This window comes from Trachypithecus francoisi, unplaced genomic scaffold (genome assembly GCF_009764315.1).
Source record: "Trachypithecus francoisi isolate TF-2019V2 unplaced genomic scaffold, Tfra_2.0 Lachesis_group3, whole genome shotgun sequence".
Classification (NCBI taxonomy): domain Eukaryota; kingdom Metazoa; phylum Chordata; class Mammalia; order Primates; family Cercopithecidae; genus Trachypithecus; species Trachypithecus francoisi.
The window spans coordinates 50,126,868-50,271,046 of record NW_022681468.1 but is presented as its reverse complement, the minus strand read 5'-3'; the positions used below and the strand labels follow the sequence as shown (position 1 = coordinate 50,271,046).

Sequence of the window (144,179 nt, the reverse complement as noted above, 5' to 3'; positions counted from 1 at the left end):
CAAGAATGAAACTCTGTCTAGAAAAAAAAAAGTAGTAAGATGCTAAGAATATAAGAATACAAAGGTGACTCTATATTAATACTGTATTGATAGGTCAAAGGAGAAAAACCATGAGATCCATTCATTAGATACTGAAAAGTCTTTTGAGGGAATTTAGTATCTTCTTGCTTTCTTTATTAACTAACAAAATAGGAATAAATAAATAATAGCATAGGCATAAATTAAAAACTTAATGTAATTTTTTAAAATCTCAAACTAAAAATGGGGATCATACTTAAACATTAGAAGCATTCCCAAGAGAGTTGGAACAAGACTGCTGTGCCCACTGTCACTACTTAACATTTCATTATTTAAGTCCTAGCAGGTGCAAAAGAGAAAATATGCGTAATTATTAGAGAAGGAAAATTATTTTTTGCAAATGGCATATTTTTTAAATCTGGAAATCCCAGAGAATCAAGTGAGAAACTTTGAAGAATAATTTAGTAATGTTGCATCCTACCCTAGGTTAATTAATACAAAGAAGAGTTAAATTCCTATGGCATATTTCTGGTCATAAAAACATCACTAAACTTTTAGATAAAACCCAAAACACTTCTAGTATTAAACATCTAAATGTGCTGGGCACAGTGGCTCACGCCTGTAATCCCAGCACTTTGGGAGGCCAAGGCGGGCGGATCACAAGGTCAAGAGATCGAGACCATCCTGGTCAACATGGTGAAATCCTGTCTCTACTAAAAGTACAAAAATGAGCTGGGCGTAGTGGCACGCACCTGTAGTCCCAGCTACTCAGGAGGCTGAGGCACGAGAATTGCTTGAACCGAGGAGGCAGAGGTTGCAGTGAGCCGAGATCGCACCACTGTGCTCCAGCCTGGCGACAGAGCGAGACTCCATCTTTAAAAAAAAAAAAAAAAAAAATGATTTCTGCTAAAAATTTTAAAAATTAGCTGGTTGTCGTGGTGTATGCCTGTGGTCCCAGCTATTGAAAGGCTAAGGTGGGAGGATCACTTGAGCATGGGAGGTCGAGGTTGCGGTGAGCTGTGATCACACCACTGCACTCCAGCCTGGGTGACAGAGCAAGACCCTGTCGCAAAAAAAAAATGGAAATGAATGTGAGCTGTGTATACATTTGAGAAAGATTAATAAAAAGATAATTATTTGCCTCCCTATTCCAGTTCAGGGTCTCAATGGCTGGAGCCTTTCCTGGCAATTCAGAGCCCAGGATGGGAACCAGCCCTGAACTGGATGCCATCCCAGCGCAGGGTGCTCTCGCCCACACCCCCACCCATGGAGACTGGGCCGTGTAGACACATCCATTCATGTGCATCTTTGGGATATGGGAGGAAACTGGAGTACTTGGAGAAGACCCATAAAGATGGGAGAATGAGCTAGCTTCACACAGTGACCTCAGCTGAGACTTTTTTTTTTCTTCTCATCAACATTATAACAAAACAAAGTTGAATGAAACGTCTTTTGAGGACTTGCTGTAGACTAAAAGTTAAAACCCTGTCCCATATTTGAACGATCAATTAGAAAGTACAATGGAAGAAAAGAGCCTATTTGCAACCACAGGAAAAAGTTTAACAGAAATCCCTTAAAAGAAATGTATATATGAGATCTGATCAAGAAAATGATCTACATGAAAAGGATGGGAACTAAACAGTCCTCTGTGTCTGCATTTGCAGGTAGAAAATATTCAGGGAGCCGGCTGAGGTGGTTCTCGCCTGTAATCCGAGGACTTTGGGAGGCCGAGGTGGGCGGATCACTTGAGGCCAGGAGTTGAAGAGTAACCTGGCCAACGTGGTGAAACCCTATCTCTTAAAAATACGAAAAATTAAGTGGGCATGGTGGCGCTTGCCTATAATCTCAGTTACTCAGGAGGCTGAGGCAGGAGAATCTCTTGAACCGAGGAGATGGAGGTTGCAGTGAGCTGAGATCATGCTGTTGCACTCCAACCTGAGCAACAGAGTGGGACCCTGTCTCAAAAAAAAAGAAAAAATACTTGGGAGAAACACAATAAAAATAACAATAAAAAATATAAGTTAATATAATTATATAGTACTCACACTTTTAAGTGTTATAAATAATATAGAGATGATTTTTTTTTTTTTTTTTTTTTTGAGATGGAATCTCGCTCTGTCGCCCAGGCTGGAGTGCAGTGGCGCGATCCTGGCTCACTGCAAGTTCTGCCGCCTCCTAGGTTCAAACCATTCTCCTGCCTCAGCCTCCCCTAGAAGCTGGGACTATAGGCGCCCGCCACCACACCCGGCTAATTTTTTTGTATTTTTAGTAGAGACGGGGTTTCACCGTGTTCACCAGGATGGTCTTGATCTCCTGACCTCGTGATCTGCCCGCCTCGGCCTCCCAAAGTGCTGGGATTACAGGCTTGAGCTACTGCGCCCGGCCTATAAAGATGATTTATACAGGAGGATGTGCATAGGTTATATGCAGATACCACACCATTTTATATCAGGTACTTGAGCATCCTGGGATTTGAGTATCTGCGGGGGTCCTAGAACCAATCTCCCTCAGGTACTGAGGGACTACTATACCTTGTTCTTGAATGAGATGATTCGACATTTTAAGTAGATGTTCCCCTAGATTCATCTGTAAATTTAATACATTTCCAACCAGAGTGCTAACAGATTTTTTTTTAATGAAATGGAAAAAATACGTAGGAAAATCTGGGGGGGAAAAAAAGACAGTAGGGTGACTCACATTAATGTTTATTTAAAATATATTATAAAGCTTTTGTAATTAAAATGGAATGGTACAGTTGCAGACCAGTAGAAAAGAATAAAGTCAGCCTTGTGCAGTGGCTCACGCCTGTAATCCCAACACTTTGGGAGTCCGAGGCAGGCACATCACTTGAGCTCTGGAGTTCAAGACCAGCCTGGCAACATGGTGAAACCCCGTCTCTACAAAAAACTAGCTGGGCAGGATCGATTGATCCCAGAAGGTAAAGTCTGCAGTGAGCTTATGATGCTCTGGCCGGGGAACAAAGCAAGACTCTGTCTCAAAAAGAAAAGAAGAAAGTCCACAATATCTGATGGAAATGAAGAAGGCTGTATAGCCTGCTTGTTAAGGGCCTAAGCTCTGGAGTCATACTGGGTTTGAACTGCTTCTCTCCTTGTCATTAGTTCTGGGACCTTAAACAAGTTAACTTGCCAAGCTTCCTCTTCTCCAGCTGTTTGGGGGTGAAAATAAAATTTGTATCATAAGGTTCTGGAGCTACCAAGTGAGGTGGTGCACAGTGCACCACCATGTTCCATGGCAAATATTGGATAAATGCTAGTTATAAATGGCAGCAGTAGAGTAGTAAAGGTAGCTTGTCCAATTAGTTGAGAAAAGATAGATAGTTGATAGTTATTGTTTGGAAGAATTCAAAGATTTTAAACAAGTTAAACCATAAAAGTACTATATGAAAGCAAGGCAGAGTGGGGGAGGCCTTTGTAAATATATCACAAAATCCAGAAACCACATATAGGAAAAGACTGATAGATTTGATGACATGAAATTTAAAACTTTTGTATTACCAGAATATGCCATTTAAGAGATCTACAGATAAAATGAATTTGGGAGAAATTTTTTTTTTTTTTTTTGAGACAGAAGTCTGGCCCTGTCTCCCAGGCTGGAGTGTAGTGGTGCAATCTTGACTCACTGCAAGCTCCGCCTCCCAGGCTCATGCCGTTCTCCTGCCTCAGCCTCCCAAGTAGCTGGGACTACAGGCACCTGCCACCATACCCGGCTAATTTTTTTTGTATTTTTAGTAGAGGCAGGGTTTCACCGTGTTAGCCAGGATGGTCTCATCTCCTGAGCTCGTGATCCACGCCTTGGCCTCCCAAAGTGCTAGGATTACAGGCATGAGCCACCGTACCCGGCCAAAAAACGTTAATCTCATATATGAGAGCTAGTCTCCTTAGTATCTTACAAAGCAGTGAGAGAAAAAGATGTGCTACTGAGTAGTAAAATGATCAAAGGCAAAGAGTACATACAGTCTTTTATTTATATAAAGTCAAAGAACCAGCAAAATTAAGTCAAAAATTGACTGCCATGTGGCATGGCAGTTGATTGGAAAAGAGCATGAGTAAACTTTCTGGAGTGAGAAATGTTCTGTATCTTGGGGTGGTTACAGGGGCGTATACAATTATCAGAGCTTGTTAATCTGAACACGTAAGATCTCTGCATTTTGTTGAGTGCTAATTATACTTCAATTTTAAAATTCCTAAAAGTACCCCAGGACATCAACAAATTTAAATTTGGGGATACACACAGTGGCTCATGCCTGTAATCCCAATACTTTGGGAGGCTGAGGCAGGAGGGTTCCTTGAGCCCAAGAGTTTGAGACCAGGTCTGGGCAACATAGTGAGACACCTGTCTCTACAAAAAAAAATTTTTAATTTTAAGAAATTTGCTGGGCCCCTGGCACACGCCTGTAGTACCGGCTGTTAGGGAGACTGAGGCAAGAATATGACTTGAGCCCAGGAGGTCAAGGTTGCAGTGAGCTGTGATCTTGCCACTGCACTCCAGCGGGGGTGACAGAATGAGACCCTGTCTCCAGAAAAAAAGACAAGGAAGTGTAAGTTAAAATAAGATGCTACTTTTTAATACCTATTGTCATTATAAACAATAAATTTAGTAATATCCAGTGGTAGAAGAGGAGTTAGAGAAATGAGTGACTAAATTGGCATGAACTTTTAAAATGGATTTTAGATAAATTTATCTGTTGACTCTAAATTCCATGTCCAGTGCTTTTTCCCGGTGATAGATTCTCACAAACAAAGATAAGTGTTCAGAGATGTTCACTGTATCATACCTAAAACAACTTATACTGCTACAAAAAGAATGTAAATTAAATTGCAAATCATTTTTGTATGATGTGCAGCCATTAAGAGGGATGAAGTTGATAGAGCTGTATGAACTATTATGGAAAACTTGCCTATGTAAAGAAAAACACATTACATAAATGATTAAGATTCTGTTTAAGTAATAATAATGTATGCATAGAAAGTTCCTTAAGGAATATTTAAGAAATGGTGAACACTGATTTTGAACTTTTTCTTCCTTCATTTCTTTTCTTCTTTTAGGAAAATGTCTGATGAATTTTCGGTAAGTTGATGAGTTTATCTGTGCTAAGTTTTTCATCTCAAGAAAAACAACGTAGTCCTAACTGGCCTTCGTAAATCTTTTCACTTAAAAGAGATACTTTAACCAGGCGCGATGGTGTGCACCTGTAGTCCTAGCTACTTGGGAGGATCCCTTGACCCCACGATTTCCAGGCTGCAGTGAGCCATGATCGTGCCATTGCACTCCTGCCTGGGCGACAGAGTGAGACTCTGTTTATAAATAAATAAAAGAGATGCTTTTTGTGATTCTTGGCTTTGGGGGTAGGAGAGGGATTTTGATAGGTGATTTGCCTTGGTTTACTGAGATAATAGCATGTTTGGAAATGTTTCCTATATTTCTTTATGAATCCTTAAATGAAAATTTAAGATGTGACTTCTCTTTTACCCTGGTAGTATTAATAGCCAACATTTATTGGAAATTATTATATACCAGGCACTCTGTTAAGTGTACTACATGAACTATCATATTTAAGCCTCAAGTTAACCCTAAAATAGTTTTTGAAACTGAAGAAGCTCTATCTCAGAGTATGTAGCTCCTTTGAGGTTAAGCCAGGATTCAAATCCATACCTTGACTGTTAGTTCTATCTTCTTAATTACTGTACTTTGTTATATTAATACAGCAGAGAAATGAAGCACGATATGATTAGTTGTATTTAGAAAACAAGCTTCTCTGAAGAACTTGCACTGTAAAGTTGATATTCAAAGTAACACCTCAAGTTTTATGTTAAATCGAGTATATTTTAAATAACTAGCTTAGCTTTTGAAGATGTTCTTGAGGTTTATAATCCCTGGCCCTGTAGGTTACTGTTCTTTGTGGGTTTATAATGGTGTTTGGTATAACTTTTCTCTCAATAAGATAGATCAGATGTTATCTGTTTTGTATTCCAGTTGGCAGATGCACTACCTGAACACTCCCCTGCCAAAACCTCTGCTGTGAGCAATACAAAACCTGGCCAACCTCCTCAAGGCTGGCCAGGCTCCAGCCCTTGGAATAATCCTAGTGCTCCACCTTCGGTGCCATCTGGACTGCCACCAAGTGCAACACCCTCCACTGTGCCTTTTGGACCAGCACCAACAGGAATGTATCCCTCCGTGCCTCCCACCGGACCACCTCCAGGACCCCCAGCACCCTTTCCTCCTTCTGGACCATCATGCCCCCCACCCGGTGGTCCTTATCCAGCCCCAACAGTGCCAGGCCCTGGCCCCACAGGGCCATATCCTACACCAAATATGCCCTTTCCAGAGCTACCCAGACCATATGGTGCACCCACAGATCCAGCTGCAGCTGGTCCTTTAGGTCCATGGGGATCCATGTCTTCTGGACCTTGGGCGCCAGGAATGGGAGGGCAGTATCCTACCCCTAATATGCCATATCCATCTCCAGGGCCATATCCCGCTCCTCCTCCTCCCCAAGCCCCTGGGGCAGCACCACCTGTTCCATGGGGCACCGTTCCACCAGGAGCCTGGGGACCACCAGCACCATATCCTGCCCCTACAGGATCGTATCCCACACCAGGACTCTATCCTACTCCCAGTAATCCTTTCCAAGTGCCTTCAGGACCTTCTGGTGCTCCACCGATGCCTGGTGGCCCCCATGTGAGTGTTCAATTTGTTATTTAAAGTGCACTAATTGTACATAGCACAACTGAAAGATTGTTTCTCCCCAGTTTTGGATGGAAGGTTAAGAAGGCTTTTAAGTTTTTAAAAGAGGGTGTGTGTGTATTAAATGAGTAAATTTCAAACCTTCAGGTAAAGCATTTAAAAGGATGAAAGCAGTATTTTAAGTATTCCTTGTGCTAAAAAGAAAAATTTTCCAAAGATCCCCAAAAACTTTGTAATGTAGTAAGCAGCGTCCCTCAATAGCATCCTTTAGTTAAACTCTGAGATTCACTGGGCTTTTTGTTTTATTATTACTATTTCTCAGTATTGTTTCATAGCATCACACCAAAGTACAGTTCAGTAAAAGCAGTCTCTAACTGTCTAGCTTGATAGAGGTAGATTTTTAGAGAATCCAAGCCAGTGAGTAGGTAATGTTGCCCATCTTTCAAGCAGTTCTCAAGCTTAAGATTATACCCCTATTCTTTATTGTCAGTTACATGTAATGCTTTATGCTTTACTGTCAGACAAGCCAGAGTGGGGTTAACATCTTAGTTGAGGAGCCTGCCTTGGTCATATAACCGAATGGAAAAGTACCCCATTTCCCCTGTAAGGTAAGCCAAGCGAGTATCCAAACGCAGAAGAAAGATTTTCCTTAGGAAAAAAAGTCTCTTAACTCTTTTTTTTTTTTTTTTTTTTTTTTTTTGAGACAGTCTTGCTCTGTCATCCAGGCAGGATTGCAGTGCAGTGGTGCAGTCTCTTGGTTTGCTGCAATATCTACCTCCCAGGTTCAAGCACTTCTCCTGAGTAGCTGGGATTACAGGCGTGCGCCACCACACTGGCTCATTTTTTAATTTTTAGTAGAGATGGAGTTTCACCATGTTGGCCAGGCTGGTCTTGAACTCCTGACCTCAAGTGATCCGCCCACTTCAGCCTCCCAAAGTGCTGGGATTACAGGCCTGAGCCACCGTGCATGGCCAGGAAAAAAAAATCTGTTAACTCTTAATACACAAATAACTAGTCAGATCTCTGATTAGATTAGTCAAACATCCACTCCAGCTATAAAGGAAAAGAAATCTTTAAAGTATCCCCAAAACTTCCTCCTTGCATTAGTGTAATTTCTTGCTATATATATTATCTAAAAATATTTGTTTTGCAAAGTGTACGCCAGAGTAAGTGATGTGACTCACTGTTTGGATTTATTAAGCAATAAATTTACTTTAAGCCACAGTAAGGAGTTAATAAACTCCATTTGCAAAATCTAGAAGTTGACTTTTTCTTTTTTCTATTGCAGTCTTACCATTAAGTTAACAATGGACGAAGAGATGACGCTTTGCTTTTTGAAGTACATATATATGCACATGAATGCATATATAAAAATTGCTGGTTTCACTATTAGAGGGCATTCATGAAAGAACAACTCTTGCACCTCTCAGAGAAGATAACTGCCTCTTGTACTTGGATGTGTAGTACATCATATGTATACAATCAGATAAAAGCATAGAAGTAAATCATTCAGATGTGATTTTTATTTGGTTTTCATGGAAAGTTAAAGTGATAAAGTATATTGAATAGCTCTGACAGAATTTGTTTAAATTATGAAACTACATACTTAAAAATCTAAGATGTGGATTATTGTTAGAATCTGCAATTTCATTGGCAAATTATTTCAAGTATTTTTCTATAATCACTTTCCCCTTCTAAATAAATAAACTTTGAAACTAACCCATCATAATCCAAACAAATAATGCCTCAACATTTTGAGCTACTCTGTCGGACAAATAAACCTGTTCCTCTTGAGGTTATATTTTGGATATACATTTTTAAACTGTCAGTAATTATTGTCAGATGTGGAGTTCAATAACCAGCCAGTGTTCATTTTTATCCTTGAGCTTTCAGTAAAAACTTCCTGGTTTTATTTTTAGTCATTGGGTCATACAGCACTAAAGTCTGCTATTTATGGAAACTAACATTCTTGTTTTTAATCCAGGCCAACATATATGTAAATTAAATTTTTAGATAATTGATTATCTCTTTGTACTACTTGAGATTTGATTATGAGATGTGCATATTGCTTTGTGAAGAGCTTGAGGAAGGAAATAATTCTCTCCTTTGTTTTGAACCTCAAACTAGATAAACCCTAGGCATTGCTTAATTGCAACAGGTAATTTTCATTCCCACAAAAACCTGAGGCAGCTCTTCTGCCCAGAGCTTTCCCTGTAGCCACCCCCACCCCACTTGCCCTTGGTTCTTTAGAAGGAGCACATCCCTTGATTCTTCCCTGATGTGGTAAACTGGCACACTCTAGGGGTCTAAAACATAAAACAGTTGTGTTTAGAGAACCTTAAGTCATGCAGACATGACTGTTCTCTTTGTACAAGTGTGAATCAAAATATGTATCTGTTTTTCAGAGTCTGGTTAAGCTATGTCATTGTCTACTGCATAGTTTCCTGAGTCTATTTGTAAAGTGCTTATGGCTAACAGTTCAGTTATGTATTTGTTGACAGGTAAATAAGTGGAGTTGAGTGCCATCTTTGAAAAAATTACCCTCTAGCTCTAACACTGAAAATAATAATAAATTGTAGATCTCTGCAACTAAGTTTAAAGCAGTGTGACTGTGTTGCTTAAATATTATTGTTTATAACCACCAAAAAAAGTCCTAGTAGTTTTTTGGCACCTTATGTTTAAATCAGATTCTTAGATTTAGGATAGATCTGACCGTGTTATTTATTAGATAACATTTTGAATGTATCCATTGGATTTCTAAAATGTATTGTGAATTTCTCAGACAAACAGGATTTATGCTGGAGCTCTGTTTTTTGCTTAGAAATAAAATATTTAGTAGTTTATTTCTGCTCTAATTAAAATGTCAAGAATGCCAAATGCTGCCAGTTCTTTGGTTTGATAGCTACCTCCTTTTAAGAAAGCAAAATGGTTACCTTTCAGAGGAACATTCAGTGTTTAATCCTCCCTTATGTTAACTAGATGATAGATGAAAGCTTTTAGAAATGAGAAAGTAGAAACTAATTTGTTAAGATATTTTCGGACTGCGGAATGTTGTTAGCTTTTTCTTTCACTTCTCTGCAAGGACAGGTGTTAGCTATCTACAATACTATTGGACTCTGTTGTCAAAGTAGCCCCCAATCTACAAGGCAGGTAGCCTTGGCTTGAATTATCAATATCAAAATGTCAGTTAACCATGTAGGGATAAAGTAATGTAAAAAGTGAGATGACTGCAAAGATATCTCTCCTTACAGTTATTTTGGCTGTCCTACATTGGGATAAGCTGACAAATTAGCAGTATTTAGTTTAACACTAGAGCAAATACAATTTGACTAGGAAGAAGAGATAGCAGGTTTGGGAATCTATAATGATGAAGTCCATTGATTTTGGGAGAAAATCTGTTGCTAAAGGATTCGAAGGGCCGTGAACACAATTTGGGATTACTACTCCCAATAAGTATAATAATTTTGCTAGTGACCCATACTGCCCAGTGTGCCCTAAATCATACTGCCATTGTACTCCCTTTGTTTTCAAGGACTTTACAACTGGTATTTTAGGGAGTTTTTTTTTTTTTTTTTAATGTAAGAATGGAGATAAAAGGGATAATTTGCTTTTATATTTGTTACTTTTGTAAAGCATCTTCGATTCTTGTTGGCATTCTGGGCCAAAAAGTGTTTCAGGTTGGTTCAGTGTGGAGTTAAGAAAAGCAGGAGTTTTAGTGGAGAAATGGGGAACAGCATCGAGAAAGGCTTTTTTCCTTTTTGCTTTTTTTTTTTTTTTTTTTTTTGAGAGAGTCTTGCCCTGTCACCCAGGCTGGAGTGCAATGGCATGATCTCGGCTTGCTGCAACCTCTGCCTCCCGGGTTCAAACGATTCTCCTGCCTCAGCCTCCCAGGTAGCTGGGATTACAGGCGCCTGCCACCATGCCCATTTTTGTATTTTTAGTAGAGATGGGGGTTTCACCATGTTGGCCAGGCTGGTCTCAAACTCCTGACCTTGTGATCCACCTGCCTCGGCCTCCCAAAGTGCTGAGATTACAGGCATGAGCCACCGCGCGACCTTTTTTTCCTTTTTAAAATGGAATAATGTTGCTTTCAAAACAAGACATGCTAGGCTGAAATTGGTTTATGGAAAAGACTGCTTGTTATATTTGGTCTTAGGCGAGGAATACAGATTATAGAATATGCTGACATTTGAGCTTCAGAGGAAGAATTTTCAAATAAATCTAATGAAAGTAGTTGAGATATGTTCAGGAATACTGTTTCTGGAGTTGGAATCTTAAGTTTTGAAATATTGAAACCAAAAAGACAAAAATTAAAACATAGACCTTAGGTCCTCATTCACACCCAGTTCTCAAGAATCAAGTGGAGCACTTCAAATACCTTGGCTTGTCTGTCCCATCCTGCCGCCTTCTCATCTTTTCATGCTTTTGAAGACACCGTTTACAGCTCTGACTCAGCCCTATTTTGTATAAAGTAATATATTGCTTATTCAGAAATAGACAATACATTTTTTAATTACCCAAGGACTGACTGCTTTGTCCATTTTACTGTTGGTTATCTTCAGTAGAGAATAGTAATAGGGCAGAGAAGAAAAGTATGTATTTTGCCTCAGTCAGTCCCACCACCACAATGGACTATTGGGATATTTTCTAAAAAACCAATCAATTTGCTCATGATCTGTTACCTCACAAATAATTAGTGCCACCTATGGTACTCAAATGCCCAGCTTTTGAAACTTTGTGTAGATGACAAAAGCTCTACTCAGAGTTTTTGTTAAGACTGCCTAGTTTGAGTATCAGTCAATTGCCTACACCTCTAAACAATAAGTGCCAATGTCTCAATTTTCTCACCCTGAATGATAGAACCCTTTATCAAATGCCAGGGTTAGAAAGCCTGGAAATAAAACTTAAGCACAGACCTTCAGGTTTTTGAAAAGCATAAGCCTAAATTCAGATAAATCACACTGGTATATTGTACTATGCGTAGAAAGTTGTAGGTGGCGTTCAGGGAAGACTTTGATTTTAATAAAGCAGTATTTAGTATTGAAGACAAACACTTTATTTTCAGAATTCTGCCAAGTAAAACAAAAACTGCCAGTAAAATAATCAGTATTTTGTAAATGCCAGGCAAGCTTCTGGCTATCGAAAACATCTGAGTCATTTATTCAGTAGACAATATTATCCTTGATCCAGGTTTTTTGCCAGCTATAAGGGAATCCCTGTCCTTGAGAGGCTTATAGTCTATAAGTAACATTATAGGCCGGGCGCGGTGGCTCAAGCCTGTAATCCCAGCACTTTGGGAGGCCGAGACGGGCGGATCACGAGGTCAGGAGATCGAGACCATCCTGGCTAATACGGTGAAACCCCGTCTCTACTAAAAAATACAAAAAAAACTAGCCGGGCGACGAGGCAGGCGCCTGTAGTCCCAGCTACTCGGGAGGCTGAGGCAGGAGAATGGCGGGAACCCGGGAGGCGGAGCTTGCAGTGAGCTGAGATCCGGCCACTGCACTCCAGCCTGGGCGGCAGACCAAGACTCCCTCTCAAAAATAAATAAATAAAATAAAAAATAAAAACATTACAGAATTCGTTAGCACAGCCATTCATTATTAATTTTACCTAGATAAACGTTAAGATTGCTACTGGTGGAAACTGTAACCAGCCTTTGGGCATTTTAAAGGGCGACATGTGGCATACCTTTTTTTTTTTTTTTAAGAATTTAATGTTTTTCAAGATTGTAGTGTTGATCAGTGCAACAATTCAAGTGTGCAAAGTAACAGGATAGTTTGCCTCTTCACTTTACCCCTGGATAAAGGCACTTGAACTGCCTGTCACTGATTAGCAGATACTGACTTGTTGCCATTAAGTAAACTTCTGTGTGCTCTATGAAAGTTTTTTGTAATTTTCTTGAAATTGTGATTTTTTCACTGACAGTAATGACAACTTTAATGTATGTAATTGTCTATGCATTTTAAGTTAAACTGCCTAAAATGTGATTTGAGACATATACATTTGTTTGTATTATAAATTGTAAGCAATCAGTTTGAGATACTAGGTTTTATCACTTGCTGCTGTATTTGTAAACAAAGACAAATGTTGCTTTAAGAAGTAATTATAATTAGGAATAGGCTATGGATGTGATACTTGATATTTTTTAAGATAAACTTGTTTGCTTTTGTGTATTATACCTGGAAACTTTTTTTAAAAATGTATTTTCATGGTTTCACAGATTTTTCATGTTATTTTATTCTTTAGGCCCAATTCTGGGCTTCTCTGAGCAAGTCCAGAGCCTAATTAACTGCAAATTTGTTGTCAAAAAGGAAGAAAAAAGGGCCTGAGATACCTCTTTGCATGTCACCTGCATTCACTAAGGATGTCTGGAAACCACCCTTCCTCCACAAACCCTCTCAGCAACATGGTGTCCGTTGTGGTGATTTTCTGTTCTTTCAAGGCTAGGCTACTCTTTGTAACCAGATTATCTGTATATGTGATAATATGAAGTCAGGGAACTTTCTCTGTCTGTCCCTACTCCCCTCACTCCCCCACTTTCTGTTATGAAAGATAGTTGTACTTTTATCATTAACTGCTACGCATTTAGTGAGGGTCACATTATTAAACCTGGTGGAGTTCACCATTTTCCCACAGGAGGTTTTGCTGGCATTCCTTGGAACTCCCAGTTTCAGTAGGGCAGTGAATGAATGAGTACTTTGCAGTACTACTTTTGGAAGGAATTTCTGCTTTTTGCCTTGTAATCGGACAAAATGCAGCTGTAAAGTTTTAAATTGTTTTTGATGTGTTATTCAATATCCCATGAAAGTATTCACCTAAAATGGAGTTATGAAATGGATGGTGATATAATAAGACCATTCTGGAGCAGGGGCAGTTTCTTTTTTTCCTGTTGTGAGATGACATGGCTCTGACAAACATGCTATCATGGGTTACCTGACCCAGGCAAGTCCTTTTTTTTTTTTATCACCGTATTAATACTCTTAGCAGCAATCCTTTTGCAACCGATCTCTAAAGCGAAATAGAAATCTAAATATTAGCTCACTTATTTTAAATAAGGCATGCAATAGAATTCTAGTGCCAGAAGAGGATTTGGGTCATCTCATAGAGCTTATTCCTGTGGCTTTTGTTTATTTTCGAGACAGTCTCACTCTGTCACCCAGACTGGAGTGCAGTGGTACAATCTCTCGGCCCACTGCAACCTCTGCCTCCTGGGTTCAAGAGATTCTCCTGCCTCGGCCTCCTGACTGGTTGGAATTAATAGGTGTGCGCCACCAGTCCTAGCTAGTTTTTGTATTTTTACTAGGGATGGGGTTTTGCCATTTTGGCCAGACTGGTCTCAAAACTCCTGACCTCAGGTGATCCGCCTGCTTCAGCCTTCCAAAGTGTTGGGATTACAGACGAGCCACCATCCCTGGCCCTCCTGTGGCACTTAAACTTTTCTCTCTCATTTGGGAAAATTGATTTTCCCAGAGCTGAGGAGAGGATCAAGTAAGTAGAGCTTATAGCGCTTAGTCTCTCCTTGCTTTCCCTAGAGTAGTTCCACTCTGCACTTTATGTATTTTCTGTACCGATAAGTTGTGTCAGTACAGGGAGAGATTTGCGCTTTTAAGTTTCAAAAAAACTGCCATTATAAATGACCGTGTCTCCTACTTGAGGTTTATTTAGATCATAGTCAAAGGTTCCCAAGTATAATAGAATCAGGTCATCTGGGATTCTAAGCCATACTTAGTTTTACATAAGAAAAGAGGAAATAGAACCTTTTAAGTTTTACTCTGATTATGTTTTATGTCAGAGCTTCTCATTTTATTTAATGGTTATTTAGTCTAGCTTTCCTTAAAGATAACGTGATTTAAAAGCCTCTCTAGAGATAAGGAAACCAAGTTTAAAAGAGGTATGCAGTGACTCACGCCTGTGTAAACCCAACACTTTGAAAGGCCAGGGCAGGAGGATCATTTGAAGCCAGAAGTTTGAGACCAGCCTGGATGACATAGCAAGACCCCATCTCCACAAGCCAAAATTGAAGGATTAGTCAGGTGCGGTGGCATGTGCCTCTAGTCCCAGCTACTCAGGAGGCCAAGGTGGCAGGATCACTTGAGCCCCGGAGTTAGAGCTACACTGCACTCCAGCCTGGACGACAGAGCAAGACCCTGTCTCTTAAAGAAAAAAAAGAGGTTAAGTTCCCAGAGTCATACCACATAAATAATGAACCAGCTCTTCTGTTATCAAGGCTTCGAGTTTATCCACTAGGTTGTATTTTTTTTGTTCAGGCATCTAGTACTGCAGTTCTCCTTGCAAAACTATCTGGACAATCAAATATATCTAAATTGAATGTTACGTAGCAGACCTCTCACACATCATGTAGTGAGTTTCATTGGATATTCACTTAAAAAAAAGAAAAAAGCTAATGGTTATGTTTGAAATGCATTGTTTTGTGAATAATCGCAGTTCTTAAAATGCTAACCTAGAACCTGAGTTGTGTTTTCATAAAGGCAAATGTTCAAAGGTGTAGCAGTTAAGGACTGGGTTTAAAATGTGAATGTGAGAATTAAGAAAAGGTAGTAGATAATCAAACCACATTGGATACATGAGTATCCAGCTACCTTGCAGTGGTACACACTAGGCCAAGGCTGTCAGAGCAGCTGAGACGGAAGAGGTCTCTGTTAGCAGTGGATGGGCAGCCAAGATGTACAGGAACTGCACAGAGTGTGGAAGACTCAGAGTGAGGTTCTGCCAAGCACGGCATGACAGTTCTTTTTTTAAACGTGCCAATGCAGGACATGCTAAGTTAAAATATCTTAACTGTTGCTTAGTTACTGCAACACACAAAAACCCCAAGTACTAAGCTTAATGAATCACCTGCATCCTTTCTTGAATGCTCAAATCTACAAAAAGACCAAACTGCATGACTAATGATTAGAACTCTTCCTTGGGCTTTTTATAGAAGTGGGATGAAGAGGACTTGTGCTAACTAGGAAAAGCAGCTTCCCAACATAATAAGATTTCTTGTCTGAAAGGTGTTAGTAAGTCTCCACCTCCGATGCATCTGTGATCAGATTCTTCATGGTTCAGCAAGCAACACAATTGCTGGGGATTCACAGGGCAGAGTTTGTATTTTTATTTTTTACTTTTCTTTTTAAATCAGTGTTGGGTTGTGAATTTATTTTTTAGAGTTTTTATTTTGAGCTTTGAGCTCAGCTCTGGTGTGTGATTTAGGGCAATTGATTAGCTTCCTGTGCTCACTTCCCTTAGCTATAAACATAATAATAATGCTCAAAGTACCACGAGGGAAAAAATATTCTTCATTCCTGCTAGTCAGAGATCCACTGGGTATGTTAGCATACCCCAAACAATGCACATCTAATATAATATCTCTATATGAATATTCCTTTTTTAAAAATCAGATTATCACCCAGGCGTGATGGCTCATGCCTATAATCCCAGCTACTTGGGAGGCTGAGGCAGGAGGATCACATGAGCTCAAGAAGCAGAGGTAGCAGTGAGCCATGATGGCACCACACCTGAGTGACAGAGTAAGACCCTGTCTCAAAAAAATAAAAATTAGATGATCAACTTTAAGGATTAAATGTTACACAATGTGATTAGTGTTATGCGTGTCCGTGTGAAGAGACCACACCAAACAGGCTTTGTGTGAGCCATAGGCTATTTATTTCACCTGGGTGCAGGCGGGCTGAGTCCGAAAAGAGTCAGTGAAGGGAGACAGGGGTGGGGCCGTTTTACAGGGTTTGGGTAGGTAAAGGAAAATTACAGTCAAAGGGGGTTGTTCTCTGGCGGGCAGGGGTGGGGAGGTCACAAGGTGCCCAGTGGGGGAGCTTTTGAGCCAGGATGAGCCAGGAAAAGGAATTTCACAAGGTAATGTCAACAGTTAAAGCAGGAACAGGCCATTTTCACTTCTTTTGTGGTGGAATGTCATCAGTTAAGGCAGGAACTGACCATCTGGATGTGTACCTGCAGGTTGCAGGGAATATAATGGCTTGGCTTTGGCTCAGAGGCCTAACGATTAGCTCTTACTTCACATGGCGGGGGGAGCAGGGAGTATATGATGTGATCCTAATATTTATCAACCACCAACCTTGTGCTCTAAGCAAGTGGTTATATATCCCCATTGGATATATGACCTGGACTCATTCTGATTTCTGTTTGCCAAGTATAATTTTTTTTTTTTTTTTTTTTTGAGATGGAGTTTTGCTTTTGTCCCCCAGGCTGAAGTGCAGTAGCGTGATCTTGGCTCACTGCGACCTCCACCTCCTAGGTTCAAGTGATTCTCCTGCCTCAGCCTCCCAAGTAGCTGGGATGACAAGTGCCCGCCACCACACCCAGCTGATTTTTATATTTTTAGTAGAGACGGGGTTTCACCATGTTGGCCAGGCTGGTCTCGAACTCCTGACCTCAGGTGATCCACCCACCTTGGCCTCCCAAAGTGCTGGGATTACAGGTGTGAGCCACCACACCTGGCCTCCAGGTATAATTAGTAAAGCACCTTCTTTGCATCCACGAAAGTGTCCTGGTGTTTGTGATAAGTTACATGGTTGTCCTAAATACAATAACAACAAAAAAAGAGTACCAGTGAAGATTTTGTTCATTTCCTCAGAGAAAAAACTTGTGCTGAAAAACGTGTTTTACCACAGAAGTTACCCCTTCATTCACATACAGTCAGCCACTTGTATCTGTGGGTTCTGCATCTGGGGATTCAACCAACCTCAGGTGGAAAATATTCCAAAGAAAAACAACAAATAATACAAAATGAAAAATACAGTATAACAACTATGTACTAGCATTTACATTGTATTAGGTATTCTAAGTAATCTAGATATGATTTGAAGTATAAGGGAGGATGTGCGTAGTTTACAGGCAAATACTACACCATTTAATATCAGCAACCTGAGCATCTGTGGATTTTGGTATCCAAGGAGGGTCCTGAAACCAGTCCCCTGTGGATACTGAGAGATGACTATATTATTTAGGGTGCTGCTCATACTGCATCTTATAAAGGTGAAGAACCATATCCAAGTCACTGAATTGTAGCTACATTATCTTCAGTAAGTCCCAATGACAAGAAGCAAGCACGTTTCAGTTCTGGAACAGGAAGTCATGTCTTCTAAGATAGAGGAGCTAGATAAGGAAAGAGGGTTGGAACAGGGCTTTCTACTTTTCTGGGCATCTCTCCAAAGGTTTCTACCACATAGCCACAATTATGTCTTTTTTCTTTCCAAGTCAGAAAACAATTTCCCTTAAAGCCCCAAGTTTTTTCCCCAACTTAATCCCCTTACAAATTGAGTAGTACCAAAAATTATGTCCATTTTATTTTATTTTAGAGATGGGTTCTTGCTATGTTTCCCAGGCTGGTCTTGAACTCCTGGCCTCAAGCAATCCTTCTGCCTCGGCCTCCCAAAGTTCTGGGATTACAGGCATGCGCCACCGTGCCTGGCTTATGTCCAATTTTGGAGGATCTCTGGCTGCTGCATATCAGTATTACCAAATATGTAATAGAATTACATTTCATTTCCTCCAACCCGGGGGTGACATACACGTTTCGTTTCTATTTTTTTTATTTTTATTTTTATTTTTTTTTGAGACGGAGTCTTGCTCTGTCGCCTGGCTGGAGTGCAGTGGCCGGATCTCAGCTCACTGCAAGCTCCGCCTCCCGGGTTCACGCCATTCTCCTGCCTCAGCCTCCCGAGTAGCTGGACTACAGACGCCCGCCACCTCGCCCGGCTAGTTTTTTGTATTTTTTAGTAGAGACGGGTTTCACAGTGTTCGCCAGGATGGTCTCGATCTCCTGACCTCGTGATCCGCCGTCTCGGCCTCCAAAGTGCTGGGATTACAGGCTTGAGCCACCGCGCCCGGCCCACGTTTCGTTTCTAATTCACAGTAAAGAGGGACTAGGGGACAGTGAAATTATTATTTCATATGGTACTTGAATGGCAGGGAAATAGCAAAAACTTGTTAAATCATTTCAGAAATATCTAGTGGCTGATATTTGGTCAACAAGTGGTTGATATTTGTCAACTTTTTGATGCTTGAGGTGCATTTTTGAATACTAGAACTTGTGGTTCTCCTGTAAGGATTAAACGCTTCAGGCGTCACCACGCTAGTATTCATCAGGGTGTTTGAGGAGAGCATCTGCTGCCATGGCCAGGTTCTCTCACATAGTTACACAGCAAAGTTCCTACGTGTTGCAGGAAGCAATCTGTCTGTGGCCCTGGCTTCATGTCACAGTCACCTCTTCACTCCTGCCGTTTGCATCTGCTCTTCCCCATCTGCAGCACTGGTCATTTTAACATTCTGGCAGTCACTGCCACAGAAGTACATGTCCCCAATTTGTGGCAAAATTTTGCACATCGACACTTTAATGACACATCTGCTCTCAGCACACTATTAGGCTGCAGCACTGTGGTTGCAAAGTTAGAACAGAAAGCAGCTCACTGAGAGTATCAGTTCATATTGAAAATGAAACTTCAAAATACAAGTTTGAATATTCATTTGCTGCTAGCACCTTTTATAACATAAAGTATTTAGGAATTACATCTGATATACAGTAGTCATCAGAAAAATTATCGCTTTCAAACAACTAATACTTTATAATGAAAAGCATATTAGTATTGCCGGGGGAGGAGTGGGAGAAGGATGCAGTGGGGAGAGGATAGATTCTGGATATATATACACATATATATACACACATACACACACACTTTTCTTTTTTTTTTTTTTGAGATAGAGTCTCGCCCTGTCACCCAGGTTGGAGTGCAGCGGCGCAATCACGGCTTACTGCAGGCTTGACCTCCCCTCAAGCAATCCTCCCACCTCAGCCTCTCTGGTAGCTAGAACTACAGGCATGCGCCACTAGGCCCAGCTAATTTTTTTGTAGAGACAGGTTTTCACCATGTGGTCCAGGCTGGTCTCAAACTCCTGGGCTCAAGCGATCCACCCAACTCGGCCTCCCAAAGTGCTGGGATATTGCAGGCGTGAGCCACCGTGCTTAGCCTGAGATTCTGGTAATATTCTATTGAGTTGAGTGGGGTGGTAGCTATACATGAGTATTCATTTGACTTATTTAACTCCAAAGATATATCATTCTCTTGCATATATAATTTACATGTTTTTAAAAGTATATGGGACCTGAGCACCTAATATTGAAAGAAAACTCCAGTTTTACTTAAACTGTCTTTGAGAGAGGCAGACAGGCCTAACTTCAGTGGTGACTGATGTCTGAGGCATGTAGCATGAGGCTGTGCCTAGCATCCATGGTTTCCTTTTATGCTGATAGCTGAAAATCTCAATTACTTTAGGAAGCAGAGCTGTCATTTAGAACACAAGAGCATAAAAGGGTCTTCCCAGTAGTCCACTCAGTCTAGTGTCCTGTCTGACAATGGCATCAGAAATGTTTTTGTGAAAGAGCATAATTGGGTCATAAACCCAGCATGCCAGACCCAGCTCTGCACCAATGGGGAGGCGACTGTTAAGCATTCGATTGTGTAAGGCATTGTGTTGAGTCAGTACAATGAGAACTGCAGAATAAAGATAGCCCCACAAATATGGAAGACAATAGGGATGGTATTTTTCATTGTGCTATTAGGGAGAAAAATGAGAAAAACGTAATTAGAGTAAGGACTGAGGCAGCATAGTACAAAGGTAGACAGGAGGCTGAGCATGGTGTCTCATGCCTGTAATCCTGGCATTTTGAAAGGCTGAGGCGGGTGGATCACTTGAGGTCAGGAGTTTGAGACCAGCCTGGCCAACATGGTGAAACCTCATCTCTACTAAAAATACAAAACTTAGCTGGGCATGGTGGTGCATGCCTGTAGTGCCAGCTACTTGGGAGGCTGAGACAGAAGAATCGCCTGAACCTGGGAGGTGGAGGTTGCAGTGAGCCAAGGTAGTGCTACTGCACTCCAGCATGGGCGACACAGTGAGACTCCATCACAAAAAAAAAAAAAAAGGAAAACAAACAAGCAAACAAAAAAACAGAGGTAAAGAGCACAGGTTCTGGAACCTGGCCAGCTGTGTTTAAATCCTGACTTCACTGCTTACTACATAGTTCACACTCCCTGAATTACTTAACCCTGTGGTGCCTTCGCTTATTCAGCTATAAAATGAGGGCCGAGTGTGGTGGCTCATGCCTGTAATCGCAGCACTTTGGGAGGCTGAGGCAGGCGGATCACCTGAGGTTAGGAGTTTGAGACCAGTCTGGCCAACATGGTGAAACCCCGTCTCTGTTAAAAAATACAAAAGTTAGCCAGGCGTGGTGGTGGGCGCCTGTAATCCCAGCTACTCAGGAGGGTGAGGCAGGAGAATTACTTGAACCTGGGAGGTGGAGGTTGCAGTGAGCCAAGATTGCGTCATTGCACTCCAGCCTGGGCAACAAGAACGAAACTCCATGCCAAAAAATAAAAAATAAAATAAAATAAAATGAGGATTACACTCGTGCCTAACTCCACAGGGTTACGAGAATTAAATGAAGTCATCCATGTGAAGCAGTTGGCACCTGACATCAGATAACGAGCTTATCATGGGAGCTGAAAGGCATTTTTCTAGGTATTGGGCCTACAAGAGTGTTACAGTTTAGTAGAAGAAACAGAAAAGTGAGCAGGCCATTTTCATCTGGTGTGATGTCACTGAAGCAGGAGGCACGGATTGCTCTGAGTACACCCGAGGAGCACCTAATAGTTAAACAGCTACCATTTGTTAAACACTGATGTTTCAGACAGTCACCCACGTGCTTTGTTTTCTGTTTTCTCCCTTAGCAATGCCGTATAAGCCCCGCCCCTTACCCAAGGCCTTTACTCACACTCACTGTGTCCTCACAACAACGTAAGCAAGGGGTAAAATTCACAGCCTGTGGAGTGCAGAGCCATGCTCTTTCCCCTTTATCATGCAGGGCACCATTAATATTTTAAGGCACTTCAGAAAAAGACCTGTCTCGGAGAAAGAGTCCAAAAGAACGTCTGTCTCCTCACCTCACGCTACTTTGCGCCTGGCCTTATTTCCAAATCAATTCCACACCGTTTGAAAGCAGCTCACCTTGGAGATGGATTAGGAAAATCATCGCAAGCCCAAGACCTGGGTATGTGAGTGAGTTTCGGCATGAGATGAAGGGCAGGCAGGCACCCTGTCTGGGGAGAAAGTCCAGTGTCACAATTGTACCTCTGAGTAGCCGTGTTCCCAACATTCCAGAGAACAGCTCCACCCTGGAACAGCTTTCATGAGTTATCCGCACTGACGTCAGCCACATACCTGTGAACACGACTTGCTTCTTGGCTGCCCACAGCTGTACTGTTCCTTCTTGCTGGGTTTTGGGAGTACACATGAGCTATTCATTACCGAGTTTCAGGCCCACTAGCAACTCTGAACACCTCATATTCTAAAAGAGCACGGCTTTTCCCAGCTCATTTGGGATTACACGAGAGATTAGCCTGTGTCCACAAAGGCCAACAACTACTCTGACTGGGGAATTGGCAAGAGAAGCCTTCCTCGAATGAGTCTTGAGGGATTTGAGCTTTGGACAAAGGAGTTGATAAGATTTTCTCCTAGCACAAAGGAAGATAGAATAGGCCTAAGATAAATGAGCAAAGATATTTTAGCACCTAGGTTTCAGTCATTCAACTTACTAGTATGTATGTATTTATTATTTATTTTTATTGATTTTTTTGAGATGGAGTCTCACTTTGTCACCCAGGATGGAGTGCAGTAGCACAATCTCAGCTCACTGCAACCTCTGCCTCCTGGATTCAAGCAGTTCTCCTGCCTCAGCCTCCGGAGTAACTGGGATTACACAGGCGCCTGCCACCACACCTGGCTAATTTTTGTATTTTTAGTAGAGAGGGGGTTTCACCATGTTGGCCAGGCTGGTCTCAAACCCCTGACCTCAGGTGATCTGCCCGCCTCGGCTTCCCAAAATGTTGGGATTACAGGTGTGAGCCCCTGCGCCCAGCCTATTTATTTATTTTTTTAAAATTTATTTTATTTTTTTAGATGGAGTCTCGCTCTGTCGCCAGGCTGGAGTATAGTGGCACAACCTCGGCTCACTGCAACCTCCACCTCCCAGGTTCAAGCAATTTTCCTGCCTCAGCCTCCCATGTAGCTGGGACCACAGGTGCGCACCACCATGCCCAGCTAATTTTTGTATTTTTAGTAGAGATGGGGTTTCACCACCCAGCTGGTCTCAATCTCTTGATCTCGTAATCTGCCTGCCTCAGCCTCCCAAAGTGCTGGGATTACAGGCGTGAGCCACTGTGCCTGGCCTATTTTTTTTTTATTATTTTTGGGGGACAAGGTCTTGCTGTCACCCAGGCTGAGTGCAGTGGCTCGATCATAGCTCACTGCAGCCTCAAACTCCCTGGCTCAAGTGATCCTCCCCCCAAACTCAGCCTCCTGAGTAGCTGGGGCTACTGGTGTGAGCCACTAACTGATATTTTTTGACTACTTACTCTGTGCCACGTGCTGGAAATTCAAAACTGAATAAGTTAAATGGTTTCTGCCCTTGTGAAATTTACAAGCTAGTGGAAGAGACAATCACTAAATAATATAAATTACATTTGTAGTAAACAATGGGGAAATAATGTATAACCTAGTATTCTGGAGTCAAGGAAAGCTCACCAGAGGAAATGACATTTGAGCTGCAATTTGAAGGCTGAGCAGGACTCAGGCTGGAGCTATGCTTAGGGAAGGGTGCAAGAAGAGACTGCAAAAAGACCGAGGGGGAGAGACAATCCTGTGTGTAGGACGGTACAGGTCAGGCGCAGCGATACCTGCCTAAATGTAGATAGTGTTGGGGCAAGAGGACGTGAAATGGAGCATGACAGGGTGGGAGACCTATGATTGGCTCTGTTTCTGTCCCTATATTCTGTCTACCAGATTAAGTTAGCTATTCTCCCATCTACAATACAGAGAACTCCAGTAAACTCAGTTTTAAGTTTTAGGATCCCTTGGCTCTCCAGGCTAACCATGCAAGGGAGATGCTTTGCACAGATATTTGGGTTCCCTGGTGTTCTATTTTTCCAGCCAGGTGGAAGAGTCTTTCTTTTCTTTTTCTTTCTTTCTCTTTCTTTCTTCTTTCTCTCTCTCTCTCTCTCTTCTTCTTTCTTTCTTTCTTCTTTCTTTCTTTCTTTCTTTCTTTCTTTCTTTCTTCTTTCTTCTTTCTCCCTCTCTCTCTCTCTTTCTTTCTTTCTTTCTTTTCTTTCTTTTTTTGAGACAGAGTTTCGCTCTTGTCACCCAGGCTGGAGTGCAATGGCGTGATCTCGGCTCACTGCAACCTCTGCCTCCCGGGTTCAAGTGATTCTTCTGCCTCAGCCTCCTGAGTAGCTGGGATTACAGGCATGTGCCTCCACATCTGGCTTCTTTTTTTTTTTTTTTTTTGAGATGGAGTCTTGCTCTTGTTGCCCAGGCTGGAGTGCAGTGGCGTATTCTCAGTTCACTGCAACCGCCGCCTCCCGGGTTCAAGCGATTCTCCTGTGCCTCAGTCTCCTGAGTAGCTGGGATTACAGGCATGTGCCACCATGGCTGGCTAATTTTGTATTTTTACTAGAGATAGGGTTTCACCATGTTGGTCAGGCTGGTCTCAAACTTCTGACTTTAGGCAATCCACCCGCCTCAGCCTCCCAAAGTGCTGGAATTACAGGCGTGAGCCACTGCGCACGGCCACATCCGACTAATTTTTGTATTTTTAATAGAGACAGGGTTTCACCATGTTGGCCAGGCTGGTCTCAAACTCCTGACCTCAGGTGACGCACCCACCTCGGCCTCCCAAAGTGCTGGGATTACAGGCATGAGCCACCACGCCTCACCTGAAGTCTCCTTTTTATGAACATAATATCTTTCAACGTGCCTAATATTTGTCAAAGAATTAGTCTCAGCACTGTGCTGTTTAGGAGGTAGGACATTATTCCTGTATTTATTCAAAAGGAGAAATTAGAAAAACCCTTGACTGCATAATTTAGTCAGCTCATACCCCAAGTCATTTCAATTTCCCTATTTTGCTTCTTGTTGCCGTTTTAAAAAACAGACTGGGCGTGGTGGCTCATGCCTGTAATCCTAGCACTTTGGGAGGCCAGGGCGGGTGGATTGCCTGAGCTCAGGAGTTCGAGAGCAGCCTGGGCAACATGGTGAAACCCCGTCTCTACTAAAATACTAAAAGTTAGTCAGGCATGGTGGTGTGTGCCTGTGGTCCCAGCTACTTGGAAGGCTGAGGCAGCAGAATTGCTTGAACCTGGGAGGCGGAGGTTGCAGTGAGCCAAGATCGTACCACTGCACTCCAGCCTGGGTGAGTGAGACTCCGTCTCAGAAAAAAAAAACACACACAAAAAACAAAAAAACAAAACCAGAAAAGTGGGATGTTTATACTTTATAAAAGGTACCTGGAGGAATTTCAGTTCAGCTCGTCAGTCTATGTCTGCTGTTGTAAACAGCTATACTTCCAAGGCCTTGCACAGAGCAATCCCCAAGGCAGCATTTCCCAAGGTGTATTTTATACAACACCGATTTCTAGAGCTGCACCCTGAGTAAAGGGTTCCATGGATCAGTAAGTTTGAGGACGCTGAATGTGAAATCCATTCATGAAGAAGTACCACCACATCGGTACATGAAGGGGTAGCAAGTCGTATAGTAACAAAACAAAAACAAAACAAAACAAAACAAAAACAGTATTTCCCACGTACTTAATCACAGGAACCCTTTGTTTGAATAACTGCTTATTTCTATGGCAAGACTACCTGAGATTATTTCTCGTTTTTATTGTATTTTTTTTTGAGACAAGGTCTCACTCTGTCGCCTAGGCTGGAGTGCAGTGGCGAAATCTCGGCTCACTGCAACCTCCGCCTCCTGGGCTTGGGTGATCCTCCCACCTCGGCATCCCAAGTGGCTGGGACCACAGGTGTGTACCACCATGTCCAGTTAATTTTTTTATTTTTAGTAGAGATGGGTTTTTGTCATGTTGCCCAGGCTAGTCTCAAACTCTTGGGCTCAAGCAATCTTCCTGCCTTAGCCTCCCAAAGTGCTGGGATTACAGGTCCATCCTTGCTTATTTTTTATTTAACATGTATTCAGCATTGTATGCAAAGTAAGTGTGGTGTCATAGAGAAATGAATAACAGAGGGGAAGGGTTTAATATGCATTTGATATATAGTTTCAAAATATTAAATTCTTTTGTAGAAGAAAAGAAATGGGATGAACTCATAAGATATCAAGTATAAATCAGTAATTTATACTTGAATAAATCAAGTATAAATATAAAATGTGTGGGTTAAACATAGATGAAAAGAGCTTGGAGAACCAAGAGTACATGTGGTAATAAACATACATAAGGGGGACCTGGGCACTAAATAGTGATACATTAAATACCAATACTCACAAGTCTTTAATATGGTCACCCATTGGTGATACCTAGCCTGGTTTCATGTGTTCTCTGCCCAAGTAACAAAAATCCATGACTGTTCAACAGACTAATGACAAGCTACAATTTTGGCCAATTGCTTCTCTCCAATAGAGCAAATATGTACCATTAACCCAACACCTCCTCCTTCCCTTGCTTGAACCTCACCATTGGCCTGGAAGTCCCTCACAAGGTTAAACATAAAGTTACTGTATGACCAGCAAATCTACTCCTAGGGATATACACCCAAGAAAAATGAAAATATATGTCCACACAAACACCTGTGCACAAATATTGATAGCAGCATTGTCCATAACAGCCAAAAAGTAGAAACAACCTAAATGTCCATCAACTGATGGGTAAACAAAATGTGGTATTCCCATCAATGGAATATTATCTAGCCATAAATGGACATGAAATTCTGATACATGCTATAACTTGACGCACCTTGAAAACATTATGCTAAGTGAAAGAAACCGGTCACAAAAGGCTGCATATGTATATAAAATGTTCAGAACAGTCAAATCTATAGAGGTGGGTTGGTGGCTGCCAGGGCATAGGGAGAGAGAAAAAAAAGGGAAATGACTTCTAATGGGTACAGAGTTTCTTTCAGGGAAATGAAAAGGTTATGGGATTTGATAGTGATGATATATGTACAACTCTGTGACTTGTGTACAAACCACTGAATTATATACTTTAAAAGGGTGAACTTTATGCTATATGTGTTATATCTTAATAAAGTTGTTATTAAATCAATCTATACAGTTCACCATATTACAGACTAAAAAAGAAAACATAATGATCTCAACAGATGCAAGAAAACATTTGAAAAAAATCCAACATCAATTACTGATTTATAAAAAACCCAAAAACCAACCAACCAAAAAACCTCTTAGCAAACTAGAAACAGAAGGGTATTTCTTCAACCAGTTATAGGATATCTAAAGCTAACATCATACTAAATGGTGAAAGTCAATGCTTTCCCTGTAGAATTAGGAACAAGGCAAGGATGTCTGCTTTCGTCACCTCTACTCAACAATGTGCTGGTTTGAGCCAGTGCAATAAGGCAAGAAAAAAAAACAACAGACAACCAGACTGGAATGGAAGGAGTAAAGCTGTCTATTCATACAGATGACATGATTATTCAGAAAATCCCATGGCATCTACAAAAATAGCTACCAGAACCAAAAAGTGAGTTTAGCAAGGTTGCTGGATATAAGTTCAACATTAAAAAACCAGTTGTATTTCTTTTCTTTTCTTTTCTTTTTTTGAAATGGAGTGTCACTCTGTCACCCACACTGGAGTACAGTGGTGCAATCTTGGTTCACTGAAACCTCTGCCTCCTGGGTTCAAAGGACTCTCATGCCTCAGTTTCAGGAGTAGCTGGGATTACCAGGGTGTGCCACAATGCCTGGCTAATTTTTATATTTTTAGTGGGGACAGGCATTTCACCATGTTGGCCAGACTGGTCTCGAACTCCTGACCTCAGACGATCCGTCCATCTTGGCCTCCCAAAGTTCTGGAATTATAGGCATGAGCCACTGCGCCCAGCAGTTGTATTTCTATATACTAGCAAACAATTGGAAATTGAAATTTAAAACAATGCCACTTACACTAATACCAAAAATGTCAAATGTATAGCAATAAAACAAATGACATGCAAGTTCTGTACATTGAAAACTATAAAACGGCGAGCGCGGTGGCTCAAGCCTGTAATCCCAGCACTTTGGGAGGCCGAGACGGGTGGATCACGAGGTCAGGAGATCGAGACCATCCTGGCTAATACGGTGAAACCCCGTCTCTACTAAAAATACAAAAACTAGCTGGGCGAGGTGGCGGGCGCCTGTAGTCCCAGCTACTCGGGAGGCTGAGGCAGGAGAATGGCGGAAACCCGGGAGGCGGAGCTTGCAGTGAGCTGAGATCTGGCCACTGCACTCCAGTCCGGGCGACAGAGCGAGACTCCGCCTCAAAAAAAAAAAAAAAAAAAAAAAAGAAAACTATAAAACATAGCTGTGAGAAATTTAAAAGATCTCATTAAATGAAGAGATAGTCCATATTCATGAATCAGAAGATTCAACATGGTTAAAATGTCATTTCTCCCCAAATTTGCATCTGGATTTAATGTTATGCTAATCAAAACCTCAGCAGGTTTTTAGTGTAAAAATCAACAAGCTGATTTTAAAATTATTAATAATTTGGAAATGCAAAAGACCTGGAATAGCTAAACAACTTTGGAAAAGAAGAAAAGTTTTAAAATACATTTCCTGGCTTCAAAACTTATTATAAAGTTACAGTTATCAAGACATTATGGTATTGGTATGAAGATAGACAAATGAATCACTGGGGAAAAAAAGAGTGTAATGGTAAATTGATTTTCAACAAAAGTGATTTTATAAAGGATAGTCTTTTTAACAACGCTAAAAACAGGCTATCCATAGGCAAAAATATTAACTTTGATCCATACCTCATACCATGTACAAAAACTAAAAATGTATTACAGACCTAAATGTAAAACCTAAAACTATAAAACTTCTAGAAGAAAATACGGGAGAAAATCTTTATGACCTTAGATTAAAACAACAAAAGCACAATCGATAAAAGAAAAAAAAGTGATAAATTGCACTTCACTGCAATTGAGAATTTTTGTTTTTTGAAAGACACTGTCAAGAGAGTGATAAAGTTACAGACTGGAAGGGAGTATTGGCAAACCACATATCTAATAAAGGACTTGTATAGAATATGGAATGAAGTCATAAAACAAAAAATAAGAAAAAAAATTCCCCAATTAAAAAATGTGCAAATGATTAGGGCAGACATTACATCAAAAAGGCACATTGGTGAATAAGCACATTAAAATCGCTCAGCATCATTAGTCATGAGAGAAATTCAAATTAAAAACACAAAGAGATACCACTACACACTTACTAGAATGTATACAATTAAAAACAGGGGCCGGGCGCGGTGGCTCAAGCCTGTAATCCCAGCACTTTGGGAGGCCGAGACGGGCGGATCACGAGGTCAGGAGATCGAGACCATCCTGGCTAATACGGTGAAACCCTGTCTCTACTTAAAAATACAAAAAACTAGCCGGGCGACAAGGCGGGCGCCTGTAGTCCCAGCTACTCGGGAGGCTGAGGCAGGAGAATGGCATAAACCCGGGAGGCGGAGCTTGCAGTGAGCTGAGATCCGGCCACTGCACTCCAGCCTGGGTGGCAGAGCAAGACTCCGTCTCAAAAAAAAAAAAAAAAAAAAAAAACAATTAAAAACAGGACTAGGCGTGGTAGTTCATGCCTGTAATCTCAGCACTTTGGGAGGCCAAGGTGGGAGGATCACTTGAGCCCAAAATTTCAAGACCAGCCTGGGCAACATAGTGAGATCTTGTGTCTACAAAAAATAGAAAAACTGAGTCTGGTGTGGTGGCATTTGCCTGTAGTTCCAGCTACTTGGGAGGCTGAGGTTGGAAGATCACTTGAGACCAGGAAGTTGAGGCTGCAGTGACCCATGATCACACCACTGCACTCCAGCCTGAGTGACAGAGCAAGACTCCTGTCCCCCCAAAAAATAAATAAAAATAAATAAATAAATAAATAAAATTAATTTAATTAAAAACGCTGACTGTACCAACTGTTGGTAAGGATGAATGGAATTCTCATACACTACTGGTGGGAATGTAAAATGGTACAACCAATTGGAAAACAATTTGTCAGTTTCTTAAAAAGTTGAACATATACCTACCTAATGACCCACTCATTCTACTCCCAGGAGAAATAAAGTAGAGATGGTCTTCGACTTACAGTGTGGCTACATCCCAATAAACCCATCGTAAGTTGAAAATATCGTAAGTGGAAAATGCATTTAATACACCTAACCTACCAAACACCATAGCTTAGCCTTGCCTACCTTAAATGTGCTTTGAACACTTACATTAGCCTACAGTTGGGCAAAATCATCTAATAAAAATCCAATTTCATAATAAAATGCTGAATATCTCATGTGAATTATTGAATACTGTACTGAAAGTAAAAACCAGAATGAATGTATGGGTACTTGAAGTACAGTTTCTACTGAATGCATATTGCTTTTACACCATTGTCAAGCTGAAAAATCATAAGTCGAATCAACGTTAAGTCAGAGATCATTTGTATATGTCCATACAAAGACTTAAATATAAATGTTTATAGAAATTTTATATCTAATATCTCCAAACTGGAAACAGCCCAAAATGTCCATTAATAGGTAAATGGGCAAACAAATTTTGATATAGCCAAACAATGGAATACTACTTAGTAACTGATACTCTAAACAACATGAATGAATCTCACAACATAGCTGAATAAAGAAAGCCAAAAGAAGGGTATATACTATAGTATTCCAATTATACAAGTAAGATTCTAGGAAATGCAAGCTAATCTGTAGAGACAGATAATAGATAGTGTTACCTGAGGACAAAGAAGGAGATTATAAACAGGTGGAAGAAAACTTTGGCCAGGTGCGGTGGCTCACACCTGTAATCCCAGAACTTTCGGAGGTCAAGGTGGGTGGATCACCTGAGGTCAGGAGTTCAAGACCAGCCTGACCAACATAGCGAAACCCCATCTCTACTAAAAATACAAAATTAGGGCCGGGCGCAGTGGCTCACGCCTGTAATCCCAGCACTTTGGAAGACTGAGGCAGGCAGATCACGAGGTCAGGAGATCGAGACCATCTGGACTAACATGGTGAAACCCCATCTCTACTAAAAATACAAAAAAATTAGCCAGGTGTGGAGGCAGGCACCTGTAGTCCCAGTTACTTTGGAGGCTGAGGCAGGAGAATGGTATGAAACTGGGAGGCAGAGCTTGCAGTGAGCCAAGATCACGCCACTGCACTCCAGCCTGGGCGACAGAGCGAGACTCCATCTCAAAATAAAAAAAAAAACATTGGCTGGGCACGGTGGCAAGCACCTGTAATCCCAGCTACTTGGGAGGCTGAGGCAGGAGAATCACTTGAACCCGGGAGGTGGAAGTTGCAGTGTGCCAAGATCATACCACTACACTCCAACCTGGGCAACATAGCGAGACTCCATCTCAAAAAAAAAAAAAAAAAGAAAAGAAAAAGAAAAATTTTTAGGGGTTACGGATATGTTCATTAACTTGATTATGGTGATAGTTTCACGGGTGTATACACATCAAAACATGATATTCTATACTTTAAACATGTTCAGTTTATACTGCATGTCCATTACTTCAATAAAATGGTTTTAAAAATCAGAGAATAGTTTTCCAAAATAAATGGAGCATCTATTAAAAAATAATAGCTAATATTTATTGAACATTTACTATATGCCAAGCCCTATGCTAGTCGAGAGTTATTACATGAAAGACATTCCTTTCCTCTTCCCAGTAACTTCAGGAGGGAGGTACTACTATTTTTATTAAGTAACTTCCCCAAACATAAGCCAAATCATACAAGTAGATGCAAAAACAGAATTCAAACCCTGGACCATTTGACTTTACTACCAGCAGTCATAACCACTGTAAGACCTGGTTCTGGGAGACCTAAAAGGAATTTGCATTGTAGCAAAGACATGGACAACTCCCTGCAAGGAATACAAGAGAGTAAATGAAGGTGAGAGAAAAGGAAAATTTAGTGAAGATGAACCTATCCTCTTGCTGGAATCCAAGCTGGAACATTGACCCAATAGCGTCGGCAATGCTCTAGACGTGGGATCCTGTCAGGCCACTGGGGCAGCGGGAGGAAGGGAAGTCACTATCCAAACTGAAGGAGGACAAACTAAGTGTGCTTGGTCCAGGTGAGCTCATCATTCAGGGCTCCAGCTTTTTCTGCCCATGGTAAAGACATTCAGAAGCAACTGAGCAAACATTTCAGCAATTCCAAGAAAGGTTTTTAATTGAAAACCCTAAGGTTTAGAACCTGGAGAGAGTCCTTTCACTGTTCAGAATTCCCATTTCCTCGTCTCGAAGATGGGGAAGTGGAACTAGATGTTGCTGTGGTTCCTCCTAGGTTTCACATGCTCTTTCATGCCTGTTTTTATGGTTTTCCTAAAGCATATAAACGCTCTGATGGGCATCTATGAAATGTCTAGTAGGGTGACTATACTCTCTTAGCAGCTCTGCTGACTACAGGAAAAAGTACTGAGCTTACAAAGCAACACCATTAAATAACTAAAAAGAAAATCATTATGTTTGGATGCCTTTATGTTAATAGCTACTTTTCTGATTATAAAAGTAGTAAACGTTAATTATAGACATTTTAGAAAACATAGACCGTGATGAAAGAGTTAACACAGCAGGTCAGGTTGCATAACCTTGCCGGTTTCCAAGGGATCCATGATTAGCCCTTGGCCAATCACTGGGAATATAATCCTTAGACAGTTCTTTGTGTTATTGATTGGTGATTTTGTTATACACAACTGGAGCAATGAACCATGCCATACTGGTTTGTCAGGTTGCTTTCCATAAACACCAAGATTGAGGTTTCATTGTTAGGGTCCTGAGTTTTGCTTGCCATGGCTAATTGCATAGCAGGATGTACTTACATTACCAGCTCCTCATAAAAGCCTTAGACTCTGAGATTCAGACAGTCTTTCACAGGCAAAGACATACCACACATGTCCCTGCAGTTAACTGCTCGAGACAGTGAGTATTCCTGTGAGGCCTCAGACAACAAAAGACATTGGAAACCTGTGTTGAACCTCTCTGGACCCTGCTGATGCATGTCTTTTTCCTACTGCTTTTGCTATGTATACTTTGCTATAATAAACCTTAGTAGTGAGTACATAATCTGCCATTTATTCTTTTTTTAAATTTCTTTTTTTGAGATAGGGTCTTGCTCTGCCACTCGGGCTGGAGTACAGTGCCACGATCTTGGCTCACTGCAGCCTCAACCTCCCAGGTTCTCGTGAGCCTGTTACCTCAGCCTCCCGAGTAGCTGGGACCACAGGTGTGTGCCACCACGCCTAATTTTTTGTAGAGACAGGGTTTTGCCATGTTGCCCAGCCTGGTCTCCAACTTCTGGGCTCAAGCAATCCACCCTCCTTGGCTTCCTGAAGTACTGGGATTTCAGGCATGAGTCACCCACCACGCCTAGCCAACCAGTGAGTCTCGTCAGTCCTTCTGGTTCATTGCTGAATTAAACTCAAAGAAAAAAGAAAATATAAATGAATCCAAATCCCTCCATCTAGAAATAACTATTTGGTTAAATGTAAAAATAGGTTTTGACCAACCAAATTTTCTTAAAGTCCTTCGCAATTGTTAGGAAGCAAACAAACCTGCCATTTTAATTATAAAAAGTTGCATTGTGGAGTACGGATTAAGTTTTATGGAAATCCCATATTAAGACTTAAAAGGTGGGCGAGGTGGCTCACACCTGTAATCCCAGCACTTTGGGAAGCCGAGACAGGTGGATTACAAGGTCAGGAGATCGAGACTATCCTGGCTTAACATGGTGAAACCCCCCTCTGTACAAAAAATACAAAAAATTAGCCAGGCATGGGGGCGGGCGCCTGTAGTCTCAGCTACTCCGGAGACTGAGGCAGGAGAATGGCACGAACCCAGTGTGTCCAAAATTGGTTCCTTCCCATGGATTCTCGCTGTGGACCCTCACAGTAAGTGTTACAGTTCTTAAAAGATGGTGTGTCCAGAGTTTATTCCTTCAGATGTTCAGATATGTCTGGAATTTCTTCTTTCTGGTAGGTTCATGGTCTTGCTGACTTCACGAGTCAAGCCTCAGACCTTCCCAGTGAGTGTTACAGCTCACAATGGTAGTGCAGACCCAGAGTGAGCAGCAGCAAAACTTATTGTGAAAAGTGAAAAGAACAAGGCATGCACGGCAACAAAAACAACACAACCAGGTTGCCACTGCTGGCGACCATGGCCAGTTTTTATTTCCTAATTTGGCCACGCCCACATCCTGCTGAGTGGTCCATTTTACAGAGCACTGACTGGTCCATTTACAGAGTACTGATTGGTCCATTTTTCAGAGTGCTGATTGGTCCATCTTACAATCCTTTAGCTAGACACAGAGCACTGATTGGTGTATTTACAATCCTTTAGCTAGACACAAAAGTTCTACAAGTCCCCACCTGACACAGAAGCTCAGCTGACTTCACCTCTCACCGGGAGGCGGAGCTTGCTGTGAGCCGAGATGGCGCCACTGCAGTCCAGCCTGGGTGACAGAGTGAGACTCCATCTCAAAAAAAAAAAAAAAAAGACTTAAAAAATAACTTTACTGTTTTAAATGACTACCAAGATGTACTGAAGTTGGCTTTGTAACGTAATAATGCTTTCATTGATGATTTTGTTCTCAGTTTGGATTTGGAACCTTCTTGCTCTACACCTTCAGAGAAACTTCTGTAGTAACAAACTATAGAAATGATCCCTGAAAGTATAGTCTTGGAACCCAACTAAATTTGATTGATTCCTATGGGAAGAGATAGGACACTTTAGAAGAAATGTATGATAATTTATAATATACCCCAGGAATAGGTTGTAGTGAAAAACAGAGGCTGTCTATGTCTGTGCCTGAGAGTTTTGGGAGAGAAATGTTGGAGAGGAAAGGGAACTAAACTAGCAACTAGCTAGCTTTCCTCACTTTGTAAATTATCATTCTGTGACAGCTTCCCACAATAATTTTAGTAACTACTAACTTTTATTGAGTACTTACTCTGAGTGAGATACTATTCTAAGTGCACATGTTTTCTTGTTTAATCTTTACAACAGCCTATTCAGCAAATACTACTATTTTTTAAGACAGGGTCTCACTTTGTCTCCCAGCCTGGAGTGCTGTAGCACAAAAATGGTTCACTGCAGCCTCCACCTCCTAGTCTCAAGTGGTTCTCCCGCCTCAGTCTCCTGAGTGGCTGGGACTACAGGCATGGGCCACCATGCCCGGCTAATTTTTGTAGAAATGGTGTTCCCGGGCAGGTCTGGAACTCCTGAGCTCAAGCGATCTGCCTGCCTCAGCCTCCCAAAGTGTTGGGATTACAGGCATGAGCCATGGTGCTGGCCAAATACTACCATTTTCTCCCATACACAAATGAAGAAACCAAGACTAAGCATAATTAAATAAAAGCTCACGAAACTAGTAAGTGGGGTGGGGCCGGGACTTAAACTGGAACCCAGAAGGTGAACTACTATACTTCAGGTCCCTTAATAGTTATTTAAATATGATGTCACTGCCACAGAATAGGTTTTGGAGTCGTGTTTTGTATCAGGGTTCTCCAGAGAAACTGAACACATAGGGATACACACACACACACACACACACACACACTCAGATTTATTTTAAGGAGTTGACTAACCCAGTTGTGGAAACTGGTAAGTCTGGAATCTGCAGAGCAGGCCAGCTTGCCAGAAATTCAGGTGTAGCAGGACAAGCCGCAGACAAAACTCCTCAGACACTGGATTAAAGAAGGAAGAGGTTTTTTATTTGGCCAGGAGCTTGGCTCTTAAGACGCGAGTCTGCTGACGCTCCTGGCCGAATAAAAAACTTCTTCCTTCTTTAATCCGGTGTCTGAGGAGTTTTGTCTGCGGCTCATCCTGCTACACAGGGAAGAGTTAGTGTTGCCATCTTAAATTCAAAATCTGCCCTCTGAAAACTCAGGTAGGGTTTCTATATTACGGTCTTGAGGCAGAATGGATTTTTTTCCAGGAAACCTCAGTCTTTGTTCTTATGGCCTTCAACTGAGTGGATGAGGCCAACCCATGTTATGAAGGGTAATTTGCTTTACTCAGAGTCTACTGATTTAAATATTCATCACATCTAAAACAATATCTTCAGCCAGGTATGGTGGCTCATGCCTGTAATCCCAGCACTTCGAGAGGCCAAGGCAGGTGTATCACAAGGTCAAGAGATCCAGACCATCCTGGCCAACAGGGCTAACCTGGGTGAAACCCCATCTCTACTAAGAATACAAAAATTATCTGGACATGGTGGCACACGCCTGTAGTCCCAGCTACTTGGGAGGCTGAGGCAGGAGAATCTCTTGAACCCGGGAGGCCGAGGTTGCAGTGAGCCAAGATCACACTTTTGCGCTCCAGCCTGGTGACAGAACGAGACTCCATCTCAAAACAAACAAACAACAACAAAAAACAAATGGGCCGGGATTGGTAGCTCACGCCTGTAATCCCAGCACTTTGGGAGGACGAGGTGGGCAGATCACAAGGTCAAGAGATTGAGACCATCCTGGCCAACATAGTGAAACCCCATCTCTACTAAAAAAAAAAAAAAAGAAATTAGGCAGGCGTGATGGCACATCCTGTAGACCCAGCTACTCGGGAGGCTGAGGCAGGAGAATTGCTTGAACGCAGGAGGTGGAGGTTGCAGTGAGCCGAGATCGTGCCACTGCACCCCAACCTGGTGACAGAGCGAGACTCCGTCTCAAAAAAACAAATAAATAAAAAAACAGTATCTTCCCAGCAACATCTAGATTACTGTTTGACCAAACAACTGGGTACCCTAGCCTAGCCATGTTGATGCATAAAATCAGTCATCACGGATTTCATTTTTTCTTGGAAGAGAAAGGGGAGGATGAATCCTCAAATGTGATTCACTCAAGACTGATAATAACCCCAAGATGAGCCTGCCACGGATCAAGTTCACACATAACAATATTAACCTTAAATGTAAATGGACTAAATACTCCAATTAAAAGACACAGACTGGCAAACTGGATAAAGAGTCAAGACCCGGCCGGGCGCGGTGGCTCAAGCCTGTAATCCCAGCACTTTGGGAGGCCGAGACGGGCGGATCACGAGGTCAGGAGATCGAGACCATCCTGGCTAACACGGTGAAACCCCGTCTCTACTAAAAAATACAAAAAACTAGCCGGGCGACGTGGCGGGCTCCTGTAGTCCCAGCTACTTGGGAGGCTGAGGCAGGAGAATGGCGTAAACCCAGGAGGCGGGGCTTGCAGTGAGCTGAGATCCGGCCACTGCACTCCAGCCTGGGCGGCAGAGCGAGACTCCGTCTCAAAAAAAAAAAAAAAAAAAAAAAAAAGAGTCAAGACCCATCAGTCTGCTGTATTCAGGAGACCCATCTCACATGCAGAGACATACATAGGCTCAAAATAAAGGGATGGAGGAAGATCTACCAAGCAAATGGAGAACAAAAAAAAAGCAGGGGTTGCAATACTAGTCTCTGATAAAACAGACTTTAAGCCATCAAAGATCAAAAGAGACAAAGAAGGCCATTACATAATGGTAAAGGGATCAATTCAACAGGAAGAGCTATCTATCCTAAATATATATGCACCCAATACAGGAGCACCCAGATTCATAAAGCAAGTCCTTAGAGACTTACAAAGAGACTTAGACTCCCATATAATAATAATGGGAGACTTCAACACCCCACTGTCAACATTAGACAGATCAACGAGACAGAAAGTTAACAAGGATATCCAGGAATTGAACTCATCTCTTCAGCAAGCAGACCTAATAGACATCTACAGAACTCTCCACCCCAAATCAACAGAATAGACATTCTTCTCAGCACCACATCACACTTATTCCAAAATTGACCACATAATTGGAAGTAAAGCACTCCTCAGCAAATGTACAAGAACAGAAATGATAACAAACTGTCTCTCAGACCACAGTGCAATCAAACTAGAACTCAGCACTAAGAAACTCAATCAAAACCGCTCAACTACATGGAAACTGAATAACCTGCTCCTGAATGACTACTGGGTACATACTGAAATGAAGGCAGAAATAAAGAAGTTCTTTGAAACCAATGAGAACAAAGATACAACATACCAGAATCTCTGGAACACATTTAAAGCAGTGTGTAGAGGGAAATTTATAGCACTAAATGCCCACAAGAGAAAGCTGGAAAGATCTAAAATGGACACTCTAACATCACAATTAAAAGAACTAGAGAAGCAAGAGCAAACACATTCAAAAGCTAGCAGAAGGCAAGAAATAACTAAGATCAGAGCAGAACTGAAGGAGATAGAGACACAAAAAACCCTCCAAAAATCAATGAATCCAGGAGTTGGTTTTTTGAAAAGATCAACAAAATTGATAGACCGCTAGCAAGACTAATAAAGAAGAAAAGAGAGAAGAATCAAATAGACGCAATAAAAAAAGATAAGGGGATATCACCACCGACCCCACAGAAATACAAACTACCATCAGAGAATACTATAAACACCTCTACGCAAATCAACTAGAAAATCTAGAAGAAATGGATAATTTCCTGGACACTTACATTCTCCCAAGACTAAACCAGGAAGAAGCTGAATCCCTGAATAGACCAATAGCAGGCTCTGAAATTGAGGCAATAATTAATAGCCTACCAACCAAAAAAAGTCCAGAAACAGATGGATTCACAGCTGAATTCTACCAGAGATACAAAGAGGAGCTGGTACCATTCCTTCTGAAACTATTCCAATCAATAGAAAAAGAGGGAATCCTCCCTAACTCATTTTATGAGGCCAACATCATCCTGATACCAAAGCCTGGCAGAGACACAACAAAAAAAGAGAATTTTAGACCAATATCCCTGATGAACATCGATGCAAAAATCCTCAATAAAATACTGGCAAACTGGATTCAGCAGCACATCAAAAAGCTTATCCACCATGATCAAGTGGGCTTCATCCCTGGGATGCAAGGCTGGTTCAACATACGCAAATCAATAAACGTAATCCAGCATATAAACAGAACCAAAGACAAAAACCACATGATTATCTCAATAGATGCAGAAAAGGCCTTTGACAAAATTCAACAGCCCTTCATGCTAAAAATGCTCAATAAATTCGGTATTGATGGAAAGTATCTCAAAATAATAAGAGCTATTTATGACAAACCCACAGCCAATATCATACTGAATGGGCAAAAACTGGAAAAATTCCCTTTGAAAACTGACACAAGACAGGGATGCCCTCTCTCACCAGTCCTATTCAACATAGTGTTGGAAGTTCTGGCCAGGGCAATCAGGCAAGAGAAAGAAATAAAGGGTATTCAGTTAGGAAAAGAAGAAGTCAAATTGTCCCTGTTTGCAGATGACATGATTGTATATTTAGAAAACCCCATCGTCTCAGCCCAAAATCTCCTTAAGCAACTTCAGCAAAGTCTCAGGTTACAAAATTAATGTGCAAAAATCACAAGCATTCTTATACACCAGTAACAGACAAACAGAGAGCCAAATCATGAATGAACTTCCATTCACAATTGCTTCAAAGAGAATAAAATACCTAGGAATCCAACTTACAAGGGATGTAAAGGACCTCTTCAAGGAGAACTACAAACCACTGCTCAGTGAAATCAAAGAGGACACAAACAAATGGAAGAACATACCATGCTCATGGATAGGAAGAATCAATATCATGAAAATGGCCATACGGCCCAAGGTAATTTATAGATTCAATGCCATCCCCATCAAGCTACCAATGAGTTTCTTCACAGAATTGGAAAAAAAACTGCTTTAAAGTTCATATGGAACCAAAAAAGAGCCCGCATTTCCAAGACAATCCTAAGTCAAAAGAACAAAGCTGGAGGCATCACGATACCTGACTTCAAACTATACTACAAGGCTATAGTAACCAAAACAGCATGGTACTGGTACCAAAACAGAGATATAGACCAATGGAACAGAACAGAGTTCTCAGAAATAATACCACACATCTACAGCCATGTGATCTTTGATAAACCTGAGAAAATCAAGAAATGGGGAAAGGATTCCCTATTTAATACATGGTGCTGGGAAAATTGGCTAGCCATAAGTAGAAAGCTGAAACTGGATCCTTTCCTTACTCCTTATATGAAAATTAATTCAAGATGGATTAGAGACTTAAATGTTAGACCTAATACCATAAAAACCCTAGAAGAAAACCTAGGTAATACCATTCAGGACATAGGCATGGGCAAAGACTTCATGTCTAAAACACCAAAAGCAATGGCAGCAAAAGCCAAAATTGACAAATGGGATCTAATTAAACTAAAGAGCTTCTGCACAGCAAAAGAAACTACCATCAGAGTGAACAGGCAACCTACAGAATGGGAGAAAATTTTTGAATCTACTCATCTGACAAAGGGCTAATATCCAGAACCTACAAAGAACTCAAACAAATTTACAAGAAAAAAAACAAACAACCCCATCAAAAAGTGGGCAAAGGATATGAACAGACATTTCTCAAAAGAAGACATTCATACAGCCAACAGACACATGAAAAAATGCTCATCATCACTGGCCATCAGAAAAATGCAAATCAAAACCACAATGAGATACTATCTCACACCAGTTAGAATGGCAATCATTAAAAAGTCAGGAAACAACAAGTGCTGGAGAGGATGTGGAGAAATAGGGACACTTTTACACTGTTGGTGGGATTGTAAACTAGTTCAACCATTATAGAAAACAGTATGGCGATTCCTCAAGGATCTAGAACTAGAAGTACCATATGACCCAGCCATCCCATTACTGGGTATATACCCAAAGGATTATAAATCATGCTGCTATAAAGACACATGCACACGTATGTTTATTGCGGCACTATTCACAATAGCAAAGACTTAGAATCAACCCAAATGTCCATCAGTGACAGACTGGATTAAGAAAATGTGGCACATATACACCATGGAATACTATGCAGCCATAAAAAAGGATGAGTTTGTGTCCTTTGTAGGGACATGGATGCAGCTGGAAACCATCATTCTCAGCAAACTATCGCAAGAACAGAAAACCAAACACCGCATGTTCTCACTCATAGGTGGGAACTGAACAATGAGATCACTTGGACTCGGGAAGGGGAACATCACACACTGGGGCCTATCACGGGGAGGTGGGAGGGTGAGGGATTGCATTGGGAGTTATACCTGATGTAAATGACGAGTTGATGGGTGCTGACGAGTTGATGGGTGCAGCACACCAACATGGCACAAGTATACATATGTAACAAACCTGCACGTTATGCACATGTACCCTAGAACTTAAAGTATAATAAAAAATTAAAAAAATTAAAATTAAAAAAAAAAAAAAGATGAGCCTGCCACAAGTGAAAAACCAGTCTCATGAGTTGGCAATCCTTTAGCCACAGCCATGCAAGTGTAGCATTGGCCAGAAGAGGGCACTGCCTCCTACTCGTATGACTATGTACATGGAAACCAATAGGATGGATAAGATTTGTACACTACTTTCAATTAATTACTTTTTTTTTTTTTTGAGTCGGAGTTTCGTTCTTGTTGCCCAGGCTGGAGTGCAGTGATGCAATTTTGGCTCACTGCAACCTCTGCCTCCCGGGTTCAAGCAATTCTCCTGCTTCAGCCTCCCTAGTAGCTGGAATTACAGGCATGCACCACCATGCCCAGCTAATTTTGTATTTTAAGTAGAGAAGGGGTTTCTCCATGTTAGTCAGGCTGGTCTCAAACTCCTGACCTCAGTTGATCCGCCTGCCTCAGCCTAATTATTTTTTACAGCCTCTGATTTAGCTTAGCATAACTTTGATAGAATAAACGCCTGTGAAATTTTAGTATCACTGTGGGACCAAAGCACCTCATTGGCAGTACTTAACGTTTATGTTCAATAATGCAAGAAGGGCAGGGCACAGTGGCTCACACCTGTAATCCATGCACTTTGGGAGGCCAAGGTGGAAGGACTGCTTGAGCCCAGGAGTTCGAGACCAGCCTGAGCAACATAGTGAGACCCCATCTTTTTTTAAAAAGTTAAACATAATAATAAGAAGACATGGGATGATTTTATCCTTTGGCTTTTCTAGTGTGTTATATCTGGTCCAATAAGGCAGAGCCCAGTTTTTCCAGATCAGGCAAACACAGGCTGATGCTGGGGGAAGGAGGAAGTTGGGGTATTTAGAGATTGAGAGAAAAAACTGAGAGGAACCCTGGACCTCCAGATAGCTGAGGAATCTTGTAATAAAATAGAACAGGTTTGAAAGGTTGCACTTCATGTCGTGGTTTGAGAGAATAAATCTGCAGGCTCCTCTGGCAATACAATGCTGCCTACCAGAGCAGTTCATCTAATCTGTGGATTCTTAATTGGAGGTGGAAATTCACGTAAGTATAGTTATTCTTTAGTTCTCATTAATCATTAAAATTTCCCTCCTCCTCTGCTTCTGTTTTAATGACAGCCTACATCTGTGCAGTGCGAGTCTTTGCGGAAGGTTGTCCCATCCCACAAGGAACAGAGCAGGTACTAATTATTTCCAATTTACAGTTGAGGAGACACAGAGGGTAGTGGTTTGCTTTGGCTTCCCTGTAAGCCAACCCTGGGAGGCGACCAGAAGCCTGGGGCCTGATTTTAGCCTTGTGTTCTTTCTCCTATCAAAAACATGTTCCTAACTCTCATACACTGCGATTTCCAGTGTCCACCAACTGACTGTACGCCTACACTGTGACACAGATATTCTACTTTTAGGAATCTGGCCGACAGAAATGCATGCACACGAGCACCAAAAGATAGGTGCAAGATAGTTCATAATTTGTAATAGACCAAACTGAAGAAAACCTCAAATTCCATCCACATAGAATGGATAAATACATGGTATATTTAGATAATGGAATGCCATATAGTAATGAGAATAAATAACAAGATCTATGTGCAATGTGAATAAATTCCACAAAATTAATATAAAGTTTTAGAATTTACACTTTTGGAGGCCGAGGTGGGTGGATCACCTGAGGTCAGGAGTTCAAGACCAGCCCGGCCAACATGGCGAAATCCCGTCTCTACTAACAATACGAAAATTAGCTGGATGTGGTGGCATGTGCCAATAGTCCCAGCTACTGGGGAGGCTGAGGCAGGAGAATCGCTTGAACCCAGGAGGCAGAGGTTGCAGTGAGCCGAGATCGTGCCACTGCACTCCAGTCTGGGCGACAGAGCAAGACTCCATCTTTTTAAGTGGGCAGGCCAGATGCGGCAAACATCTTACATAAATGGCAAAACTCAGAACTCACTACAGTCTCAACCTCCTGCACTCTTGAATAGCTGGGACTACAGATGCATGCCACCACACCTGGCTAAGTCGTACATTTTTTTGTAGACACAAGGTTGCACTATGTTGTCCAGGCTGGTCTTAACTTCTGGGCTCAAGCAGTCCTTCCGTGTCAGCCGCCCAAAGTGTTGGATTACAAGTGTGAGCCACCGTGCCTGGCCCATATCCCACTTTTAACAGCCAATGACACTAGCACTATTTTCAGGAAAAGCAAGAAACCCAACTCCTGCATCCTAACGGTGCAGATGGTACCTCCAAAGAAGAGAGAGATGAGAAATGGAGCAGCAAAGTAAAGCTGCTCAAAACTCCATGGCAGGCCGCAGTGAAGTCATAAATGGAACCAGATTTCCTGTTTCCCCAAGTACACCTGCTCCTCATTAGCTCTTACTGCTTCTTGCAGGACCAGCAGGCTTGAAAACATTAAAGGACAAAAGTACAACATGTTCCTTCAGGGGCTGGCTGTCTCTGTTCATGGCTACACACCACACACACACACACACAAAAACACATACACACACATATACACACATGCACACACATACACACGTATACACACACATGCACACACATACACACATACACACGTATACACACACATGCACACACATACACACATACACACGTATACACACACATGCACATGCACACATGTACATATAAGTAGACATTCACACACACGCACACACATGCACACATACAAACATAATACACACACGCACATACACGCAAAACATACACACACATACTCCCTTATTCCCTCTGCTGGCTTGGACTGCTACTGCCACTTGAGCTCCTCGTATCCTCCATCTCTCTGATTCTCTCCCATCCCACAAGCAGAAGAGTAAAAATCCTGAAAAACATTGCTAGAAATCCACTTGCACGCTTTCTCCAGCTAGATTGTTTTCAGAGGAACTGACCCTCTTTCTTTCCTCCCAGTGGTCAGAGGGGCACGGGATATGTGTCTGTAATTCTTGCACCACTCCATGATGGGGCGAGGGGCGGTTTTCAGAACTCTGCCAGGCTGTGCCACAGGTGCGTTTTCAACCACAAGTGCAGGTTCATAGTGTGGGAACTGAGGCAGGCTGCTATTCTACCAGAGTCTAAAGGAGTCCTGCAGGTAGCAGAGATACCTTGGGGTCTGCTTGCTTAATTGGGGCCCAACATCAGGAATTTTCTGGCGGTGGCAATACTCAAAGCCAGGTAGATGGCACAAGACATATACAAAGGTATTCATTATAGCATTGTCATCAAAGAGAAAAAGAGAAACAACAAAAACATCCAGCAACAGGAAGTGTTAAATTACATGTAATCGGCTGGGTGTGGTGGCTCATGCCTGTAATCCCAGCACTTCAGGAGGCTGAGACAGGTGGATCACTTGAGGTCAGGAGTTCGAGACCAACCTGGCCAACATGGTGAAACCCTGTCTCTACTAAAATACAAAAATTAGCTGGGTATGGTGGCATGCACCTGTAGTCCCAACTACTCTGGAGACTGAGGCAGGAGGAGAATCACTTGAACCTGGGAGGTGGAGGTTGCAGTGAGCCGAGATTGCACCACTGCACTCCAGCTTGGACAACGAAGTGAGACTCTGTCTCAAAAAAAAAATCTATACACACACACACACACATATATATATAAAATCATATACCATGGATTATCACACAGCCATGAAAAGGAATGAGGCAGCTCTATGTTAACCACCATGGAAAGAAGTTTAGGCTATGTTGTTAATGATAAAGGCAAGTTGGAGAAAACTACATATAGTATGATCCCACGTATGGATTAAAACAATTTGTATGCACACACACGTACACACTATTTCACATGTTAGACTTGACAAACTTATAGAAAAACATCTAGGAAAAGGAGGAGGAGGAGGGGGAGAAAGGTCTTGAAGGATACACACTAAACTATTATCAGGTTATTTCTGGGCAAGGGAGTGGAAGTGAGGGTCAGTGAGGGGAACTTTCCAATTTTGCCATATTTATTTCTGTTATTTAGGATGCACCAATAGTGCTTCCCCATAAAAATTATGGGGATGGAGTATGGAGGAGGCATGGAGGCACATTTGACGGGGATGTTAGCACAGCCAGAGGCTTCTGGGAGTCAGGGCCAAGGGCTGGGAAGCAGACTGCGAGCTGGGGTGGAGGATCTGAGCTCCTGACTATGCACCGCATATCCTTTTCTTGTTTTGTTTTCCCTTTCCTGGGTGTCTTTCCAAACTGAGGCGGCTAGAGAAGAACCCCTTCCTAGTAAAACTCAGAGAGGATGGCTTGGCTTGACTCTAGGCCTTAAGAAGAAACCTCTTGGCCCGGCACGGTGGCTCACGCCACCAGCACTTTGGGAGGCCGAGGCAGGCGGATAACAAGGTCAGGAGATCAAGACCATCTTGGCTAACAAGGTGAAACCCCGTCTCTACTAAAAACACAAAAATTAGCCAGGTGTGGTGGCGGGTGCCTGTAATCCTAGCTACTCAGGAGGCTGAGGCAGGAGAATGGTGTGAACCCAGGAGGCGGAGTTTGCAGTGAGTCGAGATCCTGCCACTGCACTCCAGCCTGGGTGACAGAGCGAGACTCCGTCTCAAAAAAAAAAAAAAAGAAACCTAATCTTTCCCTTAGTGCCCATTTCCTTGTTTTTGTTTTCTTTTTTCTTTTTTCTTTTTTGAGATACTCACAGACTGAGTACAGTGGTGCAATCACGGCCCACTGCTGCCTCGACCTTCTGGGCTCAAGAGATCCTCCCACCTCAGTCTCCTGAGTAGCTGGCACTACGGGCACACAGTGAGACCCTGTCTCTACAAAAAATAAAAAATTAGCCAGGTGAAGTGGTACGTGGTAACGTATTGTGCTACTATATTACAATAGCTATGATGTCACTAGGCAACATAGTGAGACCTCAGACTCCTGGATGCAAATGATCCTCCTTCCTCAGCCTCCCAAAGTGTTGGGATTACAGGCATATGCCACCTTGCTCAGCCTTCCTTGTGGTTCTTTTCCTGGGCCTTTTGCTATCAGAGCAAAAGGTCTCCAGGAGCTGAGGAAAAGAAGGTACAATAATTTGGCTGACTTCCAGTGAAGACCACTGTTGTTTTCTACCCAGACTCCTCCTTAGAATTGCCTGGGGAGCTTTTAAAGAATATGTAAACCGGCCGGGCGCGGTGGCTCAAGCCTGTAATCCCAGCACTTTGGGAGGCCGAGACGGGCGGATCACGAGGTCAGGAGATCCAGACCATCCTGGCTAACACGGTGAAACCCTGTCTCTACTAAAACAATACAAAAAATTAGCCGGGCGAGATGGCGGGCGCCTGTAGTCCCAGCTACTCGGGAGGCTGAGGCGAGAGAATGGCGTAAACCCAGGAGGCGGAGCTTGCAGTGAGCTGAGATCCGGCCACTGCACTCCAGCCTGGGTGACAGAGCGAGACTCCGTCTCAAAAAAAAAAAAAAAAGAATATGTAAACCTTACGTACAGTCATGCATCGCTTATAAGAGACAGGGATGTGTTTTGAGAAACACATTGTTAGATGATTTTGTCATTAGATGAACATCACAGAGTTTATTTACACAAACTTAGATGATATAGCCTACTACACAGCTAGGATATACTATAAAGCCTATTCTTGCTCCTAAACTATAAACCTATACGGCATGTTACTGTACTGAACACTGTAGGCAATCCTAACACAATGGTATTTGTGTATCTAAACACATCTAAACATAGAAAAGGTAATGTGCCATGCTACTACATTACAATAACTATGACGACACTAGGCAATAGGAATTTTTCAGCTGCATTATAATCTTATGGGACAACCATCATATATGCAGTTCATTGTTAACCGAGATGTCATTTATGCTGCTTAGTGTATAGACATATACGCTGAAGTATAGAATAAATGTTTTGTTATTTTAGCAAATATCCAATGCTGGATAAATAGAACGTTTCTTTTATTCTGGAATGAGTGTAAATTGGCTAAGAACCCTTTGAAAAGCAATTTGACAATACCAAAGTCTAAAATGTTTTTTAATTTTTTTTTTTTTTTTTTTTTGAGATAGGGTCTAGCTCTGTCACTTGGGCTGATCATGGCTCACTGCAGCCTCGACCTCCCAGGGTCAAGCGACCCTCCCAACTCAGCCTCCTGAGTATCTGGGACTGCAGTCACACGCCATGATGCCCTACTAATTTTTTTTTTTTGTAGGGATGAGGTTTCACCATGTTGGGCCAGGCTGGTCTTGGACTCCTGGCCTCAAGCGATCCTTCCACCTCAACCTCCCAAAGTGCTGGGATTATAGGCATGAGCCCCCTAGCCCAGCCAAAAATATTTTCATGCCATTTTGTTCAGCAATAAAACTTCTGGGAATTTTTCCCAAGGAAGTATTTTTTAAAGAAAATGTATGTGACAGTTGCTCTCATTATGATTTCTTTTATAATTGCTAAAAATTGGAAACAAATTAAACCTTCAACAAATGGCAGGTGCTTGCTACATTGGACATTTTGCAGCAATTAAAACTAATGGAAATTTGTAATAATATGTAAAACATACTGATAATGAACTTGTAACTTTTTTTTTTTGGACTTAAGTGCTTTTGTGCTTTTATGAAAGTTTATTTCAAAGGAAAGAATAGGCCAGGCATGGTGGCTCACACCTGTAATCCCAGCACTTTGGGAGGCTGAGAGGGCAGATCACGAAGTCAGGAGTTTGAGACCAGCCAGGCCAACATAGTGAAATCCTGTCTCTACTAAAAATACAAAAATTAGCTGGGCATGGTGGCGTGTGCCTGTAGTCCCAGTTACTCAGGAGGCAGAGGCAGGAGAATTGCTTGAAACCAGGAGGCAGAGGTTGCAGCCAGCTGAGATTGAGCCACTGCACTCCAGCTTGGGCGACAGAGTGAGATTGTCTCAAAAAAAAAAAAAAGAATAAACATGCTTAGACCTCATCCCAGTCTAATCTAATTAAGTCAAAACTTGAGGAGTAGGGGCTGGTCATTGGTATTTATTATTTATTTATTTATTTTTATTTTATTGTTTTGAGATGGAGTCTCACTCTGTCACCCAGGCGACAGAGTGCAATGGCATGATCTCAGCTCACTGCAACCTCCATCTCCCGAGTTCAAGTGATTCTTGTGCCTCAGCCTCCAGAGTAACTGGGATTACAGGTGCCCACCACCATGTCAGGCTAATTTGTTTTGTATTTTTAGTAGAGATGGAGTTTCACCAAGTTTCACCACGTTGGCCAGCTGGTCTCGAACTCCTGACCTCAAGTAATCTGCCTGCCTCGGCCTCTCAAAGCGCTGGGATTACAGGCGTGAGCCACCACACCCAGCCTATTTATTTTGTTTTTTAAAAGATTTGTTTTAACACAGCAACATTTCATCATGAAACGTTGGTAGTTTTTAAAGTTCCCCAGATGATTCTAATTGAAGCCAAGATTGCGAGACAACCATTAGCCTTGGATCCAAACAAGACCCCCCAACAAGTTCAGCTGTGGCCCAGTCTAGCTTGTTTGGATGGAGTTCTAAGTGGTCTGTTTCCATAGACTTGTCACCTGCACATACCTCTCAAGGAGTAGTGGGCCAGTGGTGACCCCAGTAGGAGGCTAATCGTAAATTTGGGTTCATGGCCGAATAGTTTTACATCTTATCACAGCCAGCAGCAGGTAGACTCATTAGGAAGTAGGTGTTAAAATAATCTAGGTAAGAGTCATTGAGGGCTATACCAGGGTCAGGGCAGCAGAGGAAGGCAGGCAGAGGCAGAACTGGCACCACTGAGCACCTGAGCAAATCTAGGATCTACAGAGTTGGAACCAAATTCCAGAATGAATCTGGCCTGTGGTGGAGGGGACCCAGTCCTACAGAGGTCCTGGTTGCCTGTCTGCTAGTGTCTGCACAGTCTTGTTAGAGGGGATGAAAGCAGAAAGCTTACAGGATTTGCACTAGGAGATCCTGGCAAGAGATGCTGGAGTCTACAGGGCTCTTTAGAAGAAGGTGCTACAGCCAATTTGTTGTTGGACTAGAGGAAGTAAACTAAAATTGAATAGGAAAGAGAAGAGTCAGGAGAGCAAAAGAGGTCCATCAGAAAAAGATGATGATCCCTTTATGGCCCAATATTCTGACGACCTCAGGGAAGAGTGACACAGGTGATGTGGCATGACTGGTGAGGCAGCAAGGAGCCCCCTGCTCTTCAAAGTGCTTTTCCCCCCAGCTCCCTATTGCCTGTAATTCCACTTTTGGGTCAGTTCTACTTGGATTACTAAGCATTGCCCATTCATTATTGTCATCTCCTAAAACACAGATTCCTGAAATGGCTAACAATTTGATTAGCCACCATTTAGTGGAATTGGTTTATGATGTATTCAGCCAGTATGAGTGCCTACTCACTAGGAAGTCAGATACTATAGAAACAAGAACTTGTCAAGGTGTCTAAGAAGACTCAATTCAATTCAGAAGTATCCACTAGACACTTTCTGGTCACCTGACAAGGTAGGAAAACAGAAAAATGCATAACACTGTCACCTCCCTCAAGGAGCTTTTAGCCTTGTTGGGAGGAATTCAAGCACACCAAAGCCACAGACAGAACAAGCAACTGCTTATTAAACTGTTAACATAGTCAAGGGCCAACATGAAGAGCAGAGCTAAGTGCCTTCATGTCAAAGAGCCTTTTCAGAAGCTCTCATGATTGAACCACACTGACTCTTTTCATTAGGGAGCCTGGAAAATAAGGTATTATAACCCCACTGTTATCTAAATATTAATCTGGGCCTAACTTCCTGGTTCTAAGGAACTTTAGTTTCTACCCTGCACCATAGAGGTCCTGCCTTTGCACTACTGGGAGTCATTCATAAGCATTTCAGGGTGCGTAGGAGCCCACCCACCTTCTCTCTGTCCTCCCAACTCTGGCCACGTGCCACATCTTCTGGGTGGGCTGAGTGGTTTCACATTTACTAATCACCCACAAGACACATGGTTCCTGTCTATCTCAGTCATGCTCACAAGGAACCCTTGTGAAGAACCCTCACCAGCTCCTGTCTCACGCTCCTGTCTCCTCTGTCACTGGAAGAGAAGGCTGTAACAATCACGAAATTGGAAAAAAGGAAGCAAGATGTAGGCAGGGCATGGTGGCTAGTGCCTGTCACCCCAGCAGTTTGGGAAGCTGAAGCAGGAAGGATTGCTTGAGTTTAGAAGTTCGAGACCAGCCCGGGCAGCATAGCCTGAACCCATCTCTACCAAAAAAAGAAAAGAAAAGGAAGAAGGAAGAAGCAACAGAAGAAGCAGAAAAAGAAACAGAAGAAGAAGCAGACGCAGAAGAAAGGAAAGAAGTATGGGCCAGGTGTGATGGCTCATGTCTGTAGTCTGAGCACTTTGGGAGGCCAAGGCAGGCATACTGCTTAAGCCTAGGAGTTTGAAACCAGTCTGGGCAACGTGGTGAAACCCCATCTTTACAAAAAATACAAAAACTAGCTAGGTGTGGTGGTGTGCTCCTGTAGTCCTCGCTACTCAGGAGGCTGAGGTGAGAGGATCACTTGAGCCTAGAAGGTGGCGACTGCAGTGAGCCACGGTCAACCACTACACTCCAGCCTGGGCACAGAATGAGACCTTGTCTCAAAAAAGAAAAAAAAAGTATAAGTCACAAGGGTGTATCTATTTATAAAAAATTGTTGAATTGTATACTTAGGACTTGTGCATTTCAATATATATAATTTTACCTTTAAAAATGTGAGCAGGCGGCCGGGCGCAGTGGCTCAAGCCTGTAATCCCAGCACTTTGGGAGGCCGAGACAGGCGGATCACGAGGTCAGGAGATCGAGACCATCCTGGTTAACATGGTGAAACCCCGTCTCCACTAAAAAATACAAAAAGCTAGCCGGTCGAGGTGGGGCGCCTGTAGTCCGAGTTACTCAGGAGGCTGAGGCAGGAGAATGGCGTAAACCTGGGAGGCGGAGCTTGCAGTGAGCTGAGATCCGATCACTGCAATCCAGCCCGGGCGACAGAGCCAGACTCTGTCTCAAAAAAAAAAAAAAAAAAAAAAAAAAAAATGTGAGCAGGCCAGGCACGATGGCTCAGGCCTGTAGTCCCAGCACTTTGGGAGGCCAAGGCAAGCAGATCACCTGAGGTCAGGAGTTTGAGACCAGCCTAGCCAACATGGTGAAACCCCATCTGTACTAAAAATACAAAAAATTAGCAGGGCGTGGTGGCAGGCGCCTGTAGTCCCAGCTACTCGGGAGGCTGAGGCAGGAGAATTGTTTGAACCCAGGAGGCAGAGGTTGCCGTGAACCGAGTTCCCACCATTGCGCTCCAGCCTGGGCGACAAGAGCGAGACTTCGTCTCAAAAAAAAAAAAAAAAAAAAGTTAGCAAATTGAATTCTGGTTAGGTTTACTTTTAGCAGTGCTATGGACTAGCAATTCTGAAACTACATTCTGTGTATTCTTAAGGCTTAGGGGAACCAGATTTTTCATTGTTGGGGAAAGAAGTTACAAATATGGAAAGTTTATTGCATTGGAACTGGAGTCAGTCAGTAGGAATTCATGTTTTCTAATATACATCTATGTCTCTGTAGCTATTTCTGTGTGTATATATGTGTGTGTATAATCTATTGCCTAACCCTGTCTGCTGACAGGGCCTACAAGCAATGACACACCAACAGGAATGAGCATGTTAAGCACTCAGGTCTTGGTTTCTGAAATACCATGCTTCACTAAAGGAACCAGGGATCTTCGAGAAATGGTTTATTCCAAAGCTGGAGCAGGAAAAGCTGGAGAGGATTAGCCTGAAACATCTTGTGCCAAAATGTAAGGAAGTGCTCCAAGAAAAATGGGATGTTATAAGGACTCAGAAGCCAGTTTGGAGAGGCTCCTACTAGCCAAATCTGAAACAATTGGTAATGGGATAAATATTATTTGTAATGGGCCTTATCCCATTGAATAAAATAAGAATCCATATAGATATAAATAAATGAATGCATTTTTAAAAATGGAAGTGAGGGGAGATCTCTCTTTTTTTATTTTCTTTCTTTTTTTTTTTTGAGACAGGGTCTCGTTCTGTTGCCCAGATTGGAGTGCAGTGGCGCAACCATAGCTCACTGCAGCATTGGTCTCCTGAGCTCAAGCATTCCTCCCACCTTAGCCTCCTGAGTAGCTGGGACTACTGGCATGTACCACCATGCTTGGCTAATTTTTATTTTAAATTATTTGTAGAGATAGGGTCTCACTACGTTGCCCAGGCTGGTCTCAACATCCTGAGCTCAAGTGATCCTCCTGCCTTGGCCTCTCAAGGTGCTAGAATTACAGGTGTGAACCACTATGTCTGGCGGAAATCTCTTCATTACAGTAGAATGCCAACTAATAAATGTAGAAGGAATGTTGAAGGGAGAAAACCATCAATGAATGCTAAACTGGTGAATACATGTTTGATAAGAAATAGGATAATTATACAGTTGCAAAGTATGCTGCCACAAATTACTTATTTGTTTCAAAGGAAAAATAATAACTCCACAGTGGCAGACACCACTTTAATCAAGTCATCAAACCTTACATCACTATATTGGCATAAACCAATATCCAATATCCAATATCATGTGCCCTCCAGTAAGATGCCTGGAGAAGGAAAATAAATAGACCTGGCAACAAAATGCTATTGTGTGATCTTGGACACAGGAAAAAAAAGTAAGAGCTTTGTTAGGGCAATGGATGAGACAGATAGTGGTACTGTATTAATGATTAATTTCCTGATTGTGTTAACTGTACCATGTAAGAAAATGTAAGGGAATATAAGAGAGTGTCTTTATTCTTGGAAAATGCACACTGAAGGCCAAAGTGGGAGGATTGTTTAAGGCCAGGAGTTTGAGACCAGCTTGGGCAACATAATGAGACCCTGGAAAAATAATGTAAAACTTTACCAGGCATGGCGGTAAGTGCCTGTAGTTCCAGCTACTTGGGGGGCAGAGGCAGGAGGATCACTTGAGCCCAGGAGTTTGAGGTTACAGTGAGCTAGGACTGTGTTACTACACTCCAGCCTGGGCAACAGAGTGAGACCCTGTCCCAGCACCCCCTTCCCTTTTTTTTTTTTAGAGACAGGGTCTCTACAAAACAATATAAGGAATTCCTATAATCCTCTATCCAGAGTCACTGATGGTTTGCATTTTTGTCTTTTTTGTCCTAGCACTTTGGGAGGCTGAGGAGGGCGGATCACGAGGTCAGGTGATCGAGACCATCCTGGCTAACGTGGTGAAACCCTGTCTCTACTAAAAATATAAAAAGTTAGCTGGGCGTGGTGGCGTGTGCCTGTAATCCCAGCTGCTTGGGAGGCTGAGGCAGGAGAGTCACTCGAACCCGGGAAGCAGAGGTTGCAGTGAGCCGAGATTGCGCCACTGCACTCCAGCCTGGGTAATAGAGTGAGACTCCATCTCAAAAAACAAACAAACAAAAAAGCACACTGAAGTTTTCAAGTTACTCTTTCTTTTTTTTTGAGACAGGTCTCGCTCCGTTGCCCAGGCTGGCGTATAGTGGCACGATCATGGCTCACTCTGCAATGCAACCTCAACTTCCTGGGCTTAAGTGATCCTCCCACCTCACCTCCTGAATAGCTGGGACCACAGGCACATGCCACCACATCCAGCTAACTTTTTTATTTTTGGTGGAGACTGGAGACGGGTCTCCCTATGTTGCCCAGGCTGGTCTCAAACTCATGACCTCAAGCAATCCTCCTGCCTTGGCCTCCCAAAGTGCTGGAATTACAGCCATGAGCCACTGCGCCCAACCAACAATTTAGTCTTAAATGGTTCAGTGAGCGATATCTATATATGTATAAATATATATAATAAATATATATAATATATAGTATATATATACATACATATTTATGGATAGAGAATGATAAGACAAAAATGCAAACCATCAGTGACTGTGGATAAAGGATTGTAGGAATTCCTTCTATTGTTCTTGTAATTTTTCTGCAAGATTGAAATTATATCAAATTAAAAGGCCCTCCTCCAACAAAGCAAACAAACCTGTGAGTGTGGCCAGGAATCAGGCAACACTTTGGCAAGAGCAACCAGGAGGCCTGTGCTTCCTGCTGGGGCCAGAGCCTGCCCAAAATATGTCCACTCCAGGGCCTGCAGGAGGGCATGAATAGCGACCCTGCAGGATAGGCCTGGTTGGCAAGAGCACGTATTATGCAAATTCTGTCAGCAACTAGACCACAAGCTGGGTTGCAGTTCCTGGCAGAACTCATTATGTCCTTAGAGCAGAGAGGTCTTACAGCTGTTTCATGTTAGATGATTCACAGATAAAGTGCAGCAAACCGAAGTATCATTGGTGAATGTGTGACTTGCACTTGCATTTCATCTCTTTTCATAAAAGTAATCATTGTTTAAGTCTGCTTTTGTTACAGCTCACTAATAAATGGAATGTATTTGCATTTTTGCAGGGAGGCCTGAACTTTTAACATCTAATCATCTTTACCAAAGAGCAAGAATCGGTTAAAGTTTTCCCATTTAGTAAGAGTAGTGATTAAGACATATACCTTCCCTAAGCAATTCCTTTTCAAAGAGGAGCACACATTTAAAGATAATTCATTAATGTCTCTTCTGAGGCTGTTTATCCAGTTTTGTCATGGCTCTAGAGCACAGGAATCTCTTTTTCTCCTCCATCTCTTTTTTAGCCAGTCTCTGAGAATCTCTGAATTGCTAAGTATTATTTATTTCTTCCATTTTATCCCCAGGAGCTTAACAATTTTTGATTTTTTGCTTTGTTTTTCGAGCAACCTGAATGTCCCACACATCAAAGGCCAATTAGCTAAAAGACAGGCTTCTTCACACAACCCCTAGTTGATATCAACGGTCTTTTTTTCAAAGCAACAGGAAGCCAGGTGGCCAGCTCTAAAACCAATCCCACCACGTACGTTTTTCCTAACCTCTGACTTATACCTCTGGGTTGTGCCTGGTTAACCTTCTTGTTTTGCTCCTGGGGTCAAGAGGGAGCTGCTGAGGAATGAAACAAAGATCCATGATCTTCTCTGGCCGCCTATGGGGAGCAGTTTCCAAACTCCCAACCTGGCTCACGCAGGGGCAGGGCAGTGCTGGCCTGGGGAGCACCTGGCCAACATGACTGAAGAGGCCCTCCCCCAGAAAGGCCTGAAAAACACTCATTAAAGCTACGGCTGAGTCATCTGGGTGTGGAGGCTGTTGGGTCACATTCTTGAAACATAACAGGCAAACAGGACAGGCAGAGAACATCTAGACTGTGGATTCTGTAAAACTTTTTCCAGGCCGGTTCACAAAAGCATTCCCTACTCTGTGAGCGTGAAATAAAAGGTGAATGCAGCCCCAGTGCCAGAACACAAGACCAGTCAGTGCTATACATTTCGGCTTAGCCCTGGGCTGACCCTTAAGATCAGGAAAAGATGACGGGGCGGTGACTTCTCAGCAAGTCTTTTCCAAGTTTCTGGTGTCTTCGAATTCCTAGCTGAACAGAATTTATTAAAGCAGAAGGTAGCCGTTCATACCCCGGTTTCCCCAGGCAAAGAGGAATGCTTTGGAATTGAGATATTTTCAGGGCATGAGTGGTTTAGACCTCTGAAACTAGAAGACGAAAGTCCAGGTTATTAGAGATCAGCAGCACCTGAGAGGCAAGGCTTCCTGGCACCTGAAGACTCACAGGCAAGTCTTGGTAGCCTGGCTTGTTTTCCTTGCAGCTCAAAATCGTTTCTTTGAGGTCATGATCTGAAGGGGGACGCTGGGCCCTGAGACCTAAATTCTAGTCCCTATGAGTAAATGCTTCTGATAGATCAAGCTGGGGAGCTTCTGCTGAAGAACACTGAGACTAACACCCTGGTGTGACGGCCACACCTGTCTCCAGAGTGTACACATCACCCCGCCAGGACATCACCAACCTGACATTTAATTAGCAATGAGACACTTGTTTTCACTCTTGTGGCCAAAGTATGGGGAAATAGATGCTTTCTGTCTTCTTGCCTTTGGTTATTTTTCTCCTGCTTCCTGAACTGGGCTGGGAGCGACAGAAAAGAGAAGGAAGGAGAAACCCAGCAAGGCAAGAGCAGCTCCTTCCATTCTTTGACACATTTATGTTCTGCTCCTACAGTGGTGGAAACAGGAAATAGGGTAACTGGCTTGCTCCACTCACATTCTGATCATTTTCTCTACAAGGCAAGGATGGCTGGCACCTCCAGTGGTGTGGAATGTTACTATCAGGGGCCTGTGTACGGTATCATTGACATCTGGAATGTCTCATTCAAGCAAGGAGGGCCAGGTGTGGTTGTGGATAGTGAGACGAAAATTCATCTTTGCCTCTGGAAAACAGTCAGAAGGCATGCCTTCCTGAAGGCAGGCATATCCTCTCTAAATCCAGTATATTGTATAGCATTATGGAATAGAGCAGAAAAGAAACCTAACATTTGGCTGGGGGCTGGCTAACTACTGGACATTTTAGCTATCTTCTCAATCCGCCACCAACTCTGAGGCAGATGGCCTTGTACCCGTTTTACAGACGAGGCGACTGGGGCTGTGGATTTGACAAGGCGCTAGTTGCAGGACCTCAGGTAACTGGCAGAGTTAGGATGTGAACCTAGGCTGGTACCTACTCTTCAAGCCTGTGTGCTCTGGGACCAGGCATGCTGTGCTTGACTTTTCCACTGGTTTGACATTCAGGCCATTTGTTCATCCCTGGTCACCTACCACTTCTTCAGTTTTCCATGATTTCTTGAAGACTGCCAGGAGTGATTGTGAGGTCACTGGTGATTTGAATTTCATCTTTTATATATATTTGATTTGAATTTTATATTTAAATATACTTGGATTTCATTAAAAAAAATTTTTTTAACTATAATTAAAAACAGCCTGGGTATGGTGGCTCATGCCTATAATCCCAACACTTTGGGAGGCTGAGGTGGGAGGATCACTTGAGCCCAGGAGTTCAAGACTGGCTTGAGCAATGTAGGGAGTCCCTATCTCTATTATTTTTATTATTTTATTATTTTTATTTTTTAAAACTAGAGATGGGGGTCTTACTATATTGGTCAGGCTGATCTCGAACTCTTGGACTCAACTGATCCTCCTGCCTCAGCCTCCCAAAGTGCTGGGATTATAGGAGTGAGCCACTGCACCCAGCCTCCATTTAAAAAAATTTTTTTTTCTTTAACCTGGTGATTCATGCCTATAATCCCAGTACTTGGGGAGGCTAAGGCGGGTGGATCACTTGAGGTCAGGACACCAGCCTGGCCAACATGGTGAAATCCCTCTCTACTAAAAACAAAATACAAAAATTAGCCAGGCATGGTGGCAGACACCTGTAATCCCAGCTACTTGGGAGGCTGAGGCAGGAGAATCACTTGAACCTGGGAGGCTTAAGAGACTCCATCTCAAGAAAAAAACAAATAAAACAAAAATGAAAATAAAAAATGTAAAAACCTATAATTAAAAACACAATGTGTAGCTGTGCCAGGTACTAAATAATAATAATGCTGGCACATAACTTTTGCTGGCAGTCTTTTGAGCAAATCTTGGATTGAAACTTTCTGGGCCCTTCCTTCTTTCCTCCCTGCCTCTCTCTCTGTCCCTCTCTCTTTCACTGACTCTTTCAGCTAATAGGACATTCAAGTATAATTAATTTATAGCAGAATGCACAATTCTTAAGTGTATAGCTCATGAATTTTCCCACATATATACTCCATATAATCACTACCCATATCAAGATATAGACAGTGTCCAACACTCTGGAAAGTTTCTTTGTGTCCCTTCCAAGTCACAAGCATTGCCTCTTGTTACTATTCTGACTTCTATCACCAAAAATTACCGAGCTGTGCCACTGATTAGGAAGGTTATGGGTCTGCACTGGTCTTTTTTTTTTTTTTTTTTTTTTTTTTTTTTTTGAGACGGAGTCTCGCTCTGTCGCCCAGGCTGGAGTGCAGTGGCCGGATCTCAGCTCACTGCAAAGCTCCGCCTCCCGGGTTTACGCCATTCTCCTGCCTCAGCCTCCCGAGTAGCTGGGACTACAGGTGCCCGCCATCTTGCCCGGCTAGTTTTTTGTATTTTTCAGTAGAGACGGGGTTTCACTGTGTTAGCCAGGATGGTCTTTGATCTCCTGATCTCGTGATCTGCCAGTCTCGGCCTCCCAAAGTGCTGGGATTACAGGCTTGAGCCACCGCACCCGGCCTGCCCTGGTCTTTTCTATCTGCTCCTGCAACAATGTTCCCAAGAAGACAACTGTTGCACAAGGCTCAGGACTTTTGGTTCATATTCTTGTCATGCCTCAGTTGTGCATTCACGAGCAATGCACCCGCCCTGAGGCTCTACTGCTTATGAAAACTTTTGGGTATTTTGTGTCCAGCTTTTTATTTAGGACAGGAAATTCAATAGTCTTTTTTTTTTTTTTTGAGACAAGGTCTTCCTTGGTCACCCAGGTTGGAATGCAGTGGCATGATCTAGGCTCACTGCAGCCTCGACCTCCCAGACTCAAGTGAGGTCAGGTACCTCACCCTCTCAAGTACCACATCCAGCTAATTTATAAACTTTTTGCACAGACAAAGTCTCGCTACATTGCCCAGGCTGATCTCAAACTTCTGGACTCAAGTGATTCTCTTGCCTTGGCCTCCCAAAGTGTTGGGATTATAGGCATAAGCCATGGCATCCAGCTTCAATAGTCTTAATAATTCACTTTGAAAGTTAAAAAATGTTCTGGTATTCCTTTTCCAAATTGGATCAGTTTAAAGATGAGATAGATGATAAGGCAAGCTGTTTTTAAATATTTGTTTGTCTTTTGCAACTAAAACAATGTATGGAAGTAAATTAAATGCTGAGCTTGATAAAAGATTGCAGTGATTATGCCTATATTATTTCAAATTTTGGTGTTCATCAAAATGGAAATTTTTTTCATAGACTGACTATGAGAAGTGAATGCTAAATGGATTTTAATTTACATGTAGATTCATAAATTATTTATTTTGTGTTTTTATCTTTTATTGTTTTTTGAGACAGAGTCTCACTCTGTTGCCTAGGCTGGAGTGCAGTGGCTTGATCTTGGCTCACTACAACCTCTGCCTCCTAGTTCAAGTGATTCTCCTGTCTCAGCCTCCCCAGTAACTGGGATTACAAGCGCCCACTACTACACCCAGCTAATTCTTGTGTTTTTGTAGAGGTGGGGTCTTGCCATGTTGTCCAAGCTGGTCTCAAACTCCTCGCCTCAAGCAATCTACCCACCTCAGCCTCCCAAAGTGCTGGGATTACAGGCTGAGCCATTGCGCCCGGCCACTTTGGTATTTTTTTTTTTAGATGGAGTCTCACTCTGTCCTTCAGGCTGGAGTGCTGTGGCACGATTGGCTCATCGCAACCTCCGTCTTGCGGGTTCAAGCGATTCTCCTGCCTCAGCCTCCTGAGTAGCTGGGATTACAGACGTGCCTCACCATGCCCGGCTAATTTTTGTATTTTTAGTAGAGATAGGGTTTCACCATGTTGGCCAGGCTGGTCTTGAACTCCCTACCTCAGATGATCCACCCACCTCGGCCTCCCAAAGTGCTGGGATTACAGGCGTGAGCAACCGTGCCCGGCTGGCAATTTTTAATTAGAGTTCTAAGATTTATCTGAAAAATTACATACTACTAAAAAATTTGCAACCCACACCCAAGGACATAATTTGTCTGGGCATAGAGACTTGATGGCGCTTAAAGTAACTGGATGAGCTTTTCTTAACATGCGATTTCTCTCAGGTTTACATACTTCTTGACTGCCCTTGTTCCTTTCCTATCCTATTTGAAGCAAAATGGTTAACAGTCTTCCACTTTCACCAGGACAGCCCCATTTGCCCCTTCCTTGTCCTTGTTAGCCTGGTTTTATAAAGCCTCTTTTGCAGGGGTGGGGGCAGTTAATAGCATTGGGGATTGTCGCTTGTTCCCTGTAGGTGAAAAGTATTTTTCTATTGTTTAAAAAAAAAATCGAGACCATTCTTGAGGGTCATTTCTTGAAATAAAGCGTGGGAGGAAGTCATGGGCATGAGGGTGAGTCATCAGGCAGCATCACGGGGCTGCAGGCGTGAGCCGGGGAGGCCTAGCTCCATCCTCCACAGGCTTGGATCCCTGAGTGGAGCAGGCCACTGGGGCCGAGAGAAGAGACCTACTGAGAGGCGGGGAGCGGGGGTGGGGGGGGTGGGAGTGGCTGCTTCTGATCTATAGGGCGGTGGTCAGCATGGGAGGGTGGAGGCACAGGCGAAGGCCGACAGGCCCTGGGTCCTAGGGCTACTCAGCTGCTGGAAAATGAGGTTCAGAGTTGTTTGGACTGTCTGAAGTAGGATAAAACCAGTCTTACCCCTGGTTAGGTAACATATGCCAGAGGCGCCTGAGCAGAGACGTGAGCTGGACCGTGGGCTTCCTGGCAGGACTTCCACAGAGGAGGGCGAGGGGAGAGGAGCGAGGGAGCAGAGGGCAGCTTGCCATCCACGCAGCCTCCTGAGGCCCCAGATGAGTCACCAGACAGCAGCCTGTCTTTACTTAAAGCAACTGCTGAGGAGAAGAGTCCCTAACCATGTGAACACTGGGGAGGAGGTTCTGAAAGAGGCTGCTGGGTGCAAGGTCCACAACTTGGGTAGTCCAGTTTCACCCCAGGCTAACATGAGAAATTACGACTCTAGCAGCCAATCCTGTGGGCAATGAGAGAGTGGGAGAGGGATTTTCCAGATATAAGTCCCACTAGAGTTTCTTTTTTTTTTTCCTTTTTTGTTTTTTGAGACGGAGTCTCATTCTGTTACCCATGCTGGAGTGCAGTGGCACCATCTCGGCTCACTGCAACCTCCACCTCCAGGGTTCAAGTGATTCTGTTGCCTCAGCCTCCTGAGCAGATGAGACTACAGGTGTGTGCTACCATGCCCGGCTAATTTTTGTATTTTTAGTAGAGACAGGGTTTCACTATGTTGGCCAGGCTGGCCTCGAATTCCTGACCTCATGATCTGTCCGCCTCGACCTCCCAAAGTGTTGGGATTACAGGCGTGAAGCTACCGCTCCTGGCCAAGTCCCCCTAGAGCTTCTAAGAAGAAATGAGGGAAGCGGGGTTATGAGAGGCCGGGTCCCACTCACAGTGTGCGACATCGCTGATGACTATGCTTGGTTATCTGCCTTGTTATTTGCTACCTTTGTTATGGTCTATTTCTTGGGAATTAGTAGTATACTATAGTGATTAGGAGTGATCAAGAAGATGCCTGGCTTCATATTCCAACTTTGTCATTTACTAACTGTGAATTTGGCCAAGTGTGTGTGTTTTCTTATTTGTTTTGTTTTGAGACAGGATCTCACTCTGTCACCCAGGCTGGAGTGCAGTGGCAGGATCTCAGCTCACTGCAACTTCCACCTCCTGGAATCAAGGGATGCTCCCACCTTAGCCTCCCAAGTAGCTGAGATACATGTGTGCACCACCACACCTGGCTAATTTTTGTATTTTTTGTAGAGACGGTGTTTCACCATGTTGCCCAGGCTGGTCTCAAACCCCTGGACTCAAGCCATCGCCCACCTTGGCCTCCCAAAGTGCTGGGATTACAGGCATGAGCCACCTCCTCACCTCAGGTGATCCACCGACCTCAGCCTCCCAAAGTGTTAGGATTACAGGCATGAGCCACTGTGCTCAGTCCGATTTCGATTTATTTGTAAAGTTGTAATAATGACAGGACCAGCTCTTAGCTAGAAGCAGTGACTCTTGCCTGTAATCCCAGCACTTTGGGAGGTTGAGGTGGATGGATCACTTGAGGCCTAGAGTTTGAGATCAGCCTCAGCAACATGGCGAGACCCCCTTTCTCTACAAAAAATATAAAAAATTATCCAGGTGTGGTGGCACACACCTGTGGTCCTAGCTACTTAGGAGGCTGATATGGGAAGATCACCTGAGCCCAGGAATTCAAGGCTGCAGTGAGCTATGATCACACCACTGCACTCCAGCCTGGGTGAAAGAGCAAGATCCTGTCTCAAAAAAAAAAAAAAAAAAATAGGACCAACTATATGGTAGACACATCTGTGTATGGGAGACACGCCTGACAGTAATAACCTAACCATTCCCTGAGAGTGACCCTGTATGGCAGATGCACCTGAATGTGTGTTCTCAGTGCCAAACATGCCAACTCAGAGATTCATTCCTTATCTATAAGGAACATCTGAGCTCTTGTCCTGCCCTCAGAAGGCTGTAGAGGGAATCAAGGCCCTTTGTGTTGGTTTAAGTGAAGGTTGCCAGGTGGTGGTTGTTAGGGCGAGGGTGTTAAGTGAAAATGCTATAAACTGCATGCATTTTTATAAGCAGTGGCAATTCTCCTGTCCAGTTCACCTCCATCAGACCACTCCGTATGTAAGTGCCCTTCAATAAACGTGTGCAGTGGCTCCTGCTTATAATCCCAGCACGTTGGGAGGCTGAGGCAGGAGGATTCCTTGAGCCCAGGAGATTGAAAGTAGCCTGGGCAATATAGTGAGGCCCATCTCTAGTGAAAAAAAAAAAAAGAAAAAGAACAACAAAAAGAAAACCTATGTCTCATTCGCTGGGTCTCTTCTTTGGCCTCAGACATGGTACTACCCCTACCGGAAGTTTTTTTTTTTTAATTTTTAAAAGATTTTAAATTTTTGTCTGGGCGCAGTGGCTCATGCCTGTAATCCCAGCACTTTGGGAGGCCGAGGCGGTTGGATCACCTGAGGTCGAGAGTTCAAGACCAGCCTAACCAACATGGAGAAACCCTGTCTCTACTAGAAATACAAAAAATTAACCGGGCATGGTGGCAGGCGCCTGTAATCCCAGCTGCTCAGGAGACTGATGCAGGAGAATTGCGTGAACCTGGGAAGCCGAGGTTATGGTGAGCCGAGATTGCGCCATTGCACTCCAGCCTGGGTGACAGAGCGAGACTCCGTCTCCAAAAAAAAAAAAAAAGATTTTAAATTTTTAATTTTTTTCTAGTCCCAAAAGTAACATCCTGACCTACTGAAGTTAATGGGGTCCAGCATGATAGTTGGTGGGCCCAGCAGGAGGTGGGAGAAAAGCCCCAGATGATGAGATTAGGAAAGGGCAGACCCGCGGGGAGAAGTCCCAGGTTGGCTGTCCATGTCTATATGGGGCCCGAGAGCCACTATGCTTGATGGATCGGGCCTAATGTGTGAGCACAGGGATGCCCTGAAAACGCTGAAAGGTCTGGAAGGGTAGTTGCAGGGGGTAGATCTGACTGAGCAAGGCTCAGATTCCTGAGCTGTGGCAGCTGTAGTTGGCTGGCCACTTCTGACCATGCTCCAAGCAGCCCTAGAGTCTGAGCTCACAGCACAAGCAAGGGTCCAACTAGGCACAGATGGTGGCTTCTCTTCAGGACAAGATGGACTGTTGAGCCTACAAAGAGCCACTCCTCTCCTCCCCCAGGGGCCTGCTGTGGCACATCCAAGATGAGCTCCCAAGAGCTTGGGAGAACCTTCTATCATATTCGTTGCTCTTTTTGTTGCGGTGGTTTGTGTTGCTGCTGCGCTAGTGCCAGGACTCCTCTGTATACCTGGCCCCAGGGAATGTGATGAGACTATGAGAGTCATTCAAGGGCGTGCTGGGGTGGGGCGTATGGTGGACGCACCTGTGCGTGGCAGATGCACCTGACAGTAATATCTTAAGCCTACCCTGAGAATGACCCTGTATGGCATATGCACCTGAATGTGTGTTCAGAGTTCCCAGTGCAGCCAACCCAAAGATTCATTGTATCGTCTTCTTCTTTTTTTTTTTTTTAACCAGAAACATGTGCGCTTTATTGAATGCCATTGTAGAAAAGTGTGTGAGGATAAAGGGCTGATACAGGACTCGGCTCTGGGGGAAGGGCGAGGAATGGAAGGTGGAGCATGTGGGATACAGGTTATGGGCAGAGCTCCTGGCCTGCATGATGTCTCCTGATCTATCGATAGGCTTGGAAGAGCAATACTGGGATGATGATGAGCAGAATGGTCACGAGGATGCCCAAAATCAGGGCCCAGATATTCAGGCACTTGGCGGTGGAGGCGTAGGCCTGGGCCCCAGTCAGGTCGCCAACCATCTTCCTGTCCCTAGACTTCACGGAGTAGGCAAACGCTATGAAGCCCAGGCAGCAGGGGTTCATGAAGAGGGTGTTGAATAGGGACCAGACGACATGGTCGGGCACGGAGGTCTCACTGCGGATGTGGATCACGGTGCCTGTCGGGGGAGCAGGGTTGTGGGGCGCCCCCAGCACAGTCACCTCATGCTCCTCCTCATAGTTGGGGGGCTGGCCGCTGTTGACAGGAGAGAAGAAGGTTTGGACCGTGTGGTTCATGGTGTCCTGCGAAGGCCAGTGGTGGTCGGGTTAGTGGGATGGTTCTCTGTGGGCCCTCCCTTTCCCCAGTAGTTTCGATTTATCCAAGATTCATTATATCTTTTCTGTTTTTCTTTTCTTTTTTTTTTTTTTTTGAGACAGAGTCTTGCTCTGTCACCCAGGCTGTAACCTCTGCCTCCTGGGTTCAACCATTGTCCTGCCTCGGCCTCCTCAGTTGCTGGGGCTATGGGTGTGCATCACCACGTCTGGCTAATTTTTGTATTTTTAGTAGAGACAGGGTTTCACCATGTTGGCCAGGCTGGTCTTGAACTCCTAACCTCAAGTGATCTGCCCACCTCGGCCTCCCAAAGTGCTGGGATTACAGGTGTGAGACACTGTGCCTGGCATCATATTTTATCTATGAGGAACATCTGAGAGCCTGCGCCACCCTGTGGAATGGGCTGTGCAGAGGATCAAGGCCCTTTGTTTTGGGTTAAATGAAGGTTGCCAGGTAGAGGTTGTTAGGGGAAGGGTACTAAATGAAAACACTATAGAAACTGCCTACATTCTGTAGGTGCTGGTGCTTCTTTGGCCCAGCCTGCTGCCACCTGACCATCCTGTATAAGTTCCTCTCAATAAACCCCATGTCTCATCTGTTGGCTTTGAGTCTCTTCTTCAGCCTCTTGAACCTGATGCCATCCCTACTGGAGTTAATGGGGGTCTGGCATGACACCAACTCTTTTTTTTTTTTTTTTTGAGATGGAGTCTCGCTCTGTCGCCCAGGCTGGAGTGCAGTGGCCGGATCTCAGCTCACTGCAAGCTCCGCCTCCCGAGTTTACGCCATTCTCCTGCCTCAGCCTCCGGAGTAGCTGGGAGTATAGGCGCCCGCCACCTCGCCCGGCTAGTTTTTTGTATTTTTTAATAGAGACGGGGTTTCACCGGGTTAGCCAGGATGGTCTCGATCTCCTGACCTTGTGATCCGCCCGTCTCGGCCTCCCAAAGTGCTGGGATTACAGGCTTGAGCCACCGTGCCCAGCTTTTTTTTTTTTTTTTTTTTTTTGAGACGGAATCTCACTGTGTCACCCAGGTTGGAGTGCAGTGGCACCATCTCGGCTCACTGCAACCTCTGCCTCCCGGACAAGCGATTCTCCTGCCTCAGCCTCCGGAGTACTTGGGACCACAGGCATGCACCACAGCGCCTGGCTAACTTTTGTATTTTTGTAGGGATGGGGTTTCATCATGTTGGCTGGGCTGGTCTTGAACTCCTAACCTCAAGTGATCCACTTGCCTCGGCCTCCCAAAGTGCTGGGATTATAGGCATGAGCCACCACTCCCAGCCCAACACCAACTCTTGAGGTAAAAATGTTTAAGTGAGAATGTGTATAGAGCCCTTGGCATGGGTAAGGGTGATGGTGAGGATAGAAATAATGGCAGCAAGAGAAACAGTGATGGTGACAAGCCAAATAGCAGTTGTGTACTGGTTTGGGGATGGGGGAGTGGACGGGAAGGTGGGGAAGGACTATCCTGCAAGCTTGGGGCCCAAGGGAATCTGAGAGGAAGAGCTTTCTACTGTGGTTAGCCTCTGAGGGCCTCATGATCCCAGGCTGGTTCCCTTCAACCTGCCTACAGCTCTGGAAATCCTCCCTTCACTCAGGACTGTTTTATTTTGTTTTGTTTTTTAAAAAATTTTATTTATTTATTTATTTTTAGATGGAATCTCGCTCTGTCACCCAGGCTGGAGTGTAGTGGCGTGATCTCAGCTCACTGCAACCTCTGCCTCTCGGGTTCAAGCGATTCTCCTGCCTCAGCCTCCCAAGTAGCTGGGATTACAGGCACCCACCACCACACCCAGCTAATTTTTGTATTTTGAGTAGAGATGGGGTTTCACCATGTTGGCCAGGCTGGTCTCGAACTCCTGACCTCAGGTGATGTGCCCACCTCAGCCTCCCAAAGTGCTGGGATTACAGGCATGAGCCACCGTGCCCCGCCCACTTGGGACTCTTCATTGAAGCCATCTTAGTGGATTCTGTTGGGACCTCAACTGATCCAGTACTTGACGATTGCTGTGTGTCCTTCCGTCGGTCTTTTGAGATGGTCCTCAAATCAGTGCCTTCTCTGAACTTCCCTTGGCTGTAGACACTAACATTTCCTCAAGCACCCAGGTGTGACTTTTAGTCATGCCTGATTGCTGTGACAGGAGTCTCCTAACTCAACCCCCAGGCTCTTCTACACCCTCATTCAGATGAATCTCTCTAAAGCTGGGGCTTTCTTGTTTCTTTCTTTTTCTTTTTTGAGACTTTTTTAGACAAGGTCTCGCTCTGTCACCTCCGCTGGGGTGCCACAGTGGCACGGCTCACCGCAGCCTTGACCTCCCAGGCTCAAGCCATTCTCCAGACTCAGCCTCCCAAGTAGCTGGGACTACAAGCACACACCACCATGCCCGGCTAATTTTTTGTAGAGACAGGATTTCGCCATGTTGTTCAGGCTGTTCTGGAATTCCTGAGCTCAAGTGATCTGCCCACCTTGGCCTCCCGACGTGCTGGGACTTATAGGCACGGACCACCATGCCTGGCTAAAACTGTAGCTGTCAAGCTTTTTTGACCATGACTCATAATAAGAAATATATACATATACTTGAGACAGGGTCTTGCTCTGTTGCCTAGGATGGAGTGCAGTGGCATGATCATGGCTCACAATCACAGCTCACTGCAGCCTTGACCTCCCAGGCCCAAGTGATCCCCCCCAGTTGCTGGGACTAGAGATGTGTACCACCACACCTGGCTAATTTTTAATTTTTATTTTTAGTAGAGATGAGGTCTTGCTATGTTGCCCAGGCTGGTCTCAAACTCCTGAACTCAAGCGATCCTCCCAAAGTGCCGGGATTACAGATATGTGCTACTGTTCCCAGCCAAGAAGTATGTTTTACCTTACAACCCAATACACACACACAAAACTCACAAAGCAATACTGCATTCTGTTTTATTCATGATCCACTAAATTGACTTTGTGGCTCAATAACGGGTCATATCCCACAGTTTGAAAACACTGCCCCAAAACATACCTCTGATTATGTCACTGCTCCAGGGAAAGCTTTCAATTATCTTTAGCATCCACTGAATTGAGTACAAGTTTAACCTGGCATTAAAAGTCTTGTGTAGGATGACCCTAAGCTGTCTGTCTAAACATTTCTCTCCCTACCTCCAATTATGCCATTTAACCTGTCGGGATCTTAGTGGTCTAATATATTGCATGGGAATCAAAATACTTCCCTAGGCTGGAAGCCAGGGGTAGACCAGATGGTCCGTTTAGTTTCCTTTATCTATAAGAGCTATGACTCTGGGATTGTAAGAACCCAATATCAATGACCAAACACATCTCCTGTTTGGTGTCTATGCATTCTCATGTCTTTATCTGTGTTCATGTTGTTCCCTTTAGTCATTGTCCTCCATCTCCCTCTATCTTCCTGTGTTGAAATCCCAACAAAGTCCAACAAGAGCAAAGGACACAGGAAGAAACTTACTCGAGGAGTGAAATTAGCACTGAGGCTGGAGACACGAAGGCTGGCATGTTACCTGAGATGGGCTGGGCTAGATCACACCAAACCAAGAGCCTCAGGCTGAGATTTTATCTTAAATTGAAGTCATAGGGAGTCAGGGCTAGCTTCTGGGCAGGTGTGACATGTTCAAAGGTGAGGTTGAGCCAGGGTCGGTGGCTCATGCCTGTAATCCCAGCACTTTGGGAGGCTGAGGTGGGTGGATCATTTGAAGTCAGGAGTTTGAGACCAGCCTGGCCAATGTGGTGAAACCCTGTCTCTACTAAAAATACAAAAATTAGCTTGGTGTGGTGGTGGGCGCCTGTAATCCCAGTTACTTGGGAGGCTGAGGCAGGAGAATTGCTTGAACAGGGGAGGCAGAGGTTGCCGTGAGCCGAGATCACGCCACTGCACTGCAGCCTGGGTGACAGGGTGAGACCCTGTCTCAAAACAAAAACAAAAACAAAAAAAACATGGTGAAGTTGAAGGCTGATTTACCTGGAGCTGGGGACATAAGAGTTTACTTCAGTAGTAAAATGGACACAGCCTGGATAGAATTAGTTTCAGGCCAAACCACAGATGAATCCTAGAAATCCAGGCAAGCAGCATCTGGGACCTTTGGCTACAGATGAGCGTGCTGGAAAGCAGGAGGGACACTGTTCAAGGTAAAAGAGACAGGCTTGAGCAGTGAGTGCCTGGCTGGAACACAGTGCAGGGACACAGCCGGGGACTGGGACTTGGGAGCAGGAGGCCATCCCTGGGAGGGCTGATGAGAGCTGAGCTTCTGACAGCAAATAAAATGTGTTCCTGCTGTGACAGGTTCCCTAGAAAGCACTCTAAAGGGGGCGGGGGAGGGGGGAGGGATAGCATTAGGAGAAATACCTAATGCAAATGACGAATTAATGGGTGCAGCAAACCAACATGGCACATGTATAAATATGTAACAAACCTGTACATTGTGCACATGTACCCTAGAACTTAAAGTATAATTAAAAAAAAAAAGAAGAAGAAAGTACTCTAGGGAACCTATTGCTTGTCATCCATCTGGCACCAAAACCTAAAGTCTGAATGATGCCAAATTACCACTAAGGTCTCTAAGGGACAGATGCAAATTCTCTCTCCTGGGACCTAGCACAGTGCTTGCACAGAGCAGGTCTTGACAGGTTTTTGTTGGGTAGAATTGCAAAGGGATTATCATCGTTATCATCCCATGGATAACACTGTTTGCTTCTTTGCCTTCATGGGTGACATTTTTCGTGTCCTGGGCCTGAATTGTCTTCTAAATACTAGAGCTCTGTGGCCGATTATGTTAACACTCTGATTTCATTAACCTAAATGCATTTCTAGATGAAAGCTTTGATATGCAGCTTCAACAACTGGTGCCGGTGTGAGCTGGCAAGGCAGCAGCGTTACTGTGCTGTCGTCTTTCATCCCAAAGCCCTTGAGGAGCAGTGAGAACTCAGCGCTGTGGTGAAACATTTCCTATGAATAGTCATGAGACTTGCTTCCCTCTGGTGCAGAAGAAACTGTTACCAAGCAAGGGCTGGAGAAGCCAATACTATGGCAATGGCTTCTGAGAAGAAAAAACCTTATCACCAATTGACTGGCAAGGACACAGGAGGCAACATTCAACTCGATTGCCAGGATCTGGGTGGTTGGGTCAAACTTCTGTGGCATTTCTAACTAGGCCCAGTCCCCCATGGCAGCCAGTCTGCTATGCTGGCGGTGCTAACAATGAAGAGGTTAAACTCATCCCATGGCACGTACCAGGGCAATTTTGTCTGTGTGACATAGTCAAAGGTGAGGCTGAACACCCTAACAGCTGTTCAGCTGTTGCTATAACAACTTAGGCAATGGTTAATTGCTTTGAGCTGGTCCCATGGTTACAAAACCAGCACTATTATTTTTCTTTTCATATACTCTCTTCCAGATACGCCATAAACGTTCCGGTCCCTCTCACCAACATGTCAAGGGACTCAGTTGCTGAGTGCGTCCACTCAAGGAGCAGAGTCACGAGGAAGCTGAGTCCTGGGCTGGAGCTGCTGCATCTGTGTGGCTCCCACTGTCATTTCAGCAGCCCTGACACAGGTGGGGGAAGCTGGCTGGGGTCTGTTTGGAGCAGGATACTCTTGGGGTGAACAGGGAAAATTTGACTGCCAGGAAAAGGGTGTAAAACACTTTCCCTTGGTAATTTCTCCATGAGCATGGGTTAGTCAGAATCCATGAGTCCTGCTTATTCATTCACACTCACTAGAAGCTCCTTTGCTAACGCAGAAGCAGAGGGCAGGCTGGCCCATTCCACTTTTGAGGCAAATAGTCTACTAAAAAAAGAAAAAGTACAAATGGGCCAGGCACGGTAGCTCATGCCTGCACTGCCAGCACTTTGGGAGGCTGGGGCGGGTGGATCACTTGAAGTCAGGAGTTCAAGACCAGCCTGGTCAACATGGTGAAACGCCATCTCTACTAAAAATAAAAATAATAAAAAAAAAATAGCCGGGCATCATGGCACAAGCCTGCAATCCCAGCTAGTCGGGAGGCTGAGGCAGGAGAATCACTTGGACCTGGGAGGCAGAGGTTGCAGTGAGCCAAGATCACACCACTGTACTTCAGCCTGGGCCATCTCAAACAAAATTTTTTTTTAAAGTACAAATGGCGAAGCAACATTTTAAAATTGTGGTACATTTTAACGTTTATTTTAAAAATTAAAACTGTATAATGAATATTGCCTTTCCCTCTTATAGGTATACCTCTGTATCTGAGTTCATAACCTCACTTGCAGATAGCTCAAAAGCCCATATTTGAGGCCCTTTATGAGTCTGGTGACTGGATCTATCCCCACCCGTGGCTGGTCCCTTGTCCCCATCCCCCATCATCTCCCCTGCCATGTCATGATGGTCAGAGGGCTGAACTGTGGCTTATTAGATATGTCTTAGACTAATGCCAGACTATCCACTTCCTGCGCAACCAGGAGACTCCCTTTGACTTCAAATTGAGCCTGGAGCTTTGATCTGCCCTGAGAGGCTCACACTCAGATGCAGGACTCTGTTCTGGTCTGAAGCAACTCTTCTGGGTTGGGAAAGTCTTTCCTACCCAGCCGACAGTAAACCATGCTATTTGGCTTGAGTTATATCTATGGTTTCCCCACATGCGTTAGAATTGTGGGGAACACCCTCTATGTATATGCTTGGACATGCTCATCTGCAGCAATAGGGAAAGAAGGGATTCCCCAGGGAGCCTCTTTTGCTTGGACATGTGAGAAACTCCTCTAAAGCCACAGAGTCAGGATTAGGAGGTGCCGTGATGTCCAAACACAGAAGCACATGATTTGATTTTCATTGTGATAATATGAGGAACGGCCAGCGCCCTTTTTTTAAAACAACAAAGAGACCACAATACGAATACATTTACCAGATTTTGGTTTTAGAAAACAATGGACCTGAGGGACTCATTTCTTTGGAATCTGCTTCTTCTACAGCTTGGAGTTTTGGGGGGACCCAAACTGGGGCCTCCCATAAGGCCAACCGATGTCTGAGGCAAAACCTTGCTGGATTTCCTTACTGAGACCTTTTCTCTAAGAATTTCAAATTTGTTTTGAGAGAGTTAAGGAGTTAGCACTTCCCTGACAACACTGAAGAAGAAAAGGGCTTCCATTTCTTCTGGAAGTGGAATATCTGAGCCTTGTGGCCTGATCTGCATCCTTGGTGGTGGACTGATTCCTACTCCAGCGTTCACAGACAGCTGAAAATGCGAAGAGATGCTGAGGAACAGGGAGTGACGCAGTTAGAGCTCGCTAAAGAACTCGGTAACCCAGAAATTCTTCATGTGTAAAAATGCCTACCCGTCAGAAAAAGCAGATGAGAAGGAGCAGGCAAAATAACATAGAGTCTCTAATATTGCTAAAGGAATAAAGATACTTTTTTCACATCAATTTCATCTTAATTACAAAGATGCATGAATGTGATGATGTAGCTGTTGCTATTGTGTTTTCTGGCACACAGCTATGTTATTTTGTTTCCTCATGGCTTGTAGCAAAGGAAAAAAAATTTACAAATTTTAAGTCTAAAGGGGAAAAAAGACACAAGTGGAAGGAACATTTTTTTCTTCAGACCAGATCACACTTGCATTTGAAAAAGTAGCACATCTCTTAACATATTTATCTTAGGAAGCTTCCACCCCCCAGGAGAAATGCTAGAAATTATGGCGAGTTACTTTGTGTTTATCTTGGGTGTTAGCTATTGAAAGAAGAGAAAATTATAATGGAAGTACCTGTCTATTATTAATTACTGAGCTTCAGAAATCCTGTCACATGATTTCTAGTGTCTCCTTCTAAAGGAAATAATGACCATGGCCTCCCCTTCCTTACTTTGCCTTTAAGAATGAAAATTCTGGTATAGCTTTTATATGAATTCTGGGGAATTTGATCATGACTATAGCAGTTCCTTCACTGCTGTTCCCATCACCCTCTTTCTCACCAGCTAAGGTGATTTTCTCCATCTCCCACCATCAAGGACATTGGCAGACTGGGCAAAGTGGTGCACCCTGTAATCCCAGCACTTTGGGAGGCTGAGGCAGGAGGATCACTTGAGCCCAGGAGTTTGAGGCTGCACTGGGCTGTGATTACACCACCGCACTCCAGCCTGGGCCACAGAGAAAGACCCTGTCTCTAAATAAATAGAACATTGGCCCTGGTGACTCCTTCATATCTAGGAGAAAGAGATAGTTGGCTACTATCTCTTTAGTTGGCATGTATAAATTCAGTGCCTGGTATTTTGCTAGGCAATGGGGATAAAAGAGTGACCAAAAAAGGATAGAGTCCTATTGTTAAGTGGTAAGAATCATACCAATAAATATGACATGAAACTCTGACAAATCCTATTCTTTCCAAGGAGAAATCCTCCTTATTCTTAACTCATCCCTTCCTAACCCCCTTGTCCCTCTGCAACTGCAGTCTTAACCTGTTCACCTTTTCCTTCCTCCCAGTCAGCAACATGCTCCGGTTTCCCCTTTTAACCCTGCCTCCGAATAGTCTTCTTCACCTTTTTAGCCAACAAACCGTGTAAGTTGGTGCCCACTGACTTTCTCCAACCTACTGGAAATGGCCACAAAGGCCTCCCCATTACTGAATCCTCACCGCAGCCTTCATTATTGCTCCCGATCTCTCCACAGGGTCTGACGCCCTCACTACCTCCACCTGGAAACGTTCTTCCCCCATCAGACAAGCCTCTCTTCTTTCTCCTTTCACCACATATGGACTGGTGTTCCCCCACATTCTAGTCTTGACCCTCTTCTATCTTCTGTCCATTCTGGGAGATGGCATTGAGTTTCAAGCTTTCAATGACACTCTCTCCTACACCTCCAATTTGAGTTTCTCCTGAACTCAGACCTATGTTTTCATGTCAGTCTTTATACTTGAATGCCCTGTTGGACTTCAGACCTGAAGACGTGCAAAACAAGCCTCATGGTTTTCCCTCCCAACCCACTATTTCTCTGTTCTCCATCACCATCCACAGCATGGCTTTCCATTGAGGGACCCATGGCAGAAACCTCCAAGGTATCTGTGACTACATTTTTTTTTCACCTTATTGGGACATTCTATCTGCCATCGTGTCCACCCAAAAATGTCTATCACAATGAGAGATGACAAACAGGTTTCATCTAATGTACCAGCTGTGACTGATTGGCCGTGGCTGCCTGGAGCACTGTGTTGAGAAAGATTCTGAGGCAGCATCCGACCTCAGCAAGAAAAAGTAGTGTGATTTGTTATCAACATCTGTCTTGGGTGGTAGAAGGCATGCCAGGTATTTGCCATCTGGCTGCGAACTTCACCAGAAAGCAAATGGAGATAAGCTCCTCTAGGTCCCATCTCCACTGCCCTGGGTCCTCTCTTAGAGTGTTACAATAACCTCTCTTGGTCTCCTCCTTTCTGTCTCTCTTCCCGTGCACCCATCCAGCCCTTGCATTATTCCCCTAGAGCAAATGTATCATACTAGGTTAAAGTACATGGCATTAAAGGCCATTGTGAATCTGACTACAGCACCCCTCCCTTCCTCCATATGTCCCGTGTGCTCCCGGATCAGGTAGTAGAGCATCATCGTTCACATCATGGACTTGAGGCCTTCCTGCCTGGTTTCAAACCCCAAATCTTACACTTACCAGTTGTGTGACTCTGATTAAGTTATTTGACTCTCTGTGCCTCTGTTTTCTCAGCAGCAAAATGAAAATGTCTACCTCATAGGGTTGTTGTGAGCATTAAATGAGTTAAAGTATAGAAAATGCCCAGAATATCTGCGGGCGTATGATAAACCCAATGTCAATGTTCAGTCTTATTGCTACCACACCCGCACCCTAATCTTCATTGGCTTTGGTCAGGCTGTTTCCATGGCCCTGCCCCACCTTTCCTCACGCCTAGGAAGAATGAAGTGTTCCTTGTGTTGTCCTTCTATAGCAGGGGTCATATTCCTCTACCCCAGCAGTTACTGCATTGCACTGGGGTTAGTTGTTCATGTGTGTGTCTGATCCAACAGTTGGGGGATCCTCGAGGGCAGGGAACATGTCTTTCCTACTTTTGTGCCCTTTACTTCTTTTTTTTTCTTTTTTGAGACGGAGTCTCACTCTGTTGCCAGGCTAGAGTGTAGTGGCATGGTCTTGGCTCACTGCAAACTCTGCCTCCCAGGTTCAAGGGATTCTCCTGCCTCAGTCTCCCTAGTAGCTGGGACTACAGGCACTTGTCACCACACCCGGCTATATTTTTTTTTGTATTTTTAGTAGAGATGGAGTTTCACCATGTTGGCCAGGCTGGTCTCGAACTCCTGACCTCGTGATCTGCCCGCCTCAGCCTCCCAAAATGCTGGGATTATAGGCGTAAGCCACCGCGCCCAGACTGTGTCCTCTACTTCTACCAGAGTAGAAGTCTGGAGGACAGTAGATATGATAATGTGTGAATGATGACATGATAAATAACTGAATGAATGAATGAATGAATTGGCAGCAGAGGCAGAACGAGCACTAGGTGCTAATAATGGTTATAGTGGAAACTTGTTTATCTCTTAAGTGAGATAATAAATAAAAGTTTACCTCCTGGAATACTATCTCCATGGCAGGTAAATTCTTTCTTACATCTCCAGTAATCAGTTACCCAGCTCTGACTTTTCCTTTGCCCCTAGAAAGAGCTTTCGTTAACTAAAATGCAATTGTGCTCATTCTCATCTCTATAAACATAAATTGTACTTTTTATGGCCTAGTTCCTCCCCCACCTGTAATTCTATGCTAGGTATAGAACAAACAGGAACTTCTTACTTGATTGTAAAGTCTCTGACCTTTACTCACAATGGCACCACGGGCCAGTAGTGCTGAGGATTTCATGATTGCTGCTAATGATAATGAGGCATTTGGAGAGCTCTGACTTGCAACCTGGATGAGAAAGAGTTAGCTCTTTTCTGAAAACTACCTGCCAGCATTTGCTGCTTCATGCTCTTGATATGATTTAGATTGTGCATTTGTAGTCAATAGATTTCCACAGTTTATAGTAAACAGCCAGACTTAACTAAACGTCTAACTTCTCTGTGAGGTTTGCAACCTTGGTTCTGCCCTTGGCAGAAGCACATGGCACGCCCTTCAAAAGTGTAGAGAGGGGCAAATCCTCCTCCATGTTCCCTGATTTTCTGCACAAACCAGATCTCCCCAGCTCATTCCACAGAGATATTTATGGTTGCTGGCTAGCAGACATATTGAAAATATGCATGGCACGTTGCCACGGTGCAGATCTGGAAGAAACAGGAGCCTGTCAGTCCTGTTCCACCCCATCCTGCCACAGCCCTGACAGGCCCCATGGGTCAGTTTGCGCTGTGAACCCTCCCACTGCATTGCAGGCGATGCTCATCAATAGCGACCCTGGCCTCCTCCCTCTGCTCTCTGTAACATAACAGGCCGGCAGTGCCCAGAGAGGATTTTGACTATTCCAGTTTTAGTAAAAGTCTGGTGGAACCCACATAAGCAAGTCTAATGTTCTTGAGGAGAAAAAGAGTATGACTTTGGTGTAGAGAAAAGAGGAGGACAGAATCTGCAGAGGGGCAGGAGGCAGGATGACAGTCCTGGAGAATGGCACAGGTGGAGGCCAGGACATGGTGGATCCAGGCAAATCTGAACTGACAGTGGGCCAGGATGCGCTGCCTCGCAGGGAAGGTGCAGCCCAACCCCAGCTTCCCAGGAAAGACTTCCCCCTGAGTTGTAAGCCGGCAGTGTGGGATTCAGTGGGTGGACAGTGTGGGATTCAGTGGGTGGACAGTGTGGGATTCAGTGGGGAAATACTACAACATGAGTCAAACAGCAGTAACCATGGTGACAACACTGAAAGCCACCTCTGTCCGGCTCATGTCTCCACCAGCACACACACAGCACCCAGCCCTCCACAGTCAGGTGGCCTCCAGTGAGGCCCCATTCGGGTCTATATTCTATATGAGGGCTCCTTGGTGGCAAGTGACAGGGCTCAGCATCAGCAAGCCTGAGCAGAAAAAGGATGCGAAAAAGGGAGGTGGACTGGACGTGGTGGCTCATACCTGTAGTCCCAGCACTTTGGGAGCTGAGGTGGATGGATTGCTTGAGCCCAGGAGTTCAAGACCAGCCTGGACAACATGGTGAAACCTCATCTCTACAAAAAATACAAAAATTAACCTGGCATGGTGGCACGTGCCTGTAGTTCCAGCTACTTGGGAGGCAGAGATGGGAGATTCACTTGAGCCCAGGAGGTCAAGGCTGCAGTGAGCCATGATTGTGCCACTGCACTCCAGCTTGGGCAGCAGAATGAGACCCTGTCTCAAAAAAAAAAAAAAGTGTTGGGGGAAGTTGGGGTTGGATTCCTTGGATTTAGAATCTGAGGAAAAAAGAGGAAGGGTGTAGGGGCAAGAGCAATACACAAAATCCAAATGCAGATGTGAGACCAGGCCTCAGGAATTTAAATACTGCAGGACTCTCTCTGTCGTGTCCCTTCCCTCTGTACAGCTTCTCAACCTACCTCTGCAGACCGGCTTTCTCTACCCTTCCTTTCTCATGGCAGAATGTGCATGGCTCCCAGGCTGACATGCTGCAGATGCCGCCACACATACCAACTGACTCACAATCCGTCAGGCGCCTAGACTCAAGCTTTCAGGCGAGAGAAACCAAATACTCAGCTGCATTAGGAGTTCCGTTTTATTTTTGTTGCAGGTGAGCCGTGACTATCAGGGGGCAGTGGCGTGAGGGTAAAAGGAATTTATCAAGACAGTTGTAGGTAAAGAAAGGCAGATTTATTAGAGAAAGTATAAAAATATGTTGCAAGGAAGCAATGGGCAGTCTGGCAAAAGAGAAGCTGAATGAAAGGAGACAAAGGCTTGCTGGGGATTTTATAGGATGGAGCTCGTGCTGTGTGCTGAAGAGGGTTTTGTGCAGTACTGATGATGTCAAAGTCGCAGTGAGCTAACTTGCATTCTTTCTGTCAGCTGAGGGTCTGGAGATAGCTGGGAGCAGGAAGATTGTGTGTTATTTACGCAAGAGGACTATGTGTTCTGGACCATGAAGAAAAGCAGACTTATAGCTTATCTGCTTTTTTTTTTTAGACCGAGTCTCACTCTATTGCCCAGGCTGCAGTGCAGTAGCACGATCTTGGCTCACTGAAGCCTCTGCCTCCCTGGCACAAATGATTCTCCTGCCTCAGCCTCCCGAGTAGCTGGAACTACAGGTACCTGCCACCATGCCTGGTTAATTTTTGTATTTTTAGTAGAGATGAGGTTTCACCTTGTTGTCCAGGCTGTTCTCGAACTCCTGACCTCAAGTGATCCACCCATCTCCACCTCCCAAAGTGCTGGGATTACAGGTGTGAGCCACCGTGCCTGGTCTGCTTTCTCTTTTTGCTTTCTCTTGATCCCACCAACCCAATTCTCCACTTCCCTCAGCCCCCAGTTAGGTCTCCCAACTCCATTTAACAATTCTCCCAACTCCATTTAAGGTGAGAAGTCATGAAGTGCTAGCTTGGCTGCTGGGCCACTTTATGAGGATGGCAGGGAGGGGATTCTGAGAGGAGTGGACAGGAGGTGCCCCATGGGTGTCTATGCTGGCACCGGTCCCTGTTTTCACTCACAGTGTTATTCTTGCCATTCCCACTTTCTCAGATCTCTACAAGCCTGCCCCTACTCCTTATTTAGGTCTCAGCTCAAATACCACCTCCTTGGAGAAATCTCTGCTGACCACACTTGCTGAACTGCCAATTGGCTCCTCCCCTGTCCTTTTCTGATATGGAATGAATTGTGTCCCTCTCTCTTTGCAAAAAAATTCATATCAGTGCCATCCTAGCCCCGGGCACCCAGAATGTGACTGTATTTGGAGATAGGGCCTTTAAGGGGGCAATTAAGTTAAAATGAGGTCTTAATCTAATACAAATGTGTCCTTCTAACAAGAGGAGATTAGGACACAGACAGGCATGTAAGAAAGACCAAGGCCGGGCGCGGTGGCTCAAGCCTGTAATCCCAGCACTTTGGGGGGCCGAGACGGGTGGATCACGAGGTCAGGAGATCGAGACCATCCTGGCTAACACGGTGAAACCCCGTCTCTACTAAAAAATACAAAAAACTAGCCGGGCGAAGTGGTGGGCGCCTGTAGTCCCAGCTACTCGGGAGGCTGAGGCAGGAGAATGGCGTAAACCCATGAGGCGGAGCTTGCAGTGAGCTGAGATCCGGCCACTGTACTCCAGCCCGGGCGACAGAGCGAGACTCCGTCTCAAAAAAAAAAAAAAAAAAGAAAGACCATGTGAAGATACAGAGAGATGTACAAGCCAAGGAGAGAGGCCTCAGAAGAAACCCACCCTCCCAACATCTGATCTTGGACTTCTGGCCTCCAGAACTGGGAGAAAATAAATTTCTGTTATTTAAGTCACTCAGTTCCTGGTGCTTTGTTACAGCAGCCTCAGCAAGCTCGCACACTCTCTATCCCTTTCCCTGGTTTTATATTTCCTCAGGAGGCAGGTGGTTAAGATCAGGCAGCGTGGTTAAGATCATAGCCCTATAGCGTGGTTAAGAGCATAGCCCTGGGTGTGGCCGCAATAAGGGCAGTAGCCATAGCAGCAGCCACTTCCTGTCTGTAGACAGGAGAAGTGACTGGTAGGAATGTGAGTGTGGTGGTGGCTAGTGCTGAAGACAGGCCTGGGTTAGGCTTGAGGGACAAACAAGGAAGGTTAGGCTGAGGTGGCCAGGGCTGAGGCGGGGCTGGAGAAGGGGCTTTGCACCTGCGGTGGTACCTGGGACACCTCTTCTCCCTGATGCTGTTGGCCTGCCCATCCAAGGCAGGAGGGGCTGACTCCCTCCTAAGCAGATTCTGGCTCTCACTCTGTTCCCAAGGGGCTCTAGTTGCAACCCAGTTGGTAAGACCTCATAAACCATCATTGGGCACATTACTGCCACCAATCCTATTTCATTTGTTGACCAGGTTTTGGTGAGCCTGTTCATTCAGCGAGCTAGAAGGGGTGGATTTTGCAAAATAGTTGAGGCATATATTAGGCCCCCACTAAAGGCCTTGGATATCAGTAAGTACATGCAGATCACTGGGACTAGAAACAGCAGACAGCTACAGTCATTTCGTTCTGGAATTGGAAATTGCTTTGTCTTCAAGACATAAATGGTTCCCCAGAACACTCAGCCTCTCTTTCAGTCCCTAAGTCTCCCAGCCACCCAGAATCCAGTTGTTGACACCAGAAAGACCAAATGCCCTGAGGCCTGACTCAACTCTTCACTTGTCATCCAGATGCATTAACACCATGTAGACACAGAACTGCCAAACTTGCCTGGGCTCCCCAGGGTCCAAATGTGAAAACTGGAAAGCTGCTGCTTTGCTCTTTTCTGGCTCTTCCTGTATTCTACTGTCTACAAGACTTAATATCAATATTTTTGTTTACATTTCATAAGAACTTCAGCTTTTGTGAGACATTCTTTCCCTATTTGGCCCACTGTAGTGCTAATTTCTGGGAAATTTCTCTCCTCTTTTCTGGCTTGTTCCAGGTTCACTCACTTTTTATATTTTCATAATTCTTCTATTCTCCTCTTTCTTTCCTTTCTCTCTTGTTCTATTTTCCTATTTAAAAGGTGACTTTTAAAAATTGGCTCTGCTGCCAGGCATGGTGGCTCATGCCTGTAATCCCAGCACTTTGGGAGGCTGGGGCGGGTGGATCACCTGACATGGGGAGTTGGAGACCAGCCTGACCAACATGGAGAAACCCCGTCTCTACTGAAAATACAAAATTGGCCGGGTGTGGTGGCGCATGCCTGTAATCCCAGCTACTCGGGAGGCTGAGGCAGGAGAATTGTTTGAACCCAGGAGGCAGAGGTAGAGGTGAGTTGAGATTGCGCCACTGCACTCCAGCCTGAGCAACAAGAGCGAAACTCCATCTCAAAAAAAAAAAAAAAAATGTATATATGTATATATAGGCTCTGTTTTCTCCTCCAATTACTGTCTTTCTTTTTCTTTTCTGCTCATCCTTAAAGACTTTCTCTTTTTGTTTTCATCTTCATCTCCTACTCTTCTGGCTCTAACTGAAGTTCTTACCCAGTTTCCCTCCTGACCTTCTGGACCGCCACCTGCTTTCCCAAGGTTCCTCCTTTCCCTCCTGTGGAGATGCCTCTCTTAAAACCCTTGCTTTTATCAGGGGCCTACAATCTCTGCATCAGTAGAAACCAGCCAGCCTATTTGAGGGCTAACACTGCCTTGTGCCTTATTTCAAATAACACAGTGATCTGTACATAGAAGTTACTCAATGATATTTTAATTGATTATATTAGGTTCCTTTTTACGCTTATCTTAGAAGAGGTATATGACTTTGGATTGGGTAATAAAGAGCCATTTATTACATGCGTGCAAATTATAAATTCCCAGGCACACCTTGATCATATCAGGATCCTTTTGTTAGCTTTATGGGGCATGAAGTTGGCACCAAAGTATTCATGGAGATGCACAAGTAAGGAAGTGAAGCCAAAAGGATGTCTGATCATACAATCAGGTGTAAGCAAGCCCCCTAAGTAGCCAGGCATGAACTTTGTCTATCTCCGAAATGACCAGAAGAAAAGGCAAGAGTGTGATTCTTCCCTTGCCTCCATAGCAATTCATTTGGCTATCTACTTTTTTTTATTACCAATGGCTAACCCTCTAATAGTACCACGCCTGGCCATGAGGCTTCATGACTCAAAGTCTTAAGATTTGTAGCATTTTCCTTGGAGACCAAGGGCATTCCTGTGGGTGACACCTTTTTACTACCCAGAGTTTAGCCATTTACTATGGTGATCCATTCGAATAAACTGGTTGCCAGGCTACGTCTTCAGGTAAGAGTTCACACTTTCATTAAATAATCCCCAGCCACACTGTGACTTCTATGTGCAAGCCTAGAGGGCGCAATATTGCAGGAACAGTGCCAGCCACTAAAACACTTTCAAATTTATCCTAGAGAATGCCAAGGCAGCTTCTCAATTCCATCAAGTGAGTCCCTTACAGGAACATATCCCTAAGCTGAAAAACTGCAGGAAATAATTTATCTTTATGTTATTAATTGGTTACTATAAGGGCTACAGGAATTATTTAGGAACCAGATGATAACTGGTTTTCTCCACAGGTTACATAAGCCGGTCCCTGCAAAGATTCTTCCCCTACCCCCCTTAATTTTTTTTTTTTTCCTCAGAGATCCTTGTTCTGACCTGCAAGGATTCTTTGGCCTGGTGCTTTTCCAGATAAAGTGTAAGAGTCAGGATTTCTGGATTTTGTTCCTAGACATAAGTGAGCTTGGATAAGTAAATCGTTTTCTCTTTTAGTCTGTTTGGGCTTCTGTAACAAAATATCATAAACTGGGTAGCTTATAGACAATATACATTTATTTCCCACAGTTCTGAAGGTCGGGAAATCCAAGATCCAGGCCAGCAGATTTGGTGTCTGGTGAGGGCCTGCTTTCTGGTTCACAGAGGGCGCCTTCTGGCTGTGTCTTCACATGGTGGAAGTGGCGAGGGGTCTCTCTCCCGCCTCTTTTATTAGGGCACCGATCTCATCCCTGCCCCTAGGACCTAATCACTTCCCAAGGCCTCCACCTCCTAATACATCACCATGAGGGTTAGGATTTCAACACAGGAACTTTGGCGGGATATAAACATTCAGACTATAGCTCCCTGAGAGTAAAAATGAGATAATAATACTTATCTGTTTCTTCCAACAAAAAGATAAGGTGAAGTTAAAAGGAGGGTATATATATAATGTGAATTTCCTGTGCAAAATGTGTTAAAGAGTTGTCTGATTAATGGCTTCATAAGGGAATTGCTTTGAAACTAGGCCTATTGATCTAGAATAAGTAGTCAATGTGTAGTCAGTTCCCTAGGGAATAGACATTGAAAAGGTTTTTGGTTTTGTATTCTATAAATAAAGCAACCTATTAATTGAATTCCCTTCAGTGAATTCTTCACTCAGGTGATTCTGGAGAGGGCGGGGGAGAGACGCGGCCGTAGCCCAGGCCCCCGGATCGCCACGGAACCGAACGGTGGTGGCGGAGGGCGCGCTCCTCAGCCCGCTCTCTGCCCGTCGGGACCTTCCTGGTCGCCCCTGCGGCGGCGGCTCGGGGTGTCAGGCGGGCGCGGGGCTCGCCCAGCATGGTCCGGGGAGAGGCCGGGCTGGGCAGGGGAGCCGCCCCGCCTCGGGAGAGGCGGGCCGTGCGGAGCTGGGAGTATTTGAGGCTCGGAGCCACCGCCCCGCCGGCGCCCGTACTTCCTCGCTAGCAGCCGTCCGGAGCCAGCCAACCAGCGGTGAGCGGCGCGGGGTGCTGGGGACGCGGCTCCGGCCGGGCAGGGGTGAAGGCGCCCGGGCGCTGGTTGGGGCGCGGCTCGGAGGGAGTTCGGCTCCCCGGGACCAGGCCGGGGCGCGCACGGAGAGCCCCACAGCCTGTGCTCTGCCCTCCGGGTGCGGGGCGGCGGGCCCGGGGCGGTCGCCTTTGATTCTCGAGGGCGCTGGCGCTCGGGAAAGGTTGGCAGCGCCTTCCGAGACCCATACACGTCCCCGGGGCGGCACGGGCCACCTTCTGCGGAGCCTCGGGGGCTTCACCGCCGTCGCACCTCCGCCGGCTGCGCTCTGCGGCCCCGGAGTAAGCCCCATCCGGTGAAGAGCCGTGGTCTGGTCACCCCGGTCCTGCCAGGTCCTGCTGCGAGGGGAGGCGGAAGGACTCGCTCAGCAAACCAGACGGCCGCTCCAGTTTCTGTAACTGGGGTTGGGGCCAGGTTACCCTTCCCCAGAGCTCGGCCGCCGGGGAGCGAAGGGACTTCTGAGGACTGCATAGGGCGCCTCTCGGGACCCACAACTTGGCTCGCCCGGCCCCTTTTGAGCATCAGCTGAGGCTGGACTTGGAGGAGATATCTCTGTGGGGCTCGAATGAGTTCTTCCACCAGGACCAGCTGCGGCCGGGCTGCAGCCGCTCTCTGGTTGTTGATCCCACAGAAACGGTGCTTGCCCCATGGCCTGAGTGGGCATGACCCGGCTTAGCAAAGACTGCAAACTCTAAGCTTTTCCGAATCAAATGCCCCTCCCTGCCCAGACTGTGCCGAGGAAGTGTTGGGTGTGGCAGAACGTTGGTCCTAGTGTGCAGAGCCGTAGCGGGGGACTCCCAAAACGTGTTTGAGGGTTTATTCTGAATTATTGGGTGCTCAAATAGAAACACTAAAACGATTGCCCTCTGAGAAGTAGGCGCTAAGGGCCAGGGAATCGGGGACGCATAGTGGAGGCTGGGACTTAGGCTTACAGTCTTATCCTTCGAGTTAGCCATGCCGATTCCAGAGACTGCGGAATGTTTGTCAAGTGACTCTGGGAGTTGGGTTGCTGCACAATGAGGACACCTGGACCTCAGTGACCCAGGCTGTTTCTAGGATTCTGGGAAAGGAATGGGAGAAGGCTCAGTTAATTCTGAAGAAAATGAGGCTGATACAATGAACCACCTGGGCACAGAGCTTGAGAAGAAAAAGCTTTCGTCAGCTTCCAAAGTTCTGATTTGTTTATCTCAAGGTTTTTCTTTTTTGTTTTTTTTTGTTTGTTTTTTTGAGATGAAGTTTCGCTCTTGTTGCCCAGGCTGAAGTGCAATGGCACGATCTCGGCTCACCGCAACCTCCGCCTACTGGGTTCAAGCAATTCTCCTGCCTCAGCCTCCCGAGTAGCTGGGATTACAGGCATGCGCCACCATGTCCGGCTAATTTTGTATTTTTAGTGATGGTGGTGGTGGTGGTGGGGGTGTCTCTCCATGTTGGTCAGGCTGGTCTCGAACTCCTGACCTCAGGTGACCCACCCGCCTCGGCCTCCTAAAGTGCTGGGATTACAGGTGTGAGCCACTGCGCCTGGCCTACCTCAAATTTATAAACATTTCGTGCTAGGAAATTGTGTGTTTCCATGAAAGGTAAAGTTGAATAATGATCATTTACTTTTCTACAACAATAGTCTCCCTTTTAGACATTGACTCTCAATCCTTAGGGTAGGGTCTCTCATTCTAAGGATGATCATACCCCATCCTTGATCTTTGGGGGATTTAAGCAGCTTCCTAAATTCATATTTAGAGGTGACATTTAAAATCAGCACTTAGTCCAGATTCTGGGGAGAAGTTTGATGATGGTCCTTGAATATTTAGCACTTAGAAGTGCTAGGAGGATGCCTCACTAAGTTACGGAAGAAGGAGAAGAGGACGAGTGCCGCCTGATGGATTGACCCTGAAAACTAGTTGTGTCCAAGTAGAATAGGTGTCTTGCTCTGTTAAGGGGTCTTTAATCTATGACAGTTCGCTGTGCTGCAAATATGCATAGGTGCTTTATAAAGACTTTCCACTTAGTGAGGTCAAGAGGCTAATGCTGGTTTTATGTATAATTTAGGTACCTTTTTACATAGAACCTTCATTAGCCAGACTCTAAACCTTAACTGCAGCCGAGACCTATGTTCATGTAGTATGCCTTCAGAATCTCGTGTTGACCTTAAATGCCAAGTGACTTATAAACTTATGTACTTGATAACTTGCGGTAACTGATCTCAAACATAGCTCTTCTTTCCTGTGATCGTTTGGGACACAGGCTCCCACTCAAGGGTAGCTCCTTGTGTCTGGTGCCTGAACTGATCTTCTCATTAAATTCTGAGTGGGTAACTTGAGAGCCAGGCTAGGCAGTGCTTGCTGTATACTTCCAGTTCGCTATTGACTAAGTGTCATGTGTTCTCTTTTGACCCCTGTTCAGCTTTTGCATAGCGGGAAAAAATCAGTCACTGAGAAGCAGAAAGTAACTCTACCTTCCTTGATGCCAGGGAGCTATGATGATAAAGAAATCCTAGGAAAGGACCAGTTCCCTTTATTCCAACTTAGCATCGCTGAATTTGCCTTTGGAAAATGGGCTTTCCGCAAGTCCTGCTCTGTGTTTCAGCAAGGACAGAAAGTAGACTGCCTCTTGTGTTACTTGAGGAGCAGTGTGGGCCAGTGCCTAGGGGCTCAGGAAATAGTCTTCTTCCGTTACAGCTTGCGTACAGGTCAGGGACCTTTATGAGCAGAAATTTCAGAAGTGTTCCTGGGAACCCAGACACCCGGACTGATTGCTGGGTGGGCCTAGAATAGCCTAGTGCGGCGGATAGCTACTCTTTGTTAAAGGGAAAAGCTACCAGTTAACAACCGATTAAAATGGTCTGTATTCTAACTCATGTTTAAATTCCTTATTCCAAAGCTACACTGAACTGCTTACTGTAGGTGTTTACAGATGTGGAGACCAGCTACTTTTCTCTACTTTTGGTTTATTTTTTGAAGTGGTTTTTTTTTTTCCCCTCTGACTCTTCAAAATTCTCTGATCCTGGAAACACCAGGATGGGGTTCACATATCTATAGTATCTGTAGAGTGGGAGGATTTCTGACATTTGATTGTATGTCTCTCTCTGTAAACTACTCATCTGAAAAGAAAAAAGAAAAAAATTTTCAGGCAAGTAAGGATAATATTTATCTGAATAGTTATCTTTTTTGTTTTCTTGGAAGTTTTGAGGTTAATAATCTTGATTTCAAAAGAGCATCCGTTATAATGCTTTTCTTTTCTTTTCTTTTTCTTGAGATGGAGCCTCGCACTGTCTTCCAGGCTGGAGTGCAGTGGTGCCATCTTGGCTCACTGCAACCTCTGCCTCCCGGGTTCAAGCAATTCTCCTGCCTCAGCCTCCCTAGTAGCTGGGATTACAGGTGCCTGCCACCATAGCTGGCTAATTCTTTGTATTTTTAGTAGAGCTGGGGTTTCACTATGTTGGCTAGGCTGGTCTCAAACTCCTGACCTCATGATCCTCCCGCCTTGGCCTCCCAAAGTGCTGGGATTACAGGCATGAGCCACTGCATCCGGCCTATAATGCTTTTCGAAAAAGAAATCTCATGGTTGGAAGTTGACATAATCAAAACGGTGCATACCCAATTTTTGGAAAAGTACACTTTATTGGTTAAAATGTGGTTATAATTAGCAAAGTGACTACACAAAATGGCATTCTTGTATTAAATATTCAATATTATTTTGTGCTTGAATGAATCACCCAGTTAGTTTTCTGACCAAAACACAATCCTTTTTAAATTTTGTTTACAATTTCAGTGTGTTATGTAGTTACAGATGAGTTAGTCAGAGAATTAATTTCCCAGTGAAGTAATTAACACTTTCAAAGGACTGTACTTTAAAATTTCAAAGTGTGATATTTCCTATTGGTGTAGAATGAGCCTAAATAAGGAGTAAAAAGACACGAGCCCTACTCCTTGATCTGCCAATGACAGATGACTTTGGGCTACCATGTTATCTCTCTGAGCCTCAGTTTCCTTATGGTGAGAACACAGGAGTCTCCCCCTTATTTTCAGGGGATGCATTCCAAGACCCCCTGTGGATGCCTCAAACCATGGATAGTACCAAACCCTATATATACTGTTTTTTTGATCTGATAACCAAGTCTGCTACTAAGTGACTTGTGGGTGGGTAGCATCTGCAGTGTGGATAGGCTGGACAAAGGGATAATTCATGTCCCAGGCTGGACAGCGAGATGGCAGGACAGTACAAGATTTCACCACAAAGATTGTCATTATAACTAAAATAGATAAGATATGTGAACATGCTTTATAAGCTGAAAAGCACCACACAAATGCCAGGTTTTGTTCTAGTGGCCTTGTCTAATATGTCGAGACAGAATCTATACTGCCCTCCGAGGTGGTGTTGAAACAGTGGAAATGCAGTGAGAGCTGCTTTGTTTCCCAAACTGGATTTGGTTAGATTGGAAAATAAACTAAACATGCTTGAGCGGAGGCTTTGAAAAGAATAAATATTAAATTGTGGAAATGCCTTCTTTATTTGACTTTCTGGTTGGAATCAGCCTTTAAACACATCTTAATTTGAATAGAGTTATGTTAGGAACCTTTATAAAACCTTTATAAAGCAAATTCAGGCTTGTTTGAACAATTGAAACTACCTTTTTGGTTTTTGTGGAACCACGTGTGTACATTCATGTAGGGATACACTGCTAACTAGCTAGATTGGCGGTCCTCAACTAGCCATGATTTTGCTCCCAGGGGATATTGGCAATGTCTGAAGACATTTTTTTTTTTTCCTTTTTTTGGTAGAGACTGGGGTTTCGCTGTATTGCCCAGGCTGGTCTTGAACTCCTGGGCTCAAGCAGTATTCCCGCCTCAGCCTCCCAAATGACTGGGATTACAGGTGTAAGCCACCACACCCGGCCTGAAGACACTTGGTTGTCACAAGTTGGAGTGTGGTATGCTGGAGTTCTGGCAGCATATGTAATGAAGCCAGCAATGCTGCTGAACATCCTACAGCGCACAGGACAGCACCCCACAGCAAAGCATCTGACCTGAAGTGTCGTGGTCCTGAGGTTTACAATAAGCTCCTGTGCAATGAGGACATTTAAAAGAAATCAAAATGTTGGTAACATTATTGCTGGGTCTTTGATATGTTGCCTTAGGCTGGAAGAAGTATGTGTAATTAAAGGAACTAAGCTTTCTGCCCACCTTGAAGTTCAAGATTGTTTCCTACTGGCATCCAAAATGAGGGAGACTTTCTTTTCCTGAATTAAAAATTTTCATTTATTTTCCTTTTCTGTAACAACTCTTCTCTGAAGTTCCCCCTCCTGTAGCAACAGTTTCTTATACAATAGTGTGGCAGCCTTTTGGGGAAGGAGGCACATGCAGAGGAGCTCACAACTTTTGCTTTAAAAAGCCAAGCACTACAGGATGTAAAAAGTAAATGAAAGATGCAGTAACCTCTGAGTCACCGTGACTTCCCTGTCAAGATGCCAGCAGTTCCCTAGGTTGGAAAATGGGCATGGTCATAACCTAACCGCTTCTGAATAGGTTTCAGAATGACCATGTTCAAAAAGAGATGTGTGCCTGGATGTGGTGGCTCATGCCTGTAATCCCAGCACGTTGGGAGGCTGAGGTGGGAAGATCACTTGAACCCAGGAGTTTGAGACCAGCCTAGGCAACATAGTGAGACCCCGTGTCTACAAAAAAAAATAACTTAGTTGGGTGTGGTGTTGTGTGCCTGTAGTCCTAGTTACTTGGGAGGCTGAGGTGGGAGGATCACATGAGCCTGGGAGGTGGAGGCTGCAGTGAGCCCTGATATCATGTCACTGCACTCCAGCCTGTGCAACAGAACAAGACCCTGTCTCAAAAAAAAAAAAAAAAAAAGCAAAAATATTTTAGTCAAAGGTAATGTCTGACTATAATAATAGCAGTATAGTACAGGATGAGCATCCGCAGAGCAGAAATCTGAAATGTTCCAAAATCCCAAACTTTTTGCATGCCTGCATGATGCTCAGAGGTAATGCGCTAAAGAAATGCTCACTGGAGGTGTTGGATTTTGGCTCTTCAGATTAGGGATGCCTAACTGGGTATATGGACATATTCCAAAATCTAAAAAAAAAAAATGGAAACCAGAAACACTTCTGGTCCTATTTCAAATAAGGGATACTCAACCTGTATAAAATATCCAGTGTGTAAATGAAGCATGTTAAGCTCTAGGAGGAGCTCTGCCTGTTTGAGTTTTACCAAAAAAATGTAATATTTTGTGCTTTTTTTTTTTTTTTTTTTTTTTTGAGACGAGGTCTCGCTTTGTCACCCAGGCTGGAGTGCAGTGGTGCAATCACAACTCAGTGCAGCCTTGACCTCCTAGGCTGAAATGATCCTCCCACCTCAGCCCCTCAAGTAGCTGGGACCACAGGCTGCACCACCACACCTGGCTAATTTTTGTATTTTTCATAGAGACAGGGTTTTGCCATATTGTCCAGGCTAGTCTTGAACTCTTGGGCTCAAGCAATCTGCCCACCTTAGCCTCCCAACGTGCTGGGATTACAGGCATGAGCCACGTCCAGCCAATATCTTGCATTTGAATCAAGTAGTGGACATTTATTGGATCCCTTGGGGCGATGTCATTTCTAAAAGTGATTGAGTAAATATCACAGGTGGGCAATCAAGAAGGATATTCTGGTTGTTTCAAGGTCTACGTAATTCAGGCCATGGCACAGGTGATCCTGAGCTTAGGAAGAACTCACCCATGCCTCAGGGGCCCAGCTGCCCTCCTCCCCTCACAGCTGGAGCACCTGCAACAGCTGTGAAGCATCTTGTGCTTTAGGAGCCTTGACGCGGGAAGGAACAGGAGAAAGCAGGATTGATGTCTCCTGACCACCCCTGTGGCAGCTTTGGGCAAGGCAAACCCTCTTTGGTAGCATCTTACACCCAAATATTTTTTTCCTTTATGTTGCCTGAATTTTTTCACCTTAGTTTGTTGTACTGCCAAAGATTTTATTTGGAATAACAAGTACCTTTAAAAAAAGAAAGCACATACAAACTTCAGCTGCCCTTTGAGGCTTAGCTCCAACAGCACCTTTCCTTTCCTTCTTAGAAGTAAGCTTTCTGTGTTTGAATTCCTACAGCACACATTCTGACTCATAGCATTCGTGACTTATTTCACATTTCCATGGATGCATCTCATCTGCCTTGCTGGACTGTGGGCCCTTTGGCTTTCTTTTTTTAAATTCTTTATCTTTATGGGTACATAGCAGGTATATATATTTATGGGGTACATAAAGATGTTTTGACACAAGTATGCAGTGCATGATAATCAGATCATGGACAATGGGGTATTCATATTCTCATTTATTTGTTACAAACAATCCAAGTATACTTTTAGTTATTTTCAAATGTACAATGAAATTATTGACCATAGTCACCCTGTTGTGCTGTCAAGTATCAGGCCTTATTCATTCATTATAACTATTTTTGTCACCCATTAACTATCCTCACCTCCCTCCCACCCACCCGCCCCCACTACCTTTCCCAGCCTCTGGTAACCATCCTTCTACTCTATATCTCTGTGGGCTCAATTGTTTTGAGTTTTAGATCCCATGGCCCCTTTGACCATGCGGATCATGGCCTATTCATCTTCGCACCTAGGCAGGAGCCTGCGCAGTGCCTGGCCAAGAGCAGGCATAAGTGTGTGCAAATAGAGGAATAAATAACAGGGCAGCAACTATGTTTGGAGGTCATTGTCTTTCCTGTCTCAGTAGGAATCAATCACTGCTGATCTTCAAAAACCCAGAGGAGGGGATGGGGCAGTTAGTGGGGACAGAGGGCAGATGGGCAAGATGAACACACCAAACCCTTTATAAGGAGTAAGGAAGGAAGCTGAAGAAGAACCAAAGAGAAACCATGACCGTTTACATTTTTCACCTGGAAAAGGGACAGGACCTTTTCTTCCTCCCTGCCTCCTCCTCCCTCATGCATTGTATGGCCTCTTGGTCTCAGGATTCAGAGCACAGGCTAGTGTGATGGAAGTTTAAACTTGTGAGTTATATTTAACTCACAATCTAGCTGGAAAGCATCCCTGCCCCTTGAAGAGATGTTTTGTGGTCCCACACTACTGACTTAGGCATAATGCCTAGAGATTGACCAGAACTGCACAATGAACTAGTGGTGAGGCTCAATTTAATGGAAATCGGTGAAAGCTTTCAGGATCAAATGATAACCTTTGTCTCTTTCTTTCTCTCAGGAAAATGGCAGACAATTTTTCGGTAAGTATTTTATGCCTGTTTCTTACCCTCGATCAACTCCACATGGTTGAGGGTTGGGGGTTTTGTTTTTACCATGACTGTCCCTTTTCACTCTCCCACTGCGTGGCTTCCCCTGGACTCATTTGTCCAATGAGGGCTTGTGAGCTAGAGCCTTGTTTTTCCAGCAGCAGATTTGGGAAGAAAGCCAGGCAGAGCGAGGCCTGGGACTCACTCACAGTAACCCTTTCACCAAAAGGCCCAGGGCGGAAGGGAGTAGACTCTGCTGGCAGGAGCTGAGAAATCCTCTGAGTAGCGGGAAGCGCGGTACAGTCTGGGCATTCTGATGTTTGTGATTGTTTTTCTCACAGTGATTAAAAAATATGTGCTGTAAATAGAGGAGCGCTAGCTCCTGACTTGGGCTAATTATGAAAATGCAGCCCTCCCTGATCTGAGATGTTGGGAGGCAAGAACAAAGTGAAAAAGCATATGTAACCCCAACGTCTAATTTTAGTCTTAGAAACTCAAAACTATTAACAAGTAGAAAAAGTATAATGATATGCATGTAATGCCTTTGCCATATTCACATACTCCTATTTCCCTGAAAATTCTGCTTTTGAGAATGCTTTCTGTCCTGTAATTGTTTATGTCTTTCTTTACAGCTCCATGATGCCTTATCTGGGTCTGGAAACCCAAACCCTCAAGGATGGCCTGGCCCATGGGGGAACCAGCCTGCTGGGGCAGGGGGCTACCCAGGGGCCTCCTATTCTGGGGCCTACCCCGGGCAGGCACCCCCAGGGGTTTATCCTGGACAGGCACCTCCAGGCGCCTACCCTGGAGCACCTGGAGCTTATTCTGGAGCATCTGGAGTCTACCCAGGGCCACCCAGTGGCCCTGGGGCCTACCCATCTCCTGGACAGCCAAGTGCTCCCGGAGCCTACCCTGCCACTGGCCCCTATGGCGCCCCTGCTGGGCCACTGGTGAGATGGCATTTCTCCTTTCATGTACTTGGCATGCAAAGGGCTTCAGGGAGACCCTGAGCTTTAAACCTGCTGCTGACAGCCACTTCTCAAGGGCCAGCCGTGGGCGTATATTGGTAGAGTCGAAAAATTAAGTGTTCATATTGAGCTTATTGTGTGTGGTTAGTATAAACAGAAGGTAATGAATATTTTGAAGGCACTGATAAAGCTGCTTATGAATATAAACCAAAATTGTAGTAATGGAGAACATTTTGGTTATTATTAACACTTACTGAGTACATGTCAATAATATGCATCTACATGGATGATCTAATTTAACCCCATTACCACCCTATAAGATACTGTTAATAACCCCGTTTCACGCATGGGGAGATGGGGCAATACAGAAGTGATATAATTTGTCCAGGGTCATTGAGCAAACAGGTAGAGGAACCAGGGTAATCTGGTTTTGAAAAACCTTCTAATTTTGTGATCTAAGGGTTGAATTTTCTTTTTTTTTTGAGACGGAGGCTCGTTCTGTCGCCCAGGCTGGAGTGCAGTGGCCGGATCTCAGCTCACTGCAAGCTCCGCCTCCCGGGTTGATGCCATTCTGCTGCCTCAGCCTCCCGAGTAGCTGGGACTACAGGCGCCCACCACCTCGCCCGGCTAGTTTTTTGTATTTTTTTTTTTTTAGTAGAGATGGGGTTTCACCGTGTTAGCCAGGATGGTCTCAATCTCCTGACCTTGTGATCCGCCCGTCTCGGCCTCCCAAAGTGCTGGGATTACAGGCTTGAGCCACCGCGCCCGGCCTAAGGGTTGAATTTTCATGCAAATTAAAATATGTCTTAGCAAGTGAATTCTAAATGTAAAACATAACTCCGTGGGGGGATCCAGATACATCTCAGCCACAGGATCCTTCCTTTCCAGATTAATAATCTAGTTAGATGATAAAACATATAATAAATATGAGGAAAGAGCTAAGTACCAGTGTGGGATTAGACAATTTCAGAACTGTGCAGAAGATGGCACAAGATAGCATTGTCTCCTTTTAGGTTGGTTTAGAGTAGAAAGACTTGGGGGAGTGGGTGGCATTGAGATGGGCCTGTACCAGAGATGGTTAGTCAGTTGCAGAGAGGGGGACATGAAGGCGGTGGAAAGGAACAGGCAGATGTAAGAGAGATGACAGAGGAAGAATCCCCAGAATCTACTGATTATGTCTTAGAAGTCTTAGAGGACTCGGACTTTTCAAGGCTGAGCAATTAGAGCCATCAGCAAAGCTTTAGCCCAAACTGGGAACTCATGAAGGGGAACTGATGCAGGAGGGGGAGGGAAGACCATTCTAGTTCACACTTGTTGAATTTGAGGCACTAGCAGCAAATCCAGGTGGGAAGAAGTACAGGACTAATACACATCAGGACTAGAAAGAAAAGATTTGGATAGGCTGGCTGTGGTGGCTCATGCCTATAATCCCACCACTGTGGGAGGCTGAGGCAGGAGGATCACTTGAGTCCAAGAGGTCGGGGCTGCAGTGAGCTATGATCACACCACTGCACTCCATCCTCAACAACAGAGACCTGGATTTTTGAAACCTTGTCTCAAAAAATGAAAAGGTTGGGGTGATAGTTAAACCCAGAGGGAAGCCTTAAAAAGGGAAAGAAAAGAGGCCATAAATAAATAGAGCTTTGGGGATATTCACAGTACCTTGAATGTAGATGGTCAATAAACATTTATGGAATGAACCTCAGTTTTAACAGTGTTCATTCTATAAATATTGAGTATCTGCCACGTGCAAAGCACTCTGCTGGAGCCATGTGAGTACAGACCATATGAGAACCCACAAGCCCAGTATGTGATATGCTGCTTGCCCCCAGGAAGCAGAATAACCACAGCGAAGCAAGTTACATGACAGGGCCTTAAGAGTGATACAAAAATGTTAATGTTGATCACAAGATCTAGCTTAAGCCTTTCCAAAAAATAGCCAACATGAATGAGTAGATTGGGATGGCCATAGTAATGAGACTTACTGATGGCTTTCTTTTCAATTATTTGTACATGTAAGGAGCCTTATCTCTTTGGCCCCTGGGCAAAGTGGCCTGAGAGTCTGGACAGATGGCATATACTAGAGTTATGTGTTTTTCACACATATTAATAGTAGTGGAACTTCAGCAACATCGTTTTCTTTCCCTAAAGAAACATGACTCCTTATTGACACATATGTACTTGTTCATTCCCAGTCGGTGCCTTATAACCTGCCTTTGCCTGGAGGAGTGGTGCCTCGCATGCTGATAACAATTCTGGGCACGGTGAAGCCTAATGCAAACAGGTAAGGAGAGCAAAATTAACAAGCCTACCCTATTTGTAGATTGGTTTTTGAATAAAGAATGGCCTATTTTGATTTTTTTTTTCTTGCCCTTCTTATGGTGCTATTTTGAATTTTAGTAAAATTTTAAAAAACTACATATTTAGAATCTTGGCTATACCATCATATAGGATTATCCCATAAATCCATACATATTCCCATATAATTTTGCTAAGCATCGGGGCACTCATAGTAAATGGTAACACACCTTATTCTATACTTTGATATGTATTATGTCAGCTAATCTCCATGGTTGAAGGCAGGATAAGGAATATTGCTCTCCCCTTTTTATAGACAAAACTGAGGTTCAGGTTCTACAGATGATCAGTGGCAGGCCTGGGAACCCGTCTTTTGAGTAGATACTATTTGCTTATGGGTTTGAAGAGATTCTGCAAGTTAAAAACTTCATCATAATAAATCAACCTTTGCTATTGGAAGTGGTTTGATTGATGAGGTGGGTTAGGATGGGGTGAGGCTTTATTTAGGAAAATATGTGCTAATTATGGCTGTCCTGGGCCACTTGGCCCTGGTTGTCACTACTGGTTATGTAGTATTTACATATTATACAGAGAAGCTGGCCATGTCCTGAAACCATCCGGGATGCTTGTGCCTGAGGTTAGTGGAAGTGTCTCTAGGTCTTATGAACAGTACCTAACTGGTACAAATTCAAGCCATGTACACAGGTTTATGCAAGAATCCATAAACAGTCTCGGTGTCTGTCACCTTGCTCCACATCCTGCCATCAAGAGATGGACTTCACTTCTCATCTGATAATTTCACATTGAAATGCTCATTCGCTCCACCTCAGCCAGCCTCCCCTGTTTCTGCAATGGTAGTCACTATCCTAAGCCAACCCATGTTTCCACACAGCCTAGACAATTTCTGTAAGTACAGAACTTCCCCATACAATAATGCCCGTCTCATAGCAAATTACAAAATATATATATCCTCTATGTCCTTATCCGTATTTCCTCCCAACATCACATAGAACCCAGAACACCTTATCCTGTGCACACAGCACTCATGATTTATTAAATATCTGCTCTCCTCCTCCCACAACCCCTAACGCACACTGTATACCCAGTGTGGTATCCTTGTCTTGTTAGAGTCATTTCACTGGAAAGTTTAGTTCTAATAATGCTAGAGATGTAGATTGAGACTGGCAGATCAAAACTAATTCTGGTTGAAATGGTTAATGGTAGTAAACTAAAAAAACTGTTGCTTAGTCCTGCAAATTCTATATGACGAACTGCATAGAAAAAAAAAGTGCTTAAGATGACAGAGATGACAACATTGTATATTTAGTCAAATACAAAATCTATTGCTGTTTTTTCCTTACAAATTTAATCACTGGAAGATCATTTGTGGTTGAGTGTGACTGTTACTGGGTGAATCAAAATACAGAGAATCTTTGTTAGTTGGTCTCGAGTGCAGACCTGGCTTTAAAATAAGAATACCTACTGATGATTCTGGTGTTACTGCTCTATAGAGCACACTTTGAGAAACTCAGGGATGGGGTTAGTCAAAGAGGCCTTGTGTTTGCATTAACATCCAGGGAGAAGGAACAGGGTCAAAAAGCTAAGCTAGCAATTTCATTGGTTCCAGCTCACATCATAGAATGTTTACCGCATTTACTATCATGACTTTACAACTTAGCAACAAGATACTGAATATTAACTACCTTATCTCATTCTTGCTGTTTTAGAGGAACTAAGGCTTCTGGTTAATTACGAGGAAGCCAGGTATTGAAAGCAAACTGGAAGAGCAGGAAAGAGATAACCATTATCTATAGTAAGGGATAAAGTATCCTCAGAGTGGCTCTAAACCTCTGTAAGAAAACCTCGAAGGGTTTTCATGAGTCTGTAAAGGAGGCATTACAGATGAATGGAAATATGATTGAAGACAATGAGGCAAAAAAATTCAACATACATTGTCTTGCTTACCTTTAGATTTATGATAGTACATAGAATATCAGGCGTAGGATACTTTCCAGTTTGAACCCATTCTGATTTGCTTTCTGTTCAGAAAAATTTCCTAGGTACTGTATTATGAAATTATTTGCTTTTTAGAAAATTATATTCTTTACTTGGTGTAGATATACAGTTTTAATCATTTTAATAACTGGTCTTTGGTTTAAAACAGAATTGCTTTAGATTTCAAGAGAGGGAATGATGTTGCCTTCCACTTTAACCCACGCTTCAATGAGAACAACAGGAGAGTCATTGTTTGCAATACAAAGCTGGATAATAACTGGGGAAGGGAAGAAAGACAGTCAGTTTTCCCATTTGAAAGTGGGAAACCATTCAAAGTAAGTTATTGCTACTATTATATATTGATAATGTGCATTTCTCATGAGGAATCACTCTAAAACCACAAAGCACTTGAAGTGAGTTTTTATCACCTGTCCTAAGGTGCCTAACCAGCCTATCTTCTCGCTGCCCAGGGGACCAGGCTCAGCAGGCTGAGAACATGGCCAGGAGTGACACACTCTGCAGTTCTTTCAGGCACCTCACCAGCATCACTGCTGCCACCCCTCTGAGTTTAAGCCTTTCTAGAGATGAAAAGAATATAATCTTTAACAAAAAAGGCAAAAATCTTTATGGTACAGTTGTACTGCAACTTTGTTGCTTAAAACAACACAGTTGGGCTGGGCGCTGTGGCTCACGCCTGTAATCCCAGCACTTTGGGAGGCTGAGGTGGGCGGATCACAAGGTCAGGAGATCGAGACCATCCTGGCTAACACGGTGACATCCCGTCTCTACTGAAAATACAAAAAATTAGCCGGGCGTGGTGGTGGGTACCTCTGGTCCCAGTTACTCGGGAGGCTGAGTCAGGAGAATGGCGCAAACCCGGGAGGCGGAGCTTGCAGTGAGCCGAGATCAGATCGTGCCATTGCACTCCAGCCTGGGTGACAGAGCGTCCGTTTCAAAAACAAAAAAACAAAAAAACAACAACAAAAAAACAGTTGGCATAGAGATAAAAACTAAATGTTTTTTATTCTAAAATTAAAGTTTTATGAAAAGTTTATAAATTTTAAAATTAACAAGGTTTCCTTTCCTTTACTCCTTCTCCCCTCCTCACAAAGGTTGCAATTTGATGAGTATCTTCAGTGTTTTCTGACATACAGCACGCTTTTTATTTGTAAGCACTGCTTCAACAAATATTAGGTCCACAGCATTGAGTTAGGGTTGACTATAGAGTGGTAAATAAAACAGCTGGACTGTAAACTCTTCAACAACAGGGACAAATAAGGACCATAGTCTACATTTGGTGGACATCTTTTCATATCAGAATATTGTTACTTAACAGTTTTTTTTTTTTTTGAGATGGAGTCTCGCTCTGTCGCCAGGCTAGAGTACAGTGGCACAATCTTAGCTCACAGCAACCTCCACCTCTCAGGTTCAAGTGATTCTCCTGACTCAGCCTCCCGAGTAGTTGTGACTATAGGCGTGTGCTACCATGCCCAGCTGACTTTTGTATTTTTAGTAGTGATGGAGTTTCACCATGTTGGCCAGGATGGTCTCGACCTCTTGACCTCGTGATCCACCCACCTCGGCTTCCCAAAGTGCTGGGATTACGGGCATGAGCCACCATGCCCGGCCAATAGTATTTCATTTTTAGATGTGATAATTTAACCAGTACCCTACTGATATAAATTTACAGAATGGAAACACTTCAACCTGGAAATGTTTTACTAAAATACTGTAATAACTATCCTTACAAATATTTTCTTCCTAGAAGCAAATCTTCTAGAAATGTTTGCTTTAAATATACATGTTTACAATTTAGATATTATCAAATTGCTGCCTCCAAAAAGATGTAGGAATGAACATCCACTAACTATTGGAAGAGTAGATTTCTCCTACCCTTGCCAAAACTGATTGTCATCAATCTTTATAACATTTGCCAAAAGAATCTTACTTTTGTGTTTGTTTTTCTTTTAGGTGTTTTAGGCCATACCACAACTTTTGGTTGTTTTGAGACAGAGTCTCACACTGCCACTCAGTCTGGAGTACAGTGGCACGATCACAGCTCATTGCAGCCTGTCAACCTCCCAGGCTCAAACGATCCTCCCACTTGAGCCTCTTTAGTAGCCGAGACCACAGATGTATGCCACCCACACCTGGCTAATTTTTGTATTTTTTTTTTGTAGAGATGGGATTTTACCATGTTGCCTGGGCTGGTCTCAAACTCCTGGGCTCAAGAGATCTGCCCGTGCCTTTGCCTCCCCAAAGTGTTGGGATTACAGGCGTGAGCCACCACACCCAGGCTCTTTTAAGTTTTTATGCAGGCAAATCCTTAGCCTTCACCTTTATGGCTTATCGATCCTTGTAATTTGTTGCTTTTATAAAAAATCTGAATAACTTGGAATTTTTGCTATAAAGTTACTTTCTCTGGATCCTAACTGGTCCCACGAATGATAAGGATGAAATGTTAGACATCCTGAGTTCAGGCCAGACTGGTTTGAAATTAATGGACTTTTTTCCTTTCAGTTGACAAATTGTTTCTATCATGCACATGAAACATGTATATATTGTGCAATGGCTAGATCCAGCTGACATATGCATTACCTCATGTAATAGTTTACGTATATGCCATTTCAGATACAAGTACTGGTTGAATCTGACCACTTCAAGGTTGCAGTGAATGATGCTCACTTGTTGCAGTACAATCATCGGGTTAAACAGCTCAATGAAATCAGCAAACTGGGAATTTCTGGTGACATAGACCTCACCAATGCTTCATACACCATGATATAATCTGAAAGGGGCAGATTAAAAAAAATCTAAACCTTACATGTGTAAAGGCTTTGTGTTCACTGTGAGTGAAAATTTTTACATTCATCAATATCCTTGTAAGTCATCTACTTAATAAATATTATACTGAATTACCTGTCTTAATATGTCATTTAATTGGAGTGGTTTATTCTCGATAACGTGCAATGGAAAAAATATGCAGCAATATTAATACTGCATTGGGGCCTCAAGGTTTCCTATACTTGTTAAAATCTTTTTCTTAAGGAGAGAAAGTAAATACTACCTCAAGATTCTTTTCCAGAATTTCATAAAAATCAGGAGATGTTTCAAGGAAATAATTATTCTCTCATTTTCTTTTCTTTCTTTTTTTTTTTTTTGAGACGGAGTCTCGCTCTGTCACCCAGGCTGGAGTGCAGTGGCGTGATCTCGGCTCACTGCAACCTCCACCTCCTGGGTTCAAGCAATTCTCTGCCTCAGCCTCCTGAGTAGCTGGGATTACAGGTGCCCGCCACCATGCCCCGCTAATTTTTGTATTTTTAGTAGAGACGGGGTTTCACCATCTTGGCCAGGCTGATCTTGAACTCCTGACATCATGATCCACCTGCCTTGGCCTCCCAAAGTGCTGGGATTACAGGTGCCCGCCACCATGCCCCGCTAATTTTTGTATTTTTAGTAGAGATGGGGTTTCACCATTTTGGCCAGGCTGATCTTGAACTCCTGACATCATGATCCACTTTGGCCTTCCAAAGTGCTGGGATTACAGGCATGAGCCACCACACCAGGCCCCAAATATTTTATACAATACTACCTTTTCACATCTGTTAAATTAGTAATTGTCACAAGTTGGGTTTCCCAGGAAGCAGAGAGATTAGATCTCAAGAGGCTTGTGAGGGAGTGTACTTGCAATCAGTACATGTGGGGATGGGAAAGACATGATTGGGTTGAGGGAGAAGTTGAGCAGCAATAACTTAGACTACCCTAGGGGAGTTCTGAAGCTGGGATTCTTCAGAGCTGCAAGGGGGCCAGGCCTTTTTATACCCCCACTTTGATCAGTCACTGACTATAGGGCAGCTGGGAAAGAGAATGTGACCTAAGATAACATGGCTCTCTTCAGCTGACGCAGCACAGTCCTCACAAGGGATGTCAGCTGAGGGCTGCCTGCCAGCAGCACTTCCTGCAACTCAAGGAATAAGTCCTCTATTGCTAAAGAGGGATACGGGCAGCATATCATAGCATATTTCAAAAAATTCCTTACCCTAACATTTGGGTCTTGACTTCTACTCTTATTAAGTAAATGGAAGAACATAGCTTTGGAGAAAAGAGAGAACTTGGTTTACACAAAATTGCTTAAATCCTCTGAGCCTTGGTTCCTTTGTCTATCAAATGCACAGGTCTTATAGTTACTGTAACATTAAGTAGAATATTGTTTGCAAAGGAACTGTCAAATAGTAGGTCCTCAATAAATAGCAATTCCCATTCTATTTTGGTAGAAAAGAACTTTTTTTTTTCCTCTGACAATACACTGCATTAAGAACTCTTGCTCTGTCCAAAACAGTTTTCTTTCATTTTGTCTCTAAAAATTTTCCTAATACCTCATAATTCTAGACTCCAATAGCCAAGCACATTATCTAGTAGGGGACACTGATGGTTGCCTACCCAATATCCATTCCTTGTTTCCTAAGAGCCAAGGTTTTATTCAGGTGTGATCCCAGATTCAACAGGGAATTCTGATTCATTTAAGTCAATCCCCTGCTGGCTTACTGATCTGCAGATGGGGATGTGGCATTATTTGGTCTAATCGGGCCAAAGGGAAGGACATAACTCTAATTGCCAATAGCAGCCATCTTATGACCCCAAAAAGACCCAGCCGTAGAGGAGAAGCCGACATCAAGAATAACAGAATGAACTAGGAATAGAAAGTTGGACCTTGATGTGATCACTGAGCTATTGATTATAAAGTACCTAGAACCACTTTGATAACTTGTGAAATAATAAATTTCCTTACTGTTAAGCCAGTTTGAGTTCATTCCTTGTTTGGGTAATTCAAACAAGCCATGTAGGAAAAAGAAATATCTATAAACTAGGGTTTTCTAATGGCCCAGGGCCATGAACAGTTGAAAGCTTTCTAAACAACTCAGTGATACACCCTATTAAAGATCACATTTACTGACATTGTCTTATTCTGATCTGCTTTATTTTTGAGAGCAAAATATTGTTGTGTCACATATTGTTGGGTTTCTTTGTACCAGTCTTTTAAATGTTCATGTGACTGATATGTTATATGATTGATACGATTTTTTTCAAAAGTAAAAAGCATCTCCTCAATGTCTCTTGGGCATGCCAATGGGAAAATGAAAACAAAAAGGCAAGGACTTAATGGGTACCTCTAATGATTGAACTGTTTGAAACTGCAGCATGTCAAACTGACTTCGGAATCCAGAAAGCTCATCTAAAGAAACTCAGAATACTATGGAAAAATGTAATACCCAAAGCTGTTCAACGTAAACAAATTTAGGATTTCAAACTATGAATAAAGGTAAAAAGATGCAAATATTTCTGTCACAGGTTAATATTTCAATTAAACTAAAGAATGTTTATAAGCGCTAAGTATACTTAGCCTTAAGCTTATTCCCTTTAAACAAGAAAGGCAAGGCACAGTATATTTTTTATTCTGTGTTGAAAATGTACAAAATATCCCCATTTCCCTTGAGAAAGAGTATATCTAAAATACACTTTGATGAACAGAGTATTAAAACTTTATATGATACTATAGAAGTGAACACAAATACATTTTTTCCAAAATTTCAATAGTCTAAAGAATATATAAGCATTGATAATGTGAAGGAAAATGGATTTATTTTTAAATTCAAAATTCTCCTGGTTGTAGAGGTGAAAAAGTAATCAGGTTACCACCAAAAGAAATGTGTCTGGCATGCTCTTGATGTCTCCTCTCCAGCTGAGTAAATGGATTACTGCACTTTAGACCTGGCTGGAGAACAAATCCAGAAAGTCAGTAAAGTATCCATCATGAGTTTCACCAAGTAATTCTTCAACATTGCTATAGTAAATTAATTAATAACATAAATAAACCGGGTGCGGTGGTGCACACCTGTAGTCCCAGCTACTCGGGAGGCTGAGGTGGTAGGATCACTTGAACCCAGGACTTCAAGACCAGCCCGAGCAACATAGCAAGATCCCATCTCAAAAACAAACAAAAAGAAACATGTAAATATTTTCCCTATATAACAATAAAATTACAAACAACAATGATTATGCTACTTTCCAACAGATCTTATTTCAAATGTATATTAGTTTTTTTTTAAATTGGAAAGGTATATTTAGAATATATGTATAAAAATGTGAATAATATGTAAATGGACTCAACCAGTGTATGCAGAATGAATAAAACTGAGGCCATATCTTAAGCCACTTACATAGATTCCATAAATCCTAAACCATATAATAGCACTTAATAGGCCTTTTACTACTGTGTGATCCTGCTGGGATCTTTTTACTCCCTCAAGCTCTGCTTCAAGTTCAAATTATGCTACTTGGGCAAGCGATAATTTGGGTCTAAAATAGACATCTAAATACTAATATTTACAGAAGTGAAAAAAATCAGACTAAATAAGGTATTAAGATCTATCAATGAGAAAACATAATTGTGATGTACTTTTAATCACATTACTAATATATTGAAATATTATGATTTGGTAATCTCTGGATTTATTTATAACAACATATATTCTCAGAATCAATCATTCAGAGTTTGATCTGGGAACAGGGTTAAATCAGGTTTACATAAGTTGGCCTTATGCTAAAAGCCCTGATCCTCTAGGTCTCAGTTTATGATTAAAGAAGGCTAAAACCAAGAAAGAATGGTATGTGGGTCACAGTAACACATTTCATTCTGCTCCTGAGACACAGGACAGCCCAGGGCCTGACCACAAAAAAGGCAGCTTTGAAAAATAATGAAAGCCAAGATACACAAGGGTCTTTAAGGAATTCATGGCTTATGGAAGCTAAGTATTTGCCAGGTTTCATGAAGTTAACAAAAACTGTGGTTGTTTGATCCTATATTTGCTTTATGAATGAATTTCTTATATTCTGAGATTAAAGAAGAATAAAACCAAGGCCATTTTCTGATCTACTGTAGTAGTTAGTCCTGGAAAATTCCAGGGTAAGGCTGTAAACCAGAGGTGTAAACCGTAAGAATCACTGATGAAGAAAAAAAATGACAAATCCCTACTCCAGATCTTTGAAATAAAAATATCGGCCAGGCATGGTGGCTCACCTGAGGTCAGGAGTTTAAGACAAGCCTGGCCAACATGGTGAAACCCCACATCTCTACTAAAAAAATACAAAAATTAGCCAGGTGTGGTAGCAGGTGCCTGTAATCCCAGCTACTCGGGAGGCTGAGGCAGAAGAATTGCTTGAATCCGGGAGGCAGAGGTTGTAGTGAGCCAAGATCACGCCATTGCACTCCAGCCTGGGTGCAAGAGTGAAACTCTGTCTCCAAACAACGAAACAAAACAAAACAAAAAAATATCTGGGATGGGGCTGAAACCAATGCTATATACAAACAGCAGGAAAGAGAGCACTTTTAATTGGTGCCATAGTGCCAGTATCAAAGGTATGAATCAGACAGCTCTACTTAATGTGGAATTTACAGTTAATAAGGAATTAGATTCCTGAAGTTATATTTTTGGAATGCATTCATATTATACCCTGAATAAGAGATGAAATGTAAACATTGTATGCCTATGTGCATCTGTACCTATATATAAATTAACATGGGAGAGATAAGAGCTTTTACAGAATGCTTCACAAAAGGGCTATTTGAACTAGATTTAGAGGCAAGAGGTCACCAGAAGTAAAAGCAGGGAAGTAGTCACTTAAAATAGCAGGACATAAATAACCAATGACGACTGAAGGTGGGATAGACATGATTTCTCCAGAAGGGCAGAAACTGCCTTATATTTTTCTTGAATCACCTAGAAATATATTCAGACATTGAAGTATCCAGTTTGTCAGAGCAAATTTGATAGAAAAACCACATAGAGAAACATATCTTCAGGGTTTAATATTAAAACATACTATATGTTAAAGTATATAAACACCAAATTTTTTCTTCATTCTGTGAAAAATAGTAAGCAAAACAATGACAAGATATACATTTTAAGCCTTGTACACAAATAGAAAAGCAATATTCATTTTATAAAACAAATCTAGAGTATAAAGGGACTTGTCAAATTAAGTAGGAAAACTTACCGAATCAAGAAGGTGGCATTCAGTAGTGAGACTTTTATTATCAAATAGTACTGAAAAACAAACAAAAAAAATTAACTTTTTAAAGAATATTCTCACATTCGAGGGTCTTAGAAATGGATAAAACCTTGAAAAATATGAAAAGTTCCACATATCAAATGCTAAGACAAAAAAATATAGACCATTTTATGCTATACTTTTTGAAAGTAGTTAAATTTCTTGGTTAAATTCTTATCCTTAACTTTGGTATAAAAGGAGTCTTCTGTAAACAAATCTTATGCTTGTAATATTAAAAGTACCCAGAAGATGCTGATGAAGAACAGCTGGAAGACATTAAATGTCTGGCCAAGGTTATAACCTTTTGTTTTACCATAGGCCCCAGTTAGATCAGCTACAGAGTAACTGATGAAAATAGCAGGTGGAACTGGCACACATTATAACAAAACTATAGAAGCCATTTCCTATTGCAGAACCATCACAACAATATAGGTAGAACTAGGCAGTAGGGAAGAAAAATAGGATATTTTGAAGAAAGACTTGGGGATATGTGTTGAAAAGCAGAACTGAAAAAAAAGCCCAGCCTGACCAATGTGGTGAAACTCTGTCTCTACTAAAAATACAAAAATTAGCCAAGTGCAGTGTCACGTGGGGAGACTGAGGCAGGAGAATCGCTTCAACCTAGGAGGCAGAGGAGGCGGAGGTTACAGTGAGCTGAGATCACACGACTGCACTCCAGTCTGGGCGACAGACTGAGACTTTGTCTCAAAAAAAAAAGCTTGAGGGAATTTTTCTAATTCATGGTCTTCGCTAACAGTGAAGGCTCCTAAATAGTTAGATCTAATGTAAAATGGACCTTATAGGATAATTTATACCTTAATCCAAGTTCATTTCTTTAATAAAGGCTCATTTAAATATATTTTAAATATCTCACCTGACTGAGAAATTTTAGTTTCCCCTTCTTCTAAGATGCTATTTTGTGAAGATGTATTTTTTTCAGGGCTACTCATCAAAACATCCTGTGATGTAATCGAAGAATTCAGTTCTATTCCTTCCACAACATCTGAAATTCCTTCTTTTTTGTTAGTATTAATATCATCTGCTACTCCACCAGCAAGAAGAGGCAAACTCATTATCTCCCTGGGTAAACAATCCACCTTCAAGTTTGTCTTATTTATATCCTAGAAGTAAAAATGCATTAAATTTAATTATCAATTACTTGGAACAAATTTTAAAAGTCTTGTTGCTATTAAATGTAAGAAAAACAGAAGGATGACATCCTGGACACAGGCTTAAGAACATTATAAATCCTACTATCCTGCTTCTTCAACAATTAGTCCAGATAATATAGAAACAGTATGATTGAAGGCAAGTTTCTCAGCAAGTACCTATACTCTAGCTCAGGGACTGGCAAACATTTTCTGTAAAGGACCAAATAGTAAATATTTTAGGTTTGTGAGCCACAGGGTCTCTGTCATACGTACTCAACTCTACCACTGTATTCCAAAAGCAGCCAGATAGAATACATAAACAAATATGTGGTTACTGCAATAAAATATGATTTGTAAAAATAGGGGCCAAAGTTTGCTGATTCCTGCTCCAGTTCACTGGTTCCATATTCATCCTGATATGAGTTGAAGAATACAAAATGACACTATGGTTTTAAACGACCCAAATGTCACTGAAACAAGAACCACCATTCTATATGACTGATTTAGATTTCCAATGGAAATTCTGGGGATGGTTTATGAAGTTACTTTCTATAATGATATAAACATATGACATACTGGGGGCTATCGAACCACACTGGAATTGTACTTACATGGTTTTCTTCAATTAAATCTGGTAATCCAGGACACTGAGCATCTTCCACTATGCTGTTCCTAAAGAAGAAAAAAAACAGCATTACACTCATAATTAAACATATTGTTATTGTTTCACTTGTGTTTTGAGTCCATCCTTTATGATGGCAATTAATTTAGGGAATGGATCAAACACGGAGCCTGGTGCAAGATCAGGCCTGATCCAGATAGATTAGTTTTGGACTACAGCTACTGTGGGATGGCCTTACAAACTAAATGTATTCTTCCGCAGAAAGCTCACAAGTCTGTTACCATGGTGGTCAGTCAGGCTCAGGTGGCTCTACCAGCAATACTCTGAATCTCAGCCAAATCTAGAGCTATATACTAAAGAAAAGTCAAAAGGAAGGTGACTTCTGGAGACAGAAGCAACAACTCAATTATTGTCTAGCTGGAGTTAGCCACATTTACTTGTTACTTGTTAATCCATGAGCTGGAGTAAAGGTACCTGCTAAGAAACTTGCCTTCAATCATACTATTTCTATAATTTTATCTGAACTAATTGTTCAAAAAGCAGAATAGGAGTTACAATGTTCTTAAGTCTGTTGCTTGTTAACAAGTAAATGTAGCTAACTCCAGCTAGACAATAATTGAGTTAGAATACAAGGTATTCTAATCCTGAAGTTACTAGCTTGTATCTTATTAGAAAGACCTGTCTTGGCCAGGCACCTTGGCTCATGCCTGTAATCCCAGCACTCTGGGAGGCCGTGGCAGGTGGATCATGAGGTCAGGAGATTGAGACCATCCTGGCTAACATGGTGAAACCCCATCTCTAATAAAAATACAAAAAATTAGCTGAGCGTGGTGACACGTGCCTGTAGTCTCAGCTACTTGGGAGGCTGAGGCAGGAGAATCACTTGAACATGGGAGGTGGAGGTTGCAGCGAGCCGAGATCGTGCCACTGCACTCCAACCTCGGCAACAGAGTGACACTCTGTCTCAAAAAAAAAAAAAAATCTATCTCCGTTTCTTCCGAGTTATTTTTTAAAAAAGATATGCTCTATTTTTCTAGTGTCCAGTTTTACTTTGCCTTTATTGCACAAAGTGGCTTATTTGTATGATGCCCTTTGAGGGAGTTTTGGGGAATCCAAAACCTTTTAAAAGAGTACTTATAATATGACTCAAATGCAATTATGAAGCTTATTAACAAACAATAGTAAACTACAAGATACACAAAGTAGGCTGGCCGTGGTGGCTCATGCCTGTAATTCCAGCACTTTGGGAGGCCAAGGCTGGTAGATCATGAGGTCAAGACATCGACACCATCCTGGTCAACATGGTGAAACCCCGTCTCTACTAAAAATACAAAAATTAGCTGGGCATGGTGGCACGTGCCTGTAGTCTTAGCTACTTGGGAGGCTGAGGCAGGAGAATCGCTTGAACCTGGGAGGCAGAGGTTGCAGTGAGCCGAGATTGTACCACTGCACTCCAGCCTAGGCAACAGAGTGACACGCAGCCTCCAAAAAACAAATAAAACCTAGAATTATATCTAGCCAATAATAATTGTTCAGTACACATTAACTCCTCTTTCTACATGCTCTGCCATCTGTCAAGACAACAATCTCAAGGTACTTTCTACAAAGGCTGGTAAAAAGTGTCTATCTCTCAACCACCTTGGGGAAGCATTAGCATTGCTGCTTTGTAGATGATGAAAGTGAAGCTAAAGAGAATTAATTATTTGCCCCAAAGTTGCATAGCTAGTAAGTCACAGAGCTCTTCCCAGCTCAGAACTGTTGAGCAGTACCTTTAGCACCAAAGGATACCATATTGCTTTTCTTCTTAGTGCCGCAGAATTTACCCATCTAAATGTGACCATTTAGTATCCTGAAATCTTAAGCTTTAGTTTTCTCATTTATAAAAAGGGAGTACTGCCTATATGTTGCAGAGTCATTATGAAATTTATTAACAATATATGTCTGGCACCTTTTACCATCTTAACAATCTGAAATGGTATTTAATATCAGCAACTGTTAAACTCTTATTAACATGTTAAAGAAATACCTGCTTTCAGGAATATTCAAAAACAAAGTCTTCTTCACATGTTCACTTTTAGTATTCTGAGGACCGGCACTTTCTGGTGACGTAGTTTGTCGTAGAAGGCCCATCTCATTTCTACTCTGAGATACAGCTTTGCTGACTGACTTAGGTGTTCTAAGTCTTTGAGAAAGGCCTTCAGAAGAGACAGAAATTCCTAGAAGATGAGAGAAATCACCTCAATACCAAATAGTTCTTTTACTTTTCATAACTAGGAATACACTGAAAATCCTATCAGCCTCTTTTTCCTGTCAAATAATGTCTGTTAAAGACAAATGCCTGGGACTTTCTGTTAAAGACAGTATTGAAATGCATATCAGATGCTGCTTCCTTTTGACGTCCCACTACTTTTACATGAACAGAGATAATTTTGTTGTTGTTGTTGAGACAGAGTCTCACTGTCACCCTGGATGGACAGGCTGGAGTGCAGTGGTGTGATCTCTCGGCTCACTGCAACCTCTGCCTCCCAGCTTCAAGTGATTCTCCTGTCTCAGTCTCCCCAGTAGCTGGGACTACAGATGCATGCCACCATGACTGGCTAATTTTTGTATTTTTAGTAGAGATGAGGTTTCGCCATCTTGGCCAGGCTGGTTTTGAACTCCTGACCTCAGGTGATCCACCTGCCTCGGACTCCCAAAGTGCTGGGATTATAGGTGTGAGCCACTGTGCCGGGCCTGAACAGAGATAATTTTTTTTTGTTTTTGTTTTTTAGAGATAGAGTTTCATTCTTGTCACCCAGGCTGGAGTGCCATGGCACGATCTTGGCTCACTGCAACCTCTACCTCCTGGGTTCAAGCGATTCTCCTGTCTCAGCCTCCCAAGTAGCTGGGATTACAGGCACCTGCCACCACGCCTGGCTAATTTTTTGTATTTTTAGTAGAGATGAGGTTTCACCATGTTGGTCAGGCTCATCTTGAACTCCTGACCTCAGGTGATCCATCCGCCTCAGCCTCCCAAAATACTGGGATTACAGGCGTGAGCCACCGTGCCTGGCCAGAGATAACCTTAAAAAGCCTAACTCTACAAGGACAAAGGAAACTAAAGAAGAGACAGCAACAATAACAACATTTTGGAAGCTATAATGTAGATTGTTGAGTGGGACTTAGACTCAAGAAAACGAATTCTAAGCCACCAATCAAGAAAAACGAGACTCAATCCAATTTCTAGCACATAACTTCTCAAAAGAACTGGTGGCTCTAAGTACCTCTGCAAGTGGAGATGAAAATGGAGCTAAACATAGAAGGAATGGCTCAAAGTCAGTTTAAACAAGGAGAGCTCAGATTCCTTTCCTCATTCTGCACAGCAGAGCAACTGTCATTACCCACCCCCATCACCAAAAACAGAAGGGTCTCTAGTTTAGAGGATACCAGATACAGTCGAGAGACAGGGTACTGCATGGAAAATAAGGGAAATAAGTGAATATGTACATATAAAATGTTGAGACACTTAGCTTTCTTCCCCCACATGGCTCCTGAAAGACTGGCAGCCAGAATGACACCTTCCAGGAAGCAGATGGAAAGCATCTTCTCTGGGGAATCTGAGTAGACTATGAGAAAAGTCTTAAATGCAGTGATGTGTAAGTTCCCAGCATAATGGCCCCGCTAACAGTAGGGCCCCCACAGTAAAGGTCCTACCCATGTGCAGAGAGTTTCCAGTCAGCTTCTTAGTGCCCTATTCTTAACCATGTGCAGGCAGTGAGAGATCACCAGATTCCTGAGGAGAGCCTCTAATACAAGAGACAGAAACCAAAAACAACTAGACGAAAGTACCCTGAAACAAACACTGTCTATAGTGGATGAAGAAAACATAAAAGCTATCATTAATATCCTTGGAAAGATAAAACAATGCACTTATGAAACAAGTGCAGAATGCTATAAAATGAACATTTGGAGAGTAAGAAAGGGCTCTTGGGAATTAAAAACATAATAGCCAGCATGAAAATTGAGGAAATGTCCAGGAAGTACAAGAAAACAGTAAGTACGTGAAAGAAAGATTAAAAAGTCTACCAGAAGAAAAATGTGTTTTCAAAAAAGATCAAACCTTGTCAAGAGAGATGGTGGTAAACAACAAAAGACTCCAGTAAGAATTGAAAGTAGTTGCTTCTAGGGACTGGCAAATGGAATGAAAAGGGCTTCCTCAGGGACTACTGTTTTGTAATTAGCCTCATATAAACTATGTGTTCTGTAACAATTTTAAAAGACCAATTTTTGCCATAAACTTTAATCTCCCTATCTATAAGGACTGAGTTGAGTATGCAAAAGAACAGAATGATGAGCTCATGGCTGTAAAAACCACGAAGATCCTTGACAAGTAGTAGAATGGGGCCACGTTATTAGCAGCAGTGAGAGATTCCTGGGTATCTAGGGAGTATAGCTGCTTAAGGAAACAAACAAAAGTGCAACAGATTTGATACCTAAACCAACAAGAAAGTTATAATATACTTGAGGATCACTGTAAATATCAGATAGCAGGTATTAGAGAACAATTTAGGTTTATTTTGAAAAAACTTCCTGGTGGACATCTATGGCTTGTAAATAATTTCAATTGAGATAAATTCAACTCAAGAAAAACAGTCTGTATTTCCTGAAGTATTAAAAACTGCTTTTACTGGAATGTTTTTAAATTAGAAAATTAGTACATTTACTGCCTTTCAAAAAGATTTGGGCCGGGCGCGGTGGCTCAAGCCTGTAATCCCAGCACTTTGGGAGGCCGAGACGGGCGGATCACGAGGTCAGGAGATCGAGACCATCCTGGCTAATACGGTGAAACCCCGTCTCTACTAAAAATACAAAAACTAGCCGGGCGAGGTGGCGGGCGCCTGTAGTCCCAGCTACTTGGGAGGCTGAGGCAGGAGAATGGCAGAAACCCAGGAGGCGGAGCTTGCAGTGAGCTGAGATCTGGCCACTGCACTCCAGTCCGGGCGACAGAGCGAGACTCCGCCTCAAAAAAAAAAAAAAAAAAAAAAAAAAAGATTTGAGCAAAAGTTTTAACACAAATGCAAATAAAACCAAACCACTTTGCATAAACTTCCTTTTATTTTTTAGAGATAGAGTCTTGCTCTGTCACTGAGGCTAGAGTGCAGGGGCACAATCATAGCTCACTGTAACCTTGAACTCCTGGGCTCAAGTGATCCTCCTGCCCCCGCCTCCCGAGTATGTGGGACTACAGGCATGTACCGCCAGGCTTGGTTAATTTTTTATTTTTTTGTAGAGAGGGGCTCTCACTAAATTGCCCAGGCTGGTCTCAAACTCTTAGCTTCAAATGATCCTCCTGCCTTGGTCTCTCAAAGTACTGGGATTATAGGCATGAACCAACACACACAGCACATAAGCTTCATTTTAAAGCACAGCTAGAGAAGTGTGATAGCTGGATGCTCAAGTTTCTTTTGCATTTTAAACTCTAACCAAACTTCTAACTGACCTGAAGAAAATCACTTTACTTCTTCATGCTTCTGTCACTTCTCTTACCTCTTGGGATCCTGTGACCTTTCTCATAGACTGTAGGGTTACATGGTAATTACATTACAGATGTGAAATTACTTAGAAAGTAGAAGAGCAATCTTAGAAGACATATCGCACTTAAACTAATCTGATCATACCCATCAAAATGTGATTTACATGTGTTTATGAGTGAGCATAGTCTATTTTCTAAAAATCACAGAAAAACTTACGTCTCTTAATGTAAAAACTATTTTTCACCTTACACAAGCCCCCATCTATCCCAAATATTTCTCTTAAGTAGTCTCAGGAAAAAACAACAACAACAACAACAAAAAACAAAAACAACAACTAACCTGAGAATGATTTAATAGGACTTTCAACTCTGAAAAATCCAGCATCAAATACTATTTTGTCAACTTCCTTTGGTATCACAGAGGATGCTGTTTCAGCATGTTCTTCCTGCTTAATTCTCTCTCTCATTGCATTTTTTATGGCAGCTAGGCGATTTCTCGCTGCAATTCTTCCAGCATCATCCTGTTTTGGTTTACTCGCTATACCTGAGACAACTTTTTTCTGCAAAGAGAAACTGACATATAGTAAAGCTGCCCATTACCATCTTATAAGAAAAACACACAACAAACACAAACACAAATTATCACTTAAAAATTTAACTTTTAAAAATAAAGTATACATAAAATATTTCACATTCAGCATGTATTTATCAAGTTCCTAGTATGTGCTAAAAGGGTGAAAAGGTAAAGGACACAGTGGCTGCCCTCAAGGAGTTTGCAGCTTAGTGGAAGATCTGGGAAGTAAAGTAAGAAGGATAAATGTCCCGTTAGAAATAAATGTAGGGGCATCCTTCAGATTATAACCATGACACCCCCCTCCAAAAAGAAAAAGAAAAAAACAAAAAAAAAGTAAAGAAAGAAAAAAAGTAAAACATTAAAAGAAAATAAATAAGGATGACACCTAAACCAATCTTCAGACATCAGGAAAGGTTGTAGGAAGTAGCACCTATGCTGAAACCACATTTCATCAAACTAAAAGATGGGTGAGGCAAGGGCTAGAGAGATGTTTCCAAAGCCAGAAATGAAAGAAAGCAAAGTGGAGTTAAACAATAGCTAGATTATAAAATCACCTGCATGTAAGTTTTAAGAAAATCACATTTACACAAAGGACAAAGGAATAGAGAGTTATTAGTGATTTTTAAGCAGAAGATTAACATTATCAAGTTGGTGTTTTAGAAAGATCACTCAGACTAAGGAGTAAGATGAAAAAAGTGGATAGATTCAACAGATATTTGAAAGGTAGAATTGAGAGGACTTACTCATCTACTGGATGTCTGTGGGGCGGAGATGGTGAAATAAAGAAAGCAAAGGACCAAAAGAGATACTGAGACGTCTATCTTGAACACCTGGTGGGATGGTAACAGTATTATGAGACAGGGCAACATTGGTGTGTGTGGAGATGCTGTCAGTTTGGGATATATTGATTTTTAAGGTATATTGAGTCATGATATATAGAATTAGAGCCTAGTAAGTGTGGTCTGCAATACAGACTTGGGAATCATCACAGGTTGGGTAAGATTGCACAGAAAAATTATGGAAGGAAAGAAGAGAGTAGAGGTAGGAATTCTAAGTATCAAAAACATTTAAGGGATAAATGGAAAACGAATATGCAAACATGACTGAAGAATAGACAAAGAAGTAGAAAGGAAATATAATTTCAAAAACAAGGAAGTAGGTCAGGTGCAGTGACTCATGCCTGTAATCCCAGCACTCTGGGAGGCTGAGGCGGGTGGATCACTTGAGGACAGGAGTTCCAGACCAGCATGGCCAACATAGAGAAACACCAGCTCCACTAAAAATATAAAAAATTAGCTGGGTATGGTGGCACATGCCTGTAGTCCCAGCTACTCAGGAGGCTGAGATGGGAGATCGCTTGAACCTGGGAGGCGAAGGTTACAGTGAACCAAGATTGTGCCACAGCACTCCAGCCTGAGCCACAGAGCTAGACTCCGTCTCAAAAAATAAAATACAAAAATAAAAATACAAGAAAAAAAAATTAGCTGGGCACGGTGGCACCCACCTGTAATCCCAACTACTTAGGAGGCTGAGATATGAGAATAGCTTGAACCTGGGAGGCAGAGGTTGCAGTGAGCCGAGATGGCACTACTGTACTCCAGCCTGGGCAACACAGCAAGACTATCTCAAAAAAGTAGGCCATATTTAATACTGCAGAAAGGTTAGATTTATTTATTTATTTATTTTATTTTTTGAGACAGAGTCTTGATCTGTCGCCCAAGCTGAAGTGCAGTGGCATGATCTCGGTTCACCGTAACCTCTGCCTCCTGGGTTCAAGTGATTCTCCTACCTCAGCCTCCTGAGTAGCTGGGATTATTGGCGCCCGCCCCATGCCTGGCTAATTTTTTATTTTTAGTAGAGACAGGGTTTCACCATATTGGCCAGGCTAATCTCGAACTGACCTCAGGTGATCTGCCTCCCTCAGCCTCCCAAAGTGCTGGGATTACAGGCTTGAGCCACCACACCTGGCCTAGAAAGGTTAGATTTTAAAATTAAGTGCCTAATAACTTAAGCAACTAGTGGATTAATAATTTAGATAACTACTCTAAAGTTATAGAGGGGGTAAAACTGAATTGCAATGAGTTGGAGAAATAAAGGAACAAAAATAATTGAGTATAGACAACATTTTAGGATGCTCGTCAGTGACTGGGAAGAAAGAGAAAAATGGGGGTGTACAAGCAATTAAAGGGAGAAGCAGACACCACAGGTTTCTTTGTTTTAATGTAAACAATGATAAGACACTTAAACATGTTTAAAAACTGATGAAAAAAAGGGGGAAGGGAAAACAAGACTAACTGATGGAATGAGGGATTAATAAATAAGAGGTAGTAGGGAGTGGTATCCAAGTATAGTATAAAAGATTAGCATTACTTTGTTTGATTATCTTAACAGTAGCCTATAAAATAAAGTAGGAGAGAGACACCTGGTGATTACAGGCAGAATTACAAATCTCTCTAGGACACAGCCATGATCTGCATCACTGATGATATTATTATTTCCAGGACTAAATCCTTAATAAGAAATACCCACAGTTGGCCGGGCGTGGTGGCTCAAGCCTATAATCCCAGCACTTTGGGAGGCCGAGACGGGTGGATCACGAGGTCAGGAGATCGAGACCATCCTGGCTAACACGGTGAAACCCCGTCTCTACTAAAAAATACAAAAAAAACTAGCTGGGCGAGGTGGCGGCGCCTATAGTCCCAGCTACTCCGGAGGCTGAGGCAGGAGAATAGTGTGAAACCAGGAGGCAGAGCTTGCAGTGAGCTGAGATCCGGCCACTGCACTCCAGCCTGGGCGACAGAGCGAGATTCCGTCTCAAAAAAAAAAAAAAAAAGAAATACCCACAGTAGCTTTAATAATGAAGTAGCATCCTTCACTATTTATAGTTTTGATATCCATTCAATCAATTTAGTTACTGTCCTCAGGGTCCTTGTCGTGAGACTTTATTAGTAAAAAAAAATTTTTTTTTGAGACGGAGTTTTGCTCCTTGCCCAGGCCAGAGTGCAATGGTGTGATCTCAGCCCACCACAACCTCCGCCTCCCAGGGTCAAGCAATTCTCCTGCCTCAGCCTCCCGAGTTGCTGGGATTACAGGCATGCACCACCTCGCCCAGCTAATTTTTGTATTTTTGGTAGAGACAGGGTTTCTCCGTGATGGTCAGGCTGGTCTTGAACTCCAAACGTCAGGTGATCTGCCTGCCTCAGCTGCCCAAAGTGCTGGGATTATAGATGTGAGCCACTGCGCCTGGCCTAGTAAAATATTTTTTAAGGCCGAGCACAGTGGCTCATGCCTGTAATCCCAGCACTTTGGAGGCTGAGGCAGGAGAATCACTTGAACTCAGGAGGTGGAGGTTGTGGTGAACCAAGGTCATGCCACTGCACTCCAGCCTGTGCAACAAGAGCGAAACTCTGTCTCGAAAAAAAAAAAAAAAGTTTAAAAATAAAGTTTAAAAAAAAAACACTTTAACAAGTTAAACTCCTAAGTTAGGATTCAAGAGAGTTTTTATTTGGATTACATAGTATAATAAAATACCAATCTAGACAAGCTGAGTTTATAACTACAGGCATTTTTCTCATATCATAAAGAAAAACTGAATGCTTAGTTTGAAAAGTGTCCACCCAAACCAAAAACTTTGAATTCAAAAACATTACTAGAAAGATAATTACTAGAAACAAATAAGAACAAAATCTATGTTAACAAAGCAACAAGGATAACAGCTTCCATTTCATATAACTGTTGTAAGGATTAAGTTAATATATATAAAGTACTTGGAATAATATTTGGCACATAGTAAGCATTATATAAATTACCTACTACTATTAAAACAAAATGTGTAAGTACAGTTTAACGAATAAAACCAACACTCATATATCCACTATGTGGTAACTTAGAAGCCCTCCGGGTACCCCAATTCAATCACAGCCCCTCCTTCTCTCTAGACATAACTATCCTAAATTTTATGTCGATCGATTTGCTTGCTCTTTCTTCAAAGGCAATCAATACACTGTAAGCAATATACAGACTTAACTTTGTAAAATGATGAGAAATCTGAAGCTAAATGTTTTTAAAACTGAAAAACAACAAATAGAAGAATCTATATTAGAAATGTGGATGTATGTAGAACAGTTCCTTAACTAGAAAAAAAAATTTGGATATAAAACCCACAAACTTACCCTAAAGACATTTTTGTTCATATTATTATTCATATTATTATTGACTTGCCACCCAGATTCCTCAAGTTTGATCAGATTGTTGAATTTGTGGATTACATCTTCTATCTGTTAATAAATAAAGCACAAATTTAACAGATTAATGATAGCCATATTAAAGTTATAAACTAATGAGTTGAAGACTAAAAAATAATTAAAAATGGCGATTCAGAAATGATGAGTTATTAAAACTGGACTGAGTCATTCTCAATTTAGTGTTCAAATCAAGAATTTTTATGGTAAAGTTTTTCATTATCTTTCGTCTTACAAACCTCCAAAATCTACATAAAGAATATCATATATGAATAACTCTCCTAGATTTTTTACTAAAATGCTAAAATGGTAGAAAATACATCCTGGCTAACATGGTGAAACCCCGTCTCTACTAAAAAAAATACAAAAAACTAGCCGGGCGAGGTGGCGGGCGCCTGTAGTCCCAGCTACTCGGGAGGCTGAGGCGGGAGAATGGCGTAAACCCGGGAGGCGGAGCTTGCAGTGAGCTGAGATCCGGCCACTGCACTCCAGCCTGGGCGACAGAGTGAGACTCCGTCTCAAAAAAAAAAAAAAAAAAAAAAAAAAAGAAAATACATCCTAAATGTTTTTGTTTCTTAAATTACACAATGTGAACACAATCCAATTTCTTTTTATTTATCCATTCCTCCACTGAAGGACATCTTGGTTGCTTCCATGTTTTGGCAATTATGAATAAAGCTGCTATACTGCTAAAAACATCCGTGTGCAGGTTTTTATATGGACATAAGTTTTCAACTCATTTGGAGTGCAATTGCTGGATCGTATGGTAGGAGTATGTTTAGTTTTGCAAGTGACTGCCAAACTGTCTTCTAAAGTGGATATAACATTTTGCATTCCCATAGGCGATGAATGGAAAGTTCGTATTGCTCCATACCCTCCCCAGCATTTGCTGTTGGCAGTGTTTTGAATTTTCACTGTTCCCTAGTAGGTATGTGGTAGTATCTGTTGTTTTGATTTGTAGTTCCCTAATGACATATGATGTTGAGCATCTTTTCATATGCGTATTTGCCATCTGTATATCTTCTATGGTGAGTTAACAGTTCAGGTCTTTTGCCCATTTTTAATTAAGTTGTTCATTTCCTTATTCCTGGGTTTTAAGAGCTCTTTGTATCTTTTGAATAATAGTCTTAACAGATACATCTTTTGCAAATATTTTCTCCCAATCTGTGCCATTTCTCATTTTCTTGACATAATCTCATTTTAAAAGATACAAATATATTTAATAGGATGGAAATATAATCTCCATCTTTCTGATACTTCCAGTCTCCTACAAAGAGTTAGTTACTGTCAACAGTTTGGTAACCATGCTTTGAGTTTCCACGTTATGCACTTATACACACATCCTCTCAGCTTTGCTCTCCCTTAAAAATATGTAAATATCTGTAGGCACTGTGGCACATGCCTATAATCCAAGCTACTTGGGAGGCTGAGGTAGGGGGATTGCTTGAACCCAGAAGGTCAAGACTAGCCTGGGCAACAAGTGAGACCCCATCTCAAAGGAAAAAAAAAAAAGTAAATGTCAAAATGACTCAGATTTACACTCATGACCAACTGATTTTCAACAAAGATGCCAATACAATTCAATGGGGGAAAAGACAGTCTTTTCAACAAGCAGTGCTTGGAAAATTGGTTATCCACAAACAAAAAGATGAATTTAGACTCACAATCTCATACCATATACAAAAACTAACCAAATGGATCATAGACTGAACTGTAAGTACTAAAATCATAAGACTGTTAGAAGAAAACACAGGAGAAAATCTTTATGACTTGTGGTTAGGTAAGAGTTCTTAGACATGGTGTCAAAATCACAACATAAAAGAAAAAAAGAAATCTGGCCAGATGCAGTGGCGCACCCCTGTAATCCCAGCACTTTGGGAGGCCAAGGCGGGTGGATCAGTTGAGGTCAAGGGTTCAAGACCAGCTCGGCCAACATGGTGAAATCCCATCTCTACAAAAAATACAAAAATTAGCCGAGCATGGTGGCATGTGCCTGTTTTCCCAGCTACCTGGGAGGCTGAGGCATGAGAATTGCTTGAACCTGGAAGGCAGAGGCTGCAGTGAGCCGAGATCACACCACTGCACTCCAGTCTGGGTGACAGAGTAAGACTCCATCTCAAAAAAAAAAAAAAAAAAGAAAAGAAAAAATTTGAAAAATTTAACTTTAACAAAAATAAAAATGGCACTTCAAAAGATACCATTAAGAGGATTAAAAGTTGAGCTATAAACTCAAAGAATATTTGCAAATAATATTTCTCATAAGGGACTTGTATCCAGAATATATAAAGAACACTTAAAACTCAATAATAAAGACTATCAAATTTAAAGATGGGTGCAAAAGATTTACACAGACATTTCAGTAGAAAATACATGAATGGTGAATAAGCTCACGAAAAGATACTTAATATCATTACTCATTAGAGAAATTCAAATCAAAACTACAATGAGGTCAGGCATGGTGACACCTGTAATCCGAGCACTTTGGGAGGCGGAGGAGGGTGGATTGCTTGAGCTCAGGAGTAAGACCTGGGCACCTGGGTAACATGGTGAGACCATACCTCTACAAAAAAATACAAAAATTAGCCAATCATGGTGGCACATGCCTGTAGTCTCAGCTACTTGGGAGGCTGAAGCAGGAGGGTTGTTTGAGCCCAGGAATTGGAGGTTGCAGTGAGGTGAGATTGTGCCAATGCACTCCTGCCTAGGTGACAGAGCGAGACCGACTCAAACAAACAAACAAAAAACAAAAAACCCTACAATGAGATACCTCATACCCACTAGGATGGCTATGTAACAGTGCCCCCTTATCTTCAAGGAATCTGTTCTGAGGGGATGCCTGAAATGCAGATAGTACTGAACCCTATATATACTATGTTTTTTTCTATACATACATACCTATGATAAAGTTTCATTTCTAAATTAGGCATAGAGATTAGCAATGATAATCAACAATAAAATAGAACAATTATAATAATATTCTGTAATAAGTTATGTGAATGTGGTCTCTCCTCCCTGCTAAATATCTTATTGTACTATACCTCAGGTAACTAAAACCACAGAAAGCAAGACTGCTGATAAGAGGGGACTACTATAATAAAAAAGACTGACAATAATAAGTATTAGTGAGGATGTAGAAAAACAGAACACTCATACATTGTTGGTGGGACTGAAAATGGTATAATCACTTTGGAAAATAGTTTGGGCAGTTTCTTAAAAAGTTAAACATAAATTTACAGTATGACCTAGCAATATCTAGGTATCTGCCCAAGAGAAATTTAAAAAGATATGTCCACACTAAGATTTGTGTGGAAATATTCAGATTCTTAATAATCACCAAAAAGTGGAAGCAATCTAAATGTCCATCAACTGGTGAATAGTGACATATCCATACAATGGAATATTACTCAGCAATAAAAAGGCATGAAGAACACAGGGCAAGCTACAATATGGATAAAACTCAAAAACATGGTAAGTGAAAGAAGCCAGATGCAAAAGACCACATAATGTATGATTCTATTTATATGAAATATCCCAAAAAAGGCAAATCTACAGAGATAGTAAGTAGATTAGTGGTTGCCTGGGTCTAGGAATAGAAATGGGGATTGACTGCAAACAGGCAGGAGGGATCTTTTTATACTGATGAAAATGTTCTGACTGGGTGTGGTGGCTCACATCTGTAATCCCAGCACTTTGGGAGGCCAAGGCGGGTGGATCACTTGAGGTCAGGAGTTCAAGACCAGCGTGACCAACATGGTGAAACCCCGTCTCTACCAAAAATACAAAATTAGCCAGGCATGGTGGCACATTACTGTAATCTCAACTACTTGGGAGACTGAGGCAGGAGAATCGTTTGAACCTGGGAGGCGGAGGTTGCAGTAAACTGAGATCGCACCATTGTGCTCCAGTCTGGGCAACAAGAGTGAAACTCCATCTCAGAAAAAAAAAAAAAAGTTCTACATTTGGATTGTGGTGATGGTTGCACAACTCTGTAAATTTACTAAAAATGATTGAACTGTACATTTCAAATGAATAAATTTTATATGTAAATTATACCTCAATATAGTTCCTTTGTGTTAAAAAAAAAAAAAAAAAAAAAGTGCCCCAATGGCCAACTTGAAGTAGCTCCCACTAAGCCAAAGCTGGGAAATGAGCATTGATCAAGATAATGACTATAGGCCGGGTGTGGTGGCTCACACCTGTAATCCCAGCACTTTGAAGGCCGAGGCGGGCAGATCACTTGAAGTCAGGAGTTTGAGACAAGCCTGACCAACACGGTGAACCCCATCTCTACTAAAAATACAAAAATTAGCCCAGCGTGGTGGTGGACACCTGTAATCCCAGTTACTCGGGAGGCTAAGGCAGGAGAATCGCTTGAACCTGGGAGGCAGAGGTGACAGTAAGCCAAGATCACACCACTGCTCTTCAGCCGGCGTGACAAAGCAAGACTCCATCTCACACACAAAAAAACTATAAACAATGAAAACACATCATACTTTTAAATTCACAACTAATAATGATACAAAAATCGCCACAGAATCAAATAATCAGAATTGAAGGGTGCTAGTGAACTATTATGAAAACTGGTAAATATATAAAAACTGGTCATAAAGTAATGCTTAATTATGACTACATAAACACTATTCATGTCTGGGCCATACAGTTGCTGAGATTCTGTTTCTTTCCTCACAACGTTTTCTTTAATGTTTTGTCTTTTGTTTGCTCAGGGTTTTCATTTGTTTCTTTTTGAGACAGGGTCTTGCTCTTTCTGAGAATGGAGCCCACTCTCCTCTTTTCTTGGGTAACTCCCTCATCTTTGTGAGGGACATTCTCAGTTTCCTGAGAAAGGGTACATGGAAGGAGGTGAACTTTGAGATCTTATGTGTCTGAAAAGTGCCTTTCCACCCTCATACTTGATTGGTTCAGTACAGAACTCCAGGCTGGAAGTTAATTTCCCTCAGAATTTTCAGAGTATTGTTCTAGCTCATAATATTGGTGTTGAGAGATCAATGCTACTCTAACCCTTGATGCTTTGTATAAAATTTGTTTTATTTCCCTGGATGCTTTAGCCTACCCTCTTTATCCCAAGAGTTATATAACGGTATTTAATGATGTAAGTTGCTGTGGGTCTACTGATTCTCAGTGCTAAACACTCAACGGGCTCCTTCATTGTTCACTTGCTCCCCAGTTTTTTTTTTTTCTGTTCTCTTTTTCTGGAATTCCTATAATTTGGTTATATTTCCTGGACTGGTCCATGTAATTTGCTTATCTAAGCTCTTCTGTCTTACAGCTTGTACTACAGGCATGTGCAACCATACCTGGCTAAATTTATTTTCTGTAGAGACGGGCTCTCATTATGTTGCGCAGGTTGGTCATGAACTCCTGGGCTCAAGTGATCCTCCCACCTCAGCCTCCCAAAGTACTAGGATTACAGGCTTGAGCCACTGTGCCTGGCTGAGATTTCCTTAACTTCATATTCTACCTGTTGTATCTTACATTTCTGTTCTCTAACAGGTATTTTTACTTGACAGATGAAATGTCTGGTCTCTTTGAGAATATGAATACTTGCATTTAAAAGTCCATCCAAATAGCTCTCTTCCTAGATGTTTGCTTTGGCCTTTTTCTTTTAGCTTTGAAGCTTGTTTCGATGTCTATTGTTGACTGTTGGTTCTTGAAATGCTATTTTATATGCTTATTTCTAAAATAAGTTCAAAAAGCTAGAGTCATCTTCCCCCATACCTTTATGGATCTTCCTGGTAATTTATCACAGCACTTTCTACATTAGAATTATATTTTGTATCTTGGTCACTAATCAAATTACAAACTCCTCTGGGACAGAGAATGAACTCTTATCAACTCCTAATACAATACTCCTCATACAATAACAGATTAATACAATATGGGCACACAACAGGAACTCAGTAACTGCTAGCTGAACTCAACTACCAAAGGCCAGTGGACTCATTTCTCACAGGTGGAATCATTAGACTATTCAAGAGTTGAAAATAATTTCAGTTTTCAACCTATATAGAAAGTATCCTGAGAATATATGGGAGAAGAGTACATCAGTCATAAAATTTAGATGTTTTACAGTTTATAAAGGTGCTTTATAACATCTCATTTAATATTACAGGTAGCTAAGTAGCTACTATTACCCCATTTCACTCCTGCTACTTAAAAAAAAAAAAAAAGAAGTCCAAAGTTAATATATTTAAAATATTGAACCACATACCTGAAAACTAACCATATCCCAAAATCCATCCAGATCTGTACAGGTAGTCTCCTTTACACCTCGTTTATATTCACAATCACCAACCAGTCCTTCAAACTGTTTGAACCTTTCCTTCATAAGGAGTCTTGTTTGACCAACTGCTGTGCGAATAAGATCCTTAGCTGAAGAAAATAAGAGGTTTTTTAAAATTAAAAGACAAAACAGAACATTCATTGCAAGTCAGCCCACTGATAAGACTTCACTCCAAACATCCTGTTTATTGTAGACATCAGGTTAAAAAAGAAAAATTCTTGCTATTTTGAATAATAATGAAACTATAAAGTTAGGCAATGCTCTATTTTTATGTTTCAGATAAACGTAACCATAGTAAAAGAAAGCAAACACAAAAAATATAAATGTTGCCTCACCATCATCTGGAATGTCCAATTCAAGCTTCCTGTCCCACTCAAGGCAATGTGAAGTTAATTTCTCAGTTTCTGATTGGAGGATATTTCTAAAATTATGACATACATTTCAGTTCTACAAGTGGTTTTTACACTACTATCTAAGTATTAGCATAACATCATGATACATAATATTAGGAAGTTATAATAGGGAGCCATATTTTCCCATAGTTGATACTGAATATTTATAAACTGTGATATATTAAAATCCATAAATACAAGTTGATACCTTGTGTATGTACATCCTTTTACACCTAAAACTTATGTGGATGGAAAATACCAAGAACCTACTTTTTAAGCTAACATTTCTAGTTTGTTCTGTTCTTTTTCAGAGGCTGATCAAAGTCAGACATTTCTAAATGTGCATTAGATTATCTGCATTGTCTATGAAACTAAAGCCAACTCAACTGTCAAGAGTAAATTAAAGCTAAAACTGTTAATTCCAGGATTACAGTGATAGGGCCTCATAGATCCTAATTATTAGGCTTTGCTTGCTTAAAGGCAGTGGTTCTCAATTGGGTCAATTTTGCCCCACTCTAGGGAACATTTGGTGGTGTTTGGAAATATTTTTTTATTGTCATGACTGGAGAAGTGCTACTGGCCAGGGATGCTACAAAACAGCCTATGATGTATGGGATATATACCCACAACAAGTATACAATCTAAAATGTCAATAGGGCCAAGGTTGAGAAACCCAGGCCTAAAAGAAGTTTAATTTGTGTCTACGTAAAAAGTATCCAAGCATGTAGAGAGAAACTGGAACCCTTGTAAGCTGTTGGTGGGAATGTTAAATGGCAAAGCCACTATAGAAAACAGTATGGCAGCTCCTCAAAAAATTAAAAATAGACTTACCATATGACCCAGCAATTCTACTTCTGGATATACACCCAAAAGAATTTAGAGCAGGGTCTCAAAGGGATATTTGTACACCCATGTTCATACCTGTTTACAACAGTTAAAATATAGAAGCAACCCAAGTGTCCATTGATAGACAAATGGATAAGCAAAATGTGTTATATACATACAATGAAATATTATTCAGCCTTAAAAAGGAAAGTCTGACACATGCTACAATGAATGCACCTCAAGGATGTTATGCTAAATGAAGTAAGCCAGTAACAAAAAGATAAATACTACATAATTCTACTTAAATAAGATACTTAGCTGAGTCAAAATCATAGAGATAGAAAGTAGAATGGTATTTACCAGGGGCTGGGAGGGAATAGCTGAAGAATGGGGAGTTACTGTTTAGTAGGTACAGAGTTTCAGGCACCTACCACCACTCCCAGCTAATTTTTGTATTTTTAGTAGAGATGGGGTTTCACCATGTTGGCCAGACTGGTCTTGAACTCCTGACCTCAGGTGATCTGCCCATCTCAGCCTCCCAAAGTGCTGAATTATAGGTGGGAGCCACCGTATCTGGCAGGTTTTGTTTCTTTAAAAAAAAAAAAATTAGGGCCAGGCTCAGTGGCTCATGCCTGTAATTCCAGCCAGCACTTTGTGAGGCAGAGGCAGAGGCAGGCAGATCACTTGAGCCTAGGAGTTCCAGATCAGCCTGGGAAACATGGTGAAAACCAATCTCTACTTAAAAAAATTTAGCCAGGCATGGTGGTACCCTTCTGTTATTAAAAAAAAAAAAATTTAAGTTTAAAAGATAAATGAAAATCACCTAACATCAGTTTCCCTCCACTATATTAAGGTTATAAATATTTTAGTTTGGGTTTTAAATGTCTAGATATTAATACAAAATTCTTACGCTAGAAACAGACATAGTCCCAGCTCCTCAGGAGGCTGAGGTGGGAGGTCGGGAGGTCAAGGTTGCAGTGAGCCAAGATCGAGACACTGCACTCCAGACTGGGTGAAAGTGAGACCCTGTCTCAAAAAAAAAAACAAAAAATTTGAGTTGTTTATATTCAATGACACAACATGACGATTAATGAGGAAGCAGAGGGTCGGGCATGGTGGCTCTTGCCTGTAATCCCAGCACTTTGGGAGGCTGAGGCAGGTGGATCACGAGGTCAGGAATTCGAGACCAGCCTGACCAACATGGTGAAACCCTGTCTCTACTAAAAATACAAACATCAGCCAGGTGTGGTGACACGTGCCTGTAATCCCAGCTACTCAGGAGGCTGCAGCAGGAGAACTGCTTGAACCCAGGAGGCAGAGGTTGCACACAGCCAAGATCAAGCCATTGCACTCCAGCCTGGGCGACAGAGTGAGACTCCGTCTCAAAAAAAAAAAAAAAAAAAAAGACATAGCAAAAATGATTTAGCCCTCACATTGTCTAGTTAGGTAGACCGCTAAATAGTTCAATAACTCAGTGGAACGACAATGGATTAGCTACCTCTAAAATCCCTTATAATTCTAAGACCTAGTGCTCTGAAAAAGAAATTAAGCCAGACATAGTGGCTCATGCCTGTAATCCTAACAGTATGGGAGGCCGAGGCAAAAGGATCACTTGAGCCTGTGAGTTCGAGACCAGCTTGGGCAGCATCGTAAGACCCTGTCCTACAAAAACAAAAAACAAAAAAAACCACAAAAACCCACCAAAATTAGCCACCCACTGGTAGGAGGATGGCTTGAGCTCAGGACAGAGAGGCTGCAGTGAGCTGAGATCACATCACTGTACTCCAGCCTGGGCAACAGAGTGTGACCATTTCAAAACAAAAAAAGAAATGAAGTCACTCAAAAAAAAATTCATAATAGAACAAATGAATAGTAAAACTATAGTGAGATACTTCTCATCTATTTTGATTTGCAAACAGAATAGTGTATATATTGTACGATATTGCACTCCAGCCTGGCAACAGAGTGAGACTCCATCTCAACAATTTTTTTTTTTGAGATGGAGTCTCACTCTGTTGCCAGGCTGGAGTGCAATGTGCTATCTCGCCTCACTGCAACCTCCACCTCCCAGGTTCACGCCATTCTCCTGCCTCAGCCTCCCCAGTAGCTGCAACTACAGGTGTGTGCCATTATATTTTTAGTAGAGATGGGGTTTCACCGTGTTGGTCAGGATGGTCTCGATCTCTTGACCTTTGATCCTCCCGCCTCAGCCTCCCAAAGTGCTGGGATTACAGGTGTGAGCCACTGCGCCCAGCCTATTGTATTTTTTAAAAAAGAAAAAAATGTGTATGCCTATATTTGTCTACATAAGCATTAACTATCCATGGAAGTATTCACAAGAAATGAGTAACACTTGCCTTCATGAAATGTTCAGACTATGCGGTTGGGTCACAGTGCTGAGGAGACTTCTCACTTGTACCTTTTCCTACCCTTTGAATTAGGAACCACATGAATGTACAAAAGAAATAACTAAAATTTAAACGTGAAAATCACCTAATATCAGTTTCCCCGTACTATATTAAGGTTAAAAATTTTTAGTTTTGGTTTTAAATGTCTAGATATTAATACAACATTCTTACACTAGAAACACACAGACATACCTGAAATATAGCACATCATGGTGGGGCTGAGTTATTTGACCTTCATTTCTTTCAAGTGGTGGGACTTCTTTGATTGGAAGGCCATTTGAATTTTTAGTAGTAGCTTCATTTTTGTTTAAAACATGTTCTATAAATTAAAGAAAATCTTACATGTAAATTTCAAAGCAATAATTCCTAAAAATGACAGCCCCTAAAAAGACATTTTAAATATCCTTCAATTCTTTTCAATGTTTAAAATTTTATTTCTGCCTCAATCACTTAATTCACATTTCCTCTAAAGTAGCTCTCAATATTTTTTTATTTAAATTTACATGTATTTCCCCTCTTTTGTCTGTATTTTTCATTCCAATTATCTCTTCAGGTATCTTTACCCATGCTTTCCTGTCTTTTCTGACCCTGAGTTCATATCCCCAAATGATATGGTGAAAAAGAGCTCCAAACAAATCTGACAAGTAATAATCCAGAAAAGTAAAAATTTAATTACCATACCTGAAAGCAAAATATTTTTTGTATTATTGATAAATAACATTATTCTAAAAAATGAATAAATTAATTAAATACTATACCTTCATGCCAAACTGTTAGAGGACCCAAAGGACATTGCAATTTATTTGAATCTTGCTGTATTGTCTTGGTAGAGTAAGTTTTACATTTTTGTACCAAAATTTCTTTTGTTGCTTCTTGAGACTCATCACTAAAAACAATAGCAAAAATATACTTCATGAAACATGAACTCCATATATCTAATATAAAGGGTTTCAAAATTGTGTCAGATCTGGGCTAAAATAGAAATGTTTCTATTTTTAAAAATGTGTATTCCGGAGGGGAGAAAATGTAAACACCTATAGTGTGAATGTCCATCTTTAGTAATTAATTGTAATGAGATTCAAAGATTTTGAAGATTTCTTAACGGAACATAAACACGTAATAGTCTTAGATGATGCTAAGCAGTTTTTAGTATATTTGCTGCCAGCCAGTCTTTGCAAAATGATCTTGCCTTTTCTTTTAAAGGTTCCAACTGATTTTTCCATTGCTTTGCAAATTAATCATTTTTGTCTTCAGAGGCAGTTTTTCTAAATACTAAGCCAGAAGAAAATGAGGAAAAAGTCGTATCTGAGTTAAATTAGTATGGCAATTTTCTTCTTTTGAAAAATGTATTTGTGTTATAATTAAGTCACTTATTAAAAACAAAAAACCCCAAACCATATAGTGAAAATAACAATGCATAAGAAATATAAAAACTGTCAATTACATTATTGTACCTTCTGAAGAATTTTTTTAAAGAAAAAATTTCATGATTCCTAATTAACATAGTTCACTAATAACTTTTTAAGAGCATAGACCAAATATAAGAAAGGCATTTATGGCTGGGCACGGTGGCTCACGCCTGTAATCCCAGCACTTTGGGAGGCCAAGGTGGGCGGATCACGAGGTCCGGTGATCGAGATCATCCTGGCTAACACGGTGAGACCTCGTCTCTACTGAAAATACAAAAAATTAGCCAGGCCTAGTGGCAGGCGCCTGTAGTCCCAGCTACTCGGGAGGCTGAGGCAGGAGAACAGCATAAACCCCGGAGGCGGAGCTTGCAGTGAGCAGAGATCGCGCCACTCCAGCCTGGGTGACAGAGTGAGATTCCGTCTCAAAAAGAAAAAAAAAACAAAGGCATTTATTACCCATCTTATCAAGGGACTTATCATTAAGATCATATTCTTACACTTCTGTTTTTAAAGGAGTCCAGGTGTAACTGGGTGTCAAAAAAGCATTAGCACTTCCGGGAGTCATAGGTGTTACTTGATAGGTCTTCAGACCATCCAGTGGCTGAAACATAAAATCTTTAGGTGCGAAGGAATTCTTCCCTTTTATTTTTGCAATATTCATCTCAGGTAAGTTTTCCATTTTTGATAAGGCTCCATCTGGATCCATTCCACTTGTTGCACTAGTTTGTGAATTCAAAGTGTTTTCTTCACTATCGACTTTACAAGAAATACCCTAGGATGTGAGTTAACAAAGTAGAGTAAGATTTCTCTCTTCTGAGGATATATTCAACCAATTTTTATAGGTCTGAAAATATGACAACAGAAATATATGTCCTATGTACATAATTTGAGAGATAAAAACAGATACAATTAAATGTATACATGGAATCAGAAGACCAGTTACGCTAAACCCATTGCTATTACCTGGGAATATAATCAATTATAATCAATTTTTTTTTTTTTTTTTTTGAGAGGGAGTCTCCCTCTGTCGCCCAGGCTAGAGTGCAATGGCGCGATCTCTGCTCACTGCAAGCTCCGCCTCCTGGGTTCACACCATTCTCCTGCCTCAGCTTCCCAGAGTAGGTAGGACTATAGGCGCCTGCCACCATGCCTGGCTAATTTTTTGTGTTTTTAATAGAGACGGGGCTTCACTGTGTTAGCCAGGATGGTCTCCATCTCCTGACCTCATGATCCGCCCACCTCAGCCTCCCAAAGTGCTGGGATTACAGGCGTGAGCCACCGCGCCCAGCCCAAATCAATTCTTATTAAAAGACTAACTAATACGTTTTAGGTATTACAAGAAATTAAAAGATAATGGAAAATTAATATGGAAAAACTTATTTAACAAATATGTACCTTTTTACTTAAATTATGTTGATAATCATGGCCGGCACGGAGGCTCACGCCTGTAACCCCAGCACTATGAGAGGCCAAGGCGGGTGGATCACGAGGTCAGGAGATCGAGACCATCCTGGCTAATACAGTGAAACCCCGTCTCTACTAAAAATACAAAAAATTAGTGGCCGGAGCCTGTATTCCCAGCTACTTGGGAGGCTGAGGAAGTAGAATGGTGTGAACCCAAGAGGTGGAGCTTGCAGTGAGTCAAGATCGTGCCACTGCACTCCAGCCTGGGTGACAGAGCAAGATTCTGTCTCCAAAAAAAAAAAAAAAAAAATTATGTTGATATTTACAATGGTTTAAAATCAGAAATCTAACATTATGGAATGACTATTAAGGACCAAATCCTTAACTTAAATAACCTTAGATTATAAATAGTCTTATCACAACAGCAATACTTTCAAAGTGACACAGAAGATTAACCATATAAAATACAAAGCATATTTACTATTTCAAGTCAATGTGTTACTTGGTATTTAAATAATTTCTAGAGGTTTCTAGGTTTCTGATTTTTAATAAGATATGAACTCAAACCCAGGTATTTCAACCTGGACAAGAGTTTAAGTGGTAACACTGTTGAAGCCAGCATGGCAGTCAAAGCAAAAACTAGTGATAATCCTTAAGGGTTAATCTCAAGGGAGGACCTATAAGGTCCAGCTGCTTTATCTGTGAAGATTCACTGTATATTTCCTTTCTTGATCTGTATTTGATTTTTTACTAAGAATCTAGCCAGGTTACTTAATCTTTGATACTTTTTTTAAATTAAGAAATTATTCTGGCCAGGTGCAGTGGCTCATGCCTATAATCCCAGCACTTTGGGAGGCCGAGGCAGGTGGATCACCTGAGGTCAGGAGTTCAAGACCAGCCTGGGCAACATGGTGAAACCTCATCTCTACTAAAAATACAAAAATCAGATGGGTGTGGTGGCGAGTGCCTGTAATCCCAACTACTCAAGAGGCTGAGGCAGGAGAATCACTTGAACCTGGGAAGTGGAAGGTGCAGTGAGCCAAGATCGCGCCATTGCACTTGAGCCTGGACGACAGAGTGAGACTCTGTTTCAAAAAAAACAAAAACCAGAAATAAATTATACCATAGATTATAAGCCAAGGGGTTGGGTCCTCAAATGGGGCATCTTTTTTGAAGACCTTATTAGAAACCATGCTAGATGCAGGCAGAAATTTTAGTTTATTTAATTCTTACAACTACTCTATGCAGGTATTCCATGTTAGGAATAAGAAAACCACCTCATAAACTACATAACTTGCCCAGGGTTATGCAGCTAATTGGAAGCAGAGAGAGTATTCAAACCCAGGCCTAAATGAATCCAAAGTCAATGCATTTCACCCCACTTCACCCTATGTCTTGGCTAATTCCCACATACAAGTTTCTCTCAGCTGTGTTTTTATTATTTTTCTCCATCTTCTAACCAAATTATGCTTTCTCTACCTATAAAGCTCTGAAAATAAGATACCTGAAAAACAACAAGAGTAAATCCTCTTGATGCTTTCTTATGGTTCAGAAGTTTTAACACACATGTAGGTTAACCTCTTGAAGCAGTTCTTTATGTTTAATTTCAACTTTATGAAAGCAGCAATGAAATTTTCAAAGCATCTATAAGTAAAAAGATGTTTATTCTCTACCTTGTCAGGTTTTGTTCCTACATTTTTGGCAGGTCTTCCTTTATTACTTGGCACCTTTCTTTCTGGTTCGTTTTCTAAAACAATAAAATATTTATTTTACTAGTTAGAAATGCTACATTAAAATACTAGGTAACTTGGGAAAGGAAAAGAAGCAACAGTGGGAATATATGTCTTGAAGGATTTTTATGATTAAAAGCCATATTATAAAAGGGGTTATGGAATTTCCTGCCAAATACAAACCATCTGTTTTCAAAACCAGAGTGTTTTATCTTTTTCCTCTGAATACCAAATACAGATTGAGTATCCCTTATCCAAAATGCTTGGGACCAGAGATATTTTAGATTCCAGATTTTGGAATATTTACATTATACTTACAGGTTCAGCATACCTGACACAAAAATCTGAAATGCTCCAGTGAGCATTTCCTTTGAGCACATGACCTTTGAATGTCATGTTGGTGCTCAGGATTTTGGATGTTTTGATTAGGGTTGCTCAGCCTGTACATATTTATTACAGACAATTAGAAAAATACAGAAAACTACAAACAACAACGACAAATCACCCAGGATTCCATTACTCAACTGTCACTTTGGGGTATGGTTTTCCAGTCCTATGTCCACATATTCACATACTGCTTTTTAGAATTGCGATCCTACTGTTCAGAGTTTGACATGCTCTTCTTTGCCCACATAATATATCATGAACCACGTCATTAAGTGTTCTTTAATAATATTGTTCTTAATGGCTACATTGTATTGCACCAAATAAATGAACTGTGATTTATTCGGACCATTACTTTTTCACTTTGAAACACTGCTTATATTAATTAAGTTCTTCAATATTTGGGCACCCATTGTGTGCTAACCAGATGTCAGGGCACAGAATCTATTTTCAGGTATTAGAATTTCCCATTTCCTTCTCTCCTACTCAAAGAAGTACTTGTTGATTTTTGAAATGGAACACAAAAACCTCAAGGACCAAACATTCTAGTTCAGTCACTGATCAAGGAATAGTTCTTACCATTAGCGGCTCTTGTGACTGGCTTTCTTGCTGTGGTAGATGAGACTGTTCTGGGAACCTGCTTTGCCGCTTGAGTAGCTGATCGAGTCATTCTCAACGACATGGGCATTACAGGCTGCACGACTGTGGGGGAAAAAAATAACCAAATCGAATGTCCCTTGTAGTTATTACATTATGGCTGTGAAGCCAGGCACGATAGTGCATGCCTGTAGTCCCAGCTACTCAGGAGGCAGGAGGATCACTTCAGCCCAGCAGTTCGAAACCAGCCTGGGTAACATAGTGAAACCCCGTCTCTACAAAAAATATAAAAATTAGCTGGGCATGGTGGCAAACCTGTAGTTCCAGCTACTCAGGAAGCTGAGATGGGAGGATCACTTGAGCCCAGGAGGTAGAGGCTCCAATGAGCTATGATTGCGCCACTGCACTCCAACCTTGGCGACAAAGCAAGACTCTGTCGCAAACAAACAAATTCCAGTTGACCTTCTGGACACTTAAAAAAATTATGGCCATGGTAGCCTCAGAGGATTTATAGTAATTGCTAATACTCCTACCTTTTTTCTCTTTGTCTGACACTTTCTTTTCAGAAGTTTGTCTTTGACCAGGTCGAATTGCTCGAACATCATTCTCATTATCAATCTATTTAAGAGATTAGGTGCTACGTGATTCAATTGCATAATGAATCAAACCATCATATTTTTAATCTGTAAATTGATTCCTCATCTGAAATCTGATCACTGTAAATAACCCAACAACAAAAAACTACTCCAAATAAAATGAGAAAGAAAAGCTTTCCATTAAGCTTCCAAAAAAGGTTACATCCTTTTTCAGAATCACAGAACTTAGAAAATGCGAATAACCCAAGCTTTTAAAAACAGCTAACTATAACTTGCCTTCTGAAGGTCCTTAAACACTCCTAGACATGCTTTCACTTCAAGACCTTCTAATTTTGCCTAGGAAATGCTTCTCCTGGATAAAAAGCTCTTTCCCATGGTCTCTCCTCCACTTCCATAATGACTTCACTCAAAAGGCTTTCATCTCAGGGAGGCCTTCCTTAACTGCCCAATCAAAATTCTACCCCACATCTACTTCTAGTACACCCCATCTCCCCATTTTTTTTAAAATCTCTTCCATAACACTTATCATCTTCTGACATATTATGTATTTATTTTTTCTTAAAGCCTTACATGTAAGTTCCACAAAGGGAATTTAGTTTATTATATCCAAAAGCCTACAACACCAGGAACATCATAGCAATGCAAAATATATATGCATATGTGGAACTTAGCTTCCACACCTGATAAAGAAGTATACTATTTCCCTTCTTGCCCACTTCTCTTTGTTTTAGTAACCCTCCTAATATCTCTATTACAGTATTTTGAAGACCCATAAGTTTATAACACCTACCCTGTGTGCTTTCCTCCCCATGTGCATTTCATGCAGGTAACTTGGAATGCATAATAGGAGCCCAGTAAACAAGAGTGTGACACAAAGACAGTTTGCCATGGATCTCATAAGGAATGTTGGAGCAAATATTTTAAGTGAAATTGCTCTACGTCACCATACCAAGAACAGTGACTTTGGTACCTGTTAACTCTAGTAAATTAATCATTATATTTGAATCTGACACTAGATTGAAAATGAATTTACTTACTAAAAAAGTACACTTTATCATTTTAGTAACAATAATCTGCTATCAACTATACCTTAGTCTGCTCCATTTGGTCTTTGGCCTTTGACCTTGTAATCCGTACAGAAGATGGAATAGCCTTAGAATAGTCAAAAGAAGATAAAGTTAAAAAAAAAAAAATGAACTGGTAAAGGTTTACTTCCATAACTTATTACAAAATAAAGTTCCCATTTTAAAGTTAAATTTTATCCTTAATCTCTTATAGCAAAAAGATACTTAAATTCCTTTTTCTGGTTCTAGCTTGATTTAAATTAAGTTAGTAACTTCAAAATTTACTCATATTTCTCCGTGAGAAAGAAATTTCAAGCCATATTTTCCAGGTATTGGAATCATCATTAATATGAGCTTCTATCCTCTCTTTTAGTTCTTCTGCCTCTCTGACCAGTCCTTAGCCTGGGACTGGACTTCTGCCTACCTAAAGGTGCTCTCTAGAGCCCACTTTTTCATAATTTTATATATCCTTATTGGAATGGTCTCATTTAGTCCTACAGCTTAAACACCCATCCATAGTCCCAATATTATATCCTAAATCAACATCTTAGCACCGATTTCCATTCTGCTTTCCAAATTTTTGCTAATATCTAGGTGGCCCACACAAGTTTAAGATTTTTTAAAAGGTTATTAACATGCACCCACTTAAGCCTGTTCCTTTTCTTGTCTTATCTCTTTTAGCAGCAGAGCTTCTCTCTGCTTTTTCAATTTCCTTTACCCCTCACCATCTACTTGGCCACCAGTCCTGTCAAATGCCTTTATTTAGATGTCTTACACCTATTTTTTCCTTTTAAAACCCACTGCCCCTTTCCATCTATTCTATTACAATAGTCTCACAATTGGTCTCCCTATCTATAAATGTTTCCCTTTCCAGACCAAAATGTTTAGGGCTATAGTATTTTCCTGAATTATTGACAATGGCACTACCCTTATTTAAAAACTTCTCCTGATTCTGCATAACCTACAGGATAAACACCAAATCCTTTGCATAACATTGTTCAGCCTGGTTCTACCCATTTTCCTAGTTTTATCCTATCTCAGCTTACCTACAGCTATCTTAATGGACCCGATTTTCATTCTTGTGAGTTACTATTATGTCATTCCCACCTTCTACCAACCAGTTAATAAAGAGACTAAGGGAAAGGGGTTAGTCACTTAATGTCTTGAAGAAAATTCCAAATAAAAAACTATTCCTTTATATTAAGACACTAAATTTACCTTTTTTGGCTCAGCTTTCACAGCATTCTGGTTTGATAAAAGAAAACAAGGCATATCAGGTCTATAACGACCCACTTTAAATATTCCTCGTTTAGCTTTCTCTCTCTGCTCTTTCAATTTTTGAAGCTGCTTTTCTTCTTTGTATTTTTGGAGCATCTGTTTTCGTTGATCACCTAGAATAGTTTTCATTGCCCCTAGGCAGAAAAAAACCCAAACCACACAGTATATAAAATATTTCAGATGAAAAGTTACGCAAACGTTTAAACAATTATTTTTGTGTCATTTCAACTGCTGCTAAAAAAATGCTTTCAGGCCGGGCGCAGTGGCTCACACCTGTAATCCCAGCACTTTGGGAGGCCAAGGAGGGCGGATCACCTGAGGTCAGGAGATTGAGACCAGCCTGGTCAACGTGGTGAAACCCCATCTCTACTAAAAATGCAGAAATTAACTGGGTGTGGTGGCGGGCACCTGAAATCCCAGCTACTTGGGAGGTTGAGGTAGGAGAACTGCTCGAACACAGGAGATGGAGGTTGCAGTGAGCCAAGATCGTGCCATTGCACTCTAACCTAGGCGACAGAGCAAGACTCCGTCTCAAAAAAAAAAAATGCTTTCAATAAGCCAGGCACAGTGACACACCTGTAGTCCCATCTACTGGGGAGGCTGAGGCGGAAGGATCATTTGAGGCCAAGAGTTCAAGTTCAACTTGAATAACACAGCAAGACCTCTCTGCACAAAAGGAAATGCTTTTAATATTTCTTGTTAATTCTTTAGCACTCTAACCACAAGTTTTTTCAACCCCTAGTCTTTTAAAATTTGTATTCATTTTCCCTTCATGTGTTCAAATATTAACTGCTTGCTATACTTCACTTTTAAATTAACTAACATGTATGATAGCCAGCATCTAAGCTGCCCTCTACTGATCCTCACTTCCTGGTAGTCTTGCCCTGTGTCATCCCCTCTCACACTGAATAGGGCTGACTTGTGTGACCAAGACAGTATCACAGGAATAATGGAATATGACTTCTAAAACCAGGTAGTGTTTGCCTTGCTCTCTCCTGAAGAGTTGCTTGCTCTGGGAGAAGCCAGGTGCCATGTGGGGCCTTAAGAAGACTCAAGTAGTCCTATGGAGGTGTCCACATGACAAAGAACTACGGCCTCCTGCCAAAAGCCAGCATCAACTTGCTGTTCATGTGAGTCAGTCATCTTGGAGGCAGATCCTCCAGTCTCAGTTAAGGCTTCAGATATATCTCTGGATGACATCTTGGCTGTTACCTTCAGAATCACCCAGCTCAGCCATACCCAAGTTCCTGACCCACAAAAATTGTATGAAATAATCAATGTTTATAGTTTTAAGCTGCTAAGTTTTAGGATCACTAATACAATTATAGGTGCTATTTATTATAACAGATGTACTCCATTCCTTCTCACCTATTCAAGGACATTCTTCCAGCAACTTATCCTCTTACTCATCTATTTTTTCCTCTACTGAATTGTTGCCATTTTGAAGTTACAAACATGCAGTAATTTCTCCCAACCTACATCCTCATCTAGCACTTATTTCTCTAGTGCCATTTAAGAGAGTTACCTGTATCTCTACTGTCAACACTTTTATTTATTTGAGACAGAGTCTCGCACTATCGCCTGGGCTGGAATGCAGCAGCATGATCTCGGCTCACTGCATCCTCGGCCTCCCAGGTTCAAGCGATTCTCCTGCCTCAGCCTCCCGAGTAGCTGGGATTACAGGTGCCCACCACCATGCCCAGCTAATTTTTTGTATTTTTAGTAGAGACAGGGTCTCACCATTTTGGCCAGGCTGGTCTTGAACTCCTGACCTTGTGATTCACCCGCCTCAGCCTCCCAAAGTGCTGGGATTACAGGCGTGAGCCACCGCGCCTGGCCTGTTTTGAGACAGTCTCACTCTGTCGTCCAGGCTGGAGTGCAGTGGTGCAATCTTGGCTCACTGCAACCTCCACCTCCTGGGTTCAAGCAATTCTCCTGCCTCAGCCTCCCCAGCAGCTAGGATTACAGGCATGCGCCACTGCGTCTGGCTAATTTTTGTATTTTGAGTAGAGATGGGGGTTTCATCAGTTGGCCAGGCTGGTCTTGAACTCCTGACCTCAGGTGATTCACCCACCTTGGCCTCCCAAAGTGCTGGAATTACAGGTGTGAGCCACCATGCCCAGCCTATTTCCAACACTCTTTATATTCCCTCTCTTAATTTTTCAAAATTATGAAAAACTTCTAATATACACACAAACAGAATTCTGATGAACCCCATATACCTATTACCCAGATTCAGTATTTATGAACATTTTGCTGCAGTTGTTTAAAACAAATTATGCTTAGAAGATTTCATCTCTAAATACTTTAGTATATACTTCTAAAAAATAAAGACATTTCCGGCCAGGCGCGGTAGCTCACGCCTGTAATCCTAGCACTTTGGGAGATCGAGGTGGGTGGATCACCTGAGGTTGGGAGTTCAAGACCAGCCTGACCAACATGGAGAAACCTTGTCTCTACTAAAACTACAAAATTAGCCAGGCGTGATGGTGCATGACTGTAATCTCAGCTACTCGGGAAGGCTGAGGCAGGAGAATCACTTGACACCGGGAGGCAGAGGTTGCGGTGAGCTGAGATCACGCCATTGCACTCCAGCCTGGGCAAGAAGAGCAAAACTCCATCTCAAAAAATAAAACAAGTAAAAAAATAAAATGAAGACATTTCCTTTCACAGCCACAATATCATCATCACACTTAACAAAATCAGCAGTAATTCCTTGTTATCTGTTACAGGGTCCAGATTTAAACTTCTCTATTTGTTTCAAAGAGGTCTTTTAAACCATCTATTTATTTAAATCAAGAACCAAGTAAGATCAACGCATTTTATTTGGATGTCTTTTTAAATCTCTTCATCTAAAACAGATCTGTCTGACGAAACAGATTTTGTCTTACTGACAAAAGGTAGTCAGTAAGGCATCTAAAACAGATTTTGTCTTACTGACAAAAGGTAGTCAATTTTCCTACTGAATGTCCTTGCAAGCTATATTTGTTTATTTACTCATTCCTCTAGGCCCCATGTTTTCTATAGACTACAAATTATATCTAAAGGTTTGATTATACTCACCCATTCCAATCTGACTTTCACTCCCTGAATCTCACTCCACCAAAACTATTCAAGATCACCAGTGACCTCCACAGTGGTGAAGTCCAGATTCTTACCTCTATTATACTTGATCTAACAAGCAGTACTGACTAACATAGTTAATCAGTCTCTCCTTGATATGCACTTTTCTATTCGGTTTCTAGGATAGCACGTTCTTCTGGTTATCCTCTTACATTACTTTGCACTGTTCCTTGGTTCTTTACTAGTTTTCCCTTGTCTTTTTTTTTTTTTTTTTTGAGACAGAGGCTTGCTCCGTCACCAGGCTGGAATTCAGTGGCATGATCTCGGCTCACTGCAACCTCCACCTCCCGGGTTCAGGTGATTCTCCTGCCTCAGCCTCCTGAGTAGCTGGGATTACAGGCACGTGTCACCACACCCAGCTGATTTTTGTATTTTCAGTAGAGATGAGGTTTCAACATGCTGGTCAGGCTGGTCTCGAACTCCTGACCTCATGATCCACCCACCTCAGCCTCCCAAAGTTCTGGGATTGCAGGCATGAGCCACTGCACCCGACCTGATCCTTTTTTTCCTTTTCTTTTTTTTTAGGGAACAGGATCTCCATGTGTTGCCCAGGCCAGAGTGCAGTGGCCTTTCACAGGCACCATCGTAGCACGCTAAAGCTTCAAACTCCTGAGCTCAAGATTTCCTGCCTCAGCTTCTGGAGTAGCTAGGGCTACAGGCCTGACTCCAAAGTGATCCTTTTAAAATATAAATCAGATTATATAAACACCCATTAATGGCCTCTTGTTTCAGAGTAAAAGTCAATGTCCTTATAATGATGGTCCTTAGGATTCTATGCAATCTATCTCCCTTGCTCATTCTTTTATACCCAGTTACCTACTTGCATTCACTAAAACATATCAGGCACACTCCTACCTCTAAGCCTTTGCAAATGGGAAATAAAGGATATTTTCATAGCATACTGACATAGTTAGACTTTTATTTGAAATATTTTTGGTTAAGAAATGGAGCATTTGAGAGGACAAGAGTAAAGGCAAGGAGATGACTTAGGAGGTAACACTACCACCCTTTCTCAAATAAAAAATGTTTGGTTCTTTCTGCCATTCCCCATTTATCCTAGCATTATTTCAATGCCATCTGGCTCCTAATGCCTGTTATATGAACACAACAAATAGGAGTAGGGTGACTCCTGACTAAACACAAGTCATTTCTCAGTTCCCTTTCTCTTCTCTGTAGCATCCTTTGCCTTATAAGATGCTCTATTTTCACCTTTTTCTGAGATTATTCCTTTCTTCTTTAGTTGGTTCCCTCCATCCTAATGGTCCCAATCCTTCTGGGCAAACTGCAAGGATGGATTCTTTGCTCTTCTTAGTAATGTTTCCATTGACAAAGTACTCTCATTTCATGGATTCTTTAATTATTCTATTTTTACATTGCTTATCAGTTTATCTTATCAACACTTACCCTACCTAAGCTCCATAAGAACTTTAGGATTTCTATTAGGCAATATAGACAAAGTGTTATAATACTCCGTACGTAAATAGCTTTGCCTTAAAGACAGTAGTTAGTTGTAGAAAACAGGTTAAGGGGCCAGGCGTGGTGGTTCATGCCTGTAAATCCCTACGTTTTGGGAGGCTGAGGCAAGAGAATTCCTTGAGCCCAGGAATTTGAGGTTACAGTGAGTATACCACTGCATTCCTGCCCGGGTGACAGTGAGACCCTGTCTCTTGGAATTTAAAAAAAAAAAGGAAAAAAGGAAAAAGACCAAAAAAGAAAAATTATTTATAGAATGATATTTCAAAATTCTTCTGGCCAGGGTTTTTTACTCACACAGGCATTAAACCAACTATTATTCACTCTTCAAAGTACTTAAAATTACAACAGACCTTTACTTACTTGGCTTAACGACGGCCTTTTCTGGAATAAGTTCTTGAGAAGTCTCATCTAATTCAACAAGAATTCTACCTTCCAAGGTTGGAATGTTTACATCTTTCAAACCAAAGTGTCTATTTCGTTCGTATTCCTTATGTCTGTTTTCTTTCTGAGACAGTGATTTCCTATGAGCAATTTTAGTTCTAATCATTTCAGTACTTAAATCCTTCCTGTGTCGACTGGCAAAATGTGATGAAGACATCCTGTCAAGGAAAAGGACAAAACCCAACTTCCATGAATTTTCATTATTTAAAAAATTAAGATTATAGTTCATCTCCTGTCCCACTTCAGGGCCTTCTGAAATAAAAATATAAAATGCTCAGTGAAAGAAATATGTAACACTGAAAAGTGGGAAGAAGATTACCAGGGCATAAGAAGCTACCTATTTGGGGGTTTTAAATAGGAACTTGCTTGACCGATGAAGAGAAAGCCAGGAAGCTATAGTCCAGAATAAAAGAGGCTCTGGGCTTACAGAACACTGCAAAAAGAAAAGCGTGAACTAAAGATGAAAATAGGTTAAGTGAAGGACCATGTACAGAATAGTTTCCTTACCCATGATGATGAATGCAGGTAGTCTAACATTTCTTCTAAAGCCAAAAAAAAAAAAAAGCAAAAACAAAAACAAACAAAAACCCCACACCAGGTACCTATTAGTCATGTAGAGATAATCAATAGGCAGCCAGATACAGATAGAGTTAGATAGAGAGGCACAGGGCAAAGTATGTGGGAAGGAACAAGGAGCTTCCATGCCCTCTCAGGTAGCACCACCGTTTAGGAACCTTCATGTGTTCACCTAAAAGAAGCTCTCCAAACACAGGTGTGTTTTTTTGGTTTTTATGGCAGCTTCATTACATAAGCATGAGTGATTAAATCATTGGCCACTGGTGATCAAGTCAACCTTCAGCTCCTCTCCCCTCCCCAGAGGTTGTGAGGTGGGGCTGAAAATCCCAACTCTCTAATCCTGCCTTGGTCTGTCTAGTGACCAGCCCCAATCCAGAAGCTACTGAGAGGCATCCAGCTATCAGTCAATCATTAGCATACAAAAAGATACCACTTTGAAGACTCCAAGGATTTTAGTAGTAGTTTACCAGAAAACAGAACAAAACCAAATATATAGTTCACAATAACCCTATCAGTTTGCTCCATTATTTTCATCCATACAAGAAATCATACAGTTTAGGCTGGCAGGGTGGCTTAGGCCTATAATGCTACCACTTTGGGAGGCCAAGGCAGGAGGATTGCTTGAGCCCAGGAGTTTGAGACCAGCCTGGGCAACATAACACGACTCCGTCTCTATAAATTTTAAGAAAGAAAAGCCATACACACATACACACATGCACGAAATCATATAGTTTACTTGGCACATGCCTTTTTCTTGGAAAGATCTTTGAGAATGTATTCAAGCAAAACAAAAGAGGTCAATAAAGACGATGTCAGTGGGTCCAACTGGGGAGAACAAAGAAAACTGGAAAGTTTGAGGGGGTCACCTGTGTAGCTGGTATAGAGAACTACCAAGTCAAACTGGAGAAAGGATACTGATTCTCAGAAGTCTTGGCAGTTAAAAAACAAAAAACCAAAAAAAGGTAAGGGGGAGGCTCTGTGATAGGCACACTATGGTATACTCTTCAACAAGAATTAACTAAATCCACTAGAAAACTCCAGATAATAGGAAAATTGGCACAAGTAATGCAATACATTGTTACATGATTCTAAGCAATCGACAAAATATAAAAAATGAGAATCTGACCTGCACGCTAATAACATTCTCCTCCAAGACTCAAGGAAAGTGACAATGGACTGTGCTTTTCATAAAGAATTATTTTCTATTTATCTCCTGCAGTATTAATTCGCTGAAGATTGAAGAAAAATTAAGACTTATGTATTAAATACAGGACAGCACTATCCACAGCAAGAGAAAGAGCGAGCAAGGACAACATTAAAGGTATAATTATCAGAATAACCCTGAAAGGTAGTTACTATTATCGCTCTTATACAGATGAGGTCAATTAACTGCTCACATTAGCATATCTAAAAGGTAGTGAAGCTGAGATCCCAAGCCAGGCAGCCTGACTCTTCACACACACCTAAATTTTGTTTGGCTGAGTGGCGTTTCCTCCAGCTTGAAAGTCTAGAATGCGTTAATCTTGCTTGACTAAAGGTTCTCAACCGGGCGTTTTTAGTTGCCATGGGACCTGGGAAGCGCTAAGGAAATTTAATGTCGGAGCTAGTGAAGAACAGTTTCACCCCAAAGGCCAATTACGCCCCCGTGGTGAAACACTGACTTCTACAGAGGTCACGGCAAATATACGGACTCTTCTAAAGGTTGGCGTTATCAGCTTCAGTAAGGGCAGGTAACACGCTCCTAAAGGAGGCTGCCTCTGACTGGCTCCGACGCTCGCAGTCCCCGGTCCTCAGACCCATCTAGATCTTCAACGGAAGCGGGCCAGCGTTCTCCGTCCAGCTCTCCAGCACCCACCTACCTGAGGCACCTTCTAGCGTGAAACCTCAGCCAAACAAAAAGTAAACAACACTCGTTCTGGACGACCACCGCCGACTCCGAAGCAGGAACGTTCACAACCCGAGCCTCCACGAAATTCAAACTTGCCGCACGGAGCCGCTGATTGGAGGGGCTTTAACCAACACTTCCGGGGAAGATCCCGCCCCTTCCACTCAACGAGGCTTGCGATTGGTTTGCTCCGTGCGACATTTGAATTGATTGAAAGGTGAAGGGACTGTTCAAAAGATGGGTGTGAGAGGGAAAATAGGCGGGACCGCGACGCGGGATGAGAAGGGGTGGAGCAGTGGGGGCGCTCACGTCAGGTGAAGGGCGGGAGTGGGCGGCGGAGTCCAGGGGGTGATGCTGGGCCTCTGGCGAAACTGGGCTGCGGGAAATCTACCCCAGAACTCGCGGGGCTTCTTTTGTTTTTGTTTTTGTTTTTTGAGACAAGGTATCAGTCTGTCGCTCAGGCTGGAGTGCAGTGGGCACCGACCACTGCTCACTGCTGCCTCGACCTACTGGGTTCAAACCATCCTCCCACCTCAGCCTCCAGAGTAGCTGGGACTATAAGCGCGCACTACCACGCCTGGCTAACTTTAAAAAAATTCTGTAGAGACAGGGCTTCACCACCTTGCCCAAACTGGATTCAGGGCTTTTTAATATCTTTGTTTAGTCACAGAACCCAGCAGACCTTCTTGGACTGTTTTCTTTACTATACGTTTTAAAGAAAAGGCTTACCCCAATTATCAAAAACTTACATCGTTTAGTGTTACTTTTCAACGTCGCCAGCCCCTCTCCCCTTTTTTTTCTTTTCTAGTTTGTTTTTTGTTGAGGCAAAGTTTTCGTACAGTGAAAATAGTTTTTTTGCCAGGCGTGGTGGCTCACGCCTGCAATCCCAGCACTTTGAGAGGCGGAGGCGGGCGGATCACAAGGTCAGGAGATCAAGACCATTCTAGTTAACACGGTGAAACCCCGTCTCTACTAAAAATACAAAAAATTAGCCGGGCGTGGTGGCGGGCGCCTGTAGTCCCAGCTACTCGGGAGGCTGAGGCAAGAGAATGGCGTGACCCTGGGAGGCGGAGCCTGCAGTGAGCGGAGATCGAACCAGGGCACTGCAGCCTGGGCGACAGAGCGAGACTCCGTCTCAAATAAATAAATAAATAATAATAGTTTTTTCCCCCAGTGGACAATTTGATGAGTTTTGGTAAATGTACACAGCTGTGTAACTACCACCCCATCAGGACGTAGAGCATTTCCATCACTCAGAAGAGTGGCCTGTTTCCTTCCAGTCTATCTCCTACCGCATCAGCAACCACTCCTCTTATTTCTGACACTATAAAAATGAAGGTGACAGGTACTCTGTTGGGTCTGCGTGAACCAGAAGTTAGTAGTGTTTGTTATTGAGAGGCACTCCGTTGAATACTTGATGCATTCGCCAGTTGATGGATATGTATTGCTTTCAATTTTTGGCTATTACGAGCAAAGTTGCTACAACCATTCTTGTACAAGTCCTTGTGGGCATGTTTTATTTCCCTTGAGGAAATACAGGAGTATTCCACAGGAGTGGAATTTCTGGGTCGTTCTGGGTATGTTTAACTTAAATTTTTTTTTAGAAGCAGGGTCTCTCTGTCCCCCAGGCTACAGAGCAGTGGCACAATCATAGTTCACTGCAGCCTTGGCCTCTTGAATAGCTGCAACTATAAGCGGGTGCTGTCACCCTTGACTATAGATATGTCTAACTTTATAAGGAATTGCCAAGCAGTTTTCCAAAGTGGTTGTACCATTTTACAATTCCCACCAGTCATGTATAAGAGTTCCACTTGTTTCACATGTTTTCCAGCATGTGGGGTTGTCAGTCTTTAATGTTCACCCTTCTGATCAGGCACTGTGGC

The 144,179-nt window shown here is 42.4% G+C and overlaps 4 protein-coding genes and 1 pseudogene across 9 annotated transcripts in view; 2 read left to right on the top strand and 3 right to left on the bottom strand.

The window, feature by feature from the left end:
- The window catches only part of MAPK1IP1L (mitogen-activated protein kinase 1 interacting protein 1 like), a 14,822-nt gene extending 5,219 nt beyond the window's left edge, over positions 1–9,603 (top strand). The window contains exons 2-4 of one of the 2 annotated variants that reach the window (XM_033187975.1): positions 5,085–5,106; positions 6,013–6,720; positions 8,015–9,603. In XM_033187975.1, the coding sequence (XP_033043866.1) occupies positions 5,089–5,106; positions 6,013–6,720; positions 8,015–8,026 (738 nt within the window). In that variant the 5' untranslated portion in view covers positions 5,085–5,088 and the 3' untranslated portion in view covers positions 8,027–9,603. Of the gene's footprint in view, positions 1–5,084; positions 5,107–6,012; positions 6,721–7,247; positions 7,981–8,014 lie in introns of those variants that run through there. The other variant, XM_033187974.1, reaches the window with a different exon arrangement.
- A 24,832-nt stretch (positions 9,604–34,435) lies between these two features.
- On the bottom strand, positions 34,436–34,508 carry LOC117071954 (annotated as a pseudogene).
- Positions 34,509–63,768: 29,260 nt separating this feature from the next.
- LOC117071174 (interferon-induced transmembrane protein 3-like) lies at positions 63,769–64,416 on the bottom strand. Its single transcript, XM_033190898.1, has one exon. The coding sequence runs from the start codon at positions 64,336–64,338 to the stop codon at positions 63,946–63,948; it is 393 nt and encodes a 130-aa protein (XP_033046789.1). The 5' UTR covers positions 64,339–64,416; the 3' UTR covers positions 63,769–63,945.
- Positions 64,417–82,421: 18,005 nt separating this feature from the next.
- LGALS3 (galectin 3) lies at positions 82,422–99,125 on the top strand. Of its 3 annotated transcripts, none has more exons than XM_033187967.1 (6): positions 82,422–82,641; positions 90,910–90,931; positions 91,570–91,887; positions 94,101–94,189; positions 96,368–96,533; positions 98,830–99,124. In XM_033187967.1, exons 2-6 carry the CDS (start codon positions 90,914–90,916, stop codon positions 98,983–98,985), a joined length of 747 nt encoding a protein of 248 aa, XP_033043858.1. In that variant the 5' UTR covers positions 82,422–82,641; positions 90,910–90,913; the 3' UTR covers positions 98,986–99,124. The 3 variants fall into 3 exon arrangements, with proteins under 3 accessions (XP_033043858.1, XP_033043859.1, XP_033043860.1); XM_033187968.1 differs by lacking the exon at positions 82,422–82,641 and adding an exon at positions 82,667–82,686 and having other exon boundaries at positions 98,830–99,125; XM_033187969.1 differs by lacking the exon at positions 82,422–82,641 and adding an exon at positions 82,727–82,858 and having other exon boundaries at positions 98,830–99,122.
- A 2,505-nt stretch (positions 99,126–101,630) lies between these two features.
- DLGAP5 (DLG associated protein 5) lies at positions 101,631–142,486 on the bottom strand. 3 transcript variants are annotated; one of them, XM_033187965.1, is made up of 19 exons: positions 142,271–142,486; positions 139,755–139,993; positions 134,736–134,929; positions 133,543–133,605; positions 132,391–132,475; positions 131,840–131,962; positions 130,820–130,893; positions 128,240–128,514; positions 127,092–127,219; positions 126,526–126,652; positions 123,044–123,129; positions 122,637–122,797; positions 116,339–116,443; positions 111,933–112,152; positions 108,107–108,296; positions 106,070–106,130; positions 105,182–105,428; positions 104,254–104,303; positions 101,631–101,971 (listed from the first exon to the last, which is right to left on the bottom strand). In XM_033187965.1, the coding sequence occupies exons 2-19, from the start codon at positions 139,990–139,992 to the stop codon at positions 101,849–101,851; spliced, it is 2,550 nt and encodes an 849-aa protein (XP_033043856.1). In that variant the 5' UTR covers position 139,993; positions 142,271–142,486; the 3' UTR covers positions 101,631–101,848. The 3 variants fall into 3 exon arrangements, with proteins under 3 accessions (XP_033043856.1, XP_033043857.1, XP_033043855.1); XM_033187964.1 differs by having other exon boundaries at positions 101,931–102,182; positions 142,271–142,423; XM_033187966.1 differs by lacking the exon at positions 142,271–142,486 and having other exon boundaries at positions 101,636–101,971; positions 139,755–139,995.
- Between the last annotated feature and the right edge of the window lie 1,693 nt (positions 142,487–144,179).

Bases quoted from the DNA above. Each gene is read 5' to 3' on its own strand.
- LGALS3 (XM_033187968.1), top strand. The intron at 94,190-96,367 runs GTAAGGAGAGCA...GGTTTAAAACAG, and splicing joins GTGAAGCCTAATGCAAACAG to AATTGCTTTAGATTTCAAGA. The intron at 96,534-98,829 runs GTAAGTTATTGC...ATGCCATTTCAG, and splicing joins AAAGTGGGAAACCATTCAAA to ATACAAGTACTGGTTGAATC.
- LOC117071174 (XM_033190898.1), bottom strand. From the start codon at position 64,338: ATGAACCACACGGTCCAAACCTTCTTCTCTCCTGTCAACAGCGGCCAG.
- DLGAP5 (XM_033187964.1), bottom strand. From the start codon at position 139,992: ATGTCTTCATCACATTTTGCCAGTCGACACAGGAAGGATTTAAGTACT. The intron at 133,606-134,735 runs GTAAATTTAGTG...GACTATTCTAAG, and splicing joins TGAAAGCTGAGCCAAAAAAG to GCTATTCCATCTTCTGTACG. The intron at 122,798-123,043 runs GTGAGGCAACAT...TATTTTCTTCAG, and splicing joins ATTGGACATTCCAGATGATG to CTAAGGATCTTATTCGCACA.